Genomic DNA, 144,179 nt, shown 5'->3' with positions numbered 1-144,179 from the left:
ATACCTATTGCACTATCTGTTTATTTATGGGGTAATCTATTTCAAAAAAAGAAAATTTTATTTAATTCGGATAATAATGCCGTGGTTGAAATTTTAAATAAGAAGACGTCAAAATCTATGCGAATTATGAACCTTGTTAGACACATAGTATATTGGTCGTTATTAGGCAATTTTCACATAAAAGCACAGTTCATTCCTGGTTATACAAATATAATTGCAGATTGTATTTCTCGTAAAAAATTTCAGAAATTCAAAAGTCTGGCTCTGACAGCAGATACACATCCAGCTACAATTCCGGAGGAATTTTGGATCATTTTAGGCCAGAAATAGCAAAGCTATTGGACGCATCGAATTCTCAGAACACATGGAAAACGTATAACAATGGACTGACTTCATTTGTTTCATTTAGATAAGAAGAAGGTTTAGGAAATACATGGCCGCCCAGTATTTCGCATTTAGTAAATTATGTTGCTTATTTATCAAAATTAAGGTATGCTCCTGCAACGGTTAAGGTGTACTTATCAGGTTTAAGCTATTATTTACGAATAAATGAGCTCACAGATTTGACTTCATCGTTCATTATACAAAAAATGTTGAAAGGAATGGACAAATTATATGGTGTAGTAGATAGTCGCAAACCTATAACTTTAGAAATATTAGCTCGATTAATAAACTCGTTGCAATTTGTCTGTTCTTCAGTATATGAATGTACGTTATTTAGATCCATGTTTTCATTAGCATTTTTTGCATTTTTGAGAATTGGTGAAATTACAATTAATAGAAATACGCAACATGTCATTAACAATGACGATGTCAATGTTTCACATCATTCACAATCTGCATATATCACGATTCCCTTTTCGAAAACAGACCAAAAAGGTTTATCTACAACATTAACTGTTGAAAGGTTTAATCAAGTAGATATTTGCCCGGTGAGATTGTTATTAAACTTTATTTCAATCAGACACAAAAACAATGGACCACTTTTTTGTCATTTTAACAAAACCGGTGTAACACGATATCAATTTTCTAGTGTACTATGCAAGACCATGAAATTTATTGATTGTAATCCAAATGAGTACAACACGCATTCATTTCGAATAGGTGCAGCTACACATTTTGCTATGAATGGCCATACTGATGAAGACATTATGACTTTAGGTCGTTGGAAATCTGCATCCTTTAAACGTTATATAAGAATTGAGCTAACCAAATAACTTATAATTTCAGCTTGTCTTAGTAATGAAATATGGATTATTGGTTCTTCAATAATATGCAGTGCTCGTGATCACTCAGAGAACAGACCTTCAGGTAGTAATTTAGGTCTTTTAAAAAATAATAATTGTTTTTTGCGATGGGCAGGCAAATCTGGTATGAAATGGGACGATGTTGTTGGCACCGTTAATAGCATAATTAATTTATGCAGCAAAATTCCACATGCGTTGATATTGCATTGTGGTGGAAATGACATAGGAAATGTACCATGTGGTGCTCTGCTATATCACATTAAATTCACAATAGCAATTCTGTCTCAAATGCTCCCAAATTGCTCTCTTATATGGTCAAGCATTCTTCCCAGGCGTTCATGGCGTTACTCAAGCGATGACCATGCCATGGAAGTTACAAGAAAGAGAATAAATAGGGGAGTGAGATCTTATATACTCAAACATGGAGGATACGTTATCAAATATCCAGATTTTGACGACCGTCATCCAGCGCTATATTCTGACGATGGAGTACATCTATCATTTATTGGAAATGATATTTTCTTGAATCAAATTCAATCAGCACTTGAAACATTCATAAAGTATCCACATTGTGTTGTATTTCCTCACGATCACATTTAATTTAAAATAAACATAGTTCATATTGACAATGGATGGAAATACATTTATTTTGTGAAATTTGGTTGTTATATAAATGTTGAATTCGCAATATCTTTTATTATTTTGACTGTTTAAATGTTTTTAAGTTGATTATAGAATTTGAGATAACTGAATTGTCATGGGTAAATTTTGTGGCGGATTATCATTCTGTACTAAAGTCCGAATTATAATTTTGGCGAAATTTACTTCATTTTATGCAGACTATGGATAGCCCAGCTGCTAATTCTGAAATATTGCTGAATGGACCGCCCTTCAGTACACCAGCTTTGGATCGCCCAGCTGTGATACAATGATTAGTTCAATCGTCATCAACATTTTATTGATTGACAAATATTTTGGTTGTGTACTGTTGTTGTAACAGTTGTTGTTGTTTTATGAATGAATTTTGATTAAATGTTGCCATGACAATTCAATATCCAAACCAAATCAGTGTTTGTTATTTGTTGTAGTGAAATTCAAATCAAGGCATCAATGGCGTCTGTTCGTCAATTCTGATAATTGGTTAATTTACACCAAGTGATAATTTTGATCAAACGATATATTCAATAATAGAATTTAATTAAATGAAAATTAAATTCATTTATTGAATTAACATATACATGTATTGAGACTCGACAAATCGAGTCGTCCTTACTCTTATTATGCTAATTTGAGCATGTGACAGCCGAGTAATAAAAGTCCGTGCAATTTAACGGTCTCTTTTACCTTGAAAACCGAACAGAGTGGACGTTAAAAAATTAAGACCCATCCTCTCCCACCCTTAAGAATTGAACTTTGTTTGCTGCTGGTTTTATTTATTTTTCAGATGCTCCAGTCTTCATACAAATATCCGTCATGGTAACATGCTGAAGCAGTCACACAACCGGAGCGAAATTTACTTCATTTTATGCAGACTATGGATAGCCCAGCTGCTAATTCTGAAATATTGCTGAATGGACCGCCCTTCAGTACACCAGCTTTGGATCGCCCAGCTGTGATACAATGATTAGTTCAATCGTCATCAACATTTTATTGATTGACAAATATTTTGGTTGTGTACTGTTGTTGTAACAGTTGTTGTTGTTTTATGAATGAATTTTGATTAAATGTTGCCATGACAATTCAATATCCAAACCAAATCAGTGTTTGTTATTTGTTGTAGTGAAATTCAAATCAAGGCATCAATGGCGTCTGTTCGTCAATTCTGATAATTGGTTAATTTACACCAAGTGATAATTTTGATCAAACGATATATTCAATAAGAGAATAATATTGAACGATGTCTTTATCAATAGATAAGTTACATGACCTTTTTTTACGGCGTATACGTATGAATATTGGCGTATTTGTTTGTCTAGAAGTAGAGTTATATTAAAAACACTTTGTTCGTCTGTCCGACGAGTTTTAACGTGTGTACACTTTCTTATCTGTCTGTCTGCAATTAGTATACATTTGCCGATACTTCAATTTTTATCTCTCAATACATTGAAGTACAATAGGGACATGCTTATACAAATAAGTAGACGTGGTATGATTAACAATGAAACAAATCTTAATCAGAAACCAAATGGCTAAACGACTATAGTACATCGGACGGCCTTCAACAATGAGTAAAACCCATACTGCATAATAAGCTATGAAAGGCCCCTACATGACAAATGCAAAACAACTCAAACGGGAAACTTACGACCTGATTTAAGTACAAAACAATGAACAAAATACAAATATGATGAACATGATACCAAAAGACACCATTTAGTTACAAGCGCTTTTAACAGCATGTGAACGGGCGTTTTCTTGTTTTGGTCTATTACATCCAGTGTCATATACAAAAAGAATACAACTAATTACAAACAAATCCAGTGATAATGAACGTCATACTAATTTCCAAATTGTACACAAGAAACTAAAATTAAAATAATACAAGACTAACAAAGGCCAGCGGCTCCTGACTTTGGACAGGCGCAAAAATGCGGCGGGGTTAAACATGTTTGTGAGGTCTCAACCCTTCCCCTATACCTCTAACCAATGTAGAAAAGTAAACGCATAACAATACGCACATTAAAATTCAGTTTAAGAGAAGTCCGAGTCTGATGTCAGAAGATGTAACCAAAGAAAATAAACAAAATGACAATAACGCATACATAACAACAGACTACTAGCAGTTAAATGACATGCCAGCTTCAGACTTCAATTAAACTGACTGAAAGATTATGATTTCATCAAATGAACATCAGGCACAAGATTATGATTTCATCATATGAACATCAGGCACAATCCTTCCGTTAGTATGTATTTTAATGTATAATACTTACTTTTTATTGCATTTTTATTTCCTTGAAATTGAAGCTCTTCTGTTGATTTTCTTTTAAAAAAAATTAAAAATTTATCTTTACTTTAAAATAATTTTTTGATGAATGATTTTAGATTTTCATGTATTGAGTTGTATTTTTTTTAGCTGTATCGTTACGGGTGTGACGATAAACAGAAGGTCACAATCGTGATTGAATAAAAAAAAAGATTTCAATAGCTACGATGTAACGAGATAGCTATAATTTTCGAAGTAATTGCCGTCGTATGAATGTGTTATGCAAGACAAAACGTTTAACGGGGCACATATTATGCAATTATTCATAAAACAATTCAAAATTGCATAATATGTGATTGAAATATTATAATTATTATATGTGTCAAATGTCCAAGTTCATTTTTTTTTTGCATGTCTTGGTCCTTTTTTGAAACTGCTTTTTATTTCTGGTATCAGATAATCTCATGGACTAAATTTAGTATATACGCCAGACGCGCGTTTCGTCTACAAAAGACTCATCAGTAATAACAGCTATTGTGCTAAAAAGTCACAAATATTGTGACACAATAATTTTGTAGTTCTATGCCGTTTTAAGACAGAGAGGAAATACGATATCTATACAAATATATGCATTTATCCTGCAATTGGGTGTCCTACTATACGGATACAGCCCTACAGATATCGCTATGCTTTATCTGTATACTATACAGATATCGCTTCGGTACTGGCATGAAAATACGGATTTTTTGTGTTATTAAAATTTGCTGTTACAAAATATTAGAAATTATTATAAATTAAGGAATGTATCTCCCTCATGCAAAGCTCTATTCCTTTCACGAATTTGGCTATACTTTTTTTTACCTTTTGGATTATAGCTCTTCATCTTTTATATAAGCTTTGGATTTCAAATATTTTGGCCACGAGCATCACTGAAGAGACATATATTGTCGAAATGCGCATCTGGTGCAACAAAATTGGTACCGTTGATTTTATTATTTAAAGCTCCGCCCACTGCCGGACTGAGTATTGTTTGAACCTGTGTGACCTCAGAATGTGTATTCCAGTTGCATTCCAATGACGATGACAATTGTCGATTTCAAAACATGAATGTGTATGATTGTGTTACAAAATCAATCATGTCAATTTCAGCATGCATGTTTAGTGAATGTCAAGTCTGAAGCGTAGGACAACTCGTACACTTCTGTTTCAAATTTGACAATGTTTTGTTATTTGTTTTTACCGTTGAAATTAGTTGTTATGTTAAAATAGATAATTATTCACCTTGACCGATGTATTATTGTTGACCATTCTAGATTCTTTTTTTGCGAACCCGTCTTTAGTGTAATGTGTGATTTTGATATTACTACGCGGGCCTCAAGGGATTACAAATCGAAAATAAATCCTTTAATATGTTAGTTTTTGTGTCTTTCAATTCACAAACAATATACAGAACTAATTGCAGGATAAAGACAATAACTGTTTAGTATTTTTAAATATCAGCTGTATTTGTACTCGGCTCGAAACAGGTGTAGTAGCTCGCTAAAAGCTCGCATACACATTGTTTTCTAGCCTCGTACAAATATAGCTGATATTTAAAGACACTAAACAGTTATTGTCTATGTATTTACAAACTTCAGTACTGATACGCTTTCAAACGTTGGACAAGATATATCTACGTAAAATGTAGCGAAGGTAATCAAGTGTTTATATCATGGTATTTAAATCTTAAATTCAGTTAAGTCATTTGCATGACGCAAATACACATATACGTTATGTTCCTTCACTGATGTAACGTCATATATTTTCGAAAAAATTCACTGGAAATATAAAACAAGTATAAAAAAACATGACAGAAATTTGAATAAACTAATCAAAGATACCAGGACTGAAATTTGGTATTTTGCACCATACTCTAATTTCGTCTACAAAAGACCCATCCGTGACGCTAGAACAAAACGAAGATAAAAAGACCAAATAAAGAACGAAATTGAAGGGCATTGAAGGACCAAAAATTCTTAAATAAGTTTTGCCAAACTCAGCCAAGGTAATCTATTCCTGAGGTAGAAAAATCTAAGTATGAATGTTATTGCAAAATTAGATATGTTACATAAAGGCCTCCATAAATATTGAATTAATCAATTGTTTAGCTTCTCCCATAATTACACGACGCATCACAGGTACATAAACGTATCATATCAGGTAAGTGATTTATTAATTTGATATTCTAATTGTATGTGACATATCTTTTTCAACTGTATGCTAATTGATAAAGATAGTAGCATGATTACTAAAAGTGATGAAGATTTTCATGAGGCATTGTCTGAAAAGGGGAAGGTGATACCAAGTAGACAATCAATAATCTTGAATTGAAGAAACACCACATCATACTAAAAATAAACTAGAAACAAACAATCAATGTTAACAAAACACTACATAGTAGAATTTGCCAATACGAGTATTAAATATATTTTAATAGAAATGACAGTATGGTTGCAACAGATTGATTTGTCCGGAAAATTGAGATACGAAATACTCAATGCAAGGGAAGTAGTAGATAATTGTATCTGAATATATTGAAATATTCGGATTGACACGATTGAAATACATTCGAATCCTATATTAAGGATCATTTCAAACCAGTTTAAATCCATAAGAAAATACCTATACCAAGTCAGGAATATGAGAGTTATAATCAATTCGTTTGATGTGTTTGAACTATTAATTTTGCGATTTGATAAGGAACTTTCCGTTTTGGATTTTCCTCGGAGTTCAGTAATTTTACTTTTAAGTACATTGTTTTCGACATGCTTTGGTTATGGTATTAGTTACAAAAGGTACCAGGCTTATAATTTAAGTTAGACATGACTGTGTTAAGTGTTTTGATGACAATCAATGTTAAAATATAAACATCCAATAATTTTGTTAAATGAACTTTTGACAATTAATTCAGCTGGTAAGTATCTTTGTTTATAGCTTATATGTTATCAAAATTTGTATCATGTAGTAATAATCTGACACAGAACGATGCTTGCGTATGTCAAAATTCAAAAGTTGTAATTTGTTTCTAATGTCTAAAGAAAAGCGGTTTGCTTACTGTCTGTTTAATAACATACCTCGTTATTGTGTAAAACTGCCGCCAATCATTCCGACAAATAGCATCTCTTGTACACAATTAAGGATTATATTAAATTCGGTGACATAGTTTGTTTCAGGCGTGTCATGGTTTATTTCATGTTCGACATATTTAAGTTATGTGATTCGTCTGTATATATAGACAATAATAGTGCATTGACTTGACATATCAACTGCAATCTAAGAAAACCATTTTCAATTGTTGTTAAGTGTGTGAATGTTAATTATTTGATTTAAACATGTTAAAGGTTGGGGGAAATCCCCTTTTTAAAAGGCCTCATATCACACTGCCAGAGAAATATACAACACGATGAAATGTATATCATTACCTGTTGAAAACCGCAATCAATGGTGAACGAATTCGTTTGTTTATAGACTAAAATATCTAAATATCAACAATAAACATAAGATATAATGATTTATAGGTTGTAAACAAAAAATATTAACACGTGAAATGTGTTTTTTTCCAAAAATTGTAAAAGAAACAAGTTTGAGTCGTTAAACGCATCGTTGTTTACATTGGAAGCAAGAACAGGTTGTAGAGGTCGTATGAATAAATAAATATAATTTCGACAATTTCTATTTAAATATTCATGAGGAAAAGTGATATCAGGTCAGTGACTGTATATGACATAGAAATATACGGTCAACGCATTTTGACTGCTCAAATAGAATGAGTGCAGTATAAAAAGGAATAGTAACGATAAAGATAAACAGACATTATACAGTTATTTTATTTTTTTAACTCCTTTTATTAGGAACACGAAAGGACATACGAACGTACATACGATGTAGAATCATAGAATAAGTACATGCGGTTTGGTTGCCAATGAGATAACTATCCACCCAAGAGCAACAAAACGTAGATGTTAGTAACTATATGTCGCCTTACTGGCTTCACTGATGAGCAAACTTCATTCATGTACCTCTTAGCTATTCGTAGAAGGCTCCGTCAAAATTTAATGTACAAACATGTGAATGAGAAAACCAAAGTATACAATATTACAAAAACATAATCACTGTAGTCCGTGTAACGTGTTAACATTTTTTTCGTCGATGGATGATTACTTATGGTGTCTTCTTGGTGTTGTTTGTTTAGTTTTATAGTTGGGTTATAATATCCGTATAACTCCCACATTTCTGTTTGATATCTCGAGCATAGCCCATATTAGACACACGGAGAAAAAAGTATGTGTGAAACGTAAGCAGCGCATTCTGTTATTGTAGTCATTACATCAAAACCTAGTTTAAAATAGCAGTGACTATTAAAATTATATCACAGGAATGCAACGAGCAAACCATGTTTTTTTTTGTTTATTTTATATGTTGTATATGTCGACAGCAAAACTACTAACATAAAAAACAATGGCCATATTTTCCCCATAAGCTGCACTAGTTTTTTGATGTTTTTTTTTAATTTTCATAATTTGACTACATGTTAGCGTCTTTGTGTTTGATTTTTTTCCTACCCTTATTTAATCTGGAGTAACAATCATATAACAGAATTGCTATCAACCCTTTGATTTGTTGACGCATCAATTCCATCGAACTAGAGATAAAGGATACAACAGTTACAGTTGTCTTGACTTACATCTAGAAATTGACAATGAGGGTCGGTTGGAAATAAAACTTTACGACAAGAGAGATTATTTCAGCTTTCCAATTGCGAACTTTTCATTTCTAAGTAGCAACATTCCAGCAGTACCTGCATACGGGGTATATATTTCCCTATTGTTCCTGTGCTTGTATTTCCTATCATGACTTTCTTGATTTAGGGTTGCTGTTCATAAGAAAGCTATCAAACCAAGAGTTCCAAATGGTGAAGTTGAAATTATTCCTTCGTACATTTTACGGACGCCATTACGAGTTGGCTGACCGTTATGGAATAACCGTTTCACAAATGATATCGGATAAGTTCCTTACGTCGTAACTATAATCCTCTTCCCTTGCATGAATGTGACCTACCGATTAAAAGTATTTACCGGATGTGCTATAACACGAGCAACACGACGGCTGCCACATTATGGAGCAGGATCTGCTTACCCTTCCGGAGCACCTGAGATCACCTTTAGGTTTTGATAGGGTTCGTGTTGCTTGTTCTTTAATTTTTTATGTTGTGTTGTGTGTACTATTGTTTGTCTGTTTGCCTTTTTATTTTTAGCCATGGAGTTGTCAGTTTATTTTCGAATTATGAGTTTGTCCCTCTGGTATCTTTCGTCCCTCTTTTTGAATAAATTTGGGTTGGGGTTTTTTTCTTCAATTAGGAACAGATATAATTTATATATGTTATTAAAGTGTATTTTGTTTTTGAGACAAAGATGTTAAGGTTGACGATGACTAACGTTTAGTACTGGCACACAAATGCATACAAAAAGCACATTTTCCGTAATCATGCGATTTTTTATATTCCAAAATCGTCTGTTTAAATTGTTATTTGTAAAACCAACTACTTGTAGATATAGAATCACTGCGTAATTTCCGTTGTTTTATTTCAGAGACTAATTCATATGGACACATGGCCAACTCTTGTAGTTGTTAAACAACAAAAAAAAGAGCAATATGAAGTAAAGTACATACTTTTTAATAGCCATTGTTAGCCAAACTATGACATGATATATAATTGTCAGCGTTATAACATATAATAATTTTTTCCTTATATTGTAGGGATGGCACAGGTATTAACAGTACCAGGAGACGTTAGACATGGGTTTTCTTACAACTGCTCTTTCCACCATGACTTTGGCAGAATTACTGGGATAGCAGCTACAGTAAAGGGAAATATTTTGTTATTTGACTATGATCAAAAGAATCTAATTTTAGTTGATTCTCTTGGGAAATATTTAAACAAGCTTGAGGTTGACAGTGAGCCATATGATGTGGCTATTACTAATAAAAATATTGGCTACATTACCCAGCCTACCACCAGATCTGCATTACAAATTGACCCGGATAGAATGGTTGTAGCCATGCAAGCAGCATGTAATGAGCTAAGCACTACGTACCGTGGTGCGTGCATCAGCAATTCCAAATGTGGATACATGTTTTCTGAGCTTTAACATGTTTAACAGTTATGGAAAATCGCATATATGCACTGTTTATGCAGATGTTATGTAAGTCATCGATTAACTGATTAGAATTTTTAATCTTATTTTCTACAAATGGAAAAACACACACAGTTTGTAAAACCAACTACTTGTAGACATAGAATCACTGCGTAATTTCCGTTGTTTTATTTCAGAGACTTATTCATATGGACACATGGCCAACTCTTGTAGTTGTTAAACAGCAGAAAAAAAGAGCAATATGAAGTAAAGTACATACTTTTTAATAGCCATTGTTAGCTAACCTATGACATGATATATAATTGTCAGAGTTATAACACATAATTCTTTCCTTATATTGTAGGGATGGCACAGGTATTAACAGTACCAGGAGACGTTAGACATGGGTTTTCTTACAACTGCTCTTTCCACCATGACTTTGGCAGAATTACTGGGATAGCAGCTACAGTAAAGGGAAATATTTTATTATGTGACTATGATCAAAAGAATCTAATTTTAGTTGATTCTCTTGGGAAATATTTAAACAAGCTTGAGGTTGACAGTGAGCCATATGATGTGGCTATTACTAATAAAAATATTGGCTACATCACCCAGCCTACCACCAGATCTGCATTACAAATTGACCCGGATAGAATGGTTGTAGCCATGCAAGCAGCATGTAATGAGCTAAGCACTACGTACCGTGGTGTGTGCATCAGCAATTCCAAATGTGGATACATGTTTTCTGAGCTTTAACATGTTTAACAGTTATGGAAAATCGCATATATGCACTGTTTATGCAGATGTTATGTAAGTCATCGATTAACTGATTAGAATTTTTAATCTTATTTTCTACAAATGGAAAAAAACACACAGTTTGTAAAACCAACTACTTGTAGATATAGAATCACTGCGTAATTTCCGTTGTTTTATTTCAGAGACTTATTCATATGGACACATGGCCAACTCTTGTAGTTGTTAAACAGCAGAAAAAAGAGCAATATGAAGTAAAGTACATACTTTTTAATAGCCATTGTTAGCTAACCTATGACATGATATATAATTGTCAGAGTTATAACACATAATAATTCTTTCCTTATATTGTAGGGATGGCACAGGTATTAACAGTACCAGGAGACGTTAGACATGGGTTTTCTTACAACTGCTCTTTCCACCATGACTTTGGCAGAATTACTGGGATAGCAGCTACAGTAAAGGGAAATATTTTATTATGTGACTATGATCAAAAGAATCTAATTTTAGTTGATTCTCTTGGGAAATATTTAAACAAGCTTGAGGTTGACAGTGAGCCATATGATGTGGCTATTACTAATAAAAATATTGGCTAAATCACCCAGCCTACCACCAGATCTGCATTACAAATTGACCCGGATAGAATGGTTGTAGCCTTGCAAGCAGCATGTAATGAGCTAAGCACTACGTACCGTGGTGTGTGCATCAGCCATTCCAAATGTGGATACATGTTTTCTGAGCTTTAACATGTTCAACACTTATGGAAAATCGCATATATACACTGTTTATGCAGATGTTATGTAAGTCATCGATTAACTGATTAGAATTTTTAATCTTATTTTCTACAAATGGAAAAAAACACACAGTTTGCTATGTATGTTAATTTGTCATTGTGTTGGAATGCAAAAATAAATGACTGCATATTTTTTTCCCGTATATATGCTTATCGTTATGCTTTTATTCTACAGATTTATACTTTTATTTTAGATACCTTAATGACATATCCAGAGCTGCACGTCCTCCCATTGGCTCGTCAGCGGACAAGGATCGAACAACATACACAGACTGACGAAAGAAAGAAAGGTTATAGATATACCACTGCATTCTCAGCATGGAATCACACAACCAGTCACCATAAGCTTTAACCAAACCTATACTAAGTTGTATATTGTCAACGAATGGGGAAAATCAGTTTTGGTCTTCGACGTTATTTGACATATTTAAAGTATGTACTGTATATAAATAAACATTAGCTGTTTAATACTATACTTTGTTATCATGGTGATTTTGTACTATGTATACCATGGAACATTAAATAAAAACAGCATCGCATATGTGTACCTTCTGTATTGTTGTTTAGTCTCATTTAAACCATGAAAACAATTTCCGATTCTTATTTCATCCAATTCATTGCAATTGTAGCATCATAATTGAAATTAAGAACTCAAAAGTCTAGATTCGCCCATTATTAGGACAGGGTGATGTTTGTTGAGAACCAACATTTGTTTACCTTCACCAGAATCATAACTAAAGTTTTTGTTTTGTGTTTCAATTTATTTTTTTTAGCCAGGTTGTATACGTATATCACATATTTAAGGACTTTTGTACGACAGATAATTCTATTAGATTATTACAAGATTATAATTTAAAGGCCTTTTTCGTCTTGTTTTAACTCTTTATCTCAAAAAGATTATGTTTGACAACACATGGAAGCAAATTGACGTTTATATGTACACATCAAACACTTAATAAAGGATTAACTTTATTGATTTGTATTCTCGAAAATTAGAATTAATTTAAAACATACTTTCATGAAATGATTTGATTTGATTTGAGGTGTTTTAACGCCACTTTTAAGCACCGCATTTAGGCTATTTCGTTGCGAGCATTTTTTATTGGTAGAGGAAGACGGATTGCCCGGAGAAAATACCGACTTTCGATGGGGAAACTGACAATCCTAGTTAATAAAGATTGGAATCGAGTACACCCGCACAAGTGGGATTCGAACTCACAACCTCAGTGTGACTGGCTAGTGTTTACAGTAGTAAGTACTCAGACCGCCTGGTCAACGAGGTCCCTTAATGAAATGAAGATTTATGTTAACCCCATAGTACATTGTTGTACATTTGATATGAGATGTTGATAACGATCCATTTTGCTTTTCCAATGATTTATCGACGTTCATCAGCAAACCTGACATCCCCAATATATTTGAATTACTGTCGAGCACATAAGCATAACCTTCAACCTCAGTATTTATTCTCTAGTTGTTATTTTCGGTTAACTTCTTCAAACACTCGGGTCACTCTACGTTCAGCAACCAACAATCAATCAAACACTCGGGCGTCGATACTTACATATTACAAAAATAAATTTTAAAGCTTTACACCAATGTTCCAGGTGAAGGGTTCCAAAGCAGTTGTAGTTTTTCTGTTTATCAAATTCGTTTATGAATTATTCAAACTTTTAATAATTGGCTCTTTATAGATTTATATGCGGTTTTGCATTATTTTTGTGTTAAAGGACTTTTTAGAAAATTAGTAGGACACATTGAATATGCAAATTTTTCGCCATATTTAGCCGCTTTAGCTATGCATCAATACATTGAACCATACATAGTATAGAAACATGTTCCGTTTATTAACGAAATAGTAAAATGACAAAGTATCAAAATATAAAATTATTATTTTCATTACAATGATAATATAGGACAAGAAGTCTGAATTAACTATAAAAAAGTAAATAACAACAATACTGAACTCCGAGGAATATTGAAAACGGAAAGTCCCTAATACCATTGCAAAACCAAGTGGTAAAACACATCAAATAAAACTTATAAAATGTTTTTTTACATTTTGATAATAACCTTTGGAATTTATGTTTCAGTTATTAGGCATAATTGAGTCAACATATTTTCCTGCTCAAGTATTGACTTGAAAAATTTCAGAAATAACTTTGTTTCCTCTTTATCTAAAGGGATTACGTAAGTTTATCAAACTTTGACGATCTAGTTAGAAAATCAGTCACATAGTGCAAATACCTTTCTTTGATTGGTTTTAAAGTGTTCCAGTTGAACCCTAACCAATCATAGTATATGTATTTCTAATAAAAATAACACTTCATAAATTGATGGTGTCTGTTCTGACCTAACCTTGTCAGTTACTCTAAAAACTGAAATTTTCAAAACACAGGATATATAAGTACCTTAGTACAAAAAGAACTACAAGATCAATTCAGCAAAGGAAGAATATAATTTCTAAATTTATGAACTGACAATTCAGGATAACATTGACAATTATGTAATGCATATGCATATCTCTGTACCAAAGCACCGACTTCAAAACTGATAATACTAAGATTTAGATTATAACAAAATGTTTATTGCTGTATTTTTGACATTTTTACCTATTATGACTGTATGTTTTTGTTCACACATCGTTGTCAATATAACGGAATTTGATGCGTCTTTCATACAACTGAGAGGTTTAGCTAGCTTTAATACCAGGTTTAATTCACCATTTGCTACATTAGAAAATGCATGCATCAAGCCAGGTATATGCCAGTTGTTATCTTTTCGTTTGAGTTTTGAATTTTACCATTGATAAGGGACTTTCTGTTTTGAATTTTCCTTGGAGTTCAGAATTTTTATGATTTTACTTTTTATAATGAACACGAAAAACCTATGGGAGTTGCATGTTTTATACTAAGCATATTCTACTTTGTTAGTTTTTCATGACTTATAAACTGATTTAAATTTGTATTTTCAAAGTATGTGAAAATGTTTCTTCTATGCTATTTTATCCCTCCACATTAAAAATAGTCGTTCCATTTTGTTCTTAAAATTGGGAAAGTTTGCACTTCTTATGTCATTTGTGTAATTTACCGGCTGAATGGTGCACATATCAACTGAAAGTTCCTCGCAGTCAACAATAAAGGGAATTATTCGGTCCCTCTTCTGTGGGTCCTCTAAAGATTGTATTATATTAGCCTGTTTTCCAAAGAGCATTAAACCATCCATAGACATATGTCGAGAATGATAGATAATAACAAGTCTACAATTTAAGAGGAGACCTGCTAATCCATCAAGGGTTGGTGTGCCTGGTGTAATTATATCATCCGGTAAACTAATTTTAAGGTTTGGTACATTGACTTGTTCCTGCAAAATTTCCTGGCAAAGTCTTGCAGCCATTTCATCTTCTGAAGCATGTAGGATTACTGCATCATACCACTGTCCTCCTTTAAAATACAAATAAACATAAATTTTCAATTAAACAATTGTATCTGCGTACAGGATTTGTTAAACTCAAACGTGTGATTCTACATGCATTGTCTTTACTTTGCTCTGTTGTGTTTTATGTACAATTTTTGTCTGTTGATCTTTTTGTTTTAGCCATGATGTTGTCAATAGATATAAGAAGATGTGGTTTGAGTGCCAATAAGACAGTTCTCCATCAAAGTCACAATTTGTACTATAAAATATCAACTGAAATTGCTTAACACAATCAATCAGTTTCTGGTATCCCTCGCGTCTCTTAACAGTTTCGCCTATATATCAAGTTCACTGTACTTACTTTGATACGATTATGTTGTATTATGTATCTGTATATAGACATCATATTAAAACAAATATTTAATAAACGCAAGGAAAGCTAGTACTGACCTTTGGTATTGGTTTTTTTTAAACTACTGCTTGGTATTCAAAGTTTTAAATATCATTTTTACAAAATATATTGTTATATGGATAATTATTGTATTTATTTTTTTAAATCTCATTTCACAAAAATAAATTATCTCGGCGGAATGACGTGTTAACAATAATGGTCAAGGAAAGAGAACTTTAATAACATTAATCACTTTTTGTACATACCAACATGATCCCGGTCTTCTTCCAAATCATTACCGTCTGAAAACAGGGCGAACATCTTTAAAACTAGAATGTTTTATTTAGTGCTAAGTTTGCTTACATGTGTAATAAGATCTAAATAACATACAGTATACTACTTACATTGGGTTGTCACCATTGTACAAAAGCTTTCCATCCGTATGGTATTATAAGATCAAATCATAATAAGTTTGATTGTTGCAAAAATCGAAACATCTAAATTTTAATTCAAAAAGCAACAGCTTTTAAAAGCATATTCCTACATTTGACTATAAAACTATTGAAATGTTTAAGATGATATCTTTTCAATTTATTATGTATCAATAAGAACGAAATTTTACGTTGTTGCTTGCAATGTTTACTTGATTTCTTTGCTTTGTTTTTTTTTTTTTGGTTTTTTTTTTTGTTTTTTTTTTTTGTTTTTTTTTTCATTCAGCAAAAGCGTATCTGTGGGTTATTCCAGAAAGATGTTAAGATTGTCCTCAAAGGGCTCTATCTTTAGAATAAGTGTTGGTAATGAAGTCATTTTCACAGCACTAACTTTCCTGTGAACATGGTGCACGCATCACTTTATTAAGGGTACTCGTATAAATTTGCAAAAGACTGTATTCGGTAGTCTAGGCTACGCAATCAATTTCTCATTTCAATTGTTTCATCCTCAACCACAAATGCGCTCAATTCCATTTAAGACGGAAACGTCTAACAATTAATTCAAATGTTAAAATTATAAAGACTTCGGTAATTTAGCATAACTTTATAATGCTAGTATCCGATACATCTTCATAGTTATGTCAAAAACAGCCCATATTCATGTAAGAGAAATATTCCAATTAATATCCAAAAGTTTAACAATTTGGTAAAAAAGCTATACTTTGGGGACTAAAGGGGATTTTACTGGGCCCAGTCCTTTGTCATTTCGGGATTTGTTGTAGCTGATTATGTGTTAGGGCTTTGCTCATTGTTAAAGACCGAACAGTGACCTACTGTTGTTAAGTAATGTCACATTTTAAAATTGTCACCGTATCACGTCTTAACATTTTATCCATATATGTATTGATGTAAAAAATATTCATTGTATTTATTAACTTTAGGTAGAACATTTTTATGTCTCAACCAAAGCCAGCAATGTAGATATTATATAAAATGAGGTATAAGGCCTACACGAGCAATCAGAAATTTATAACAGGACAGATTTGTTTGGAAAATTAAACAAGTTAATGATATTAAAATTCACTATTTGCTATTCCTGATTTTAAGAGAAGTCGTTCGAAAAGAAAGATTAAGAGGGTTTGCAATTCGTCCAAAGTCATTAGAGGAACAGAGTGCACCACCTTATCTCGTGCAATACAATATTTATCCTCTCTCGACAGTTGCATTTTGCATATTAACAACGTTCGGCGAGCCTGACGTTTTTAAACTTTGAAAAACTAACAGTCTCGAGTGGATAAATAACGTATCACAATCTATGCAGTTACATTTAAATAATGCCTTGTACACATTAAATGATCCTTGTGTTTTACACGTAGAAAAATTGCAGAATATGAGTTCGTAATAACGACGTTTTAATTTACTTTATTCGTTTAAATGTTACACAATCCTTTACTTGTACACTAACAAGAGTTTGGAGGTGGAACCTTTATTTCTGTATTATCTTCCTTCTTTTGTATGATTCTTTCTTTATCTATAAAAATAATGCTTATTCTTTTAAATTCTCATGAAAACTGTTTTACCATTAGATTATTTTTTTATAACATGATGTCCTCTTTCTGAACATGGTGCCTTTCTGTGTTTAAATTGTTTTATTGTCTAATTCTTTAGTTTTTCATAGCTATTTTATTCCTTTCCAACCCATTATTCTATGTACTATTCTTTTTTCTCACTTTTCATTTATTTCTCACTTTTTTATATATTATTCCAAATTCTGTAAACCCCGTGATATCGTTTTTTATTTTACGGGGATATATTTTCCGGACGTGATATTGTTTTACTTTTCACTCATATTTCTACATATATCTTTTAACTGTGGTCAAAATGTCGTATAAATAAAACGAATTGCAACTTACTCAAACGTATGTATTCTTCTGAATTCCGGGGTATGAGTTGAGCACTGGTACGACTAGGTGAGCCTGGAGGTGACAATGAAGCAGGGGTCGTTGTCAAGTCTAAATAATATATGTTTTACTTGATAAAATACTATACATACTACAGTACAATAACTTACATGGACATGTATGACGTAAAACGCATGTCATGGTAGTCTTCAAATTGAATCAAATTTTCTTAACTATAGACAAAAAATTACAAAAATGCGAATGTTCATGCATGTGTTCAAATCAACAGTATTAATGAGTCAAAACAGGGTTGGATAGATTTTCTGTATTGATCTTTTAATGTTTAACACGACTCCCGACACTATTGTGCAGTATCGTGGCTGCCACCTTTTTATTGGTAGATAAAGCAGGATTGCCCAGAGAGAACAACAGTGACTGATCTTTGGTAGGAAACCTCACAAGGATTTAAAAGTTATAGATATACAACTGTATTGTCAGCATGGAATCAACAAACCAGTCGTTGTGGGCTTTAACAAAAATTATAACAAATTGTATTTTGTTAATGAATTGGGAAAATCAGTTTTGGTCTTTAATGTTTATTGATTATTGAACATTGTAGAATACAAATACTAATCTTCAAATCAAAATGTGCTATGAGATGATAATTTAATATCTATCACTGCACACAGCTTCAGTTTAATTCTTCACTTATTAGTCAATGCACATTTATGATTTATTGATTGACGACCTTTTAGCAAATTGGTAGGACACATCTAATATCCCAATTTTTTGCCGTATTTAACAATTTGGGCTTTTGATTAAAGCCTACATCGTAAAGAAAAAATGATCCGTTTATTACGAAATAGTTAAATGATAAAATAGCACAATATAAAAGTATATTATAGGACAAGAAGTATGAATTAACTATGAAATAAAACTTATGATTTTGATAATAACAAACTGTTCGAGTTTTCGAACTTATGTTTCAGTGATCATGGTGATTAGGCATAATGAGGTTTACATACTTTCCCGCTTAGATATGACCTTAAAATTGCTAAAATAACTGTACATTCTCTTTATCTTAATTAATTACTTAAGTTTATACTACTTTGCCGATCTAATAAGATAATAAGTTACATATTACAAACGCCTTTTTTCAGTTGGTTTTTACATGGTCCTTGTTAACCCAAACAATACGTTGCCGATATAATAAGATAATCAGTCACATATAACAAACGCCTTTCTTCGATTGGTATAATTTGTTCAGTGATAACCCAAACAAATCATATGTATTCCTTATAAAACAACACTTTATAAATTGATTGGGTCCTAACCACTTTTATAGCCTGACATTTCCAGATACTCCCAAAACTGATAGTTTCAAAGCAGGGGATATTTAAATACTTGAGTACATGAAAGAACTATAATATCAATCAATCAATTCATCAAGAATAAAATTTATGAACTTACAATTCAAGATCACATGGACAAATATTTAATACATATAAATATTTCTGTACCGACGGTTTCGCTAAAATAGGGTATCGGAAATACAGGCGAGAAGATAAATCCGGCGCTTAAATGTGTATTAGTTCTTATTGTTCGCAGACATGTCCTGTGACTTTATCCTCATATCACTATCGTTTAAATGTTACACAATCCTTTACATGTACACTTACATAAGTCTGGGGGTGGAACCTTCATTTCTGTATCATCTTCATTCGTTTGTATGATTCTTTCTTTATCTATAAAAATAATGCTTATTCTCTTAAAATCTCATGAAAACTTGTATACTATTAGATTAATTTGTTATTACATGATTTCTTCTTTCTGAATATGGTGCCTTTCTGTGAATAGTATTTTATTGTCTAATTCTTTAGTTTGTTACACCTCATTTATTCCTTTGCAACCCTCTATTCCCTATTCTATTTTTCTTTCTCATTTTTTTTTTTCATTCTTTTTTTATCTATTATTCCCAATTCTGTAAACCACGGGATATCGTATTTTAATTTTACGGGGATATATTTTCCGGACGTGATATTTTTATTTCTTTTCACTCATATTTCTACATATATCTACATATAACTGTGGTCAAAATGCCGTATAAATAAAACGAATTGTAACTAACCCAAACGTGCGTCTTCTTCTGAATTCTCGGGTATGAGTTGAGCACTGGTACGACTAGGTGGGTCTGATTGTGAGAATGAAGCAGGGGTAGTTGTCAAGCCTAAATTAGATATGTTTTACTTGAAAAAGCTATACATACTAAAATACAATAAGTCTCATGTACATGCATGACGTATAAACGCATGTCATGGTAGTCTTCAAATTGAATTAAATTTTACGTTTCTATATATTCAAAAAAATATTACAAAAATGCGGATGTTCATGTGTTCAAATCAACAGTATTAATAGGTCAAACTGGATTGGATTGATTTATAAAATTGAGAATGGAAATGGGGAATGTGTCAAAGAGACAACAACCCGACCATAGAAAAAACAACAGTAGAAGGTTACCAACAGGTCTTCAATGTAGCGAGAAATTCCCGCACCCGGAGGCGTCTTATTATATGTATTGATTTGTTAAAGTTTAACACGACTTTCGACACTATTGTGCAGTATCGTGGCTGTCACCTTTTTATTGGTAGATACAACATGATTGCTCAGAGAGACCAACAGTTACTGATCTTTGGTAAGAAACCTGACAAACCTATTCCTTACTTTAAGATTGGAGTCGAGCGAACCTGTTATGTACGTGCGGGATTCGAACACAAAACTACTGTGTTGACAGGCTAGTGATACGGCAGATTGTTACTTGGACCACTTCTTAACCGAGTCCACTAAACCAGGTAGGAGGTATAAAACGTGTTACTATTCCAACCAATCAATCATTATCGGTACCAATGTGTCTACAACAGATCTGTATTTCGACAATATCTTTTTAGAGATGCTAAAATCCGAAATATTTAAAGAACTTTGATAAAACGATACGTAGAGCCAAAGGCAAAATGAATATGTCAGTATTGTTTAGATGTGCAAAAGAGTCCCGATCTCCCTCCCTCAACCTCCCCCTTCTTCCTCACCCTAAAAAAAAGGAAATATATCGAAGGCATTCCTTATATATGTACAGCTTGTAATTATATACACATAAAAAATACCTGTTTGTCGTTTAGTCCAGTAATACCCAAACATCCAACAAACTGCAGCTGTTCCGAAAACAAGGCATACATCTTTTCCACTCATTTTTATCCTGCAATCTGTCAAAACATCTTGTTATGTTAAAACAAATAAAACAGACTTTTATAAAGATAAGCAGATGTTTTATTGTTGCAAATGCATAAGACAACTACCAATAAAAAAGACCAACAGACAAACATGTAAACATCTATAAGTAATTGTAAGGTCTTTAACAATGGGAAAATAGACCATACTGTATAGATTTTTATAGTAAGGTATAAGGACCAGGAATATCAAATGAAAACCTAAGCAGCATGAGTAAAACATCAAACAAACAAAACGAAAAATCATTAGTTATTTACAGGAACCAACTGCATTTACCATATGGTCATGCATATAAAAAATACTGGGGTTAAAAAAAACATAAGAATATTTGTCATAATTGCCAATAAGACAACTATCTTTTAAAGTTAAAATGACGTGGTTGTAGGCAATCATAGGTTATTGCACTTCCTTCAACGATACGAAACTAGTGCGGATTCTGATTTTTTTGTAAGGAGAGGGAGGGCGATGACTGACCTAAGGGGGTACCGCTCCAATCATACGTCAGTCATTCCCTATATAATCAACCATATTTTTCCTACAAAAGGGGGCCCAGACCACCCTGGATCCGCCTATGGAAAAATATATACCGAATATATTAAGTCGCTGGTATTAAAGCACAACAAATAGGAAGAACTGTATTAAATTTTGCCAATAAAACAATAAAGCGATGTGAATCACACAAAAAAGCATAACAATTCAACAGACACAAATCACTGATCGTATAAGACCATTTACTGAAAGCGTAGTTCAATACCAATTGCTGTCTATCAGATCGTGTCTATACATTTTTGCAAATAAAATGTTTTAAAACTATGAAAGGTCATATGTAACTGCGTTTAAAGTGCATCCAAATAACATTTTATATTTTTAGAGAATTTTTACTGAATTGAATAAAATTTTAGTTCGATTTTGAAACTAAATCATATCGACAAGTAGATCTATATTTAAATGTTTATAAATAACTTGACCTTTTATCATTTTATTAATAAATATCAAAATTCAATATTTATTTTTAGAATGAAACTTAAAGTTATCTCATTTTTGTCTTTATCAGCTTATTTGATATCAAATATGAATCAAAAGAACTCAAAAGAAAGTTTGTTCTTTAAGAAAATAAACACTTAAAGTTTCAACTGTTGGGAAGCGGGAAATACTGTTTCGTTTTCAAAATGTTTGTTTGGAAACATCATATATATATATTCAAAAACCATCTATCTAACAAAAGGTTATAGAATCCATAAATTAAACACAAGTCAACAAATTACAAATATAGGTTAACATACATAATCAAGTATAATAATAAAACATACCTCTATTATTTCATTCTCAATAATGGTCTAGCTACTGTTCAAACTGTATCCATTGAATTACGTCACAGATATAGTTAGTCATAACTTAAAGATATATCTATTAACCACAAAGTACTAGTATACACCTATTGTGTATTATAAACGGATAAATAATGATTTTATATCATATGATTTGTCTTTTTACGACAATTTCAAATATAGTTTTTTTTTACATTGATCTACATATAGAAACCTAGAGACAAAAGAGAAGAAGAAGATGTTATGTCAATTATTTCTTTTCTTTTATTTTCTCATCATTAGTACAGGGTTTTATCCGAGGCAGCGAGAGAGTCGAAAGGTATCAAAAGAAAAATACTACACCATGGCAATAACACGAAAGTTTACAAAAAGACAAAACAACGGTATACAAAACCAAACATAAAAAGCTGAAGACTGTACAATTCTGTAGGCCTACAACATGGCCCTTACGCAAAAATGAGGTGATGTTAGGTGTTCTTGAAGGGTTAAAGATATACTATTTACAAAGTTAACAATAAAATTGTATATAGTTTTTGCAACGTTTTTAAACTAAAAAGCTAAATTTGGTACACCACAGCACAATTAAGTTTTCTCAAAACATCTATACGAAACGCGCGTCTGGCGTAGTAAATTATAATCCTTGTAAATTTGATAACTATTGACACCACTGGGTCGATGCCACTGCTGGTGGACGTTTCGTCCCCGAGGGTATCACCAGCCCAGTAGTCAACATTTCGGTGTTGACATGAATATCAATAATGTGGTCGCTTTTTATAAATTTCCTGTTTACAAAACTTTGAATTTTTAAAAAACTAAGGATTTTCTTATCCACGGCATAGATTACCTTAGTAGTATTCGGCACAACTTTTTGGAATTTTGGATCCTCAATGCTCTTCAACTTTGTACTTGTTTGGTTTTATAAATATTTTGATATGAGCATCACTGATGAGTCTTATGTAGACGAAACGCGCGTCTGGCGCATTAAATTATAATCATGGTACCTTTGATAACTATACTACTAAAATAACCAGAACCAATTTGTTAGCCGGAATGATGTAAAAAGGAAGAATCAAAGAATCTAACTTTTTATATAACTATAATAGGACAATGTTGGTGATTGAAAACTACACCAATCAAAGCTTTTTTATTTTTCACGTAATCAATAACCAATTAACCAATGATAATAAACACGTTACAGGTCGAATCCAATACAGATATCATTAGTAAAAACTGTTAGTTGTTACCTAATATGTGCAATTCAGCCTAGTAGGGGTTAAACATGTTAGCACGAGCATCACTGAAGAGACATGTATTGTCGAAATGCAAATCTGGTGCACGAAAATGGGTACCGTTAATGTTATTACTACCGCTGGGTCGATGCCTCTGCTGGTGAACTGTTAGTCCCCGAGGGTATCACATACCCAGTAGCCAGTACTTTGATATTGGCATGAAAATACGGATTGTTTTGTGTTATCAAAATTTGCTGTTACAAAATGTTAAAAATTATTATGAAGTAAGGAATGTATCTCCCTCATGCAATGATCTGATTCCTTTCACGGATTTGGCTATCCTTCTTGGACCGTTTGGATTATAGCTCTTCATCTTTTATATCAGCTTTGGATTTCAAATATTTTGGCCACGAGCATCACTGAAGAGACATGTTTGTAGAAAGGCGAATCTGGTGCAGGAAAATTGGTACCGTTAATGTTATTAGCGGGATCCCAACACTCCCCCTACATTGTAACTTGGAATAACGGTGTAACAGTACAATGGGTAGGATTATGTATATGTATAGATTCTTGATACATCAAAAGGGGACAAAACTAATAAAGGACAGATTTGTATGAGGAAATTGGAATTTAAGTGTATTAACCCTCTCACATTCTGTATGTATATGCCTGTACCAAGTCAGGAGCCTGTAATTCAGTAGTTGTCGTTTGTTGATGTGTAACATATTTATTTTTCGTTTATTTTTTGTACATAAACTAGGCCGTTAGTTTTCTCGTTTGATTTGTTTTACATTTGTCATTATATTTTATAGCTGACTATGCGGTATGGGCTTTGTTTATTGTTGAAGGTCGTACGGTGACCTATAGTTGTTAATTTATGTGTCATTTGGTCTTTTGTAGATAGTTGTCAAGACAGTAGTAAAATACAACACCAAGGCAAGGAATTTATAAAGATATGTAGTTTTATTTATATTCGGAAATAATTTCAAAGGCTCTTCTAAATTGTTCTCTCTAATAAGTTCAAACGATATCTCCCAATTCTTTTACTTTTAAACGAACTACTCGTTTGTTTTATAGTTACATTTCAAATCGCGACAAAATTAAGTAAACATTACTAAAAGAACAACATAATTCCTACAATGACCCGGTAGACATGAAAGGTAAACACATAAATATCTCAATAGCATACGTTTGTGCATATATGAGTTATTTGAAGGGACCGTCTCATTAGAGTACCATAACAAAAGGATGTTAAAACGTCTTTATAGTTATCCAGCATGGTTTAAAAAAATGTCTATATCAATTATTTCTAGTATCAACGCACCTGCAGGTAGAAAGTTATTCAATAAGTAATTTTGCGAAAGTTAATACTAATTTAAAATACATGTACTAGCGATGAGAGTTCTGGTTTCCTGTTTGAAACATTAAATAGACCAATTTCACAATCACAATACCAATCAGAATTCCTATATGACAGACATGCTGATTATCAATTATAAAATATTATTTTGCCGATTTTTTTGTCATATCAGCATTATATTTTCTTTTTATCGATTGATCAACATGGGATAGAAGAAATGTTGCCCATAAACGCACGAATGATGTTAACCAAAACCAAAGTTTCTGACCAAAAGGCAACGAACTCGAAAGTTGTCTATTGTATCCACTGTTTAATGTTAGCGATTTGATACAAACTATCAATCTAAGTTCAAAATATATTGATCGATACAAGCAACTACATGGCAACGTACGGTTTTTAATAAAGAGCAACAATCTTACCGCATAGCAAGCTATAATAATTCTTGACATGATACAAATGAAATACAATCGGATAAAACACTGATGTTTAAGCATATTGATGTAGAAAAGAATAAACGAAACATAGGTATGATATACACAACAAAAGACAAAAGACACATACCAGTTTTGTATATGTGTGCCGGTGCAGCCTTTCATGTGACATAACGTATAACAGCACATTATAAGGAAAAAAATATATAAAATTTATCTAAAAGGGGTAAACACATTATGACGACAGAAATTATAAGAACAACTTATTTATAGTTATCAAAGGTACCAGGATTATAATTTAATACGCCAAACGCGCTTTTCGTTTACATAAGAGACATCAGTGACGCGCAGATAAAAAAAAGTTTTAAAGCTAAACAAGTACAAAGTTGAAGAGCATTGAGGACCCAAAATTCAAAAAAGTTGTGCAAAAACACTTCTAACACGTAAATCGTACTGAACTGAAATTTAACTCTTGAGCTAATGTTGATGAAATGTTATTTTGAACGTTTGTTTGTCGTTTTGGTATATTTTTAGAGGTGTTTCCTGTTATTTTGATGCTTTCGTTGTAATTTTCAAATTATCTCAAAGAAATAAGATACAAAATTATGGAGTTTGTATATGTATTTTTTTAATTCCATGTCTATTCGTTGATTTTTTGTTAATTTATTCATTTTTTGTTCTCCATTTCTCTTGGTAAGGCATTTCTCCAAGAACTTACTAGTTTTTCAAACTTCCGTTTGAAAATGGGAAACTGACGATCAGTTGTGTCGTTAACATATTTCAATGGTATAATTGGAGATATTAAGTGTTCTGATATTTCTTCATCATTCACTTGTAATGGGATTAGTCTGGCTTTTTTCTGTCGATCTTTAATCGACTGTAAGATATTCATTTCCGTCCCATAACCTGCCAGTGGATCTGATTCGAGATTTTTTGTCAGATAGATGAAAACTAATCTACACGAGTCGAAGAGAGAACTTAGTCCTGGCAAGTGATTAGTTCCGGATGTTAACAAATCTTCCGGTAGTGCAACTTGTAGATTTGATATATGTTGGAAATTATTCATTAAGAATGTTTTACACTCATTTGCTTCGTCCTGGTCTTTTTCCCCATGTAATATCAAAATGTCATGGCGAAAGATATCTGCAACGATAAAATAAATTTCTTTTATCATGGATAGATTATAAGTACGACAGGCCTTCAAAAACCTCAGTAGTCTTCTTTATAAAATCAAAAGTAGTATACCACTGCAGTGGCGGATCCAGGGGAGGGTTCCGGGGTTGAGACCCCCTTTTTACGATCAATGCATTTGAATGGGGGCATATAGTGGTACCCCCATATTTTCTCTTTGGTTGGGAACCCCCCTTTTTTAAATGGCTGGATCCGCCACTGCGCTGTTCAATACCGGACATCAGATCGTAAGCATCTCTATTTTAAAATTAAGTCGATAGCACACGTGCTTGTGCCATAGCTTTTAGATTTACATAAAATAATAAATATAAAACAATATAATAATAATGATATATAATCAACTTTATTTTCTGTCACGTGGGAATGTGTAACAAACTACATATTTACAAAAATAAGCTATATTATGATTGTCAATGAGATATTCATTCATCAAATAATATTTAGATATTTATAGGTCTGAAACATCAGCAAAGCTCGTACAATAATCAGTCAAATGCTCCTGGGTACATTGTAGGAATTGTTCAACAATTCAAATAAGCAAAAAATCAAATTACCATTCTGAAGAATGGTATACTTAGTCTGACAAAAAGCTGCTAGTAGTTCAAAACGCAATTAAAAATAATAAACCAAACTATTACTGACTACAATATGAATCAGTTCACTCTGAACGAATTTAGTGCACATAAGTCAAAGGTATACTTAGTCTACGACCTTGTGTACTGAAAAATATAAAACTACCAAACAGGAAAATCCTAGACTAAATAATTAACCAGTAATCTTTGAAAATTGTTTAGTCATTTACAAATCCTGATTGAAACTACGGATATGGGTAAAGGGGGGCGAGTTGTTTTATTATTAATGTATAAAAAAGAAGATGTGGTATGATTGCCAATGAGACAACTATCCACAAAAGACCAAAATGACACAGACATTAACAAATATAGGTCACCGTACGGCCTTCAACAAGAGCAAAGCCCATACCGCATAGTCAGCTATAAAAGGCCCCGATAAGACAATGTAAAACAATTCAAACGAGAAAACTAACGGCCTTATTTATGTCAAAAATGAAAGAAAAAACAAATATGTAACACATAAACAAACGACAACCACTGAATTACAGGCTCCTAACTTGGGACAGGCACATACATAAATAATGTGGCGGGGTTAAACATGTTAGCGGGATCCCAACCCTATCTAATGTGAGTTATTTTTATACCTATTGAGCTGTCTTCCTTCACCTCATCTTGACCTGTAAAATAGAAAACAATCACATATTAGTAATAATAATTGTTTAAATAATATAAAATAATTATGTCGAACTATTGCTTTTAGGATGTAATTCAAAATAAACAACTTAAGATGAAACTTTCTGTCCCAGCCGGACATGACAAAACATGCATGACAGAAGATATTTACTTGGTCAGCTCTGCATTTTACCTCATTCTAATCAGACTGTGTTTCTTTAATTATCGTCTGTTTGTACATGCTTTATGATGACCTATTCAAAGTTCTATAGCATTGATGTACAGAAATTAACAATAATATATCACTAACTCATAACAGAAGTATTTCAGGATAAATTTGATTCAAAATATCATATAAAGAAAATCTCTTTGACTAACCTTCATCAACACGGTCATATGCATGTATGGTAATGCATTCAGTGACATTAAAACTAGATATGTTATGTCACTGACAACAAAGTAAATTCATTTTATACTGAAATAATTCAGGCTGTTGATTAAGACACAGATATATAGAACGAGTTTGGGAAATATATACACGTCGTAGGAATGAATAAAAAACTAAATTTAGTAATTGCGGTTAGGAGAAGATCATCAGCTGAATTGGTGTAACACATAAAGCACACATAAACAGTTTACAGAATGAACTTACATGATGTCATTTAAAATATTTTACGCCCAATATCATTAGAAAATGGAGACGCAAGATACAAAAGGGATGTTAAAACTATTATACGTTACAGACACAGTGACATCGATAAGGGAGATAAAAACTCAAAATTACGAAAGTCTACAAAAACACAATACAGACAAACGTTAAATACATGTTCGTTCGGGGTTATTTGTACATCACTGCTTTGACTTGATCCAGTGTGGACCATTTGCTTTCATTAACCGTTGAATGTTCCTGACTATCTGTTATCATTTTCATTATGATTATTATTATAAGCAAGAATATATCGCTTCAAATAAAAAAATAGAAATGTCCTTGGAATTACATATCGAAAGTAGCAAATTCAATGTGACCCATTTATACCTATAGGTCTGTCTTCATCTAGATCATGTTTACCTGTAAAACAGAAAAACAATAAGTGTTACGTTTTCAAATAATTTAAAATAGTGTGAGAGTAACAGTTTTGGGTCAGTATTTCAAAATTATGTTCCAAATAAGGTATTATATTGTCAGTCGATTTTACACTAGTTATTTTTGGAGCTATTTTGTATGATCTAAGGCTCCGTGTTGAAGACCGTAATTTTCCTATAATGGTTTACTTTTACAATTTTAGAGCTGGATGGAGATGTATCTTATTGACACCCATTCTACGTCTTCTTATATCTATTTGCAAAATACGTAATAAATGCAAATTCGATACAATTAAACTGAATATGCAGTCTATATACACTTTGTAGAAATTGCACATGAAATACGAATTGAAATCACCCTTGCTCCAAATATAAATAAAGCATATATGAAGATAAAACAAAATGAACCCTTTATCGAAAACTAAATAGGAAGATATACTTACTGCTCTGAGCTTTAGGGGTGTTCGATTCCACAGAAAAAAATGTTTGTATTGTAATTGATTTTTGAATATATGTCTGTACATATTATGTATATTAGTAAATTAACACATATATCATGCTTCGTCATGCATTAGTACTCACCACATGTGATTTATCCTTTTATAATCCATAGTATTACAGATTAATTTCACGTTTTGTTAAATCACATCAATAATTTCCAATTCAAATTATAACTATCATGTTTCTCAAACAAATATCTAGTTTTGAAGTTCAAATCATCACTTGTTAGTCAGTGACCGGATATGCCATAGTGATAGTGTATTATCCAGTGATTGAAACAAAATTTTACATTAGACTATACTAAAAAATATTGTCAGAAAATTTAAAACAATTCAAACGAGAAAACTAACGGCCTTCTTTATGTCAAAAATGAAAGTAAAAACAAATATGTAACACATAAACAAACGACAACCACTGAATTACAGGCTCCTAACTTGGGACAGGCACATACATAAATAATGTGGCGGGGTTAAACATGTTAGCGGGATCCCAACCCTATCTAATGTGAGTTATTTTTATACCTATTGAGCTGTCTTCCTCCACCTCATCTTGACCTGTAAAATAGAAAACAATCACATATTAGGAATAATAATTGTTTAAATAATATAAAATAATTATGTCGAACTATTGCTTTTAGGATGTAATTCAAAAATAAACAACTTAAGATGAAACTTTCTGTCCCAGTCGGACATGACAAAACATGCAAGAAGATATTTACTTGGTCAGCTCTGCATTTTACCTCATTCTAATCAGACTGTGTTTCTTTAATTATCGTCTGTTTGTACATGCTTTATGATAAACTATTCAAAATTCTATAGCATTGATGTACAGAAATTAACAATAATATATCACTAACTCATAACGGAAGTATTTCAGGATAAATTTGATTCAAAATATCATATAAAGAAATCTCTTTGACTAACCTTCATCAACACGGTCATATGCATGTATGGTAATGCATTCAGTGACATTAAAACTAGATATGTTATGTCACTGACAACAAATTAAATTCATTTTATACTGAAATAATTCAGGCTGTTAATTAAGACACAGATATATAGAACGAGTTTGGGAAATATATACACGTCGTAGGAATAAATAAAAAACTAAATTTAGTAATTGCGGTTAGGAGAAGATCATCAGCTGAATTGGTGTAACACATAAAGCACACATAAACATTTTACAGAATGAACTTACATGATGTCATTTAAAATATGTTACGCCCAATATCATTAGAAAATGGAGACGCAAGATACCAAAGGGATGTTAAAACTATTATACGTTACAGACAAAGTTACATCGATAAGGGAGATAAAAACTCAAAATTACGAAAGTCTACAAAAACACAATACAGGCAAACGTTAAATACATGTTCGTTCGGGGTGATTTGTACATCACTGCTTTGACTTGATCCAGTGTGGACCATTTGCTTTCATTAACCGTTGAATGTTCCTGACTATCTATTATCATTTTCATTATGATTATTATTATTATAAGCAAGAATATATCGCTTCAAATAAAAAAATAGAAATGTCCTTGGAATTACATAACGAAAGTAGCAAATTCAATGTGAACCATTTATACCTATAGGTCTGTCTTCTTCTAGATCATGTATACCTGTTAAACAGAAAAACAATAAGTGTTACGTTTTCAAATAATTTAAAATAGTGTGAGAGTAACAGTTTTGGGTCAGTATTTCAAAATTATGTTCCAAATAAGGTATTATATTGTCAGTCGATTTTACACTAGTTATTTTTGGAGCTATTTGGTATGATCTAAGACTCCGTGTTGAAGACCGTACTTTTTCCTATAATGGTTTACTTTTACAATTTTAGAGCTGGATGGAGATGTATCTTATTGACACCCATTCTACGTCTTCTTATATCTATTTGCAAAATATGTAATAAATGCATATTCGATACAATTAAACTGAATATGCAGTCTATATACACTTTGTAGAAATTGCACATGAAATACGAATTGAAATCACCCTTGCTACGAATATAAATAAAGCATATATGCAGATAAAACAAAATGAACCCTTTATCGAAAACTAAATAGGAAGATATACTTACTGCTCTGAGCTTTAGGGGTGTTCGATTCCACAGAAAAAAATGTTTGTTTTGTAATTGATATTTGAATATATGTCTGTACATATTATGTATATTAGTAAATTAACACATATATCATGCTTCGTCATGCATTAGTACTCACCACATGTGATTTATACTTTTATAATCCATAGTATTACTGAATAATTTCACGTTTTGTTCAATCACATCAATAATTTCCAATTCAAATTATAACTATCATGTTTCTCAAACAAATATCTAGTTTTGAAGTTCAAATCATCACTTGTTAGTCAGTGACCGGATATGCCATAGTGATAGTGTATTATCCAGTGATTGAAACAAAATTTTACATTAGACTATACAAAAAATATTGTGAAAAATTATCAACAATAAAAAAACGAAACAGATGAACTTGTACATACTCGATGATATACTACATTGGGTACTGGTTTGATAGTTGTCTCGTAGACCTTTTGACATCAATTCTTCTTATACCGAAATAAATTAAATGGCTTTCATTTTCACATTTAATTAATGTACACTTTGTTTCTGTGTTTTTCTACATTGATTGGATATACTTAATATTAAATGTCCTCCTTTAATGCCACTTTATATGACAGAAATATTCTGAAATATTATCCTTTTTCAAAAAAGGAATAAAACAGTATTTGTTCCTTACGGTATAAAGGGTTTCGAAAATTTGTTCAATCAGAAACAGGTAGTATAGTTTCGTTTATTCAAGAGGAACTTCAGTTAGAGGGAACAATTATACACTGCATCTGACTAAACCGTAGTAAATCAAATATAGAATCACACACCCTTAAATTTTAAGAATTATATCTCATATAATGTTAGCAAGGCTCTTTAAATTCCGTTTTTTTAAATTTGTATTCACTCAATATTTGTGTTCAAGAATTGAAAGATACATGATGATACATGTTTTTTTTCACAATCCTTATTCGAACAGTGCTCACATAATATACCGATAAATTGTCATCGGTCAGCGCCTACCGACAATATTCAAAGTTATGCGGCTTAGAAACACGAACCACCGTATACAATAAGCTTCAACGACCAAAGTGTGTTCTCAGCAATATTGATACATATGTAGAGACGGGGGAAAAAATGTATAACAACAGTCACTGTGCTTAAACGGCTGTGGGTAACTTAAGTTACCCACAGCCCAAGATGGCGGACTCTAAACTTGTTGATATTTAATTCATACAAAATGTACCTTTTGCGACGTTTTTCATGCAGAATGTAAATATTTATAGAATTATTGATTAAAGAAATAACTAACAATTACCATAAATTTGTTAATATAGAGTTCACTAAAGCGCAAGGTCAACTTCAAAAAATGCATAAGATGTCCGTAACTTTTTGATCGAAACTAAGCAGACTGTCCGTAACTTTATTTTTAGATGTGGGTAACTTTTGATTTAAAATTTTAAGAATTATAATTTCAACAATTAGAAGACAATTAACATCATATTTGTAACCTTCGCGGCCGTTTATACTACTCATTCACCACCAAATGTGATGTTATTAACGCATCATACGTTACGCCACAGAAGTTTTATGTGGGGTTTGTGGTACTCCATCCTGGTTATGGTTTGAACTTTTATTTACTGATGTGCGTCTTATCGACGTTTTTCGCTTGTCAGACCAAGGCTTTTCCATACTCTTTAATGTTTTGAGTTTAGTTATATGTTTGCGGTTCACCTTCACCTCTGTTTCTTTCTATGTGTATTTTGAGGAATACTCTTTGACGCGGCTCGGTATTTATACATTCCACCAGTTAGTTATAGTGTTATGATTTTTTAAATATGTTTCCTAGTAGGGGTTGTTAGACTATTAAATTACCCTGTTGTCCTACGTAGTTATTTATATTTTTATATACTATGTCGAATTGTTACACTATGTTGACTGCTCTTTTCCTTTTATTGTCACTGACTTTTACCTATTGTGTCTTTTAGTTTTATTCAGTTTAATGAGATTTAATGCAACTTGCATACAAATGAAATATGCAGCTAGCTGTAAAACTAGGTTTATTCATTTATACAAAGTGTCCTTTTTTTAAGTTTTCCCATTTACTGTAAATCTTGGCCAGGGTGTCGCAATATCACCGTGCGCAACGTCCCAGTGTGTCCAGATTGACACCCCTTTTATTTTACTGTCAATGCTGATGGGATTTGTTTTTGTGGGGATGAGAGAAAAGTGTTTTTGGCTTTTTCAAAAAGACGGGAAAAGTTTGTGCACTTAAGTCTCGGATAGTCTATCTACTGCATGCCTGGGCAATTTGGGTTCCCCTCCAAAATCCCGGATTCACGCTACCCTTGTCGTTGCTGGCAGAAAATCAGTAAGTGTATACATGCTACATGTATGTGTAAAAAATACTTGTGTAGTCTACTTGTTCAAAAATTAAAACGAACAATGATGTTTCAACAGTTTAGCTGCTATGATAGGAAACAACCCTCCGAACTAGGCGATTCGGGTACCCCGACGTTATACAAAATGAGACCCGAGTTTTGCGGATTTATCGTGATTTTTTTCATATTTTTCCCAATTTTGTCTTACATCGATACAATGAATTATATCATACTAGACATCTACTTCGTTTTGTGAATATGTATTTGATGCAATCTCTATCATCAGTTTAAACATTGCATCCGCGTATGTCGATTCTTTGAAAGTTACGGACATCTCTATTGGTATGATGAAAAAAGTTACGGACAAGTTGTTTTGAAGTTACGGACAGCCTAAGTGTTTTTTAAAATCGTGCTGTGATCGTTTATTTTGTAGAATTTAATCACCTTTCCAGTTTAGGGGTTTCCCTAAACGATTAATACAACTTTTAAATTCAGTTGTTTAATTGATGCATTCGTGGTATTGTTATTCTATAGAAGAAAAGTATCTAACCGACGCAAGGCGGCTCCATCTTGGGCTGTGGGTAACTTAAGTTACCCACAGCCGTTTAAGCACAGTGAACAGTGATGATCTATTATTTATAGATGTATGTCTGTTTTTGAAATATATTTCTGCATTAAAGACAAATGTTACAAGCGACTACGCTTTCCAATGTTTTAGATAAGTTATACATACTACATCACTAATTTATACATTGATGCAATTCATGTTTACTGTAGGCCTGTCAATCTAATATTTTTTTAGGTGTTTAACTGATGCGTTATCACGCTTAGAAGTATATCTGTACCTTCAACTGGAATTTCATGAGTACTCGGTTCTATCTTTTTGCTTATCTGTGAAATGTCTTCTGTAAGTCTGTCAATCTAAAACAAATTAAAAACAATTACAGGAAACTAAATTACGAAATTAATCTGTCTTACGTTATCACAAAAATTGAAAACAGCTTGTATAAATGTAATGCGCCCGAAGGATTATTTTCATTTGGCACGCTCACAGCCGTATATTTGAAAGCCAAGGATGTATAAAATAGAAACAGTTGAGAAGAGCTTTATAATGAAAAATAACATAAGATAATAGCCAACTCATTCTAGGATAATTTTGTCAGGGGGAGTACAAACCTTAGTTTTACAAACATTTATTTAAAAGTTTAATTAATATCAATAAGCGGTTCTGTTATGCAATGTCTAGTTAATTATAAACACAGTCGTTTTTCAAAGTGCTTTAATCTTTGTAGAATTTTTTCCTGCTAAGACAATTCATTTGCAGTCAATTAGTATCTGTTCAGTCTTTGATAGACGATTTGATAGTTATTATCAGCCTGTACACATCAACAATTTTGTAAATGGCTTGTAAAGCATGTAATTGACTAAAGCGGATTATCCATATAGTGTCGATAAGTCGAAAAATTGACCAAAAGACTAGACTTGTGCCTCCATACAACTATTAGAATAACAATAATATAAAAGATAGCACAGATAAGTAAAACCATGGAGTAAAGCAACGTTTACAACAAAAAAAAACAAACATTTGTCCAGTATCTAAGTTCAAAATTGTAGTTTGATAATTATCACTTGTGAAAAAAGTTTGATCTGAACAGATGTCGTATGACTTAACCAAACATTACTTAGTAATTCTAAGTCTCTGTCAATTTTCAGTGTTATATTCGGTGACTTATAGTGTTTAATTTCTGTGTCATTTATAGGAGAGTTGTCTCATCTACAATCATACCACATATATTTTTGTATAGGTAAATTGTTGTTCAGACTTCTTTTAAAATACGATATTATACGTTGAAAAATGTTACTAAGAAAACTCAATAATAAAACAATATTTATCAGTTCTTAAAACTATGTGCTGTACCTTCAATGATATTGTATAAACTTTGTCTTTCATTTGTTCTCAGCTGTCGCATTTCTCTTTTAGTAGTTTTAGCTGGGATTCAAGACTGGCGTTGCATTGAATGTTCAATTTTCTTGATCTTTCAACTATATTTGCTTCTTCTTTCTTCAAGGATGTCTTAATTTCTTCGAATTTTCTTTCTAATGCTTTTTTGTCAATCTGTCTCAGCTTTGCCTAGTTCATTTTGATGTGTTTGTATTACTTCTAATTTATCTTGTAACTCTTTTGTAACTGTCTTCTCGTATTTGATATGTTCTTCTAGTTTAGCCCCCATGACGCTAGTTTGTTTTGCGTCTTGATATTGCTTTTCTTCCATCCGTTTTACATGCGCCTCCAGTGCTTGTAATTGTTTCAATTGGGCTATAATATAAAACAAGAAAAGATCATAAGTACGCTAACGTGAAAAGTTTAGCTAGCTATAACATAAGGTTTAATTTACCATTTTCTGCATTTGAAAACGCCTGTTCCAAGTCAGAAAAATGATATTGATTGTCCCTTCGTTTGATGTGTTTGCGCTTTTAATTTTGATTAGGGTCTTTCCGTTTTCCTCGGAGTTCAGTTTTTTGTGATTTTACTTGTGTCTATAAAGAGAACTATTTCGATGTACCCATTTATTAAAAATAAACTTATTTTGTTTAATTGCTTGATTAAACTTGTCCTTCATGTATATAGAAAATTAAGGTGATATGGTAAGTTTATTAATAAGATAACAATAAAAAAAAGTCTTGGGCAATCTGATATTAATCATAAGATCCGGTATCAGCTCTTGAATTTTACGATTTAAGATTCTAACAAAACCCTTATTCTTTTGTTCATTTCTGTCACCACCAACCAATAAACTTCAAACTTCTATATTTGGAAAGTTATGTACTGCTAAGACAATACCAAAGGATCCTGAAAAATCTTTATAACGGTGAAAGTACGGAGCGTTGTAAGATCAATATTAGTAATACGTGGACACCTGATCTGTATTTCAATCAGATGAGTCGATATGGAGCATTATTGACCAATCAACCGTAACTGAATGGTCTTCGACAATGCGATTAACGTATTCCATACAATTAAAAGTGGATGATTATACAAGTTGTCTTACACACTGCTTACATTCAGTGTAGCATAAGTTATCCTCGTGTTTAATTCTAAAAAATATGCCAAATTGTATCTAAAGTAACATTGTGTACCCTTTTACATGCATTTATCAAGTATAGAGAGAAATGCATTGTTGATTTCTTTCTTTATGACGAGAATTCGACATTTTCATGTGATACTAGAACACACCCGTGATATCACGGGTCCGTGATTAAATTAAAGTATATAACTATGCGCAAGCCTTATTTTAGTATTAGTATTGTCATCTGTTAAAATCATGCCGATTATAAGATACACAGTTTTTCTCTGCTTTCAAGTCTTTCTGTTTGAACCCGTCGAACTGGAACTTATCAATTATTGGTAATATTAATTATTTGGAAAACAAAAGGTCCTGGAATGGAGTATTTTTTAATCAACAGCATTGTCCTATATAAGTTATAAGTAAAGTTGAATTCTTTGCCTCGCTGTTTTACGTCATACCCACTAACAAACTGAAAACTGTACCTAAACGCCTTATTTTTAGTCCAGATTTTTAGTATCATCGTATTGTTATCTTAGAAAGTCTAACTGATTAAAATACTACAATAGGTAACAATTTGACAATTTAGTAGTGTCAACCCTGTGGTTATGACCCGTGTATATAGCATATTAATCCTGAATACAACGTTTGGTGGTGCGCCTGCCAGATGCGGAACGTACAGATAAGGTAATAGGTAACAGGTGAATATACTATTGGTATCGGTAGCGGACTCGACCCGGAACTTCTTCATTATTGGCAATATTAATTACGTGGAAAACAAAAGGACATGGAGTGGTGTAATTTTTAATCTACACCTTTGTACTATATTAGTTATATATAAAGTTGAATTCTGTGATTCGTCGTTTTTACGTGATGACGGCTGACAAATTGGACCTCGTAATTTTAGTATTATAGATTGTTGCGTAAAAAGTAAAATCACAAAAATACTGAACTCATCATCGTCTTACAATTTTAATAGAAACAATTTAACAGAAGAACACAAAAGCATCTACCAAATTAAAAACATTTTTATTGCTTCGCGTGTCTGACGTTAGAAAATTTATCGTCACATAGGAATAAATTTTGTTGTTCAATATTTACAAAACAATTTTAAAATTTAACATGAGCAATGTTGGCATACAGGGTTAAAAAATCAAAAGTATGTTAGAATTGATTTCAGAAATAGACCGAGATTTAAACAACCAAGATAGTAATACTTTTTCGAATTTTTAGACATCCACATATGTTTTATTCCACTTTGCAATTAATGATTTCAAAGTTTTCCTGTTATACAAACAATGTAATTTCTCGTATTTGTTGCTTAATGAAATATCCAGTGAAATTTGCAAAAATCCCTATCTTACCAAGATACATTGGCTTACATGAACGATAATTTATTTCAAATACAGATATCCATACCTATATGCTGTAGGGACAAACAGCATCGTGTTTGAAGCTTTAAAATAAGTAAGAGATAAATGCAGTGTGCATACCACAAAAGTCTAATTGTTGAAGGATACTTTTCAAGCGTAATTGAGAAAAATTCATTAAGTGTTACTTACGGTTATAATGCAACGGCTTTTGTGATATGTTTATTTCTTGGAACAAATTTTATAATATCCTTACCCGACTGTACTCTGAACATTTTATACGAAATTCCACATCCAAGTAAAACTCCGCCTAACACACAAACAGAATCCCTTATATTCATGGTTGGGTAATGTTGCAGAAATTAAGGGTATCGTTGAATATATCCACCATTCATTTAAAATGTTTCATTTCACATCTTCATTATTAGAACACTTTATTTCTGCAAAATAAAATGATTAATGTATAAAATTCAGATATCGATTTAAATCCGATCAAAAATAATAGTATGTTTGTTTTTTTTGTCATTTAATTTTCGTAACATAAAACATATCGTATGGCTTTTTTAATATCACATACCGTATCAGCACGACACACCAATAGAATCCGAAGCTCTGCTTCAAGAATCATATTGGTTTAAGGTTGATATGGTGTGTGATTTTGAAAAAAGCCACATACACTCTGTTATATAAGTATACCTCACGTTAATTTTTGACTTGACGTCATACAGATAAAGAGGTTTTAAATAACTTCATACAGATAATAGGTGTTCCATGACGTCATACAAATTAGGGGGTTTGATAAAGCCTTTTCCACAGTGAGTACAATTATTGACGTGACTTCATACATAAAGCCTTTTCAACCGTGTTCATATCGTTATCTTCACAGATGGCTGATACAGATCGCTTGCCAGTTATTGTATCACACATACAATTGACCTGTACTTACAACTAGGTATATAAATTTATATAATGCATGTGTTCGACATTAACAACGTAAAGCGTATAGAGCGGAAAATTAAAATAATAATTCTATTGCCTTAAGTAACCCTGTTTCATTGATTTAGCAATTGTAAAATTGAGAATGACAATTCGAATCATGTCAAAGATAGAACAACCCGTTCAAAGAGCAGATAACAGCCAAAGGCAACCGATGGGTCTTCAATTGTAATAATTAATTTGATATCGACAACCGACTTCAAATGTTATCAAAAAGTTATGATCATGTTTATTTATATCTATAATATAATACCTATATGTAAACAAAATATTTTAAAATTTTTGAATGTGGGAACTTTCCTACATTATTATGCTCTTCAACTTTGTACTTGTTTGGCGTTTATATCTATTTTGATCTTAGCGTCACTTATGTGTCTTATCTAGAAGAAACGCGCGTCTGGCGTATTAAATTATAACCCTGGTACCTTTGATAACTAATTATTCGTCATCGGTTAGCCGTTGGTTTATCCTTCGAATTCTCTTATACAAGAGTAGCAACTCTAATTATATAGTGTTCGTCTAAACAAGAAGCCTCTAAATGTAAGATCAATATCAGAAGTTGTGTCTCCCGCATATTTTAAACACAACCCACACTATGCATAGTGCCCAAGACGCGGCCAACTAATTTGTAAAAAAAAAAACAATTTTCATAAGTTGAGCAATTCCTTTTCTTGTCAATATTAAGACAGTACATGATATATGCGTGAACGTACATGTGCATGCCTTGCAGATCAGTTGTTGTTTTTTCGAAATGACATGAAGGTAGATGGGGTGTCTAAATTATAATCCATAGAATTTTTTAATAATTTGCCAAAATGAAGTTTATATTATGCTTTTTAAAAAAAAGTAATAAAAAGAATGGGTCACCGGGCTTTTTTTCATGCTACACAGTGTTCAAAATTGTCAAATTTTGTATAGATTATGCATGAAAACCCCAATTTTCTGCAATAAAGCGTAAACTACACCATAGAATTTTGAGATAACATATGAGAAGAAAGCTCTAATAGTATGCTTTCAGTTAAGAAAAAGAAAAAATGGGGTCACCGGACCTGTTTTGTTGTTACATAATAAAATAGAGAAATTCCTAACACATTCTATTGTAAAAATACCTTAATCTGAATTATCTGCCCTTGCATTTGAGTTGCCTTATTGTTGCATTATGTGGCAAAGTTGAAAAAAAATTGTTCAAACAAAAAATTTGTTTTTTGTAAAATGCAATCATAAATATGATAAAACATGTCATTTTCTATGTAGAAGTGGAATTTCTTACACATGAATTATCTACTTCTCTAAAAATTTGCACATTCTATTAAAGATCTAGACCTTGTTTTCTGGTATTTCCAAATTCAAGATGGAGGAAGACACCCTATCTACCTTAATCATTTGGGTTTTTTTTATATTTTCAAACAACAACAAATTAAACTATCGGCTTCATAACATTATAAATTCCTAGTTATGACATAAAATATAATAACAATAAGTTAATGCTTCTTTTTGTAATTCTTTCAGGAGGTAAACCATAGCTTAAATAATATTAACTAGCAAGTCAATCAATTAACCTCAATTGGAACGGTGAGTTTGTTAACTTCAATCTGACCTAAAGTGGAGATGAATTTCGTATGTGTTCAATATATGGTGCATTCATAAAACAAAAATAATGTAAGCAATAAAAAGTAAAATTAGAGAGGCACCACAAATACCAATTTAATTGACAGATCCGGCCCACAAAGTATAACTCTTATACATATAAAACAATAATATCAATAGGGGTTGTCTCCTGCAATACTTTTGAATTCTAGTAGTACTGAATGGTTTACCTTTAACTTAAACATCGGCTGTCATTAACATTGATACCTTCTGCTGGGGATTTAAACAGATTTTGCTATATCTAAACTATTCAGTTTCTTTGTTTATTTGTAAAGCAAAGTTCGGCCCCACAAAAAATCGTTAAAATATATAAATTATTGATTGATTTACCATAGACAGTGCGTGTAAAGTGAAATTTTAAAAAAAGTGGTAACAATCTTAAAACTAATCCGAACGGTTCCAAATATGCAGTGTGTTGTTTTCATATCTAAGGCATTGATTTGAGACGAAACTTCTTTTTTTTGGGCCTCCCCCCTCCCCCCCCCCCGGGCATTTTTTGAGATTTCGATAAAAACATTAGTTACAACATGACCATAACTTGATAAGCATATTGGATATTTTTAAACAAATTTGAAAATTCATTTAGTACTTTGAAAATTGTGTGTCGATTTTTTATCCAACTTTCTGCACAAATAATTTGCCCCTATTATCATTTACACGGAATTCAGTTACTTTTTGACAGGTTTTGATTTTCATTATCACATGTGCATACATTGCAAATGAAAGCTGTTTAAAAAAGCGTATCTCATTTTGTTTTATCTTAAATGCTTTTTGATTTTATTCCAAAGTCGTGTACCGTTTTTTTTTTACTAGTATAATTTATGTAAAGGTCTAATTATATCCATAAGTGTAAATGTATATTATAAATAGTTTTAATTTCTTAATAAGGTACATGCAGCTATCAAATTGTATCTTATTAGAAAAAAAATACTTGTTAGACAATCACTCTAAAGCATGATTTACGATTAAACTTGTGTCGTACGATTTTTGTCGAAAAGACCAAATAAATTTAGGGCCAACATGGTGGAAAAGAAAAAAGACCATTTCATTGCAATTGAGAATTTTCTAAGAGTAAAGAAAATGTTTTACATAATGAAGCTCAACTGCCTAGATATAATAGTCTTAAATGGCATTTGTTTAAGTTACAGACGATGTAAGCGTATTGCATTTGTACAACTTAAGAACAGAAATCTCCCAAATGTGACCGTTTCTGCCAACTCTGATTCTATTTAGCTACGTTGAAAAACGTGCATGATAGCATCAAAATTAGAAAAAAAAGATTTTTGAATTTCAGTGTCCTTGAAAACTTAATAGGTTGTAAGTCTCTAATTCACAAATGAGTGCCGATTTTATACAATGTGGTACTTTGGGCAATATTTGTTAACTGCAACATTAGCTTTGAGTCACAAAAAAATCATCACATTTATATTTCATTCAAATTACTACTTCTTAATTCCTGAAAGCAGTTGCAAGGCATTCCAATATAGATATGTTTATTTCTATCAAATTTAGCTTTTGATTCCGCACGTTTTTTAATGACATCTTCAAAATCCGAAATCAAACGATTGTTTAACAATTAATCGAACGCACATTTTAAGTATTAAACGCTAATCATAGATTTAAAAACTAATCATCGATGTCACAATTTAAATAATGTACGTCAGACTCATCAATGACTTAAAGATAAAAGGTAAATAAAAAGGTCACATAAAATACAAAATTGAAGATCGTTGGGATCCCAAAATTCTGTAATGTTTTGGTTGTCAGATAATACTATTCCTTCGATAGAACATTCTTAGTATTTTAGTAAATTCGAATTTTGTGAACAGTTTATTTATCACTGATATCAGTGATAATTCATGACAATACAGAAATTGTTATTTCTAAGTTACAAAAAACTAACTAAAATATAATTTTAGATCTAATGTAAACATTTTAGTGACAAAAATAAGTTTTGTCAATAACAAAAATGAAAACTAAATGGAGGGTATTTTAACAAAGTTGTAGGGGAACCTCTGCTATGACCAAGTTATTTGCTCGTTTGCAAGAACTTTGGGATACTATACCGGACCAATAGTCGACGTTTAACTGATGTTTGTTCAAAACTTCTATATTAAAATTATAGCATATAAATAATCAAATGCCTATCCAAAAAACATATGCTATGTAAAGCATAATACAAAATGTATGTGTTTAATGTCCTTAAATAGAAAATACATTTCCTTTATTCAAATGTGTATTTCACTGTACATCTTTTTAATTTCGTTGCTAAAATTTCACAAAATATAATTGTAAACATTGTGTTTATATTATTGGTGGACATATTACAATGTATCTGGACTGTTTAAATAAACTCATCATAGATACCAGGACTAAATTTAGTATATACGCCAGACGCGCGTTTCGTCTACAAAAGACTCATCAGTGACGCTCGATTCCAAAAAAGTTGAAAAGGCAAAATAAAGTACGAAGTTGAAGAGCATTGTTAAACGGGTTGAAAATTATCATTTTACAAATGAATATCTCGAGTGCTATGATGTTACATAGAAATAGACTGAACGAAACTTTAAACTGTTCCCCAGTCATACTTGAACAAGTTTAAATTAGAACAGGTAATAAACTGTATTGACTATTCTATTTTTAAAACACCACTTCTGCTTTAGTTTCATGGTAAACATAAAGGGTTGTGTGGCATATTTTCAACATGTATGACTCTAAATTTTAACAGTGTTTACTTATACTAAAACTATGTACTACGCCTTCCCTTACTCAGGGGGGTCTTCCTAAAAATTGAATTGGCCACTGTCTACATTTATTCATACTGTTTTCTAGAAATACCATTCTATAAACATAACCACATAAAATGTATTAACGTTACTTATGTGTAGTATAATTGTGTTACGGTGCCGTAATTTTCTTTTACAAACAAGTATCGACTGGGTGTTTTAACCATGTTAACGTGTTATGCATGTTATGATGCCATTTTATGTACATTTGACCTACCTTTACTGGGAATTGAATTGCATGTCATATGGTTTTGTGTTGAGAAGTACACACTTTCTACATGTGATCGTTCTATGATACCTTACCTTTTATTAGACATGTTACGAAAAGGTATATTCTCGACGCTGAGGTTGACAAATTATACTTTAAATTTTGGGACGGTGTCAAAACATTGCCTTACATATTTCAATAGGTAAAATTTAAATCCTGTGCCTCTTAGTTAATTCAAATCACATTCATCTAGAACATCATTATGTAAAATCATATATATGACAATTGCTTTTGTTATATCATTGCTGGCTATCATAAGACGTGAAAGGCGTACGCGTGCAAGAGTAGGTGGGCTAGAAAAAAAGGGGGGCTGGGCTGAGATTTATACCAGTTGATTCAATTATTATAGATTGATAATATATACGCAGTAAGCCAATTATAAATTAGTTTTATTGTTGTATTACAGTTCCTGAAAAAGTTCAATCTGTTGCTCTTATAGCGTGTTCGAGATATACCCCACATTCTGATATATTCAAATTATACATATTTTTACATTTTATTCTTTCTACTCGTGGTTTAGCTCTTAGTTGATGACGTCTGAAGGGGGTAACGAGGGGCGATCGACATAGAATAAATCTTATATGATTTCTTTTGTCTACAATCACCACAATCACCTGTGTATGAATGCAATGTCTGTGTCCGGAGTAAAATTCTTCTTGGGACTCCGTCTATGGTCTGTAAATGGTATGATCGGTTCCATGTCACCCATCGCGTAGTTGGTGCCAATTATTACCGTATACTAGTAGTTGGCTATAAAAGATCCCGAAAAAGTGAAATAATCTAAAACAAAACCATTTACGAAGAACAAATATACCAGACAGTAGCTAACGACAAACAATGAACTACATGTCCCTGAATTAGGACAGGCTAAAGAAAGTATTGCGGGGTTAAACATGTGTGTAATATATATTTCCGGCCTTTTTCTATCGCCCTGTTCTGTCCGAACTTTTGTATTAGTTTGTCCTGCCTTGTTTTTTACATAAATTGTCATCCTGCCTTATTTTGTTTTGTCAAGTTGCATATTCTGCCTTTTTATCTAAAACTCAAAACTCCTGTCCTGCCTTTTTCAAATGTAATCCTAGCCTCCCTCCCACTCCATGAAAAAACAACTGGTACCTCCGTAGAGTAGTAATAGGTACACACCCAACAGATTTAATATAAAAACGCCATAGTATTTTTAGAGAAACATTAAGCATTGTTATCTTAAATAGAGGAAAGACCCATCGTTCATCGGTGTTAATTTTACTATTGTCATTTTCTTATGAAACGGTTGGCGAATTTCCACAAAACGTTTCAGGAATTTATAAAATACAAAATATCTGCATGAAGTGGTGTTTATGTGTAAAATCAAAGTCATTATGCAATGCTTTTGAAACGCTGCAAGGATGTTTAACCGGTGAGAAAAGACTCATATTTTACACAAACCTCTTATCGTTCTGAACATGCATGACATATTTGCCACTGGATGTTAAGCTACCAACAATAAATCAATCACAAACCCCTTACAAGGAAAATACAAATTGAGCTGAAACTGTTTAAAATAATAAGACAAATTAAGTTGGAAGGAAATAAAGGAGGAAAATAAATGCATTCAAAGCTATATGACCGGGAGAAAATTTATCTAAAACTATAATGCAACATGTTTCAAGTTGAAATGGTTTAAAAATCGTGTTTTAGGTGTTTCAAAACAGGCCCCGTTCGATAACTATTTACGTGCAAATAACTGGATCAAAATACATAAACACCTTTGTTTGCTTTTCATAACTATATAAAAATGACCGTTACATATATATACATGAGTAGGTATCAACCCCGGGTATCAACTAGATTATAATAAGGGCTCACCGAAAAATTCAAACATATGTACCCCGTGTCTCCGTTGCCCCGCACATCTACTGCATTTACATGACGGTCAACCCCCTTTTTTAATTGCAGTAGAGTTTCTTCAAAATATTACGGAATTGCTTCCAAAAGGCTCAGTGCAGATTTTAAATAATATTTAATGTATGCACAGGTAATCTCTTTTGTGTTTTGACACATTCCCCACATTTAAAGTGTAATTTGTCAACCTCAGCGTCGTGAATATACCTTTTCGTAACATGTCTATTTGTTACATTTAAATCTAAAATAAATATAAACAAACCAACGTGTCCCTGAAAATCAATCGGGCACTACTCGTTATACAGTGTAACACATATGTTATTGTTCTCATTCTATTTATAAAATCGTGTATCTGACTGTGATATCTATGTGTTTTTATTTCAGACAAGAAAGCATGTATTAGAAATTTTACTTACTGTAAACGTATTTTATCAAAACTTAATAAATTGACATTCTTCAACGTGTCACTATCAATGAAATCTCAGAGAATGGAATAATATCACAGATCCTCTACTGGCCTTCAATTGTAAAATTAGAACACGGATAAACCAAGAGAAATAAATAGATTTGAAGGACAGGTTAACATGGTTTATTTTAAATTTGTCACTTTTTTGTTATTATTTATTTATGCAATCCATTTAAAAAATTATTTACATGTTACATCTTTAATTTGTCGATACGCTCTCATTTTTTGTAGTCATAAGCAATTTATAATAGAAATGTATTGGATGTAAAATCTTATCAATTTGAATCAGTTAACAATGGTTAATTTTCTAATATAAGGGCTCTAAAAGGCACATGATATACAAACAAGAGAAAACGAAAAAAGTGAACCTGTAAGATATTCTTTATAAACATTTGAGTCCTATAGTGCCTAACAAGATTTTGTGAGGTAGACGAAATTGACTTTAAAACGATCGTATTGACTTTTGATGTGCAGAAATAGGCAGATCGGACATATGTTGACTTTAGTTACTTACTTCTTAAGTTTGGGATTAATTGTAATCAACATATTCCAATGAGACTGAAAAATGCTTTTTTTTATTATGATAAATAATCATTTTATCTGCCGTAGTCGTGCGTAAAATATATTTCGGTATTTCTCTTACGAAAATGACTTGTTTAATGGAACAAAACGTATTATTTGTAAACTTTCTCTTTACTCTTCACAATAGGCTTTTAAAAAATAACCTTTCAACTGTATATTCCGAAAATTTTGTGAAAATCGAATAAGTGGCAATTCTTACCTTTCATACCTTAACTTTCATTGATAAAACATAATATTGACTCGTCCAGTGTCCAGTTTGAAGGTCATTTTAGTTACTGTACACATTCATGCACGTTCTAATTAATCAATATTCATGTATGAAAAGCATAAACAAATTTGAAGGTAAACTAATAACAACTTAATCCAATCAAATTGCCTACGATTCAATAACAATGACCAGTCCACATCATAAAATGTATAGGGGTAAACTGGGTAGGGAGAAAATGTCAGATATATTAAGTTCATTATTTTGCAATAACGAGTAAAAATTTGTTAATCAATAGATTTGTTATAATTTCATAAACATGTCGTTATGTATTGGTATAGTTTTTGGATCTTTCATTAGCGTATTTAAGGCTGTAGAAAGTTTGGCCTTCAAAAGTCAACGTAATCATTGACTTTATAAAGAAAATTCGCCTTTTTAAAACATTGAATGTTTCACAAATAATACGCGACAACAAAGCAAAATCATTTCTTAAAACACTGCAAAAAAAATAATTCTGATTGATGCAGTGGTATTGTCATAAATTGCACTGGAGTGAACAGTGGTACATCAAACGTCTAATTCCCTCACACAATGTTATCACACACTATAAAAGTATATTTCGCCACAATACTATGTGTTAGATGAACACTGTTGTGTAAAGTATGTCTAAGGCAAACATTTTTAAACTAAAGATATCATCTGAGGATATCAAAGTGACCACAAACAATGCCTTTATGCACTGATTGATTCAGTCATCATCAACCTGTTCATTTATCAAAAAAGTAGAAATGTTTTTTTTCAATGTTTCATCAACAAAATATATAAATGAAAAATAAATGCAGGTTATTCTTACAAAGTGAGTAGTGAAAACGTTGATATATTGTGTGTTATTTCCCCTTTTGCAAGTAATAACTGACAGTAATATGACTTAATTTTTTACGATAATTCAATGTTCAAATAATTGACATAGAAAAACATACCTTAAATCATATGCTACATTGCGCATAACTTCTTAAGGTAGAACTCTACTATTAGAAGTGGGACATTTAAAGACGTATCGTATCCGTATCTGATACGTTGACGTATCTAAACATATATATGGGTTATCATTCATTTGATTTTTCACGTGCTAAAATAGTAATCGAAAAAAAGGAAAAGAGATGTGGAAAATAAAAGGGCGGTGCAAATCTTTTGATCTCTTTCATATTTAATATATAAATTGTTCGTTTAATAATGTTTGACAATTGTTTAATTTATGTACATAGTTGCTTCTTGTATGTCAAAATCTGGACTGAACTAAATTTATTGCCCTAAACGTGATGTTTCTACTTTATTTACAGTACTTATAATACAATTATGAAAATATTGCATGGACGACAACAGAAGCTAACATTTACACACATATAACAATCACGTGATTTTCGTGTCAATCTATATACTCGTATATGTTTTGAAACTTGATATTTAAATCATTACAATTACCCAGGCGTGAATTTGAATTATAAAAAAATAACGTTAACGTTAACAATAATCATACACGTACTTTTATATTTTTTTTAATTTTATAATAAAAGGGAATTGAATCATCCAAATCATTTGATTCGAATTGATTAATGATACCAATAATAATACATTTATAAATAAGCAGGCAATCCTCTTTTTTTTAAATATGTAGCGAAGTACACCTTCTAGGGTGCACTCGACTTTAGTGACTTGATACGAGTTTTGTCTTTGAATATAGTTGTAAAGGAATTATTTGTTAACAATAAACGCTAGCACATTAAAAGTGAGTAAATTATGTTTAACTTTGTATAACAATCTCTTTGTTTAAGTCTGTATATTTTAACTATATTTGCCACAAAGTCCCGATTTTCTGAACGACATTTCCTTTGTATATATGCACAATATGGCAAATCTCTATTGTACCATTGCTGTGTTGATTTTATAGCGCAATTTCGTAATACACATGGCTGCAGAATGACTCATTACTTTAAATTCACGACGGAGAAGTGGTGATGGTTTACATATCAACCGTTTAGATATAAACGAGTATTCATCAATTGAAAACTATCCGGCATGTTCTAAAAGAGTGTATCAATGGGAATCAATGGCAGAAAGATATCTAAGATAGAAAAACACATGTTCAAACATGAAAAAAATCAAATAATCAAAAACACATAGATATTTTCTCAGATACGTCAACGTATCAGAAACGGATACGATACGTCTTTAAATGTCCCACTTCTATTTCCATGTTTAATGTGTATCTACCTACACATATCTAGATTTAATATTTTTTAAACAATGAATTGAGTGTGTATAAATATGTGGATGAGATATTACCTGTACTGTGTAAACATGTTAAAACGGGTGGATATTAATTGATTGAAACATGAATACCTTTGTGTGATACAAATAAGAACGGTTTTGAATTACACAAACACATTCTAAAAGAAGCGTTTCAAGTTTTGTTTTCTTTTATTTTTAAAACAAACGTTTTAAATGAAGATCCGAAATTATATGTAAATTAAGTTTTTGTCTGTATTATATAAAAGAAATGAAAGAAATGTAATTGTGATTGTCCATATTGAGTGTGGTTTTTTTTTTTTCGTCTTTTCGATGATTATTGTTTTTATGGTAAAAGGGTATTTATATCTTTTTTATTGGTAATATGGTTAAAGGATCATCATTGAAAAAAGATGAGTGAAATATGTTTATGAGATAGCAACACATCGACACAAACTACCAAAAAGGGTAGCAGATAATCTTCAACAATAGCAAAAATCTTTACAATATGGCTCTTAATTTTTCAAAGCTGTGAGAAGAAATTCAGAAACAATTAAAATTCCTCCATTAACACAAAATTCTCCAAAAAGCGAAACAAAGAGAATATGACATATATTATCTAAGGAGATGTGGGGTAAACCTCAATTAGACAGCACCACAACGACACCATAACCAAATGATATATAAAGGATAACAAATAGTCTTCAACAACATATGATGTCTTAACTATATAGATATCTCTCAATATTAAAAAGGGGTTAAAAGTAAAATCACAAAAATACTGAACTTAGAGGAAAATCAATTCGGAACCATAATGCGTTCCCAAAAACTATCAAAGATATTCCATAATCAGCCAATTCTACAAATTTTTACAATCATCACGATAGGACATAAAACGTTTAATGACGAGGATAACAATATGTCGAATATAAGACAAGAACATTCAAATTTGGCAGCATTATTTTTCAAAAAATCAGTCTTTTAATTTCAATCAGAAGATTTACAAAATGTTTGTAAAACGAATTCTATAAATCGTTACAATCATCACGATACGACATAAAACGTTTAATGACGAGGATAAGAATATGTCGAATATTAGACAAGAACATTCAAATCTGGCAGCATTTTTTTTTAAAAATCAGTCTTTTAATTTCAATCAGAAGATTTACAAAATGTTTGTAAAATGACAAATTATAAGACATGAATGCAGGACAACATTACATGTTTAAGCAACAAACATTACAACAGTACATTGTTAGACAGAACACATAACCTCGAAAACTACGATAAAGTCAGTTTATTATCTGGTTATTCTTGTTCGGTCGTACTGAAAATGGTTTCCGGCTTAGTAGATGTAGTAGTAGTGTTAGTTTTGATCGTCATCAGTTGACATACTTAAAAAAGTTGACCTCTTACCAATTTTCTGTTACGTTGATGTATGGAATTGAAACGAGAAACTAGAAGAAGTTCATTTATGAGCTAAAATTTTAACAACAGCTTTAAAATCAAACGCAAAGAAGTTCAACCCTTTATTGCTGCTGATCATATTCGTAAACACATTCAACTCGTCTACACGAAGATCATGCACTATCAGTATCCCTGTCTTTGTACGTGTTAATGTGTGAATCGATGGCAATCATACTAAATCTAAGCATTTACAGAGATCCGAGATAAAACCTAGATGTGTCAAAGCGACACGAATGGCTCCGTCTCAAAAATTTTGAAAATCTGCAATTTTAATAACACTTGTGGACACTACCATGATGGTATTTTCAAAGTTGTAAACCCTTAATTTTGGCATAAATTAACGGAGCGGAACGAAACTTAAACTTGATCTGTAACTCATCATGATAAGCTAACAAACCAAAAATCAGCCCAATATCTGAAAGCATTTAAAAAGAGGTCCGTATAACTGTGATTGTCAAATATTTATAAATGTCCATCGCCCCAAATCCCACAAAAATTAGCCGAGCGAAACGAAACTTAAACTTGATCTGTAATGTATTATGGATAACTCACATACCAAATATCAGCCCAATAACTGAAAGCGTTTAGAAAAAAAGTCAGTATAACTGTGATTTCCAGTAATTTATCAAAGTCCATAGCCCGTAGTTTCGGCAAAATTTACCCGAGCGGAACAAATCTTAAACTTGATCTGTAACTTATCTTGGGTAACTCATATGCCAAAAATCATCCCAATATCTGAAATAACATTAACGGTACCAAATTTCTGCACCAGATGCGCATTATGACAATACATGTCTCTTCAATAATCCTTGTGGCCAAAATGTTTGAAACCCAAAGCTTATATAAAAGATGAAGAGCTATAGTCCAAAAAGGTCCAAAAATTAAAGCCAAATCCGTGAAAGGAATCAGAGCTTTGCATGAGGGAGATACATTCCTTAATTTATAATAATTTTTAACATTTTGTTACAGCAAATTTTAATAACACCAAAAAATCCGTATTTTCATGCCAGTACCGAAGTACTGGCTACTGGGCTGGTGATACCCTCCCTCGGGGACTAACAGTCCACCAGCAGAGGCATCGACCCAGTTGTAGTAATAACATTAACGGTACCAATTTTCCTACACCAGATGCGCATTTCGACAATAAATGAAAGCGTTTAGAAAATAAGCCTGTATAACTGTGATTTTCAATAATTTATCTAAGTCCAAAGCCCGTAATTTCAGTAAAAATTAGCGGAGCGTGACAAAACTTAAACTTGATCTGTAACTTATCATGGTTAGCTAACATTACAAAATTAGCCCGATATCTGAAAGTATTTAGAAAAAAGGTCCGTATAACTGTGATTTTCAAATATTTATAAATGTCCAAAGCCCCAAATTACAGCAAAAGGTAGCCGAGCGAAACAAAATTTAAACTTGATCTGTAACTTATTATGGATAACTCACATACCAAATATCAGCCCAATATCTGAAAGCGTTTAGAAAAATGTCAGTATAACTGTGATTTTCAGTAATTTATCAAAGTCCGTTATTTTGGTAAAAATTAGTGGATCAAAACGAAACCTAAACTTGATCTGTAACTCATCATGGTTAACTCACATACCAAAAATCAGCCCAATATCTTAAGGCGTTTAGAAAATAAAACTCCGTATGATGGTTTGTTGCGGAATGACGGAATTACGGAATGACGGAATGACAGAATTACGGACAAGGGTAAAACTATATGGCACCGACAACTTCGTTGCGGGGTCATAATAACAAACTTAAACCCGAATAAAACTGATAAATAAATCAAACAACAACACCAAAATGAGGAGATGCGTTATTTTTGCCAATCAGACTACTATCTACCGAGTTTACATGAATATGTACAGGACACAAAGAATATGTTGGGTTAGACATATTTTGAGCGTTCAAACCCACTTCACGTGGTACAGTGGTTTAGCAGCTAAACATACATCTAAGAAAAATATTTGCACAACAATGCTCAACAGAAGTAACATTTGATTACAACAAAATTACAATTCACTGTCTTTAACTACTCAAAGAAAGTTTATTAACATTGAGATTAATGATGGTTTAACTTTGAGAGCTGATTTCGTCGAAATAAATGCTCAAAACGATGTAAAACAAGCAACCGTCATGTTTTAAGGATACTGAAAGGATAAAAGAAGAAAACTTATAAATATGATAAAAATTGTGGTAGAAAATAGAATGGTGCCTTAACAATTTTTTGCGAGATAAATGTTATTTTGCTGTCATATGTAATCAATTGTACCAACAGATTAACCATTTCGTTGTGCGGTGTATGCATTATTTAGCTAGACCATGTGCAAAATAGTTAAACAAATCTAACTTGACCCTTCCCATCAACTTCACATGCCAGTCTCGATCCCCATGTTAGGTTTTACAGTTCAGATTGAATGACTTGTCAAATCAAAGTGACATAGCAACAGAGCATTGTAAAAGAACACAGATGGATATTTCAAACGTTTGCATATATGTTTGCGTTAACGAGTATCTTTAAATAATGAAAAAAATGTTTCATCTGAATTCTTATAGAAAAATAGACAGAAACGAAAGTTATTCACAGTTATTCTTTTGGAAATGAATATAATATAGCATTGCTAAGCATAATAAAGTAATTCAAAGGTCGGATCCTGTACCTTTTGTTATTTAAATAATAAACGGTTTAAGCAAAATTAATGAAATGAATTCAGTGGTAATATACTCAGGAAAACTTAGCATTGAATAAAAACACAGAAAGTTTGTTTGTTCTATCACGGTCTTCAAAATAATCCTTATCGGACACAGGCCTGGTACTCGTTAAAGTATGTCAAAATTATATTGAAATGAAGTACAATTCTTACTGACCGGCTAAAAAAAGTGGGGGATCTGTGACTAGGAGTGAAAATTAATAAAATAGAATAAGTAATAAAAACAAGTATCTTTTTTAATATATTCATATACAGGAGGCATACATGTGAAAAATATGTAAAGTCACAATTGAAAAACGTATGGTTACAACTCTTACAGTTATGCTGACTTACCCTTCAAATTTTCTCATGTTACTGTTGATCAGTTAAGTGCTGTCGATTGAAAGTACTATATATTGTGCAAAGGTGTTATGCACAAATATTAGTATTCAATTTATATATTTTAAAATATATAAAACGAAAAACATAAGTACAAAGTTGATTTGTAAGCGACGGTAAACGATTATGCATTTGGAATAAGGGACTGGTGTACTTTATAAATATTTGAAGTGTTGCACATAATTACACACGAAATAAACATTCATACAACATGGGTTTAAAATGGATATTCCCGATTCAAAATATTAGGCCAGAGTGAAGTATGGACCACATAGACTAGATTGCCATCTTCATATTAAATATCGGGACGGTAACTTTTGTAATAAGTGGTCATTTTATAATCAACGTCAAAAAACTATAACTGTTTAAACAAAAGTTCCTTCGAGTAACAAAGGAATATATAAATTACTTTTGTCAATTGATCCAAAAGAGAGGGAGAAAAATTAAGGCCAATTCAGTTTACAGGTGCCTGCTTTATTATTCAACACGTTTACAGGGTCTTTTTAAGAATATACAGAAACTTGTTATTGTTAAAGTACACAGTTATTGACATATTATCTTCTCTTTCTTTTGTCAAACTTTTGTTTCACCTGCTCCATGGTTCTCTTTTGGCTGTTAATCAAATTCAAAATTGGTAAACGTCGGTTTAACCCCGACTTGTAATGCGTGACTAAAGTTGTTATCAGCAATCAATCAATGAATTTTTTTTTATTATTAACTTTACTGTCGTGTATTAAATACTCAAAACATAAATACAAAACGTATATATTCATAAACTGGCAGCATAGGTTCCTTAACATTATACATAACTCAATGTGTTGTGTAGACAAAATAAAGCATAACGTATTTGTTTCTCAATGATATGATATAACCTCTGAAATTTTACTTTGGTTTAAAAATATTAATTTTATTACTCAATTCATAATAGAAATAAGATAATACAGTATAAACAATTGGATCAGAAACAAGCATGCTTGTATCCAAATAAATGATGACAAAATGCATAATAAATACTTGGAGCATGCTCGAGTTAATTTGAATAAAGTAGGGTTACTAAATATAACCTCATTGGTTGATATCTTTGGCGGAATAAATGTGATACATCCTCATTCTTTCAATATCCAAGCTGTGGGAAGGTCGTGCTCCACGTGTTGTCGGCAAAGTAACTATATTCTTTAACTTTTACTTACATTTGCCTTGGTGGTCATTTATATATGCCTTGGTGGCAATAGACATAGGTGGTCATTTATATATGCCTTGGTGGCAATAGACCTAGGCAGTCATTTATATATGCCTTGGTGGCAATAGACCTAGGTGATCATTTTTATGATTTTTTACATTTGCCTTGGTTGCAACATTGAACTAAAAATACTAGCCTTGGGGGCGTCAAGACCTTGGTGGTCATTTATATTCGCCTTGGCGGCTTTTTGATAGAACTAGATGGTAATGTTTGACCTTGATGGCAAAATGTTTTGGGATTTAGACCTTGGGTAGTTATTATCAACCCAAGTGGTCAGATATTTGATATGCCATGCGCAGGTTAAACGCAGGGCAAAGTGCTATCGCTATATAAAATATATGTGTAAGTGGGGGCTCTGGCCATTTTGGACACCTGTAGTTGAAAGGAGAATAATAAATTGTTTATACAGGGTAAATAGTTTCTTTTGTTACTTTTGAGTGTTGTGGACTTTTCATTGATTATTATATCGTACATACTGGTAGAAAATGCTCTTTAAAGACTTTGTTAGAAAAGAATAGAATTATTGAGAAAGTGGAATAATTTAGTGTGAGATGTCACTTCATATTAATGTTGTTTACCGGAGTGATGTGTATTGAATTATAAGGTGTCTTCGTCGAGGTCCGCGTTCAGCGGTCTGTTTGATTGTACATAGAATTGAATAGAGTGTTTCTATTTTCAGATGGTGTTACAATGTACCTACAGCTTTGAAAGGCTGATGAATGAAGGAGAAGCAATATGACATTGCACGATGATTCATGTCAATGAGTTCGAACAACCTCAAAGGAAAGGATTTTTTGTGACCAGAATATGGTGAGAACAAATTGCAATTTAAGTAATGTTTTGATTTCTGAAAATAGGAAAATAATGTATCTGTGATGGAAGCCGATTTATGTTCAAATGAACCTATTTAAAAGTAATTCTAATAATTTGTCCGTAATTTCATGATGTTTCCTATTGGATGTGTATATACTTTCATTGATGTGTTGAAGTATGTCACAAAAATATTTTTGCCTTGGAAGATTAAATAATGGTTGCAATATTTTTGTTTAGTTTTGTTTTGTTTTATTTAATAACTATAATGTTGAATGATTTTGTATACTAGTACAAATGTATACTTAATACTTAAATTTTATGTATGGTTAAAATTTTTAATTTAAATTTCTTTTGTCTACAGTTCGAGGGACACTGATTCCCTAGTGGTTTTCCGCGTGGATTGTAGGCAAAGGGATTTTTCCTTTTCAAAGTGTGATTAATTCTGTCTTAAGTACAAATAAACAATTTGTTATTGGTTGATATATTTTCAGCAGACATGTGAAGAATCAAGTGGAACGTCAATGTTCCTGATTAGGAAGTAAAGAGTGTGTTTGATTCAACAACAGTAAAGAAAGAAACAAGCCAGCATAGTTTACACTTGGAAGGTGAAGTCCCTTTGCTTGCAAGCTTTTCACATGCTGAAGATGTTATTAAAATAATGACAATGTTCATTTTGATATGAGTTCATTGCCTTAACTCAACTTCTAAAAGTCTGTGTGTGGTCAAATTCATGAAAATTTATTGAATTATGAACTATTGATAAAGAACTGTGTACACGTACCTTGAAATGTTTAGTAGTGTTTTAAAGTAATTAAGGAATAATATTTAATAAAAGTCTTGAAGATATTTTTGTTTTGAGTATTGGAAATACTATTCCTTAAGGGAAAGCCTTGCTAGTGGTGTAATTTGAGATTGGCCTGCAAATATGCTGTATGGACTATAGAGTTTTCTATGCCCATAACTTAACATGAACTGGGTGCAAGATTATATCAATCACTGAGGATATGTGTATAACCTCATTGGTTGATATCTTTGGCGGAAGAAAATGTGATACATCCTCATTCTTTCAATATCTTTCATATATAAGTGGTGGTTGGTTTAAGGGCTATGTTTGGTCAGGCAATATATATTGCCTGTTTGGGTTGATGAGGTTCTTGAAAAGTTCCCACCTCTCCCACCTATTCGTACCAAAATGTGGATATGTTTTTATATTTATATTTTAATATTGGTATTTCATGTATGCATTTTGGGTTGATGAGCACGAGACAACATTAGAAAAACATAAGCATTACCATGGAATCATGTTGACAAAACAAACCTTCGCTTTATAGATTTTCAAGGGAATTTCAAAGATCAATTAGGGCAAGTGTGTTGGTAAGTTTGTGTTTGCTTTTTCATTACAATGGTAAAAATAAGATTATATATCTTGGATGATAATAATGTTGATTATAATGCTTCATTTTATGAGCTCCAGAGTAGTTTTATAACTGAGAAACAACTGCGCACTATATCCAGTGAGCTCTTCTGCATTGCATTGTGCATATAAGTCCACATTTTGGTTTCTGAAACGTTTAAATATTATCTTGTATTCGGTTCTTTCCTCTAGAGTTTTCTATGCCCATAACTTAACATGAACTGGATGCAAGATTATATCAATCACTGAGGATATGTGTACAACACAAGAGAAAAGAGAAGAAAAAAAACAAGTGAATGAAATGTAATGCAAGGAAAACATATAAATGAGCTTTCGTATAATGGTGTGAACCTTTTCAATTTCATTTCTGTACTAATACCGAAAGAGAAATATTTTCTTCATCATTAGAAAAATGAAATTGACTCATAGCCAACAAGCAAAATAAATACATCAATTCGCTTCGGAAAATCCTCAATGAACATTTTAACGTTTGTTGTTAGTTTACTAAGACACACACGTTGATAAAAAAGAGAGCTTGTTTATATAAAATAATTACGACACTTAGGCGAATCAACTAAATAACGTTAATATAAATTGGAGTTAAAAGCACTAAAGTTCACTGTCAACCTTTCAAAAGAACTAATTTTCTCTCTCAATGTTATATATAGCATGAAATCACTGCTGTAGATAAAAGTGATATACACGATAACAGTTATGATTGATTAAGTATCTCATTTTCAAATTTACAAAAAGAAGAACGTGCATAAAACAGTTAAGGTTTTTTTAACAATTTTTGATAGTTATTTCACATAAAAATTGTTTTTCAGTTCTTGAGAACACGTAGGGCAGTACAATGTAGCTTGTTTCCTCCATTTATCTACTAATCTTTTAACCTTTCCTTGGAAATTCGTAAATTGGCTATCGTGTATGTCTTTAATGTATTTCAAATGTTCGATTGCATTTGTGAAAACTGATTCTGTTCCATCAACATCTAATGGGATTACTCGCTCAGATTTAGTTATGTCTGTCAACGACCGTACAAGTTGCATTTGTCCCCCATAATATGCTATTGTATCCAACTTTAGATTTTTAGTTTGATAGATGAAAATTAATCTGCATGTGTCTAAAAATGAGCCTAGTTCCGGTAGGATTTTTTTTCCTGGGTCTATACGTTCAGCTAGTACTGCAACTTGTAGATTATTTATATTCATATGTTTCATTAACAACTCTTTACAGTTGTAAGCCTCAGTATAGTCCATATCTGCATGTAAAATTAAAATGTCTCTCTGAAAATTATCTGCAACGAAGAAAAATAGATTTGGTTGGATTATGTGGCATACAAATAAGAAGATGTAGTAGGATCAACAAAGAGACACATATCTATCGGAGATCATATGGCGTTGATGTAAGCAAATATAGGTCTTAATTAATGGCCTACAGCAAATTTCAAAATCTATAATGCATATCAACCTTTAAAGGACCGGATATAAATTAATAGTATCAATTATTCATCAAAAGAATTTGAAATAACTTATAAAGTGTCTTTGAATGACTTTCTTAAACAATGTTTTGAAAAAAATCTATCATGATCATTACAGAAGACAAACAATTGAAAAATTATTTTACAAAAGCTTTCTGAAAAAAAAATGAACGCAATTGAGAAAAATAGAAATTGATTACTATTCTGATGCCGATGAAAAAAAAAACACTTCTGTCTAGAATTATCGAATTCAAATAGAATAACAACATTTTTGATAACATGTTTGCCTCGGGTGCTGGAGATCTTGGTTTTGAAGCACTACTGGGTCAAACCAGAAACTGAAAACTAGTATGTTGCTGTTTCTCCGCTACAATGGTTCCATTTAGTGGTATGAGAAAAAAAACGTTCGGCTCTGATCTAGATTAATATGTCTGAAAAGGATGACACATTGCCTTATAAAACTTTATATAAAAAATCTAATGAATGTGAATTGCTGTAATGTAAATAGGAACAATAACTAAGTTATAAAGAAAGTGAACCTTTTAAGGATGGACGTAATATTTAATACATGAAAATTGTATCTTTAAGCGGATTAAATAAGTTAATTATTTATGCCTTTATATGGTTTGTTACATCATTTGGCGACGAAATATGTCAACGAATAACGTGAATTAAATGATTATGTTGATTGAAAATTGACATGACAAATCGTCTATTATTTTCAGAAAATGAATTCATGGATCAGATTTTGTGTAGGCTTTGATTTTATAATATATTTAATAAAACTGCTAACGTACTATTGTCATCCATGCTTAAAGACAAGAGAATTATTTAAGTCTTATTGAAGTCCCCCTAAAACAAATTGAGGGGTAAGATGCAAATTTTTGTTTATTGTATACCCAAAATTAAAATGACAAATAGTTTAAAAAGCGACAAAAAATGTGACAAGAAAGAAACAGTTTTAACCTCATAAGGGAAAACAATCGATTGTTTATGGTTGTTGATTACGAAAGGTCAAGAGATAATTATTTTGAGCACACTTAATCCTTATTGTTACAAGGAAGGGGTAATGACTGATTTCAGCAATGTTCAAGTAACATACTGTTAAAATTTCTATTTTGACAAGATTTTGTAGCACTCATCGAGCATTATTTGCATCAGGTTTATGAAAACATTGCATTAATGTTCAGTTAACAAGTTTGACTTGCGTACGAGCAAGGCTCCACTTCCCGAAGTCATGTTTCGATAACTTGTTGTGTATATTCATTATAAAACATGATTTACGGTAAAATGATCAATTTTGTTCATTTTTTCTATGACTGAAATTTTATTATTTCTTGTAAAATTATCCACAATTTATATTTTCATTAACCGCTGCGTAAATATAGAATTTTCAACTGCATCAAATGTGATATAATATTTATTCACTCGAGACAGTGAAATATTCAAATTATAACTGCAGTCTCGCCGAGCGTTTTAGCTATTTAAAAGTTAACTCTCGAGAATGGATAGATATCGTATTGTATAAGAATTTGTGTTGGAATTTGTTTCTCTATAGATTTTTAAAACGATATGTACACAAATTCGATCCATCCCTTCGAATAATCTGCAAAAAGAAGTGGTCCTTTATGTGAAATTATCGGGTATGGACGCCTTTTTTCAGGAGGTCACAATAGAAAGTTTAGAGGTTAGCAAGAAAATTTGACGTCAAAATCGAATTTTGAAAAATAAGGAACTGAGATCAAACTGTTGATTACAAAAATCGAAATGTCAGGAAAATGATAAATCGTGTAAGATCGTGTAAGAATTATAGAAACCTATTTTTACTATTATTAAGACTATAATAAGAATTATCCATTCGTTATGATTGCTTGAGGTAGCAAGAATGTTTTTTAAAAGTGTTTATCAAATTAGGTACAGTACATTGCCGAAGTATTACATTTATTTATTTGTTCTTCTTACCTGTAGGTGTGTCTTCTTCCAGATCTTGTAAATCTTTCAAATAGAAAACAATAATTGGGAATATTAACATGTTTAAATACTGTGTGTTTATGTTTGTGTGTAGTAAACGGTTAAATTACAGCATTTTTGAAAATCGTTAATGGTACATTGTAGCAAATATGCACATTGGCGTTCTTGTGAAAATTCTGGAAATTAGCCAGTCACTAGAGCATGCGAAACTGCAACTGAAAATGGGGAAACATATAAATCTACCAGAAACTTTTATAAATCAAATCAAATATTCTGTAGCAAAAAAGTACCAAACGGAAAGGATCCTCGTAAATATCCCAAACAAAACACTATTCAACCAATCTTAATCTAAACAGCTCTTTAATAAAAAAAATTGTTGTGAACTTACTTATTTATAGAACAAACGGGTCCGAGCGGGTAAAATCATACATGGGCTTCACAACAAGTATTTGTCTCATTAACAATTACCACAACTTTATACGGCAGTTACGTTTTTATGCAAACAATATGTAGAAATACAATACTTTATTATAATACACAATAAATATACAACACAGTTTATTCACACAGGAATACGCGAATAAATAATAACAAATGAACAACCAACGTTAATGTGTTTGAATTGCCGATCGCGCTATATTAAAAAGGGGAAACTACGATCTATAAATAGGGCAAAGTATATATTTAGAACCTGATGCGGAGATCAGTAAAATACTACAGTGTGTAAATGTATGCTGTTTACCTTTTATAAAATATATATCAAGTCAAATATCAATCTTCTTATTCTTCGTGGTAAATATCACTTCACTATTCAAAACCATATAAACAATTGCTCGGCGGAAGTTGACGTCAACAATGGGAAAGTGAAAGTACGGGAATAAATATGACGTTACGTCGTGTAAATTGTACTTTCACAACACTGCCCCCCCTTTTCAAAAAATCATTTCGCCCTCGAAATTAAAACATTACCTATATGTACCTTATTTACAGTTAAAAAAAAAACAACATCAACAATAACGACATGAAAAATAAACAATATGCATAATTTCTAAATTTCAAAAATCACCTCTTCTGTAAATGCATATTCATAACAATTAAAACATAGCAATATCAACACATTTAAATCATAAAGCAATAAATCATCAACATATAAATATATATTGTTCAAACATTGTCAAATTTATTTATACAGTTTATCAACAGGTGACTTGTACGGAAAGAACACCACACTTTTTATCTTCCTATTTTCTTTTCCCAGTTTTCTCTTCTTCTGTGACAATGGTTAGGTTATTTCCTCTTTTGGTTGTCGTCTCATGGCAAGTACCTGTACAAAGTATTTAGGTGGAATAACTCCATCTTCATTTCCAGCACAAAGTATTACATTATTGGCTGAACGGAAAAACTTGAACCCATCTGCTAAAGCTGTCTCTAGATTTATAAATATCATTACTTCACAGGATTGTCTCATGCCACTGATGACTCCATTTTCTCCTAGTTCTCCTGCCGCGAAGTGGATATGGTTTTTTTCCCATTCTACTTAAACCTGTGTGTTTGATCTTTTCCCAAGAATTATAGTAGGTTCCATGGACAACCATAGAAACTTCATTGGCATTTAATAATGGTTTTAATTCAAGATCCTCTACGTCAATACTATGTCCTTGGTTTGCTCTGATTTTCATTTTTCCAGTTTCCCTATCTGGCTCCATATAAAATCTTTTCTTGCCGTTTGTTTCCACAACTAGTTTTACATCTTCATGGTTATAATCCCGTAGATTGCTTTGCCTTTTTAGAATTTCATCAACATAAATAAAACCTCCTGGCATCATTTTATATCCCTGTCTTTCTGCATCATGTCTTAAAATAAATGATAGTGCCTTTGATAGATGGATGTCTGACTTTTCTCCCCATGATCTTTGCTGTCTCCTGTCTCTTCTATTGTATCCTTGATCTTGCTGGTAACTATCATTGTTGTCAGAAAAACATTGATACCGTTGACCTCTGCCATAAATATCTCTTCTATCATCATTACTCTGATGTTGTTGACCTCTGTCTTGATTGTGATAGTCATACGGTCTTTTGTTGTACCTATGATTCTTCGGAGCTCTCACTTGACTTAGAGAGTTGTCCCATTTTTTATTTAACCCTTGTCGTTGTTGAACTTTTCCTCTGTTGTAGTGTTGAGGTCTGTAATCTTGTTCACGTTGGTTTGTATTGAACAAAACTTGACCTTGGTCTTGTTGCGCATCCCGTTCCATATTTTGATTATCAAGACCTTGTTGGTTTATATCCTTGGGACCTTCGACGGTTTTTCTTTGTACTTCATTTGACTGATCTTTTGATGCAGCATCAGTAGAAGAACCAAAAGTATACTGTATGCAGTGTTTAGGTAGGCTTTTATCTATACTTGGATCCCTGGTATGATCCTCATCATTTTTGTCTCTTGGTCTCAATTTCTCTTGCCTGTCTGGACTAGAATCTCTCATACGATCATCATGGTTTTTGTCTTTAGGTCTTTCACCCCGGTGTTTTACATTTGGTTTCTGGTTGTTTAGAGTTTTATCTAAATCACTTCTTTGTGGTCTCTCTTCTTGATTATGTTGTATGTTTTCTTGTCTATAATTGTCTCGGTTATTCTCTTGATTAAATTGTCTGTCATTAACTCTGTTGTACTGTCCACTATAATTGCCTTGGTTACTCCATTGATTGCATTGTCTATCACTGCCTCTGTTGTAATGTCCATTACCACCTCTGGCTCTGCCTTTATCACTTCTTTGATAACTGTTCCCCTCTTCTTTCAAAGATCCACCTTTCTGGTTCGCATCCGCCCTTTGTCCACTGTTGTACTTCAACAGTCTGATGCTTTCTCTTCTCTTCACTTCACATGGATACCAAATGTCTTTTATTTGAAATCCACGTTTTGTATTTAACGTGATGTCCATTTCATCAATAATATCACAACCAAGAAGCAAATCGTCATTCAAGGGTGCTACGTATACTGGCCAAGTAAAACGCAGTGACCCTAAACTCATTTCTATCTCTGTAATACCAGTTGCTGACATCTTTTTCCCCTCTTCAGCTAATAACAATCCACGCGTTGCTGTCTTCAACTCAAGATGATGTTCTTTTACAAGGTTCCTATAAACCTTTTCACTGAGCACAGTGACCTCAGCACCTGTGTCAATTACCGCTTTTAACTCATAATCATTTATTCTAACAGACGTTTGAATAACTGCTGATTCAACTCTGTTAATACATAAACTAATTCCTCCATCAACACTATCATCAGAAGATTCGTTGTCTTCAAAGTGTTTCTCTGGTAAAATTCCGGAAGTTAAAGCACTAGTTTTCTTAATAATATCATCTCTATATATATACTGATTCACAGCATCAACTCTGGACAAAACTGGTTTTTCAATATGTTCATTCTTGCTACATTGGTCTGATTTCTTACTGATAATTTTAACATCACTGCTTGAAGGGCCTAAACCTTCAGTAGTTAGATGTTTCTCAGAAGAGTTTTTCTCTGAGGTTACAAATTTTCCTTTTAAACATTCAATTTCCTTCTTTGGAATAGATTGTTGTCATTTCTCCATAATTTCTTCATTACTCTTTGGGGCTATGGCTTGGCCTACAGGCACAGCCCTTTCTAGTTTAAAGGATCGAAAGGTGTTTTGACTGGTGCATATGCATCTCTTTGTTGGTTGTTTCCATAATGGCCATTTCTCTTTGAATCCCATTTATCTTGTTTTGATGGACAATTACGGCTATAATGACCAATACCATTGCAATTATAACACCTATTGTTATTACTCTCCGTTTTCTTTGCGTAATTGGACTGCTGGTAATTATTACTGTTAGTACTTGGCAAACTAGGCATTTTTTTATTTAAATTAGCCATTCCCTCAATAATAGAATCTTTGAGTTCTCTGCCAAACTGGTTAAGTCTTTCTTCAGTTACGTATTGTTTTTGGTGTAACCTTCTGATATCGTTTTCTTCACACTGGCTATCAAACTGTACTTCTCGTATTGAAGATTTGCGGTTCTTACCACTCCTAGATCTACAGCTCTCATGCCACATGACCATATTCAAAGCTTCATCAATAGATTTTGGCTGCTTGCTTATAACATCATACGTCATATTTTCATCATTAAGACCATAAAGGAAATGTTCAACAGTCAATTTTTCGAATAGCTGAGTCCCTTTAATTTCTGGGTAAGCTTTACTTATCAGGTTTACAACTCTATAAGCAAATTCCTGTAGGCTTTCTTTGTTCTGCTTATTAAGATCTTGAAGTGCTGCTCTGTGTGTTGATGGTAAAATATTGTCACCGAACCTCTTCTTCAACTCAACAAACAAACTAAAAATATCTGTCTGTACTGCATGTGGGAGCCTTGAAGCAAAGTTTAAAGCTTCATTTTGCAAACATAATAGCAGCTGTGTTGCTTGCTTCTGATTGTCCCAAGCGTAACTTCTTGAAATGATCTGGAATTGACACCAAAATGATTCCCATTCAGTTTTGCCATTATAAAAAGGAAGTCTATGTTGTGGTTCATTTGATGACATACGACTCATATTTGATACCTTGGAATATGCATTTTCTGGACAACGAGGTCTCTCATATCTCGAGTACATATTATCAGCAGTTGCTCTTGGATATTCTGTTCCTCTAACTGGTTGTATAGTTTCTGACGGAACATATGTCTGAGGTTCAGCATAATTACTGTTGGTATGTGTATAATCAGGCATATTTCTAAGTAATTCTGAATGTCTTGTGGAAGTCTCTGGATACCCCATAAATCTTTCATGATGCGTTCTATCAGAATTTTGAGATGACGACTGTCTATGATCAGGATAAGTATCAACATACTGATATCTGCCCACTTCAGAATAGTCCATTTTCTGCTGTTCATGTCTATTCATTTCACACCTCTCCCTTTCAACAGTGCTGTGAGTGCTTTGATGTTCTCTATTGCTTTGATCAGATGTTCTGTTTAATTCCCGTCGTTCAGAGTGATCAGTACTCCAAGTACTTGGATTTTCCCTCATGTCTGAGTAATCAGTATTCCATGCACTTTGATATGCATCTCTGTTATCTGAGTGACCAGTACTCCAAGTTCTTTGATATGTTTCTCTATTTTCAGATAGAACAGTATTCTCTGTACTTTTATTATTTGGTCGCCTATTGTCAGTATGTAAGGTACTTTGATTAGCCTCTCTGTTCATTTCCCATCTAGGAATTGTATCCCCTTGTCTCATTGCGGTTATTTCTTCTTCATTATAACTATCATTACATCTTGGCATGGTACTTTCATCAGTGAAAATTGGTGTATTACCTCCAGAAACACGGGTCATTGTTTCAACTTCATTTGTTGCTGAATTTTGTGGTACGTTTTCTCGATTTTTATTCAATATGTGTGAATCCGATACTGAACCTAAACAACTTCTTGGTTTATATAAATTTTTAGTTCTTTGAAACGTAGGTAACTGACGACTTCTGAGCATCATTCTTATTCAAATGTAAATATTGCACGAAAGTCGAAATTATATATATAAACACGATACTTAAACCACGGTTTACTCAATATTATTCGCGTCTGAATAATTTCAAACCTAAAAGCTAATAAAACCTTGAATGGATTTGAAATATTTATTGAAATACCGAAAACGATCATATACAAAAAAAAACACACCTAGCTTCAAAACCAATAGCTAAATCAGCTATAAAAAGTCTAGAAGTAATGCTAGCCCTACAGTTAAATTCCAAAACCAAAAGCTAAATACGCTTTGAAAAGTTTTGAAACCCTTATAAATCAGCAGAACACGATATTTCAAAACCAAAAGCAAAATACGCTTTGAAAAGTTTTGAAACCCTTACAAATCAACGGAACACGAAATTTCAAAACCAAAAGCAAAATACGCTTTGAAAAGTTTTGAAATCAAAATAACGCGAAGTAAAGGGGAAAGGGTCAAAACCAAAAGCCAATGAATGCTTTGAAAAGTTTTGATACGCGGGAAACGCGGGACAAAAGGACAAATTACATAGACTAAAGCAAAATATGCCCTACAAAGTCTAGAAATTTAGGATCACGGCGGAACTTAAAACCAAAAGCTAACACAGCTTTAAAAAGTTTTAAATTCGGTAAAATATCACGACAAGTTTCCGAACGAAGAAAACAAAACCAAAAGCTAAAAACTGCTTTGAAAAGTTTTGCAATCTTTAAATAACACGAATTTTAAATTAATCCCACCGCTGCCACCAGTTGTTGTGAACTTACTTATTTATAGAACAAACGGGTCCGAGCGGGTAAAATCATACATGGGCTTCACAACAAGTATTTGTCTCATTAACAATTACCACAACTTTATACGGCAGTTACGTTTTTATGCAAACAACATGTAGAAATACAATACTTTATTATAATACACAATAAATATACAACACAGTTTATTCACACAGGAATACGCGAATAAATAATAACAAATGAACAACCAACGTTAATGTGTTTGAATTGCCGATCGCGCTATATTAAAAAGGGGAAACTACGATCTATAAATAGGGCAAAGTATATATTTAGAACCTGATGCGGAGATCAGTAAAATACTACAGTGTGTAAATGTATGCTGTTTACCTTTTATAAAATATATATCAAGTCAAATATCAATCTTCTTATTCTTCGTGGTAAATATCACTTCACTATTCAAAACCATATAAACAATTGCTCGGCGGAAGTTGACGTCAACAATGGGAAAGTGAAAGTACGGGAATAAATATGACGTTACGTCGTGTAAATTGTACTTTCACAACAAAAATTTAGGCCTTTGGCCAATCCTTATTTATTCCATTGCGTTAAATTCAGAACTGTTCCTTTGATTCTCTTGTAGTTTTATGTATCATATTGTGATATGCTTATGCATTTAATCGTGTTATTAGTGCATTTGAAATTTTATTAACATCCATAGGATAGCTGATTTAAATATCCGGTCCCTAAAACAATGCAAAGAAAACGGTTGAACATTTTGAAAGAAAATACACGTAAAAGCTCTATTCAGAACACAAGAAGGATGTGATATGATTTTCTTTGTCCCGAGAGACCAAATCATGTAAAAGTTACCAACTGTATAGGTCACCGTAAGGCCTTCAACAATGTTCAATACAAAAGTTCCTTATTATTACAAGGAAGGGGTAATGACTGATTTCAGCAATGTTCAAGTGACATAGTTACCAACTGCATAGGTCACCGAAAGGCCTTCAACAATGTTCAATACAAAAAATCCTTATTGTTACAAGGAAGGGGTAATGACTGATTTCAGCAATGTTCAAGTAACATATTGTTAAAATTTCTATTTTGACAAGATTTTGTAGCACTCATCGAGCATTATTTGCATCAGGTTTATGAAAACATTGCATTAATGTTCAGTTAACAAGTTTGACTTGCGTACGAGCAAGGCTCCACTTCCCAAAGTCATGTTTCGATAACTTGTTGTGTATATTCATTATAAAACATGATTTACGGTAAAATGGTCAATTTTGTTCATTTTTTCTATGACTGAAATTTTTATTATTTCCTGTAAAATTATCAACAATTTATATTTTCATTAACCGCTGCGTAAATATAGATTTTTCAATTGCATCAAATGTGATATAATATTTATTCACTCGAAACAGTGAAATATTTAAAATAAAACTGCAGTCTCGCCGAGCGTTTTAGCTATTTAAAATTTAACTCTCGAGAATGGATAAATATCGTATTGTATAAGATTTTGTGTTGGAATTTGTTTCTCTATAGATTTTTAACGATATGTATACAAATTCGATCCATCCCTTCGAATAATCTGCAAAAAGATGTGGTCTTTTATGTGAAGTTATCGGGTATGGACGCCTTTTTTTCAGGAGGTCACAATAGAAAGTTTAGAGGTTAGCAAGAAAATTTGACGTCAAAATCGAATTTTGAAAAATAAGGAACTGAGATCAAACTGTTGATTACAAAAATCGAAATGTCTGTTAAATGATAAATCGTGTAAGATCGTGCAAGAATTATAGAAACCTATTTTTACTATTATTAAGACTATAATAAGAATTATTGATTCGTTAGGATTGCATGAGGTAGCAAGAATGTTTTTTAAAAGTGTTTATCAAATTAGGTACAGTACATTGCCGAAGTATTACATTATTTATTTGAAGTCTTCTTACCTTTAGGTTTGTCTTCTTCCAGATCTTGTAAATCTTTCAAATAGAAAACAATAATTGTGAATATTAACATGTTTAAATACTGTATGTTAATGTTTGTGTGTAGTAAACGGTTAAATTACATCATTTTTGAAAATCGTTAACGGTACATTGTAGCAAATATGCACATTGGCGTTCTTGTGAAAATTCTGGAAATTAGCCAGTCACTATCTAGAGCATGCGAAACTGCAACTGAAAATAGGAAAAAATATAAATCTACCAGAAACTTTTATAAATCAAATCAAATATGCTGTAGCAAAAAAAGTACAAACGGAAAGAATCCTCGTAAATATCCCAAACAAAACACTATTCAACCAATCTTAATATGAACAGCTCTTTAATAAAACAAATTTAAGTCTTTGGCCAATCCTTATTGATTCCATTGCGTTAAATTCAGAACTGTTCCTTTGATTCTCTTGTAGTTATATGTATCATATTGCGATATGCTTATGCAGTTATTAACATCCATAGGATGGCTGATTTAAATATCCGGTCCCTAAAACAATGCAAAGAAAACGGTTGAACATTTTGAAAGAAAATACACGTAAAAGCTCAATTCAGAACACAAGAAGAATGTGATATGATTGTCTTTGTCCCGAGAGACCAAATGATGTAAAAGGTACCAACTGCATAGGTCACCGTAAGGCCTTCAACAATGTGCCATACAAAACACATACCGCGCTGCAATCTATAAAAGCCAAAAAAACTTTTCAAATGAGAAAACTAACGGCCTGATACATGTGTATGTATGGTGGCCGGTTAAGGCCATTTTGTGTTTCACCTTTCATTTTCTATAGGGCGGAAACGCGAAAACGCGAAGTCAAAAATGCGTAAACACGTTAACGCAAAATCAAAACGTCGAAAACGCGAAAACGACTTTGCCTTTGCGGCTTTTCGCGTTTTCGCGCTTTCGACTTCGCGTTTTCGCCCTATAGAATATGAAAGGCGAAAACGCGAAATGGCCTTGACAATGTTCAAAATAAGTAAAAAATTAGAAACCAATTGTTGAGAGAAAATGTGGATGAAAATAGTATGTTTAGACTTCAAATATAGTTTATCACAAACTAATTTGGAAAAAAATCCAATATTTAATGTGGTGTTTTTTTATAAACTAAGGAAGAAAGTAAGCCTATAATGATATACAGGTTTCAAATGATTATTTACTTAAAGCTGATTCCAAAATATATGGTTGCGATACAGTTATTCCATTTATTAGGCCAGATAATAACATTAACGGTACCAATTTTCCTGCACCTGATGCGTATTTCGACAATACTTGTCTCTTCAGTGATTCTCCTGGCCAAGATATTTGAAATCCAAAGCTTATATAAAAGACGAAGAGTTATAATCAAAAAGGTCAAAAAAGTAAAGCCAAATCCGTGAAAGGAATCAGAACTTTGCATGAGGAAGATACATTCCTTAATTTATAATAATTTCTAACAATTTTTAATAACACACAAAAATCCGTATTTTTTGCCAGTACCAAAGTACTGGCTACTGGGCAGGTGATACCCTCGGGGACTAACAGTCCACCAGCAGAGGCATCGACCCAGTGGTAGTAATAACATTAACGGTAACAATTTTCCTGCACCAGATGCGCATTTCGACAATACATGTCTCTTCAGTGATGCTCGTGGCCAAACTATTTGAAATCCAAAGCTTATATAAAAGATGAAGAGCTATAATCAAAAAGGTCCAAAAAGTAAAACCAAGTCAGTGAAAGGAATCAGAGCTTTGCATGAGGAAGATACATTCCTTAATTTATAATAATTTCTAACAATTTGTAACAGAATTTTATAATAACACACAAAAATCCGTATATTGTTCTATGTACGTTCAAATGAAATTAATGCAGGGTAGGGCTACTTCTGGTTTACAAAATATCGATTCTGACTGACCTATGCAGTGTAATATGTATACAAAATTTATGCAGAAGACTGTATGACTTATTCATTTGTGAATATGAGCAAAAGTCAAAATCAAGCAGATTAAATATGTATTTTACCTTGAACTAAACAACAATGCCATCAAGCAAGGAATTATAATCAAAACTGAGGTCCTAGGTGTCTTCTATATTTGTATAATGAGTTATGCCACCATATCAGATACCAGATCGGTAAAACTCTTTATTTCAAAATGTCAACGTACACTTTCAACCAAAATGTATGGATAACGACATGTCTCAACTTGTAATTAGATGCAACTATTGTGTTGATTCGTTGTCATACAACAATCAATTTTCCATTCTGGCGTCATATATTTTCTAAATTCTTTCAGTATGAAATCAAAATTTTACGGGAGGTTTTTTAGTTTCCACTTGATTTTGACATTTTTTTCTACTACAGCAGATTCGTAACTTCCTAAATTTCTTTTCATTTTGTTTTCATTTTTAATTTTTTGTATGATTTTACATGCATTGTCATTTGATCTGTGAGAAACCTCTCCTGGTCGTCTAGCTGCTTCGGATGACAACTTGTTTACAAATAGTTTTTGATTGACAGGTTACCGGAAGTTACACTCGGAGGCTTGGCATGAATTCCGAGGGCTAATATCGATATTGCCTCCGCGCGCGGCGAGCAAAGGTTGACAATGCTTTTTCGAGGGGTACCAATCTGCTCTATCACCCTCTCAGCTATGTGTTATTGAATTTATTATACTGAATGTCCTATTTTTATTATCTTTTACTGATAAATTTTATTTTTAAAGTATTTTCTATGACGTCACGTACATAACATCGTTACTGGTATTAGAAAAAAAAAAGTTAAGCAAGATATTTAATTTTTTTAATTTTGACAGTCAAATAGTAAAATCTGACATAAAACGTAGAATTGAAGCATTGTCTTTAATAACTTGAAGTAAATTCACTTCATTGTCCTTTAAATTATTAATTTTTGACATATGCAACTATTCCAGTCATAATTACGTTCGATAACTCTGCATATTACTGGTTTAATTAGGATGTAAAATTTACTGGTTACCCCATGAATGATTTAAAGAAAAATGAAAAATATAGTTATTTCACCTCGGTTAATTATAATATCCATTCGAAGTCTTCTTTTATAAATATAAAATAATATCGCAATGAATTTCATTGAGAATCGGACAACACTAATTAATCTACATAGGTATTGTCAAAACTTACATCGTGATCAGGTGCCATATTTGTTTTCTTTGATCACGTCGATGTTATGAGTAAAAATATCTCCATAATCTACCTATGTTTTGGCCGTAATTATAGTTACAATAACGTGTCATATTTAATAGCAATATAAACAGTGAAAGTAAATTGAGTTATTTGCATTGACAAAATAAGTGTCGAACAGCGTCTACGTTTGAAAATTATTTGGTCGCCATTTATTTCAAAATAAAATAAACAAAAACAGCATGTATCAGCTATACCTAAAGGAACAAATGTTTAATTCTAGAGGCTGTTTTAAGGTAAGACAATGACTTAAAACGCGAGTATCCAAAGTTATTTGATTTTCATTGTAACAATCTTACAAAATATATTTTACCAAGTCGGTCCACGCTGTCAATGTGGTCGCCATTTTGAAAAATAATACAAGATTTTCTGAAAATAGCTAATTTTCAAATCAATTTGGAAAGGACATAATAAAAAATTAAACTATTGCACCTACGATATTTCAAATATTTATGAATGTAGTAATAAGAACATATTCTCACAATTATTCCATCTGTTTTGTTTAAATCGCAATTTTATGTTTAACAAGACAGAAAATCCAATATTTATCGGAGTTGTATGATATAACATATGGGAACTTCTCGAGGCAACAAGACAAATTTTCAAAAGCATTTGGAAGGGAGAAGACCAAAAATTAAACTGTTCCAAAAGGCATTTATATATATCTTTCTAAATATATGAGGAATTAATATATATTCCCACACTTTTTGTATCATGAACTCAAAGTAATTTATTTTATCGATTCCTGAAAGCCCCTGTGCATTTCTATATATTTTATTTGGGCTTGATATTGGTAATGTGTGACGTCACGAAAGTCAGGTGATGACTGCTATAGTTGGATATGTTGGTTTGCACGAGAGGGTAACAACGAGAGGGTAACGTGAAGAATAATAATATGTTTTATTTCATATCAACATAAAACTATCCATATATACTATACAAATCAAACTCAGAGTTTAAAATATATTCGTACCATCAGTTCTACTCATATTTGACTTCATTTTCTCCTTAATGTTTTCTTCTGTATGTATGTTGATCTACAAAAACAAAATATACCTGTTGACATGAGTACATAGCATATGCGCGCATTTGGACAGTACTTTTATTACTTTGCGTGGATTTGTAATTTACTTGCAATTGGGACTATTAATTGTTCATGAAATACAGATAATACAACAATAATCATAATGATCATGTTGATGATTTTTTAATTTGATCATAAATTATCGTTCTGCGTTATTTATGTTTCATATTGAATTTTCATAAAAAATATAATTATCACGAAAAATCCCGTAATCGCTGTAAACATACATGTGATTTAATTGCCAATATTGCAGATTGAATTTCATTATGTTTCCAAACTAAATAGAATTAATACACCAGCAGTGTTATATGTAGAAGTAGAAAAGACAAAACTAGGATGACAAAGTTTTTTTTTTAATGGACTGTAAATAATTTGCTAATCATTATACTGCATTATCGGTATTTTACTCTTCAGATTTGCTTTGTTTTTACATCTTTTAGTTAGTATCGCAGTACTAAGCGCTTGTTCATTATAACACTTATCCTGCTCAGTTTCGCCTCTTCATTGGTGAGCAGTGCACTAACGAAAATGTTACTGGTCAATAGTTAATAAAATTGAGAATTGAAATAGGGAATGTGTCAAAGAGACAACAACTCGATCATAGAGAAGACAACAGCAAAAGTTCATCAACAGGTCTTCAATGCCAGCGAGAAAATCCCGCACCCGGAGGGGTCCAGCTCGCCCCTAAACAAATATATATTCTAGTTCAGTGATAATGAACGCCATACTAAACTCCAAATTGTACATAAGAAACTAAAATTAAAAATAATACAAGACTAACAAAGGCCAGAGGCTCCTGACTTAGGACAGGCGCAAACATGTGGCGGTGTTAAACATGTTTATGAGATCTCAACCCTCCCCCTGTACCTCTAGCCAATGCAGAAAAGTAATTATAAACGCATAACAATACGCACATTAAAATTAAGTGCAAGAGAAGTCCGAGTCTGATGTCAGAAGATGTAACCAAAGAAAATAAACAAAATGCCAATAATACATAAATAACATCAGACTACTAGCAGTCAACTGACATGCCAGCTCTCAAGACTTCAATTAAACTGATTGAAAGCTTATGTCTTCATCATATGAATATCAGGTACAATCCTTCCCTTGAGGTGTTTAGTATCATACCATCATAACATATATGAGAAGAACATAACCCGTGTCATACACACAACTGTTTTTTAAATAAATGTGTTTAGTTCCGATGATATAAGTGAATCAATATTAAATATGCAAACTTTAATGACCTGACAACATTATTGTAACTGTATCACTTCTTAATAAGTCTATTTAAAGGTTTTGTTAGCTTCAGTTGAATACTGACATTTTTGTGCTTTATAAAGAATATTTCCATAAAATATCGGATGTGAAATACCTGAACGTATAAGAAGTCTGCATGTTGAGCTATATTTACGAGTGGTGTCCTTATACCGATGATAAAATTTAGTAAATGTTTGTGATATCGAAAATCCTGGTTTAATAATTTTCAGTAATACATAAATTTCTCTCGTTAAAATCTAAAACATTGTTACATACACGAGCGAATCGTACAAGTTGAGATATATAAACACCATAAGATGGTGACAAAGGAACGTCACCATCTAAACATTGATAGTTAACGATAGGAAATGAGAAATCATCTCTTTTATCATTAATTTTAGTATTAAGCTTTCCGTTAATGATATAGATATTAAGATCGAGGAAAGGGCATTGGTCATTGTTATTATTAGCTTTATTTAAAGTAAGTTCAACAGGATAAATTTTTTTAGTATACATACTGTAGTCGTCATTATTGAGAGCCAAAATATCATCCAAATATCTAAAAGTATTATTAAATGTGTGTATCAGATGTTGTTTCGATGGGTCTTTGCTGATTTTTGTCATCAATTGTAACTCATAGCAATACAGAAACAGGTCTGCAATAAGTGGTGCACAGCTAGTCCCCATTGGAATTCCTATAACTTGGCTATATACGGAATCTCCAAAGCTAACGAAAATGTTATCTAGTAAAAATTCAAGGGCAGATATAGTAGCAAAGCATGTCCAATTAATACAGTTTTTTGTTTATTGCTACTAAAAATTACCTAAAAGAGTTTGAACATATATATTCACATTCTGACTTTTTAAATGCCCATTTAATTAGGTGTGTGAATTTTTCTTAATGAGAATGTGAGGCAATATGGTATATAGGGTAGAATAATCAAACCTTTGAACAGATTTTCAACGAGTTTTTGACACTCCATAAGTAATTAATTCCACTATTTTCGAAGGCCTTATTTGAACAATTTAGTCAACAAGTGTAGTTATACTTGCAACTTACCCCTATGTTCTACTATTATTTAAAGCTTGGTCTTCATGTTGGTTGACCCGTAGGATCATCAATAATTCCTATTTCCAAAGCATGATTGCTGTCATGTTCAGTTTAAGTTTGTCCAGTAGTTTCCGACGACTACGGACAATAGACCATGAACCTCAAGTGGCGGTAATAACTTTCACTGATTCTTTTGGCCATGTGGTATTTAGCGAAGTTCAAATGTTCGGTCTGGTTTAAAAATAAAGTTTACACATAGACACAAACAGATAACAGATAACTTATACAGTTGGGAATGGAAACGGGGAATGGGACAAATGGACAACCCAACCTAAGAGCAGAATACCAAAAAGACAAGAGTGTTTGCTCCGATACGGGCAGCAATATATCCAACTGTGTGAGTTAAGGCATCTGCTGTCTTCGTAGTTTTTTTTAACCCTGTTATAACTGTTAAGTGTCATAGAATTGAAGTTCAAGAATCTTTTAAATAACAAAATTTAAAAATCGCTCGTATCGACCCATTGCATTCATTAGCAGACATGTACACACATTGTTAGGGCCCAACAATAAAGTTAAATTACTGTAAACAATAGGCCCCATAGAGGTCTTATCGCACCCCTTGTTCTTCGTCGTAATCTCAAAAAAAATCAGAACTCGATTAAGTGTTTTACAACCAAATCATGTTTTAACAAAATTACCGAACTCTGAAGTAAATTTAGTACCAGTTATGTTCACAAAACACTGACCAAACAACCGACTATATCAACCAACAAATGATATTAAATAAGATAATTACATCTTCATAACACTTTATGAAGCTTCGATCGAACTCTTTTTTTTTTTTTTACAAATTGTTTAAATGTTTTATTCAAAAACATTTTCATTGAGTTAAACAAATATGATATATGTGTTCAATTCTTCAAAGCATATCATTTACCTTCTCTGATGTCGTATGCACTTTGCAGTTAATTTGTTCTAAACTGACGCTTATCTCTTCTAATAACTTCAGCTGGTGTTCCAAAGGCTGTAGACTAGTTTTATATTCAACTAAATTATCTTCTATTCTTTTAAATATTTTTTCTTGTGTAGCTTCTATAATTTTCTTTTGCTCTTCGTTTTGATCTTGATTTTCTTTCAAATATTTAGAGTTAGCTATAATTTAAAGCAAATAAAATATGATGTTCACATTATTTGAATATAAAGCCTTTTATTTGCTTTATAATTGTTTCGACAGCTGAATTTTTTGTTTGATAAAAACGTCAGATCATAGCCTTTGATAATTTCTGATAAAAGTTTTGGTTTAGGGTTTTTTAAAACAAATAATTTCTCTGTATGCCTGACATTTCTGTGTCTACAACAAAAACAATGTGAATGCTAAATCAATCAATATTTCGCTGTAAAAATCTCTATTAAAAAAATCATTGTAGGCTAAAAAAGTAACTACAATTCAAATTATATGAAGTTTGAAAACAGGTTTGTAAACGCGAAAACAAAATCGAACAAAAACCAAAGGCAAGCAAGGAAATCTAAATAAGGTTATGTTTCAGAAACACTACACCGGTCGTATGAGAGAGTTATGTCTATAAGATGTTGTGCAGAATACTGTCAACCGATCAGAATACACGTAACATCCAAAATTAAATCATTGTCTGTTAAACAGGTAACAAAAATACGGAATGACTTCTGGTGCTGCAAATTTTGTAAGCATTTTATAATGATGTCTTTCTTAAAATAAATAAAGAAACGCTATCTTAAAGTAACATTTGTCATATTGAAAAATCTTTAAATAAGAATATAATAATGTATAATTTTATACTACATAGTAAGATACACAGTTGGTTTATCATTAATCTTGGTATACAAAAGTCAGCCGGGGTGATCTGATAGGTACTTTACTCAAATACTAAAGTAAATATTTTGTTTGTGTTATGAAATGGTATGTTGAATATGCAATATACTCTTTTCAAAATGACAAACATTATATTTTCATTTTTTACATTCGATACAACAATTTGCAGGAAGTATTATTATCTTTCCTTATATGTTACGAAAAGAACATAGACAAACGATACTGTAAAAGCGCTAATGCGGACGACTGGAAAAAGTTAACGATTCTGGTCATTATACATGGATTTTTTATCTCATTGGTATTTCTACTGTTACTGACGACTTTGTTCTCCTCATAATGCATGCTGCATGGGCATTACTAGAAACCACAACTTGCACAGAATCTGTTCGATCGCAACCAACCAATAAAAATGACGCATCCTTATTAAACAGGAGTACATGTATCCAGTAGCATGTAAAATCAAATGTAGATTTTAGTTCAAACACTATGCAAGATGTTCTTGCATGACTACTTGCAAGTGCGTACGTTTATAATTGAAATATATGCATGTAAGGTTTAAGGTCCAGACTCTTGTAAGTATGAATCTTTTATAAACATGTAAAGCAACATGCATTATGTTATATAACATAAAAATATGTATATGTCGTGTAAAAGTTGCAATTATGTGCGGGTTATAATGTATACAAAAATTTTGTACATGTTATAATTTGTACAATTCAAAAATACGAGTTATAACATGTACGAAAGTACCTCACACATGTTATAACATGTACAATGTATTTCTTAAAAATGGTTTTAACTTACCAATGTATAAAATTTGAAAAAAAAACAATTATTTCTAGTATTACAACACATGTCATTAACCTCAATGATATCGCCATCATTGTTTTTGTTATTGTCCATTCATGTTAGCTTGATACCTGTTTGACACAGTTAATGACCAGATAAATAGTTTTTATAATTTCTTAATACATGTGTATCTTAATTAAAGAAATACACATGTAGTCAATAAACATTATTAGATAATCTTACCTGGTATTCAAACAGAAGAAGACGTAGAAGTAATATATGAAGCAAGTTATGTATTCAATATTACTGACAGTGAATACCCTTTTACCGAAACAGAACATAATACCGACACTGAAATTGAAACTGACATAACAATGTCAGAGACGGACATTATTATACTGACACAAACACTTAAACTGATGGTAAATTGAATGGTCATGATTCAGCAGACAACAATGAAAAACAATTGAGTTAGAAACAGAAACAATGGTATTTGAATGAAGTATTAACATGTATGACATCTACGGTATACTTCTTCGAAAGAGGGCGCTTTCTGGTGGTGATATTCCTGCTGACAATACCAATAAGGTTTTGTCTGAAAGTTTAAATATTGACATCAAGCATGCATGAAAGAGAGCCCTTTCTGGCCAACAGGTACAAGCTGATGCCTTGACAAAAAACTCAAAAAGTAGATTAACTGTTCTCTTCCAAGGTAATAACGTTGACATGGCGACTATAAAGTTGGAACTAAAGACTAAGTTGGACAAAAAAAGGGATACTTGAGTAGAGACCAGGTTCAATTTGTTGTAAATGCAACTTTAAATTTGCCTGAAGTCCCAATGATTGATACGAGAGTGAGAGAGATGGTGCGTAAGATATCATTAAGTGGAGGGCAAAGTTTTGTGCATTGTCAGTGTAAGAAAGGCATTTGTAAATCTTGTAGTTGTAAATGTAGAAGAATGAAAGTTTTGTTCAACTCAAAGGTATCACATGTCTCTGTCTTGTAGCAACAAGGAAAAAAAACTTGTTTCTAAAATGTATGAAAATGTATATATTTTCTGCATGCTGTAAATAATGCCCCTTTTTTTCATTTGATTTTTGTTTTTTATTATTTGATAAATTTCATTCTTGAATGTATATTCTGCTTTATTAATATTCTTATATTTTGTACAGGTTAAAACCATTTTTAAGCAATATTTTGTACATATTTTAACATGTACGAGGTACTTTTGTACATGTGATAACTTGTATTTTGGCATTGTATAAATTATAACGTGTACAATATTTGTGTATTGTTATAACCTGTTCAAAATTGCAACTTGTACACGACATATATAACTTAAAAACCAAACTAAGATTTTGAAATATAATTATATATGTCGTGCACAAGTTACAATTTTGTACAGGTTATAACATATACAAAAATATTGTACATGTTATAATTTTTACAATGCCAAAATACAAGTTATAAAATGTACAAAAGTACCTTGTACATGTTACAACATGTACAAAATATTGCTTGAAAAGGGTTTTAAACTGTACAAAACTTGAAAAATAAACTAGAGCAGAATATACATTCACGATTTGAATTTATCAAATAATAAAGAACAATAATCAAATGCAAAAGTTGCATTATTTACACTATGCATAAAACATCCTATTTGCATACATTTTAGAAAGAACATTCTTTTACTTGTTGCTACAAGACAGAGACAAGTGACACCTTTGAGTTGCACAAAACTTTCATTCTTCTACATATACACCTACCAGGCTAACAACTGCCTTTCTAACACTGACAATGCACAAACATTTGCCCTTCACTTCATAATATCTTACGCCACATCTCTCTCACTCTCATATCACTCATTGGGCTTCAGACACATTTAAAGTTGCATTTTCTACTCAAGTATCCCTTTATTTGTCCAACTAAGTCTTTAGTTCCAATTTTTTAGCCGCCATAGTCATTCACATTCATCACCACGTCTGTTATGTTTTTCTCATCGGCAGGGCCCATATCAACAGACCAGATAGGAATGATATCGTTATCACCATGGGAGAGAACAATTAATCCAGTTTTTGAGTTTTTTGTCAAGGCCTCAGCTTGTACCTTCTGACAAGAAAGGGCCCTCTTTTGTGCATTCTTGATGTCAATATTTGAAATTTCAGTCAAACTTTCACTGGTATTGACAGCAGGAATATCACCGCCAGAAAGTGCCCTCTTTTGATGAAGTATACCAGTAGATGTCATGCTGATACTCACCAACCATGTTAGCATCACTTCAGTTGTCAGTTTATTTTCTATTTATGAGTTTGACTGTCCCTCTGGAATCTTTCGTCCCTCTTTCATTCAATTGCCATTGTTTCTGTTTCTAACTCAATTGTTTGTTTATTGTTGTCTGCTGAATCATGACCATTCAATCCACCCTAAGTTTCATTGTTTGTTTCAGTATTAATGTCCTATCAGTATAATTGGTTACAGATCTTGCTTCAAATATTGCTTCTAAGTCTTATTCTGTTTGAATACTAGGTACAAATACCAATTAATGTTTATTGGCTACATGTGTATTTTAAAAGTCTTTAAGGTATTAAGTAATTATAAAACTATTAAACTGACCATTCATTAACTGTATAAAAAAGGTATCACACTAACATGAATGGACAATATAAAAAAAACATGTATGAGGTACTTTTGTACAGGTTATAACATGTATGAGGTACTTTTGTACAGGTTATAACTTATATTGTTGCATTGTACAAATTATAACATGTACAAAATTGTTGTACAAGTTATAACCTGTACAAAATCGCAACTTGTACACAACATATATATATTTGTACCTTCTGTTCTTTTCCTAACTGATTTTAAATTCTCTTTAACTTTTTCAATTTCATCTGTTTTTCTGTCGATCTACAAAATAAACACCATTCGAGTTAATGGTCACAATGCCTTTGTGCGCATTTAGGGATTAACTTTTTTTTACCTTTGCATGCAGCTTTGTATTACATAGAGGCACACTAATTTTCCATTTAATACAGGTAAGTAATTATTATATTGATTAATTTTGAAGATATTTTTCATATTAACCTTGATGTTTTCTTAAAAAGAAAACTGATCATCAAAATTCCCGTAATTGCCTCAAACATTCATGTAACTTAGTTGCCAACATTGCAGCGTGACTAACTGTATGTGTCTAATTTAAAAGGATTGATACACCAGCGGTTGTTTGGCGACGTAGGAAAAGTAAACATATATCGAAAATACAAGAAGGGAAAAGTTGACATTATCAAACTTCTTAATGCAGTGGGCTGCACATATTCAGCTTTTACCGACATGTTTTTTATTCTTCAGATTTGCCCTGTTTTATATCTTGATTTTCAGGACTTATTGATAATGCTTAATACGGTTCATCCTGTTCAGTTCAACCTCTACATTGTAGAGCAGGGAATTTATACTAACGAATGGGTTTACTTGTCAATAATCAAGGGAATAATCCCAATACCTGTAATTTTCCTGTGTTTAACTGTTAAGTGAACGCGCGAGTAAATTTAAACAAAAGCTGCCCGCCGTCATAGGGATTTTGATTTATTTAGTGCACCAGTGCCGGTATGCATAAAGCTACTTAAGTTAAGATTTTCCTTAGTAAACACTTAAGTTAAGGAAACTCCGCCCTTTTTATCTAAGTGATATGCATAAAAAATCTTAAATAAGTATTTCCTAAGTAAAATATCAGTTGTTTTAAGTCACACCCACAAAACTTAAGTGGTATGCATAAAACTCCTTATACTAAGCAAACGCCTAAGATAACACTTAAGTCTAAGGTACCTATAGAGCTCCCTTAAATTTTCAAAAATAGTTAAAAATCAATCGAAAGTATGTGTTTTTTGCAGAACATTAATAGGTTACCTACAATTAAATTGATTAATAACTATATCAATAATAAAATACTAATCATTCGTTTATTTATTACTAAATATTAACGATCATCGTAATTTTCTTCAAATCACGCAGTGGGAAGTTATATACTATTTCACATATCTCGTGTGTATACCGAAAAGTACTCAGTTTTTATACTCATGTAGTTCATGCATGGTTCTATTTTTCTTTAGTTTACTCTTTACGTGCACGTTTTTAATTTTTTTATAAATGCACCGCGCGGGTATCATTTGTAACCGTAAGTTAAAGCATAATTCAGGAATGAAGAGAGGGCATGCAAAGCCACATTTTTTATATCATGTGTGTGTGGGGTTTTTTTTAGGGGGGGGGGGGGGGCATTTGAATTTTCAATTTAGTTTTATTTTAAAGATGTAGGGCATACACTACATTTTTTTTTCACTTCACAGGGACAAAATCAAAAAGTTTTAAGACCTACCCAGAGGTGGATTTCTTTCATAAAAGGGGTGTGTGGACATGGACCTCCATTTTGTTAAAACAATTAGTTGATTGTTAATGGAATCACTGTTACGGCAGTCAGAAGTCCCCACTGCTACACCCCCATGGAATTCGAAATTTATATAAAATTATATAAGGTATTTACTCGTATCAAATTATCTCTTTTTATATTTCCTTATATATTCAATGAGATATATTGCGGTTTCGAAAATATTGCTAAGTATGTTAATATGTTGATAATATACTTACTGTAATAATTTGTTTTAGTAAAGATTGTAGGACTTTTGAAAAATGCCCTATAGTTTGTATATGGATTCCTGGAAAAAAGATTCTACCCTCCCCCTATTTTTGTTGTTGTAAAAGTGAAGTGATAAAAATGTTAATTTCACATCAAAATAGATTTTTTCAAACCATAAGCAACTGTAAGCAAGGGGTCTGGAAAGGGAAATGTCAGCGCATGATAAGCTGAACTATTAATAAAAAATTTATTGAAAAAAAGTGTTTTGTAAAATGAATTGTTTTGTAAAATGATTTTCTGACAATGCAACTCTTAGTTTTGTGCTACGCCACTGAAACCTTGATCATGTTTTGTTAAAGTTTAAAACATATTGTTGTATCCAGAAAATATTACACCCATTAAAAGATGATTAAAGATTAAGTAGAGGAAAGTCTTGGATTACCGAAATATTTTCCTCCAATGATCATCCGTCAAAACATCAACGTCTTACATGCGCCAATTGTTCATCATTATACTATGATTATGTTACGTTCTATTGAATTGTTTTACATGTATACCAATATCAATCTAACCCCAGCTCTTTAAAATAAAAACATGCATTGATCAACAAATTAAAATAATCATAACAGACTTTTACACGGATGAGTACATAAGTATTCCTTAGTTAAGCGAAAACTTGAGTAAGTTTATGCATACCACTTAAGAATTTTACTTAACTAAGGAAATTCTTAGTGAAATCTAAGTTTAAGGAATACTTAAGTTAAGATGTTTTATGCATACGGCCCCAGGTTTTTTTAAATAACTGAAAAATAGACATGAAAATACCAACTTGATTACTATTTTCCAATACTGACCTCGGGGATGAAACTTTTTTAATAAAATAATGATACTGCTTATGTATTTTTAGTCTGCATCGCGCTTTAGAGTTGTGTTTGCTTTTTCTATAAAAATCAAATAATATGACCCAATCGTTGCAAATGTGACAATAAAAGTAGAAAAAATAAGAAGTTCATCAATTGCTTTGTTATCTACAGGAAGAAATTGAATAGACAGTGATCATATGTGCTTCAAGTTTTACGTTTGAATATATGTTGTACGTTGCAAACACATAACATCTAAGAATACTGTCTTCAATGAACACAAACATTTATTAAGAAACCATAAAAAGATGTGTTCAATCCTGCATAGCATATCATTTACCTTCTGTAATGTCGTATATACTTCAGATTGAAATTGTTCTAAACCGACGCATTTGACTTCTAACTTCAACTGGTGTTCCATAGACTTGTCTTGTAACTGTTTAAAATGAGCTGTCATACGACACAAAAACATTAGAAACATCCTGATAGTAGTTTTTTTCACACAATAATTCCTCTATAGTAAAGACTAAACATAGTCCCGAATTATAGATCAATACCTAAAAGGTTTTATGTTTGATTCATTAGAAATATATTCGAACATATGGCAACACAATACATGTAGACAATGTTATTTCTATCATATGATGAATAGATTGATGTGATGAAAAATAAAATTTTGTATTCGTAAAACAAAACCACAGTAGCCGTTTTTAATTTAAAATATGTTAATTGCCACTGATTGTAATCTATTTAGCAAAAACAAAACAAATATCTGGATCTCTTTTTGAAACAACGGCATTTAAATTGGTGAAAGAGGAAGATGTGTTGGCCTAATTTTTTCAATAATAAAATATCATACTGTTTTTGTAAATACAAAAAATGACCGCATCAAAAGTGAATCGTATGCTCTAACGGTATAATATGCTTACCTGACTGATCTCTTAACATTTTATAAGAAATTCCAAATCCAAGGAAAACGCCGGTCAAAGCGCCACCTAACACACAAACGGAATCTTTGATATTCATAGTAGATCAATTTACCAGTTCGGTTAAAATTATTAAGCATTCATGTTTTATCGTCATCAATGGAAAACTGCATTACTGCAATAAAAATCATTCTATGTATTAAACAAGTATTGGATTTCAGTACGAAAAATTCTATTGTTTATGTGTACGTGACCCGATTTGCGATGTCTGCAAATGATTCGAAAAAATATTCGAATTCAAAATTTAAAGATATCGAGTTTAGAAAATCAAAATGCGTGCGTTTAAAATAGCCTGTATGGCTTCACTGGAACAGTACAATGCTTTCCGCCTCCGATTTATTAGTGGTTATAACACAGTTCATGACGTAGGGATAAACATATGTGACATCATAGTTATCAATACATGTTATGGTCATGAAATTATAAATATCGACTAACTTTATTGGTTAAAGCTATCATCATAGCAAAGTCTGTAGTTAAAAATGTGTTATTTGTTTCATTATCATGGGCAAATATGAATGGTTACTGAAGCTCACTAGACTTTGAATGATGAAGAGATTACGTTATATTTCCTTAAGATGTTAACAATCAAACATATATAAACATTTTTATACCTGTTGCAGTTTTTTTATCTGTCCACAGCCTTTGCTAGTCTGTATTTTGGTTCATTTATATTTTTCGAAAATTAGTGTGACGTTCATTTTCTCTTAACTAGTACACAATTTGTTTAGGGGCCAGCTGAAGGTCGCATCTGGGAGCAGGATTTCCTCGCTATGTTGAATACCCATTGGTATCCTTTGTGTTTTTTTTCTGCTCTTTGATTGGGTTGTTGTCTCTTTCACACGTTCCTCGTTTCCATTCTCAATTTATATATCAGATTTATAACAATGTTGGTAAAGGATTTTGACAGCCACCTTTTTCAGTGTTAGATAAATATCACTTTTCTTAAACAGTTATTTCTATACAACAAATTTTAGAAAAACCTTCGTTATGTTTTCCTCTTAGCCTCATCCCATGTCTCGTGAACCAACGGTTCACCTATATTGTATGTATTGTATATATTTAAATATAGTTTTCTATTTATATGTAAATTTTCATAACTATTAGAAATACATTTATAATGTCAATCATATACAATCCAGTGCAGTAAGAACAAAGATCGACAACGTAAGTACTCGTGCAAAGGAGCTCTCATCATATACCGAACGACCAAAACAGTGTCTAACTTTGAAGAATAATATTAAAACAGAATGAAAAAAAAATCAAATCATCTGCATGCCTCAGTATTTTTTAGTAAAAACAAGACCTTTCGAAAAAGAAGGTCAAAAAACAGTGAGAAATATTATAGGGCGTTTCCATAAGATGCATGTTGGTTCACTCATTGGATTGATACATAGTAAACCCCAATTCATGACGCGTATTCATCCGAAAAGTATGATCCTGTCTAGGTATCCTGTTTCGTGAAAAAAAAACTTTATTAAATAGTTGAATTGAAGGTGTACCCAATACTTTGGAAAAAAAACATTTGGCTCGTTATATATATTATTTCTAAATAGTTGACGAAATACTAACTTTGACCTGTTGAGAAAAAAAAAATCAAAAAATTTGAGCTACTCAATTGAAAGGAAAAATTTCATTGTATATATAGCAGATTGACAAACACTAATTTGATCATCATGATCATGGAGAGGCATGGTTTCTCTTTACTTAAAGTATGTGTATGAAACGTTCATCTGATTTTTAAAGAGTTTACACAGTTGAGTGTTGCGTACCACCTTAATGAAGAGAAATATTTCATTTAAAACATTACTATAAAGAAAAAGATTATGCAATGGATTTGTAGATTTTAAGAGACAATATATCTTTACAACAACAAATGGAAGTTTTTAACGACCTTGACTGGCTATACAGTTATATCTTTACATTTGCAGATTCTGTTATTATATTCTTCAGCACAACAAATGTTTAATCAATGTGGTTTATCAATTTTAAATCTGAATATCACTGTTTGATTTATAATGACACTTAGGGTTTAAATTATGGTCCTCCCACTTTAAATATTAAATATTTTATAGATAATTTAAAACCAGTTTACACAAGTAAGTAAACCTTTAAATAACTTTTTGAAAATCAAGTCAAGCATTTGAATTTGTGTGTCTAGACTACGTCAATACTCAATATAGCGAAGAAGATTTCTTATCATAATATAAAACGTTAAATCATATAATTCAAGGAATATTTAAGGCATAACTGTAACATCTTTTTTCTGTCTATTAAAAAAAAAAATTTAAATGTGGTGCACACTGAATAACCTGCGAAGCATGTTATTTAAACATGCGCACCATATTTTAGAGGTTATTTCAAATAAACAAGAAAAAAAAGCATAGTCATTTCTTTTGATTTAGTTCTAAATTCCATCTTTAATAAGGATTAAATCATTCTAAATAGTTATCAAAGGTACCGGGATTATAATTTAGTACGCCAGACGCGCGCCATAAAGCGATGATTATTTCACAAAATTATGAGCCGATAGTCAAAAAACTTTCAGGCAATCGGATTATGTGTTATATTCAAAATTCGATTAGTACAATATATCGGAATCATACATCTGTAATATTTTTTTATCAGCCTTAATTCTGATCGGAATTATGCATTACTTATTTCTAATTCATCATTTTGTCTTTTGGGGCAGTTGAAACCATTTATCTGATTTAAAGTAGACACGAGAAAACGCAACAGCGAGGCTAACCCTCGAACGGTATTGCTACATAACATCTTTTAGATATTTCAAGACATTATCTGGCAGCTATCAATATTTACAGTTTTGTATTTTGTCAAGAATATTTATATGATGGCTTAAGACTCTAAAAATGAATTGCAAAAACTGAAAAACTGCCTAATTATCCTCATTTAGAATGTTGTCACTAATTTTTGGGCTTTTATTTCTCTTTTAGGAAAATAGAAAGAGAACTTCGTCAGATGAGGGGCCCGCCCGGTGTTCTACCGACCACATTGGAGATCGACACCGAACCACTTTTGTCAATCCTGGATCCTCAACTGTACTGTAACTTATTAATAAATAATCATTATTAGACCATTTTAAACACTATGGAAAAATAAGTACAAAATGTACATATGAATAACAAATTAAAGGTAATCTGATGTTTCAGTGGGTAGCGGAAACGATTCATTAACTTAGTAAGTTTTCTTGTTACAAGAGATCTGGACAAGTATGACGATCGGGATACATAATAGAGAATAATGGCCAAAAATAGAAAAGATTATAAATAGAGAAAATTATAAAGAACAGAGAGTAACGAGGTGCATAAAAATAACTGGAAATTTAAAGAATAAGGTAGTAAATACTGATTACAGACGTGAAGTATGTACAGCATAAAAATATCATCTTATTACAGGAATTTTAATTGTAAAACAATCTTCTTGAGAATTTTACAAAATATGAGTTAGTTTTAAAGATGCCCTTAATATTAATAGAATAAAGGAACGAATGACGTTCCATCTAAACCCTCTAATATTTTACGTTAAAACTAATGTATGCCCAGAACCTTAAAAACTAGAAACTTATTTTTAAAGATATAAAGAAAAATTCCCTACATATATAAAAAGATGACCCCTAACCTAGACCCTTTAATATGTAATGTTAAAACAAATTTATGTTTTAATATGTGTAATCTAAAGCAATTTTATAATCAAACACTTACCATAAAGCATATGATATTATCACACTGATATTGAGCATACCATATTCAATATCATAAAGTAGAAGAATAATATCCTCATGTTTCAACATGTATTACCTGTAGATGTTCTAAATGAGTTAGATATGGTTTAAATATTAATAGACATGTTACGAATAGGTCTATTCACGACGCTGAGGTTGACAAACAAAACACAAAAGAGATTACCTGTGTATACAATACAATACAATACAATATTTTTATTTTCCAAATTAAAGGGCCCATTAAGAGCATAACATTAATTACAACATGACATAAACATTACAGAGTGATTAAAGAAACATAAAATAATAATTGAAATTCAAATGCATGAAGAAAGGATCAGTGGTGAAGGGGAGATAATTTTGATATATTTTAGAGTATTTAACTAATTTGTCAACATAGAGGGAAACAAAATAGTGCATTTTTTTCTGAATTTTTTTCTGAACTCAATTTTTTCTGTTTGATTATAGGTTTATGCTGAATTGAAACATATATATAGACTTTAAAAAAATCTTGCATCTTTTGGAGGATATCAATCCAGGAAAGTGGAAGGATATCATGTTTACTGGAAGTGGTGCGGCCTAGTAAAAATAGCAAACAGAAAGTAGAAAAAAAATGTTTTGACTTCAGGATTACGTAACTTTTTATTCTTCGTGGCAAGACCCTCTTTTTTTTTTTTTGGATTAAATCACAATTTCACATTAGTACATACATGATATGAACATGAAAAAAAATTTCTATGTAGCATTTTTTATTTTTTTATTTTCAAAGATCAGCTGTTTTGCATGTAAGCCTATGGAGCAGTCAATTACACATGTTACAAGACTGCAACCTGTATACATTGTATATTATTTTAAAAAAACTGCATTGATAGTTTGGGAGGCAATTCCGCCGTATGGAATGAATATTCAGAAACATTTTTACCATAAGAAATTTTTATTATATAAGAAATAGATATTAATAAATTCCATAATATTTTTAAGAAACTCTAATGCAAAAAGGGGGGGCGGTCATGTAAATGCAACGGAGACACGGTGTACATACGTGTGTAAATATTTCGGCGAGCCCTTGCAAAATTGATAGACCTTGCACATAATCTTAAGTATTATAATCTGCTTTATACCCGCTCGTGAATATATATGTAACGGTCATTTTCATACAGTTATGAAAGCACACAAAGAAGTGTATGTATTTTGATCCAGTTGTTTGCCACCTAAATTTTTATCTAACGGAGTCTGTTTTAAAACACATAAACATGATTTTTATACAATTTTAACTTGAAACATGTTGCATTCTAGTTTAGAATGTTTTTACTCCCGGTCACATAGCTTCGAATGCATGTATTTTCTTCCTTTTTTTCTTTCCAACTTTGTCTTAATTTAAACAGTTTTAGCTCAATTTTTATTTTCTTTATACAAAATGTAAGGTGTTTGTGACTAATTGACTACTGGTTGCAAAAAGTCCAGTGGCAAATATGTAATGCCTGTTCAGAACGATAAGAGGTTTGTGTAAAATATGACTCACTACTCATCAGTTGAACATTCCCGCAGAGTTTCAAAAGCATTACATATTGACTTTGCATTTACACCTTAACACCACCTTATGCAGATATTTTGTATTTTATAAATTCCTGGAAAGTTTTGTTGAAATTCGCCAACCGTTTCATAAGAAAATGACAATAGGAAAATTAACACCGATGACCGATGGGTCTTTTCTCAATTTAAGCTAACAATGCTAGGGGTTTCCTAAAAAAATATAAAGCGTTTTTATAAATGTGTACCTATTACTACTCTACGGAGATACCAGTTGGTTTTTTTTCAGGGAGAAGGAGGGGTGCCAGGATAAGATTTGAAAAAGGCATCAACTAAGAGCTAAACCACGAGCAGAAAGAAGAAAATGTAAAAAAAAATAATTTGCGTATATCAGAGTGGCGGGTATATATCGAACACGATATAAGGCGCTTCAATACTTTCAGGGTCATTGGAAGCTGATGAAGACACCCGAGAGAATAAATCATTCAGACTGTAGAGCTAGTATAGCGATAGATTGAACTGTTTCAGGAACTGTAATACAACAATAAAACTATTATCTAACTGGCTTACTATATGTATATATTATCAATCTAGAATCGAATGAACTTGCATAACTCCCAGCCCCCCCCCCTTTTCTAGCCCACCCACTCTTGCACGCGTACACCTTTCATGTCGTATGATAGCTAACAATATCACAAAAGCAATTGTCATAATATTAGGATGTTACATAATGATGTTCTACATAAATGTGATTTGAATTAATCAAGACGCACAGGATTTAAAATTTAACTATAATCAATGTTTTGACACCGTCCCCAAATTTAAAGTGTAATTTGTCAACCTCAGCGTCGAGAATATACCATTTCCTAACATGTTTATTATAAACAAACTATACAATTACCTGTTACAGACCATTGTTGTCCTTTTAAATGTTTAATTGTTGGATGAAATTTCACACTGGCTATGAGTACAAGGTTTAAAGGCCTTTCAATAATATATAAATTTCTTTACTAGATTGGAAAGTAAGGCAACAGTAATTTACAACTCGAATACTCAATTAGATAAATAAAATTGAGAATGGAAATGGGGAATATGTCTAAAAGACAACAACCCGACCAAAAATCAATATATATCAAACAATGTCAACTCGTCCCACTTGTCAATCGGCCCACACTATATCGCCACTTTATAAAATCGCCCCACTCTTGTTTACCGACTCGCTCCACTTTTGAAAAAGTGTAAAATCAAATTAAAAAATCAGTCTGACAACTCACTAATTAACGAAAAAGGTTTAAACCCCACTACATAAAGGTCTGCTTACTCGCCCCACTTATAAAAATATCTTGCTTCCTTTAAGTATGATAAATTACTGTTAGTTCGTATTCAGTCGTCCTGGTGTAGTGGTATGTGTCGTGGCTAATATGTTAAAGGTCTTGAGTTCGAATCCCAGAAAATACACTGGATTTTCTCTACGAGAATTTTGATAGATAGCCTGTTCCGTATAATTAATTATAAGTTTTATAATGGATTTGACATTCCCGCCAAAACGTTCCAGAACAATGGAAAGCATGCATAACAAAGAAAATCAAACTGGGGTGATCTAGTAGGGGTGATCCGGCTCAGATCAACCCATTTAGAACAGAGGAGCTGGGATGTAATTTCCTTTAAATAACTTTCAAATACAATTCACGTGTTACCAATCTCAAGCTACGGGGTTAAATTGAAATTCACATGAATACGGATTTGATGAGGTCAAATTATTCATTTGCAATTGAATAATTCACAATCAATATTTTTCAGTTTATCTTAACAAAATTAAACCATACTGGCTGCTAAAAGCGAGTTATTGTTTCACTATTTCCATTTCATTAATGATCGAGCAAAAAAAAATGTGTTTTTTTTTTATACATATCTCGTAGCTAGTGTCCCTTTAAAATTTCAGTCATCTTACGAAATGACTAAATTTAGAAAATGCCTGTAACATATACATGATATATAAACTTGTAACGTCGTACGCAGATAATTCATAATAAATGAATAAAAATACACTCAAGATAAACAATTAGGTTTGCAATAAATAGTCTTTTATGTTTTATCATCATGTAATCACAAAAAAGAGATATGGCTGATTGTAATTTCTAACTGGTTTCAATTGTATCATCATGTATTCCATGACAATACATGTACATTTGAAACCAGTCGGAATATGACCCTTCTGAATCTAACGGTCTATGGATGGTATCATTGTCCAAACACAAAAATGCTAAAACAATACTGCATTGATTGAATTTCCATTAACTATAGAAATAAGAAGAACTTGTATTAGCGCCAATGAGACAACTGTCGATCCAATTCATAGTGTGTAAAAAGTAAACCATTATATGATAGTATGAATCTTGAATCTTGTTATTTGTGTTTTTGCGTATAAAACTCGGATTCCCGGTACTTATTCATAAGTTCATTGAAATCTTCGGCTACTGAGGTCAAGTTCCTTTCAAACACAAAAGAACCAGAAATAAAGGATGCAACTTTTACAAACAGGTCTTGTGCATCCCTATTTATCTTATCTGAATTTGAAAAATTGATCTTCAAATTTAAACGTGTATTTACCAGTACATTTTGATATGGTACTCGTGTGAAGCTAGCCGCTATTAATATTCAGGAGGTAATCCTTCAATAATACTCATGGGGTTAGACGCGTTAGATGCAGTGGTATATGTATTTAAAAGATAATGACAATAAAATAACCATTTGACGTAACTATCCATGTAATATGGTTCTCCTGTAATTTCATATTTATAAATTAACTATTAACAAAACTTTTGAATTTTTTGAAATACTAAAGTTTTTTTACCTCAGGAATAAGATTACCTTAGCTGTATAATAAAATGTTTTGCAAAATTTTTAGAAATTTTGTTCCTCAATGCTCTTCAACTTCGTACTGTATTCGGCCTTTTTGACACCTTTATGATTCGAGCGTCACTGATGAGCTTTGTAGATGAAACGCGCGTCTGGCGTAAATACAAAATTTAACACTGGTATTAGTAATATCTATGATGAGTTTATTTATAGCAATATAAAATCAATAAGTGTTTTTGAAGGGTCTCTGTCTTTTTTAAAACAACATTTAAAATGAAAGTGAAAAGAAAAAGTTAATTGCATTGATCCATACATATAGACCAAAGAAACGATTCATCAACTTTATTTATGACTTTTGTGATAAGAGAAATAATGTAAATAAAAATAGATGATTTAAAACTAGATATTTAACGATTATTGTAAAATAAAGAAATTGATAAAAAGTGATGAGATAATTGATGTTTCAAGGAACAATACAAATTGATAATGTATTTTAGAAACTGGTATATTTTTCTAGACAATGTATGGTTATTCCTTTTATATTGCAAAATTTATAACTGTTCCAAATGAAATATTTAAGTTAAATAATCATTTTTAAATATGAAGCAGTCGTCGTGAAAATCCGCGTCAATTGTCTTTTTTGGTCAATTTCGTATGTACACTATAAATATTCATATGTAATATTATCAATAAAAAATACATACTGATTTATATCATTTAATGGTTAATGTGTAACCTTGATGGAAAAGTAATGCAACGATAATCAACCGATGATTAAAGCAGTTAGCTAGTAAATATATTAAAAAATATCAACATAGGCAGTTAACAGTTTGTATATTTAATCTAAAATGGCTACCGTATGCTTGATGCTGGAAATTCTTCTTTTACGTATTATGAAAGAGTAAAACATTTTTATTCAGTAATTTTTAGGTAAGCTTTAAATATGACAAAAAATAAAGGGGGGTTTCGTAATGAGCACTCCGTGATACCCATCCCCACCCCTTATGTTTTATCATTATATAAAGTTGATTTACTTCGAACGATAGTAATCATCACATAGGATTGTAAGCGTGTCATAGATCATATTAGAGTCAATCATGTTACCGTTACTTAATGGTTATTGATTGGTGTTTAACGCCACTTTCAACATTATTGTGATATTTCGCGACGGCCAGTTTGTATTGGTACTTTCAGTAAGAAAATTGATAATTTTTGTAAATTAAAATTGGAGTCTGTTCAATTTATACTGTCTTCGTCTCAAATCAATCCCATCAAGGTTAAATTGGCAGGATTGGACAATAAACTGCGTATTCTCTGCATGCCTAATCGAAATCAGGCAAGTGTTAATGTCTAAGTCATCGTTGCGCTCTTCACAAAAGTTGAAATCGTTTACCAAAATTGAAGCGAACACAAGTGAAAGCAACGAGTTCTGTTGTTGGTACATACATGTAACGTCTTTCAATTCTTCAAAAGACATTAAGTTTGCTAACGTCTTTCAATTCTCCAAAAGTCATTAATTTTGCTAACGTCTTTCAATTCTCCAAAAGTCATTAATTTTGCTATTAAACGTCTTTCAATTCTTCAAAAAACATTTTTATTGCAGCTAACAACAGTTATTGTTTAGAATTGTGTCATTCATATTTATATATTTGTTTGAAGTCTTTACAGATTTCCAAATTGAGAGCAAAACGGTAAAACTGCCGACATTGACTCATTTTACGATTTTGTAACAAATCATTGGCTCTTATCGACTGCTGATTGCCATTGACGATAGCCAAATAAATTGACCACAAGATGTAACAAAATGGATCTTTATATGAATTTAATACCTAACAGCCAACAATAAACTTGCGGGAAAGATAGTATACTGCAAACATTGGGTTCAAAAATGTGTACACCTTAACCATATTTCGACAATTAATGTTTCTTCAGAGATGTTTGGGATAGAAACAGTATTTTGAATACCATACAATTTTTTTTCAATTTAGGAAAGACTCTTTAATTTTGAAGAGTCGAAATATGAAGAATGGATCATATAAACCCGAGGGAAAATATAAACAAGTCTAACTTGAAAACAACGTTCAAAATTTTGATTACGTTGGATAAAAACCACAATTTTTGTACGTGTGCATGTTTAGCAAATTTTGTGGTAGAGGGATCTATCTATACAATTGTAGAGCGTACGGCTTTATGGTTGCCATGGTTCATATGCTTATTTATTCAACATACATGTATATTTTCGCATGTTTAAAGTAAATTTCATTCAAATATGTATTGATATATGAAATACATATTAAAGAGGGTGGTAAAGGGTTATTTTCGTGCAACGTGTTTTGCCATTTTTATTTCACGTGCAGCCGTGAAAAGGGTTTGTTATTCACCGTGTTACGTTAAATCGGTAAAAAGATCAACGTGCAAGGCATTTTTAATTGTTCGTTCATCGTGAAATGGAAATTTTATTTCGCGTTCTTCCGTGCAGATCCCTTTACGCCCCTCATTAAACGCCGGTTCAGTTAGCCTGTATTGCTAAATACATTCATTTTGTTTATTGTTATAATTGAAGTGCAGTTGAGACATTGTTATAAGATGTTAATCTTCTTATAGATAAGGCAACGTATGTGCTATGAGAAACCAAAAAAATATTTGATAAACATATGTTCTTAACATAATGTGGTACATGTATAGTTTCAATGAAATCAAGACAGTTTGCAGGAGGAATTGCGGGTACGATATTCAGGTGATGGAAAAGCGAAGATAACGGATCAGAAAACGATCACTGTATCCTTTTTTGTCGCTCAGTCGTAGTAATAAGATAAAAACGATACTTTAATCGCTTTTTTTTTGTCGCTTAAAGCATTTGAATTGTACGGTGGCAGAATGCGGCCATGAAAGAAAAAAAAATTATGTTGTTCCCTCAAGATACTATGTCGTTCCCTCAAGATGCTATGTCGTTCCCACAAGATAGTTATCTCGTTCCCTCAAGATACTATGTCGTTCCCTCAAGATAGTTATCTCGTTCCCTCAAGATAGTTATCTCGTTCCCTCAAGATACTATGTCGTTCCCTCAAGATAGTTATCTCGTTCCCTCAAGATAATATCTCGTTCCCTCAAGATACTATGTCGTTCCCTCAAGATGTTATGTTGTTCCCGCAAGATACTATGTCGTTCCCTCAAGATGCTATGTCGTTCCCACAAGATAGTTATCTTGTTCCCTCAAGATACTATGTCGTTCCCTCAAGATACTATGTCGTTCCCTCAAGATAGTTATCTCCTTCCCTCAAGATACTATAGTATCTTGAGGGAACGACATAGTATCTTGAGGGAACGAGATTACTATCTTGTGGGAACGACATAGCATCTTGAGGGAACGACATAGTATCTTGAGGGAACAACATAATTTCTTTTTCTTTCATGGCCGCATTCTGCCACCGTAAGAAACATTTGTTACACATCTTGTAATGCAAAAATTAAAAATCTCGCCGTTTTTTGTTTGTTCTGAAATCATTGAGGATTTGAGGTCTTGAAAACCAAGTGAAAAGGCCATTTATCTATAGAGGTATCACATTGAAGTGGGGTTTTTTAATAACATATGATTTTTGAATCGACCAAATTCAAATATTGTTAAAAAAAAATCACCGAATGCCATCCGTATGCCCTTAATTAATCTGTAGATCGTTCTTCATTTGTCAATATTCAATTATGATTAAATTTTCTTGCTTCCTTTTGAATTTCCAATTGTGACGTCAGGAAAAAGGCGACCATGCTTTATGACTTTATAAAGAAAGAACACATTTTTGTGTAGATAATCGAACAGAAGGAATACGGTTGTCTGAATATTGTGTAAAATCACAAAAGAAACAGATTCTACAACTAAAGCAGCACTGGGATTAAGCATGTTCTATACGATATCTCTCCACACTTTGAATACGTGAAGCGATAGGCTAATATTCTTGTGTTCTTAATTTGCAAAATTTCAAAATTTAACTATCTCGAGTGGAGAAATATCATATATTTTAAAAGTAATCATTACATGCAGTCACTTACAAAACAAAATATATATAGTCAACGGATGAAGATCACCAAAAATATAGTTTTATAGCGCCACATATAAATGTGCCTGTTCAAAAGCTTACTCAGATGTTGCCGTATAACATATTTTGATATGTGTTTCATTATCTAGAGAATTAGGCGTTGATAGATATGTTTGTTTCTGTTTACGAAATCGACGATTTGATCACGAGCTTGGTATTTTGTATTGTCCCATTCTATAGTTCACGACTTCCGGTTTCTCTCTCGTTTTTTTTTTTGGGTGTTATTTGAGTTATTGGGTTGCTGTCTCATTGCTCTTATTGATTTGTTTCTAACTTGGAACAAAATTCTATCCTTTTTTCACAACCGAAAGTTTCGTTCATGTTCATTTTGTCTATTTTTGCATAATTTAAATAATTTTGTGAGTAAATTTTGAGTTTCAAAACTTGCACCCTTTTCTTGGAATATGTGAAGATATATGGTTTACTTATTTGTATAGTATTAATATCCTCATAATATTGTTGTTTTTGCATGTAATTGTTATTCTTCTAACCTCCTTATGGGTGCAATTTAATGCTTAATAAAGTTATCAAAGCGATTAACATTATTAGGTCCTTCATAAAACAAAACAATAAAAATAACAGTAAAGAGGTTTTAATAATTCAAATTCGAAGTTAACATTAAAGTGTTGTCAAATGTTTGATATGAATAAATAAATAAATAAATAAATAAAAGCAAGCAGAACGAAAACCAGTTATTTCCATCATTCACACAATTAATCATTGAGGCAATTATGTGTAAAACTATTCACCAATGTTTGTGGATACCAACACACATTTCTTTTAATATATTTTACACTAATGAAATCAATAAGGTTAAAATTTCGGTTTTCAGCCATTTAAAACATTTTTACATTGAACAAATAGCGCAAGGTAATTCATTATTATCTACGTAACTTGGGCATGGGAGTGCCCCACATTTTCCTTCAACCAAATAAAGTTTAGCAGTATCATCTCCTGAATAGCTATTATCTATAGTAACCGGGGAAGCATCCAAGCAAAGATAACCCTTTGAAGTCCTTCCAGATGTCGCTTTTTCGGAAACTAAGTAACCAGCGTACTCAAGGTCGAAGCCGGCAGGACAAACAGGATATCCTGGGTACATAAACGTTGTCTCTGCAGATTTAGTCTGACAAAGAGCGCATGTCAATTCTAGAGAGTCCAGAGAACTACTATACGGTCCAGCGCTGTCTGTTATAAGCTGTGTACCAAAAATTGCACCCTTGTCCGTACCTAAAGTAAAGTTGCTACCAGCAGTACTAGGGTTTGTAGGTAAGCAGAGGAAATTTGATCCCGAGCCAGTACCACCAAAGTTTGCACCACCCATAACGCCTGTAATGTAAATCAAAATAAAATGAATATTTAACATGTTTAACGATATATGTATGTTGTTAGATGAAAATATTAACATCATTCATAAATTATATAATTCATCTTTTGTTGGGGCATAGCTATTTTCTTTAAAATTTATTATTGTCGTAAAACAACTTTGAATAATGTTTTATCAGGACCGCATTTTTTGTCACTTTCTCATTTTATTTTCTCTTTTATTAAAATCACTTATATTTTTCTATTGTTTTAGATTATTTGTTTTCTGTCGTAATAAACCCTTATCAAGGTGGTACAGTACAGTCAGGATCCTACTTCGTCAAAATTATCTCCCCATTACGCCAGTTCATTTTCACAATCGTAGAAATGGAAGCCATTGTAGGGATGACGCGCTACCAATTTTGCTCTTGGAAACCGATAAATTTATCCACATTGCACCAATACGATCCTTATATGTCAGTTATATTTTAAAAGACAAATGTATCAGCTAGCTAATGAGCATTAGTTAATGATCCTGTCTGCATTGATTCAACTTAAAACTTTTGTCTAATCGGTTGTCAGGTGGAATTTTTGAAAAATCATAAACATTTAAAAAAAAATCTAATTAAATATTTCGTGGAAGGGCAGACTAGATTTTTTTAGTGGTTGAAGACTATAAACCATAGTTATCACACATAAAAAATTAGAATTTTTCGAAGATATGCATTTTCATCATCCAACTTGTAAGACTGTCGTCAAGTACTTTCAGTAAAAAAAATACCTATTCGAACACACCTTCTCTGTTTTTGTGACTCATTAGATAGGTATTTCACTTGACCCATATATTTCATCTTTTAGTACTGTTATTTTTTTTGTTATAAAGTCAACCTGTAGCTTTAATATACAAAAATGATAGAATCTGAAGCGAGACGATGTATGAAATATTCTTACTTTGTACGATACCAAGACAAAATACTCAACTCAAACACGCCCTAACATAAAAAGGTGCACTCGATTTTCTCTTTTCGATACAATTGTTACCTATTTTTTTGAATTTTTCTTCAGTCACATAATGGAAGGGCAGACACGAAAATTGCTGAACTAATAGATTGATATGTTTTCCGTCCGTGGTAATTTTTTCAAAAAAAATCGGAGATTATGCATTTTCGTCATCCAACTTGAAAGAATGTGATACCCATGTCGTCGACTTGATATCTAATTGTTCTGCTTAATTATGTACTAGAAGAATTGAAAACTTATGCAAATGGTGTTTTTAAAATAAAACACCTCGTTATTGAGAAGAAAATCGCAGTTTTGTTTGTTCCTATTAACTTTTAAAAATTTGGTCACTATAGTAAACAATACAGTAAACATTTATCGCCTTCTCTAACAAAGAGCTTCGATTCTTTTGTTCTATTTCAACCTGGTTTCCTACTGAGTACATAAAATTACAGAGAGATAACTTAGAAAAAAGCAGTTGAACGTTTTAATCACAGTCTATTGTTAAGGAAATCTTAAGCTTTTCAATGATTAAAATTAGTGTTTGTCAAACTTCTATATATCCAATGATTTTTTTTTCTTTTTGAATTGACGTTCACGTCTCAATACTAAGGACACTTGCGTTTTCTTAAAAAAGGCACATTTATTCTTTGTTATACATGATATATGCACTTTAATCCACACTATTCTAACTTTGATGCAGTAAGTGGATTGTAATTGGAGGATTTTCTTCAACAGGACAACAACTTCAGTATGGGGATGAGTTGAGTAAAATTGTTTATAAGAGTGGGCACGATTGATTCTGGAACATTCGGTGTTCGTTTAATGTTGGTTTTACCCTACCCATTGTATTGGCAAAAAAAGAAGCCAACGGTCATTCTATATAGTTTGAACATTGAGATTTCTTAAATTTTCAGCCATCCAACTTTCAAGGTGATTCGTTGGCCGAGTGGTATAAGTAGTTGATCTAATGTAACACTAGCCTGTCAATACTGGGCTTGTGTGTTCGAAATCCGTACGTGGCAGGTGTGCTCGACTCCCAATTTTAATTGACTAGGATTGTCAGTCTTACTGGAGGTCGTGGATTCTATCCGGGCTTTCCAGCTTTTCCCACCAAATAAAACTTGACATGAATTGGACAATAGTGCTTAAAGTGCCGTTGAACACCAATGAACCAATCAAGAAAAAAATCTTAAAAATCGTTATCTTGAAGAAATGATTACACGAAAAAAGAAAAAAGCATGCGATAATGTTCTTACTTTACAGGTTCTCTCTTTGTTTTTCCTAAAAAGCCTCAATGACTGAATCTTTCACCACCAAAAGTGTGTATGATATAAACGACTATATATAAGCGAACAGGTGGTAAATAAAACAATGACTCCAAAGTAAACAACAAAATTATTTGGTATAAGGTTCAAATGTCCGTCTCATCAATATGAATGATGCTTAGACAATTGAAATAAGGATGTTTAAATACTTCGGATTATCAGGGCAACAGCATTAACACAACGCGAATATAATTTCCATTTTCAAATCAACAAATCGTATAGATATTTCTATTTTCTTAAATATTCTTCGACAAACCCCAACTATAGTACCGGTATTTGTTAAAATGATATTTCCATTTACGGTACACTTTTACGGAAAAAAGCGCAAATTTGCGGTCAATTGTACATAGGTGTATCAACGTTTAAAGCACAATGTCCATAGCGCTTGAGTCGAATATGTTTTGCACCGATAAAAAATATATGGTTGAATAACTACGCTGTAATAAATTCCGGTGTATTCTTTTGTTGTCTTCATTTAGATAATGGCAACCATGAGCATTTGGTAGCAAAGTCATGGAATCGGTAAATGGGTGCAGAACAAAGTATCATTTACTTTTGACCATCTTTAGCATTTTTTAATAGTCAGGTCAGATGATATGGCGACCTTGAATATATTTCTGTCGCCGGTCAAGTTATTCGAAATTAAAAAACAAACATATCCCGTAGACCAAACATTCCTTTTAAGTGTTAAAAAAAGTAAGTTGTTTAAACAATGCTTCCATTTTTTTATTTTTTTATCAAATTAAAAGATTGCTTGTACTTACCAGCATAGATTAATGAAGCCGAAGTTGGACAGGTAACGGCCCCCCAACGTTGATACACTGGACCACTCGCTGTAAAAATATATTGAAACTTAATGTTTGGTAAAATTTCCAATTTGCTAATATTATTACAAATTCAATGTCATCAACATTTTTTAAACAAGTGTTATGCAATAATTATATTATATATAATGTGTTATATATGACCAGATTTGTGCTTTTCCAAGCGAAAAAGATTACGAAGGTTAGTTTGCTTTTTTTCTATTTTGCTCAGCAGAATTTCTCGGGGACCTAAATTTTTGTAACAATAATAACTAATATAAGATTTAGAGTAGACTTTTTAAAGGCATAACAAAGCTATTTTTTCATATTTTGATCCTGAAGATTGACTAAACCTTATACTATCGTTTATACAATTTATATCAAGCTCCTGATGGGGTGTATTTCATTTCTTTCTTCTTTCATTTTTAAGACAATGTCTTTCTGTTATTTATCTATTTTAACCATGATTATTCTCTATTCTTAAGAATTTAGCACACCATTATTCTCAAAATTTTAGGTTTTTTTTTCTCTCTATTTTTTTTTCTTATCTTCTGCTCTTTTGCCACTTATTCTTTTCTTTAAAATCCCAACAAAAACACTTGTATATAAACTTACGTTTTTGACAGACGTAGATGATTTTCAATTTTTCACTCTGACTGGCGTCACATGTTGAATCTGTAAAAGTAGCATCATCGGCCGTGACGCTGCAGGTTGTTAGATCGTCGCAAAGTCCTTGGACAATAGTAAGTGCAGTAGGAGAGAAACACGAACCCGCACTGTAACTTGCTGATGTTATAAAGATGAAAGATCCTCCAGTACATGTAATAGTTTGTGTTTCACCATTTTTTACAGTTGGTACTTTTGCTTCAGCTGAAAGTTTAAAAAAAAAAGCTATTTCCAAGAGTCTCCAAAAATATTTCATTTTTTTTTTCCTAAATAGCAAGGGGTTAAAAGGTAACTTTCCTTTTTCGGTTATTTATACACATTATTACCCAATGTACATAAGATTTCATTAAGATTCTTATGTATATTGCAAATGGTTTTGCAAAAAGAGACATACAATACCAAATAAGATATAACAAAAGATGACATTCGTGGTAATATTTTCAAAAGCGTACACCAAAACGCTGTGATTGGCTAAACAATTGAAATTCAACCAATGACGTGACGTTGTTTTCGTTTTGGGTCCAACAATAAGATTACCCATGGTTCTTTAGACTCTGTCCCGGCGAATAATCATGTGATAGAATAATGTTTTTGAGTACCATCACCCTCCCCTTTCCCCTTTATTTTATGTTGATAGTATTTATCAAACAAGACATATGTCCCAATTGTCGTAGTCACGTGACAATCTTGTCCTCTTTTCCTTGAGAATGTGACTGATGATAATCACTGGATTTTAACTTGCAATGAACAACACAATGGGTACAACTATTCAGGAGGGATCAGCTTACCCTTCCTGAGCACCTAAGACCCGGGTTTCTTGGTGGGTGTTCGTGTTGCTCAGTCTTTGGGTTTCTGTGTAGTGTTTTATAGACTTTTGTTTTTCCTTTTGTCGTTTTGATTTTCTTTTTGACCATGGTGTTGTCTGTTTTTCTCCAACTTGTGATATTTTTATTGTTCTTTTTGTTTGTTAAATAATATGTGATATCCGTACATTTATGTTGTTTCAAATACTGATTAAACTGTCGCGTGCAATTTCCTGCGAAATCTATTCGGAACATCATTACTTGATTCTTATTTTGGATATCATATGTAACTCATCATAGATACATGGATATCAGAATAATTTCATATTTCTTTAACATTTTTCAACAAATGTGTTTTGTAAAGAGAAGCAAATAACCGATGAAAAAAAATACATGCGTAGCAACAGATGAAAATGGATAGTCAATCCGTCCAAAAAACCCACCTCGACAGAATATCAAAATTAATGGTCGTCCCTTGCGAGTTGTTAATCTACTGAATATAGGTATATATTTTCTATTGTACATACCATTTACACAATTAAATTTGACCTTTAATTTCTGTTTGTCCCTAGCTGTGCATGTTGAACTTGTAAACAGTGCGTTTGAGACGGGAACTGAACAACTTGTTCTTCCATCACACAGCCCTTTAACAATTGTATCAGCGTTAGGATCGTTACATTTGTTTGCATTTCCCGGTTTTTTTCCGTAATCTGCAGACGTCACTTGTATAATTTGTCCAGCCTTTTTACATAATATTTCCGCCACGTTACCTTCCTTTATTGTAGTTGTCTTTGTGTGTGAATCTACAACAGAAAAGGATAGATTGTAAATTTATTCAAAAGAAGAAGAAGAAGAAGAAGATTTTATCGCTGTCCGACTGTTGTCTCTTTGACACATCCCAATTTCCATTCTCAATTATTTCCATTCTCAATTTTCCATTCTCAATTTTATTGAAATTTTTGTTTCTGTCTTATTAATCTCTTATATTGTATTATGCTCCTTGCAGAGGCGGATTTGGGGGGATCAGGGTGAAAAAATGGTTGATTATACAGGGAATCCCTGATGCATTGACTTGATGCAGTCAGTTCCACCATCCCCTCCTTTTATGAAATTACTGGTTCCGCCATCAATTTTTGAGCCCATTTAATATCAGAAAACTTTTTGTAGGATGCATGGAAACTGTATTTTAGCTAGATGGAGCTAAGGGTTACGATCTAGTTTCAGTGAATCTCTCTATTTCATTAGCACCAAAAGTTGGACCATCTTCACTTGTATAAACTGCATATTGTAAGTCATTTACAGAACTAATGGGGGCTAGGATGAAAATTTGAATTTTTCACTCTATTTATTCCGGCCTTCTTATTATTAGTTTATCCTGACATTTTTTAAAAATAAATTGTCACCCTGCCTTTTTTTTAAGTTGCTCATCCTTCTTTTTAAATTACTCAAAACTCCTGTTCTGCCTTTTTTCAAAGTTCATCCTAGCCACTCCCCTCTCCCCCCCCTTTTCCCCCTAAAAATCCAATGAGAATTCCCTGACAACATATAATAATAAATATTGATGTTTTAAATCATCTTGCGTTAAAAACCACGATAAGAGGAATTGCATAGATCAATCGAAATGTGAATGGGTTACATGCAGTGTAACAGTCAGGAATCTTCTTTATCATAAATATCTCCCCAAATCGTAAAATGGAAGCCATTGTAAATTTATCCACATGGCATCATTACGATCCTTACATACCAGTTGTATTTTAAAAGACATTTTATGCATCATTTAATGTACGTTTAGGACTTAAGTAAATTTAAAACTACGATTCACGCACTGATCGGTTGTAAGGGAAAATTTTGAAAACTTTTAGAGAAATATTGCGTGGTAAGGCAAACTTAAAATGAAAAGAAGGTGTAGACTAACAACCCTATATAACACAAACAATGCATTTTTTTTCTTTGAGTTCTTTGAGTTAAACTATGTCATTCAAACACACCTTTACTGTTGTAACAACTCATTAAAAGTTATTTCGCCTGATCCATATATTTCGTTTTTAGTACGAAGTTGTGAGTTTTTAATGCTACTATATCACCTGTAGCCTCAATATACAAAAGTATAATCTTAAACGAGATAATTTTTCAAATATTTTGCTTAATACGTCGTCAAGACAAAAAAATCACTTCAAACACGCCCAAACATTAAAAGGTGTATCTGACTTTCTATTTACGATCAAATTATTCCCCATTTTAAGGATATTTTTCTCAAAAAGTCATATTTAGAGACAACAAAGATGCACTGTATCTGTACTTCTTGTTTTTGTATTGTGTAAACATGATAATGAATACCGTTGTTCCTTTCAAGGAGTTATTTCCCTTTAAATGCAAAAAATATAAAATAGGAAATAGTTGGTAACTTTCAGATGGCCTTTTCCTAGGATTTTGTTTTATTAATACTCACATGCGGCCAATAACAAAACTGACAGGCAAAGTCTGCATAGCTTTGTAGCTCCTGAAAAAGAAAAAAATGAAAAGATAATGATTTTCATTTACAAAAATATATAATTTAATTTTGGATGTAACGCGTCATCTGATTGGGTGACGTTATTTTGTTATAAGCCCATAGACATAATTTAGTCATGTGACCGTGACGTCAACAACGTTTTTTCGTGGTTTTCTACGGTTTAAAATGGAATTTAGAATTAGATTATAAGAAATTACTGTAATATTTTTTTTCTGTCTATTCGAAATCATATTAAAAAAATGTGGTGCACACTGTTAAATAACCCGCTACGCGTGTTATTCAGTGTGCACTAAATTTTTAATGTTATTTCATCATAGACAGAAAAAAATATTACAGTCATTCCTTAAATAATTTAACTTTGGATGTAACTCGTCTTCTGATCGGCTGACCTTATTTTCTTATCAGCCCATAGACATAATTAAGTCATGTGACCGTGACGTCATCAACGTTTTTTCGTTGTTTTCTATCACAATCATTCCTTAAATAGCTGAAATCGTTTTTTTTTTTTTTTTTTTTTCTTTCCAAACTGTATAGGATGATGACTTATAACATTTATGTGTCTTTAATTCATTTTTTTTTCTTTGTTCATATAGTGAATAAGATTATAAAACAACGTAACTGCTCTTTGACATTTTTTTTTATTTTTTATTTTTTTTTTTTTTTTTTTTATTTTTACCTGTTATGTCTTATTTTTGCTCACACATTTCTGTCAATATATTGGAATGTATTCGAATGTCATACATGTGAAAGGTTTAGCTAGCTATAAAACCAGGTTTAATCCACTATTTTTTATATAAGTAACTGTCTGTACCAAGTCAGGGATATGAGAGTTTTATTCCATTCATTTAAGGTGGTACCCAACACTTTCACTAAAATTAATTTGGCTCGTTTAATTTTCATAAAATTTTGTCAAAGTATTTACTTTGACACTTAAACAAAAATATAAAAATTTTAAAATTTTGAACCAACCGTTTTGTCAGAAAAATTACACTGGTTATATAGCAATTTGACAACCACCAATTTTGATCATTGAGAAGCTTAATATTCCTTTTATAACACAACGTAATTAAAACGTTTAGCTGACTTTACAGAGTTATCTCCCTGTAGTGTTAGGTACCACCTTAAGCTTATGATTTGACTATTTGTCGTTTTCAATTTTCTTTGGAGTTAGGTATTTTTGTAATTTTACTTTTTATCATTTGATTCATTAATCTAAAATTTAGAATGGAAATGGGGAATGTGTCAAATCGACAACAACCCGATCATAGAGCAGAACAGATTTAATATATATTAACTGTTAAAAAAAGTTTTTTTTTTAATGATAAATCAAATCACAAGCTACTAGCAAAGCTTAATCAACTGTAGGAATATATCAGAAGGGTTTCATAAACTAAAGAGAAGAAAATATCGATCATGGCCCAAAAAGGCAAGGTTTGATCCCACTTAATGGTAGGGGTGAAAGCAGGGGCTTCTGAGGTCAACGGCTCTTGTTTCTCAAGTGACCACAGATGTTACATCTATTTACATCCGTTTTTCGAGGCATCTTACAACTGTTTATTTGGGAAATACATATTGTCTGATTCTAAGACAACATCAACTCTAAATCATCAGAACATTTGCATAATCTAATCTTATCACATATATATATAACTCGTCTAAACATCAACCCAACAATGTTAGATCTGCTTTCGCAAATTTTTTGTTCTTCCCTCGCCAGGATTCGAACCCATGCTACTTCAGCCGTCCCGCTAGACCACACGACCACCTGGGCTTCACAATAAAAAGCTTTCGGTGACCGTGTGTTACCTTTCCTCGTCAGTTTTAATCTAGCGGCGTACTACAGTACACGATATTTAAAGCATGGAAATGTTATTGTTACAGATCAGCCCAATTATCTATAGTAAAGGATCCTACAAATTAATGCAAGATACAGTCACAGAAAATAATTATACGAATAAGTACGTCTGAGTCAGTGACAACTCTACAACAGATTTATCCATCGGATCAAGAGCAATGATGGTGATACATGGCTGTGTACATTATGTATATGCAACTCGTCTAAACATCAACCCAACAATGTTAGATCTGTAAATTTGCTTTCGCAATATTTTTGTACTTCCCTCGCCGGGATTCGAACCCATGCTACTGAGATATCGTGACACCAAATCGCCTGCACTTCATATATAATATATATATATATATATATATATATATATATATTAAATGACTGAATAAATAGTCAACGATAAATCTTACGGGACGATGGATCATATAATTATGATTCAGTACAGTACAAAATATAATATATAACAAGTCTAAAAGGGTACAACATCACCAAAAACACAATAAAACGAACAATATGTTAGGTATTTCGGATAACAGATATCCTTCCTCGGTAATAGCACGATGACAAATGAATCATGTCAATTCAAATTAAGACTCTATCAAAATCTTGAAATTAATACAATTTAAGCGAACGCTGGAACAATTTTAAAATTTCCAAACACGGCACAAAGACTACAGAGATATGCCAAAATAAAAATTGTTATTTACGATGTGAACTGGCACAACTCTAAATGATATATATGTTACAGTAAATAGGTGAAATTAGGAATTACATTTAATTACTAAAATTTAGGAATTACATGTAATCCCCGGTGTACTTAGTAAATACAAGTAATTCCTGAAACGGCCCAGTTATTATCAGTAATTACTAATTTTAAAATGATTTTTTACACCAATTTACTAACTGTTAAAACAATGTTGTAATATGGTAAGCTGATAAAAAATTATGGTAATTCTAGCTATAGAAGATCAGTGAGTACTCTAAAAAAAGTGATCAGCTTAAAATGTACCTTTTTTGTTATAAGAGCATTAGCTACGAGATATAAAATAAATTAAATATGATTTTTTGGTTTGTTAAATCATTAATGAAAATTATATAGTGAAATTATAATTCACTTTAAGCGGTCAATCTGGTTCTATTTTACTAAAACAAGCAGAGAAACATGGTTGATGATTTTTACACTTGCAAGTGAATAATTAGACCTCATTGAATACGTATTCATGTGACCTTCAATTTAACACCTAGCTGGAGATAGGTTACCGATGTATTCAGATTTAAAATTGTAAGGGTTTCGCAGAACCCAGTATCTCGCCTACTTTAGCTGTTAGTCACAGGCTCAACAAAAATGGGGGAAATATCAAATCTTTTGACTAGTGCTGTAAGAAGCTTCTGTCTAAATTTGGTTAAAATCCAGGATGGTTTATGAAATCTAATAAATATTCAAAAAAAACTTTAACCGCAGAGTGTATGTAATGTTAACTTGGGAAAAAAACAAGTCCATTTATAAGGAATATATGAAAAGGGATTTTTTTTTACAAACTTTACTTCTGGATATTATCTTATGATCATAAACAAGCTTCTGTTCAAATTTGTTAGAAATCCAGGATATTCTGAGAAAGTTATCAAAATTTATCGATGATGCTGACGACAGAATTGTTTGCTGTGTCTCGGTTTTGCGACAAAGGTCGCAGGCTCGACAAAAAGAAACATATTAATCATAATGACAACATTGAAAGAAAATCAAAAGGAATGGCTTATTCAATCCACAGAAGATCATTCTTATACAGATAAAACGATAATAAAATTTTGTTGCAGGTATATAAGCTGGAGTAACACAAAAATATGAAATGTGACTCTTAACAACATCAAATTGTATAAATTTGTTTGTGAAGAATGTCAGCTTTATCACAACAGTCTGGCAAAAGAAGTCGTAAATAAAACTATTTTGTAAAAGGAATTTGACTTATGTCATTGGGCAAGTTTATATGCAACAAAACAACAAACAACAAATATTTTATTTGCCAATCACGGCGCCCAAAATGAGCAGAACTGTTACAATATAATTTTCAAACATAATGTAAAGTAAATTAAAAATAGGTTAAAAAGGACATAATATGATTGATTTTGATTTAATTGATTAATATAAAATATTAAAGCAAATGAAGTAAGCAGAGTATGCCTGATGGAGATTGCAATATAAAGAAATTATGAGATTTTAAGAATTATTCACCCAAATTTGGCATTATCAAATGTTTATCATCAAAAAGAGCTTGCAAAGTTGCCTATAAACTTTTCACAAATGTATATCTCAATTTTGAATTAATATCATTCTCTTGCATGCTGCAAATGATATTAAGGTAGTTTCAATACTTTTAAAACAACCATTTTCAGTTTCAATTCACAACTACTAAAGGTGTGCCTTATATTCATTAATCCTTAATTAAGTCAGCCCTAAAATACCTACCCTTTTACTTTTTTATTTTGTATCTTGGATTATATCTTTAATTTTAAAACAAAAATATCAAGTTAGTAAATAGCTGTAAAAATGACAAAGAAAATCAGTGAATACCAGTAATCACTGAAACAACTAGTAAATACATGTAATTACTAAATTGGCTAGTAATTACAGGTATTTACTGAAATGTTTAGTAATTACGTGTAATTCCTAATTTCACCTATTTACTGTAACTAGATATCATAACGTGCAAGTTTTAAAAAAAATCCCGGGGGAACCGGTTTGGCGTACGTCAATTCTATCCTTTTTTTTATTTTTGTATCAGTATTTTTTCCTCTTTTAAAAGTTATTAGTGATCGTTCTTTTATGCGTTAAACTTTTATCCTGAGCTTTCATGTTTTATCGTTAATATTTATATAGACATGTGAATCAATATGCTTTTAGGGTATTTTCACATTATATTATGAGTTGTAATACATACTTTATAATAATAATAATACGTTACGATGGAGTGTGCTTAACGTTTATAAAAAAATGATTTTGATTAAACAAGAATGTAATTAAATATACTTCTTAAGAAGGCTTATAAAAATGAGTGATTTATGTTTAACGCCCAGTGGCAAATATTTCCTGAATTTTCAGGGAAAATGTACAATTCGTATGAAAGAAATGTTTACATTCGCTCTTACCTTTCATGATTTTTTACCCAACCGGTCTATACTGTTCCAATAAAAAATAAGTTGTGGTCCAGATCAGTTTTTGATATTCATATTTATTCATCCGTATCCTGTTTGTAATCGCATTAATTATTTAACTAAAACCACTTACATCCTGCATGGGACGGATCTATATATTACAACATCGTATAATTTAATTACTTATATGGAAAATGAATTTATTGTACACGTTAACTTTATGGATTGGCAACTTAATTCAAGACGGTTCGTAAGTGACCTACGGTCAAGGAGATAAAAAAAAACGTTCTCGTCATAGAAGTCGACTTGGTCTTGTAAATGTTGAGGTTTCAAGGTATATTATTAGAATTGTGCATTAAGAAAAAACCATGCAATTTATTTTTAAATTTTATTTGTGATGTGTGATTTTTTTTCTTCTAGAAATAAAATCTCCGTAACGAAGAATACAAAGCTACGCGTACAAAGCTTAATGGGATTTATAATGACATGAAAAAAATAACTGACAATTTATTGACAATCTCTAATCGAAAAATTTACTATAATCCAAAATGGAAATGGTAATTTGTTTTTACATTTTCGTAGGACTACTGCTAATAGCTAAATTGTGTTGATACTTCATAGTTGTAAAGGGTCTTTTTTCAATTATGAGGGTGTGGATGGGGGTTTACAAAATAGTGAATAACGGGCAAAAATATGAAAACAGACCCAAAAAAATAACGAAAAGAGAATAACCAGATGCTAAGATAAATAATAATAGAGCATAATAGTCAAAAAGTTTGAAGAATAGAGAATAATAGTCAAAAAGTCTGAAATAAGAGAATAATAGGCAAAAAGTCTGAAATAAGAGAATAATAGGCAAAAAGTCTGAAATTAGAGAATAATAGGCAAAAAGTCTGAAATTAGAGAATGATAGTCAAAAAGTCTGAAATAAGAGAATAATAGGCAAAAAGTCTGAAATTAGAGAATAATAGGCAAAAAGTCTGAAATTAGAGAATGACAAAACCCCTAAAGAATAGATAATAAAAATAAAAATGTCTGGATAATAGAGCATTATAGGCAAAAAGTCTGAAGAATAGAGCATAAATGCAAAAAGTCTGAAGAATAGAGAATAATAGGCAGAATTTCTGAAGAATATAGAGAAAAATGCTCAAAGAAATTAATTAAGTGTTCCTAAAGCGCGTATCGTATTTTGAAGACTCATCAACGGCGCTCGTATCAAAGCAGTTGAAAATACAAGCTACATACGAAATAGAATAGCATTGAAAACCCCAAAAAAGCCTAACAAAAGATGTGCCAACTCTGTCTAGGGCCAACTATGATCGGGGGTCAGAAAACCTTATATAGTGAGTGAGTGTTTCGAAAAATTAACATATTAAATAATCGCATTATAGATACCAGGATTGAAATGTTATATTTGCGCCAGACGCGCGTTTCTCATCAGTGACGCTCGAATAAGAAAATGTTAAAAAGGCCAAATAAAGTACAAGGTTGAGCATTAAGAACCAAAAAATTTTGTTTTGTGGGAGGGATGTAATTTGTCTCATTTTGGACCTACGTATTTGATAAATGCATAGAATTTTTATACTAGTATCACTCTTTTCATTGGATTTATTGCAAAAATCCAAGATCCCCAACTGGTGTGTATCTTTCTCCTGAAGCTAGCATGCGAAGAGACGTATGCTTTTCATAATTACATGTATCATTCATTTGGGAATAGTTTTGAAAAGAAAATTATGTCCGAATATTATGTATATATACATGTAATGGCCATAATTTAGTTTCTTCTGTATGTGATGAAAATAAAGTCTGACTTCTTTCAACAAATTCCACCAAAAACCGGAAAAAAATAGATGTTCCTGGAAAGGGGGGTCTTCATCTGATATATTCCCAAACAAAATACTAATGCAGATTATGCTAATTTCAGAGATTTAAAATATTTTGTGTCGGAAGATTGAGACATAATATAAAATATGTCCTTCTAGAATCTGTTAATGTGTCAACCATGTGTCAACTGTGTTTACAATTTAATATAAATTAATTCCCTAAATGTTTCACATTGAACGGTGGGAGGGGCGTACAAAAAAATAGCTTTGCCAGGGCCGTAACTAGCCTCTTTTAATAGTGAGGCAAAATATATTCGCCGAGCGGAGCGAGGCGAAAAATTTTGGGCGAGGGGTCTGGGGGCCGCTTAAGGCCCCCAGAAGCTCTGAGAAAAATAACGCAAAATCGTGCATTCTGAGCGTTTCCCAGACTCTTTCTTGCATTGAAACGGCTTAATTAATTTTTAGATATTTTTTTCGACAATCAGGTCCCAAAGCAAAAACAAAGATTCATTATAATTTAAGACTTTTAGGTATTAGAGACAACATTAAAAGACCGATATGTAGGATAAAGCAAAAATCGTAATTCTCATAATTATTAATACCGTATCTGTCTGTTTGTTCTTGTCTTGTATTGTAATTAGACTTTGGAGATTTTTTTATAACTAGATTTAAATATAGTGACATTGCAGTATTAGTACTGCTTAAGTCCACACTAGGGACCATCTTCACCTTGCTTTACGATCTTTTACGGTATTAATGATTCTTTAAAAGTATTGTTGAAGACCATCCGGCAACTATCAAGATGAAGAGCAGAACACAAACTTTGACCATTGATCATTTGTATTTTTTCTATGCATTGACTTTGTGTGCGATTATGTCCCCACACTCCTTTATTATCTGTTCAAGGTTCTCAACACGACTTAAGTTTAACCTTTCAATGTAAAAGGTCATATATGGCAATACCTTGTTTTTTTCTTCAAATTATTTGATACCGGGAAATATGTGACCTTACTTTAATTCAAACCATGTCAGCTATCTAGTTTTATTTACAATAAAACAAAATGTTTTGTATTCTTTGATATCAACTCTGAAAACTAAAATGAAACTAGAAACATGAATAACGAAAAACATCCAGGGGATACACCAGAGAGTGAAGAGAACGGCTTGCTTCTTGCAAGACACTTTCCGTGAATTTGATATGAAAACAACCTTTTGTTTCATTTTTGAAATTTTTTATGTGAGACATTTGCCTCATTTGCCTCAATGTAGTTACGGCCCTGTAAATTGCGGGATTTGCAATTGTCATTGAGTGATTTGCAAATTTAACATAATTATGCAGTGATGAATAGTCATCTGTTGATCTGTGTATTAAGACACACAAATGTATTTATCATGAATAATTTTTATTTGTACAAATCGATACAATACACAATCACAAATATCATGTTACACCTTTATTTTTGATATTCGTATTTCACAAGATCTATACACTATTTGCAAATTTTTTATCTCAATAATGACATGTGCCTCAAAGATAAATCAATTTCTAATTGATGGTTGACTGATATTTTATATTTACAACGATGAAATATTAAGTTGTAAATTCGTTTAAACTGTCTACGGATCTCACGTTTCCTTTCCTCCCTAACTTTTTTTCGCATTTGGATTGAAATCAAAATAAGTTGGGTTTTTTTGTCGGCATTGCACTGGCGGATCTAGAAATTTTCATAAGTGGGGGCCCACTGACTGCGCTAAGAAGGGGCCCGCTCCAGTCACGCTTCAGTGATTCCCTATATAAGCAACCAATTTTTTTCCCAAAAAGGGGGGGGGGGCAAATCCGCCTCTACAATTGAGTGAGAAGGTTGGTTATATTCTGAAGAGATATAGGTTAATTAAACATGTTAAAGGGTTAAATTTTACAGGTTGTATTCTATAGTTGTTTACAATATTTATGCAAATAAATTAAAAGATACTAGATCATATCTCACATGATACATACATGTAAGATATAATAATGAATATATAATAAAACAACACGTAAGGTTCATAATCATTATATATTATATACATGTCCCTTGTATAGAGAAATTATAAGGTAGGAATAGTTTAACTTTTATATCTAAACTTAACAAAAAGGAATATTAAGATCAAAATGATACTTATATATTGGCTGCAGCTAGTTGTATTTTAAATAAGGAAAGATTAGATGCAAATTCATGGATGAAGATGTAGATTGGGGATAATTCAGTTTTTGTTTTTTTTTTAACTGTTTTAACTTTTCTTAATTTATTTTGACTCTTATTCTCTACTCTTTATATGTCAGCACCCTCTTATTCTTATTTCTTTAAATTTGTTTTGCCCATTGTCTTTATTCCTTGTATTGTTTCTTTTTGTTCTGAACTTTTGGTCCATTTTTTCTCTATTCTGTAAACCCAATTCAAACCTTCATGTATAGTGAGACATAATAAAAGATTCTGTTGTGGAAGGAGGTTGGACAACATTCCCGAGATATCTCAACATCTATGATATATTTTTTGGTAAAGCGTCTATACCCTAACTGTGCTTATATCGGTTTTTATAAGCAAAATACAGTTCATAATACAAAATAGGACAAATGCGCTTCGTGTCGACGTTATTTAATACTGTTTCATAAAAGTTCAAATTCTCCATAAAAGTATTATGCTTTTATAAAGAATGGACATCACATTTACTGTTTCATTTTTCTGTTGTAGAAAAGAAGACAAAACGATTTAGCTATGTATATCGTAGTAAATATTATTGTGTTGGGATTACTGTTTATAGGAACAGCTTTGTCTTACGAATTTCCATGTAAGCACTGTGTTTATATTGCATTTTATATCTGTTTGACCCAACTAAAAGTTTTTATATTAGCGATTAGAATATTTTCTGATATAAATTTCAATCTGCGAAAATTTTCATAAATGCAAGAAAAAATTGTATAAATGATTTTTATTGTAAGAAAATTGTTTGTTAAAGAGTACATTCCACAAGTGTGTGATGCTTACGGTATCAGACCGTGTCTTCTCTAAATTTCAGTAAACTTTGATAATTGCTACACATATAATATCCACAACACCAATGAAGATGAGTCATATTTGGTTTCGTGGGATGGTGATAGTATCTCCTCTTATAGCTGTAAAATTGGTTTCCATGGTTACGACAATGCCAGCCCTCTCAATGAATACAAAGTCTGTATTCGAGCAACAACATGGAACATTCAAAACACAGAGGTCCGGCTGAAATATTATACTGGACTATCAGATGTTCTTGTAAAGGTTTGTTGAAAAGTCGTTTTTATGAGCATTTTACTTCCTTTTATCAAACACGCATAGTTTACTGATGCAATCGTAATAGTTCAATGTCATGAGTTGTTTAATGTATATTCGTCGCTTGGGAAGTTAAATGGATCCAGGAGAGCGCGGATGTGTTTAATTCGATCCCAGACTATCAAACAAAACCTTTTTTTTAAATCTGGTGTTTTTTGCTTCTCTACCAAGCACGCGCAGCATTTAAGAGCAAACTAAGCAAATACTATTTATCTGAAATAACGTGTCTTGGTAGACCGGCGACCCTCACCTTTTTTTCCTGTTTCAATAGAACTTTACAACTTGCATCTTGACTTCTCTTAAAACTAAAATATTGTTGTAAAACGCTGCCGTCTAATACAAAACACCGTCTTTAGAAGTTTAAAAAAAGTATTAGGACGAGAGGCATTTTAGGGTTACAACATTTATATAGGTCATTCCGTAACACTCATACAAGAACTTTTTGTGATTGCATTTTTTTCGTTCAGTGTAATTTATGAACTATACACACAACAAACAAAAACTGGTGCTCCCAGATATACAAAAACTTAAACACTTTTAAAAAAGATTATAATTATTTTTTAACCTTAGACATATTCATACTACGCATATGATGATCCCACCACAGAGTGGTGCTCCGACTCAGGAGAATACGTAGACATTGAACTGACTGCGCCTGACGTAAATGATGGAGATAATAAGATAATACTAGAAGTCAGAGGTGTCAGGACATACGATTGTAAGTAAACACTTATACTGATTCTCTATGAACTATTTTGGAAATCTAAGTTTAACTTCATATAAACGGGTCTAGTTTCTGGTTGGTCAGCTGTCACGTGCCAATGAATTCAAAAATTATATCGATATTTTACAGTAATTCTTCCCATTTTTGTAAAAAAGACAATTCAGTGAGCACTACCAATTCAGGTTACACGAGATCAAAGTTGGTTTTCAATGGCGGGTGGGTGTTTTGGCTAAGTCAAACAATACAAGTTAACTATTGACACGTTAATGTGTACATCCTGTCTTATTTCCTCTGGTTAAGTGTAACATTTCAATTTGATATCCAATATCTTACCTCTGTTTGTATTTTACAGTTGCCAATACTTTGGGTTTTATTATCGGTGGTGCTATAGGAGGCGTACTTCTCATTACATTGGTGTGTATAGTGCTTGTCGTCTTGGTATTTAGAAGAAGAAGAAGTCCTCCAATGGCAGGTACGGTATCTGAGTCATTTCGTCAAAAAAATCAAATATTCTTTTCCTAGTTGCTCTGTTATATTATATTCTTGTATCATTTTTTTATTCTTTGATCGATTATTTTTCGATGTTACACGTCTAAAGACAAAATTTTGTCATGTGGCCGTGACGTCATCAACGTTTTTTTTTTCATGATTTAATCCTTAAAAACGGAATGCAGAATTATATAAAAGTAATTACTGTAATATTTTCTATTCCTATCCCCTAAAAAGTGTGATGCATACTTTTAAATACCGTTAATTGTTTAAAACTTTAAACATTTACATTTATTTCAACATGCCTACGTAGTTGATCCCTAATTTAATTAGTGAAGTATGTGTATATGTTAGGTATTGCTTTGTCCGTTCGTTTGTTCGTTGGTCCGTTCATTTGTTGTATCGTTCATTCGTTCATCCTTACTTTGATTTGTTTCAATATTTTTTTCTGAAAACACTGACTAGATTAAAGTGTAGTACATTTATACTATATTTTTATAACCAGGGATAATGGACACTGACAAAAAAATCGAAAAATGAGTATCTAACCATCTAAAAGCATAACACTTCGGTGGACATATCCTAGTATGATAAGGGACGACATCAAAAGTTCAATGAAGGATAAAAAACTTAATTCACATAGTTTTTTCACTGACCCCCACACCTCCCTCTTAACTTAATTTGGAAAAAATTGATTGACCAATAGGGATATATGTAAAATCGATTTTAGATTAACAAAACTTGCAGCAATGTTGACCCCCACCCCAAACTATTTGATTTAATTTTTTTTATCCAACATCAATCTTTTGATGTCGTCCCTAAATAACGAACTCTCCAGCCGCAAAGAACTTCGTTGGACAAATCCTATTGTCACAAATAGAAACTGGGAGTATCTGTGACTGGGAAATGTGTTGGCCTGGAACCACACACATACAATATACAGTACGGCAAGTCTGCACGGACTCTAACTCTGGGACTAGCTCTTGTAACAAAAGACGACTCTGGTTAGCGCGATGTATAATTTAATAAGTTCAGCATGGAATACAATTGTACAGAGTTGGAACTGATCAGTGTAATACTAAATCCAATCTGCCACATCAAAATAATAACATAGTTTATATAGCAAACCAAACACTAATTCAATAGACTTGACAAATATTTCTCTAAATGAGTGAGAAATTTCAATTAAGGGATTACAGAAAAATTAGCACATAGCTAATAATAACCAAGTATAGAACATACAGACTTATTTATGGAATTAAAGTCTTGTCTTGTCATATACGAATAATATATCAATTGAAGTAAAATGTCGCTAATTGAAAAACAAATTAAAACATGAAATTAGATTAGCTTAATCTTCTAAACTTGACTTAAATCTTGTATAATAATCCCTTAGTGAAATATTGAATATATAACAAAACAGAGATTTTACAAAATCTTTTACAAAATGTCTGAAAAGTCTCAAAATCATTTTTGTTGTCCAATTTTCCACTGTGACACTGCTAAAATAATGATTCTTTAAAATCATTGGAACGTTGATACGTCATCCAGTAAGTTGTGAACATATTTTTTTTATATTCGGTATCATGCGGATGCTTGAAAAGGCATTAAAGAAACTGTCCGTTTCAAACGCTAAAAATACTGACTTGATTAATCGTAAACTTTGAAAACTGGATTACTCAAACACCATCATTGTAAATACACAATTTTTTCACAGATTTATGTTTGTTTATAATATTTTTTAAATTCATTGATATTTTTCACTTCTATCAAATGTTTTGGAAATAATTCAAGAACGAGATTTCAACGAGACTGAACGAGACTTAAAAGTCAGAAGAATACATCCTTAACTAAAAAAGTTTAATCCCCTACGTATATTAAAAATTAATTAGTGTAAATGATGTCTAATTTTAGCTTTTTGTTTCACTTTAAGGATATGTTAATCAAGGTTATCCAAATATACCAGCACCACCACCATATTATGGCACAACGAAGAATGTGCAGACTGGCTACGAAGCGCAAAACTACCAAGATCAGCCGTCCTATCAACAGTACCCAATCCAAAGTTCATCACAACAGACGACAACGACATCAAATTCACAATCACAACAATCGGGTTCACAGGAACAGTCAAACCAGTAGACTTGAATTTTCTGAATATATATTTAAATATGTTTTAACTGTGCCATTTGCATCTGTGTCTTTCAATTAATATCTAATATAATGTATAAATAAAGGCAACAGTAGTATACCGCTGTTCAAACTCATAAATTCATGGACAAAAAACAAAATCGGGGTAACAAACTAAAACTGAGGAAAACGTATTAAATATAAGAGGAGAACAACGACACAACACTACAATGTAACACACAGAGAAACGGACCAAGCATCAGAAAAAATCCTCCGAGGATAACAAATATAACATCAAAACCAAATACGTGAATTTGGGATAGACAAGTACCGTGACACGTCTTATCGCAATGTGAATTTACACTCAAAAATAAGAGAAAACAAACGACGCAACGTTAAAATGTAACACACACAGAAACGAACTATAATATAACAATGGCCATATTCCTTACTTGGTACAGGACATTTTTAACAGGAAAAAATGGTGGGTTGAACCTGGTTTTGTGGCATGCCAAACCTCCCTCTTCTATAGCCATGTGAAATATAACATTAAAATGACAACTCAACACCACAGGACTACAATATAAATAAATTGGAGAACACAATCGACAAAGAAACACACAAACAACAGCCAACAAAAGGCAACAAGTTCAAAATTTTAATATGCCAGAAGTGCATTTTGTCCACACAAGATCTACTAGTGACGCCCAGATACAAAAGTTTGAAAGCCGACACAAGCACAAAGTCGAACAGCATCGAGGACCAAAAGATCAAAAAAGTTGTGTCAAAAACGGCCAGGGTTTTCTGTTAGTTACCAGAACATTTTTTACTTACTGTTGATCCGAATTGGACCTTGAATAGATATATTGAACATTAAATTTGCAACTAATGTTTCAAGAATTTTTATCACATACTAATTCCAAGTTATTTTTCTATACAAACTTGTACACATAAGTATACCTGCATGTAAATATACTAAGAACTGACCTTGTCCTTGAAGAAACAATGTAGATATTTTTTAAGACTATAAGATGTTAACTAAGTATGACTAAGTATAGCCGTTCTCGTCAAAACTATATGTGTAAACCTTCTCTTTTTTTAAATTTGCAATATATATTTGAGATATAAAAAAAACATACTCAGGTTAACAAAAATTTTAAGACAATCACTGAGAATATTAAGAATAACACACTGAGATTTCATAAAGATGCATTGATATTACAAAAAATAAAAAAGCACACACTGATAATTGAAAATGTAACAGATAATTTTAAATTACACACTGAGAATTTAAAATAACACACTAAGATGTATGCGCTCTTACTATGCGCACTTATCTAGTTAACATGCATAATCTGAATCTTTTTCAAACTTAAAACAACAAGGGGACATAACTCGTAAGTCTTTCAATGTTGTGTCAAATGTTTACAGAGAAATACAACGTATAGAAAAACTAACAAGAAAAATACCCACTTACTCTCATTACCAAATATAACAAAATGATGAAAAACTTGAAAAAAATCAGTGTAAGAAAACACTGGAACAATCTGCAAAAAGACCAGCTATTGATGAAATGTTTTCACAAGTGCCTATCATGGCAAATAAACGTAAACAACTATAAAAATTTACCTTGCAAAATATGGCTAATAGTTCAAAGGCTTTTGTAAAGAGACCCATACGTCCAAGCAAAATATCCCGATTAAGTTAGTTTGTCAAAATTATCTACCCATTACGCCATTCAATTTTGACAATTGTCAAAATGGAAGCCATTGTAGCGATGATGCGCAGCCAATATAGCACTTGAAAACCGATAAATTTATCCACGTACCCCCATTACGATAATTGTATGCCATTTGTATTTCAAAAGACAAAAATAATTCAAGTAAAACACTTTTATAAGATGCATAAAATCCTACATTATGCTCATCAATTTCGTACTTTTTTTGGCCTTTTCATCATTTTTTATTCGAGGGTCACTGGTAAGTTTTTTGTAGACGAAACACATTTCTGGTATATATGATGATTTTATCATTTAACTTAAAAAGTGAATGTTTTTCGTATTTTAAAATCTCAATGTGTTATTTGAGATTTTTTGAAACCTTACCGCTTTTTTATAGATTCTCAATGTGTAATTTTTACGAAAAATTAGTTTAAACATAGTCTTGATAAAAACGGTTTGCCATACTTGACCTGTCAACTATCTGAGGCAAAGTTGACCTGATATGGATTCGGCTATTATATGACATATTGTGTATTTATGTACATGTTCTAATACATCATTGCTTTCTAATAGTCGGTTTTAGTGTTCTTCATAAAGGTAAGTCCATTAAAGCGCTGTATAGAATATTTTTAGAATAGAATATTTTAATATTAAAGTGCAAACTGAATTATAACAAAAATTGCATTCATATATACAAGTAATTTTCAGCCAGCCAAATAGGCTTATGATGCACTGTACATTGTGTATCATTATTGAAAATAAAATAAATAAATAAATATAGTTCAAATTTACACGCAAATTATAGCAAGTCACGTTATCAGTTGATCACAGATTGTCTGATGGTAAAACAGTTCAAAATAAAGTTAGAAACAAGCTTGCTGTAATTACAAAATAGATGTTTTAATTTGATGTTCGCGTAGTTAAGTCTATGTTGTACTGATCTCGGATATCATTAAATAATGTTGTTCGTAATTGTTCATAGCGTTCACAAAACAGCAAGAGATGGGATTCGTCCTCTATTGATTGAAACTTGCACATTTTACAAAGGCGTTGGTCAAGTGACACATTACGAAATCTGCCCTTTTCGATCTCTAAATGTAAAGTTCCGCTTCGCATCCGGGCTATCACTGATCGTTGTTGTCTTGATAAACACTTTTTCAAGTATGGCTCTACATTGTAGTCAGTTTTAACGTTTTTATATGTTCGTAATTTAGGCATATCTTCCAATGCATTTAGCCATTCCTGTTGATGCAGTTCAACGAGTTGGTTCTTAACACAAGAAACGATATGAGCCGTTGGTCGTCGTTCTGAGTTTTGATTGAGATACACATCTTGTAGACCACATTTAGTCATTATTTTTTTATATCATTACTCCATGTTCTTTTATATCTGTTGGAAATGTTCAAATCCCACATTAAAACTTTGCGACACAACTTATATTCAGGAATTTCACACAATTTACACCATAGTTTTATCATGTTACATTGAGTTTTCGTGTATATAGGAATCCAGCCTGTATCTCCTGTGATAGCCGGGAGAGGAGCGTGCATGCCAACTCCCAAAAATGTCCGTATGGCTCTGTACTGTTATCTTTCTAGCGGATTGTACTTCTTAAATCCCCATACAGCAGATGCGTATTCAAGTATCGGCGACACTGTACTGTCATAAATTTTGGTGTAAGTGTCATAGTCCATGTTTCCCATATTATAGTATTTTGAAGTTAACGATCCTAGAGCTCTGCTGCCTGCGGTAAGTATTTCATGCGTTGTAGTTGTAAAATCGGTGTGTTCACTAATGACTAGGCCAAGATAGCGATATTTTGAGTTAAGTTCCAATGCTTTATCACCAAACATAAAAGTACTGGTTAACAGTAGTTTTTCGAATGTGCATACCTTCAGATTTGTCGTAATTAACTGTCATTAAATGGTCATTTGTCTATTTGTGCAAAGCATCAAGTTGCGATTGTAGTCCATCAGCACTGTCAGACATAATAACTAAATCGTCGGGATACAAGAGACAGCTTACCATGTCGTCTCCTATGTTAATTCCTTTGTGTAAGTTATTGATTTCTGGGATAAGACTGTTTATGAAAAGCGCGAAAAGTGTGGGCGCTAAATTGTCCCCTTGACGGACACCGGCGTCAACAAAAAAAAACAGTCAGTTAGTGTGTTTCTTGATATTCGCTTTGCAACTTCGAGTACATATTTCTTATAGTTCTGTAGAAATTTCCATGTATACCATTTGACAATAGTTTGTTCATAGCAGTGTGCGGTTTACAGAGCCAAACGCTTCACTAAAATCAATAAAGCACAGATAAGTGTCCATATTCATAGATTTCCGGTTACGCAAAACTGTACAAAGGGTGAAAATATGGTCCAAACAGCAACGTAATTTTCTAAAACCATTCTGTTCCTCACTAAGAAGGTCATTTTCTTCGATGTACTTTACAAGTCTTTTATTCAAGATATGACTAAACACTTTTGCAACAGTGGACATAAGGCTAATGCAACGGTATGACAACGGGTCTCGGTAGTCCTTCCCTTTTTTAAGAAGCGGTTGTATTATATTTTGACACCATACTACATCAGGAACTATCCCGTTACAAAAGTATGTATTGTACAGTTCGTGTAATACATTAGTTAAATTATCATTACGTAAAATTTCGTTTGGAAGGTTATCAATTCCTACCGCTTTACCAAGTTTACCTCTTCGAAGAGCTTGTTTAGTTTCTTCTAAGGATATCTGGTCATTAATTTCATTTGCAGTGTGCTCAATTCCAATACCAGTTTCAATGTCAATATTACTCAGTTCTTGTTCCCATCTTGAGTTCAATTTTTCTATTTCGTCTATTAACTCATTATTCGCTTCATTTGAAATCCCCGAAAAAAGTTAAGCATACTCTTCTTTCCATCTTCCAAGGATAATATTTGGATCATAAGAATAACCCCCTCATTTAAGATAACACAATCAATTTTAGTGTGTATGAATACTATTTAAAAAGTGTTGTTTTCACTTTTTACAGAATAAAGGGTCTCATCAGTTCAGTCGTCAGTACCTACATCATTTATAACCAACCTCATTACAATTTTCCGTTTATAAATTTCAACATTATTTAAAAACTAAGGTTTCAACTCCTTTAAGCAAAATTTATATTGAATTCAGTTGGGTATTATTTGTATGTCCTGTTCGGTCATATTGCTCTTGAACTGCAAAGGTTCTTAAACACCATTGACCTTCGAATAGTCGGCTTTGGGCGTTCCTCGTAAAGTCAAGTCCATAAAAGAGTAATATGAATACAATTTAAAATGTTTTTTTTTTTTTCATTTTTTACAGAATTGGGTCGATACCTTTGCTGGTGGACTATAAGTCCCGGAGCGTCTCATCAGTTCAATCGCCAGTACTGACTTGATTTATAACGAACCTCATTATAATTGTCCGTTTATAAATTTCGACATGACTTAAATTTTCAACTCCCTTAAGTTGACATTAGATGGATTATTTTTATGTCCTTCCGGTCATATTGCTCTTTTACTGTTTAGGTTCTAATACACCATTGACCTCCAAAAATTTTAAAACGTTGCTAATGGTGATTGCATCAACTCCTTCATTGGTATAAAACTGAACAGAAAGGAACTTCCACCAAACCTCATGTAAAGGTTCCGGTCTTTCTGGTTAAAAAAAAACGAAAAGAGATTTTACCTTTTGATAACTATGTACCATGCTTTATGTAACATGTATAGATAAAGCAAACTCTTAATTGAAAATTTACGTGGATGAGAATTTATACATTCAATAAACAATAGAAAAGAGTACACTTTTATTATTTTTTCAGTTAGCGACCAAATTGATAATTTACCAGTGATGTATTGTTTGAATTTGTTGATGACAAGACGGATGTCAATTTCAATATTAACAGTATTAACAGATCTTATTTAAACATTAATAAGATAACCGTCACTAATAAAATTGATTTAAGGTTCGATGAGTTAATATGGGTAAAATTATTTCCGCTCTTTTAGTACAATACCGTCAAATTGATGATGTGAAATAGCGGTTTTAAAACTATTATTCACAGTTACAGCTAAATTTGTGAATCAAATTTCTGTATATATGAAATAATGTAGTAAAAGTTTATGTAATACATGGTAACGAAATACCTGAGTTAATAATTTACCAGTGATGTATTTATTATATTCGTTTAAATCGATGACATCACTACATGTACAGACATTAAAAAACGAGTTGGGGTATATAAACACCGTATGATGAAGCCTAAGGGAAAGGTTATGTTTAGATTACGTCTGTATCATTGATATAGATATCTTTAGTTGCTAACTGAAAAAATTATGACGATTTATGACAGTAGTTACACCATACAATGCCACTGTCATGTTCTTGAAAACACGCTTAATACATTGGAGACAACGAAATGTCAACCGCTGTTACGCATGTGATTATAAGGAATAATATAATGAAACAAAACAATAAGATTTAATACATTATTGTCTTCTCTATAAAAGAAAAATGCGCTCGTATGTCATAATAATACAATATATGTAATGTCAGATCATTAAAAATAACATATTTGGGTATTAATTTTGATTCACTCATAGGTTTTGATCGGAAATAAACACATTTATTCAAAAACCAGTTGAAGGCATGATACAAGCTATGTTCTTCCCATATATTTTATGATGGTATGATACTAAACCCCTAATGGAAAATATTGTGCTTGATTTTCGTATGATGAAGACAAAGTATTTCAATCAATTTTATTGAGGTATGGAGCTGGCATGTCAGTAACTGTTAGTAGTTCCTTGTTTATATAATTGCCATTTTGATTAGTTTCTTTTGTTACCTATTCTGACATCGTACTCGGACGTCTTTTAAACTGAGTTTAACTATGTGTATCGAAGTGTGATTGTTTATTCTACATTGACTAGCGGTATTGTGAGAGGTCAGAGATATCACATACCATGTTAAACCTCGTTGCATTTTTTGCGACTGTCCCAAGTCAGGAGCTTCTGGCCTTTGTAAGTCTTGTATGCTGTTAAATTATAGTATCATTTATATGTTTTGGAGTTTGGTGTGACGTCTGTTTTCATTGAATTAGGTAGCACTCCACAGTTAGAAAATAAAATTAAAAATGAGCGACAAAATGTTTTATCATCTCCTATTCCTGGATTTCTAATACATTAACCTAACTGTTTGTGTTGTACATGTGCATATGTATGTAATCAGTATATTCCATAGATTTGATTTTCAAAAGTTAAAAGAGTGAAAATTAATTCCTTTTATGTGTATCCATGGCAACATTCTGCATTTATTTACCATAAAATATTGCAAAAAGGGGGGTGGACATGTCACATATCCCCCCAAATTTTGGATCAAACTAGAATTTCAATGCCTTTAAGTGATACCTTTTTAGAAACTGTTTTCATAAATCTTCCTAATGATCAAATAAAAAATGGGTGTCTTTCGCCTCATTATTTCGTAAAATCCAATCACAAAGTTCGTGCGATAAAAAGTTTGAAAAAAACATTACAATAATTGCCAGACCAATGTATGGTAGGGACATGCAAATACGGACTGTCATATAGAAAACAGCCTATATTACATACATTACATAATCTTGATGTTCATATAAACCCAATACAAAGGCTATTTTAATACTCAGCTATCTAAAAATGAATTTTATTGCACACTAGCTCTCATATTTGAAAAATACACAGGGGCCAAAATGCGAAACTACACACCTAACTGTGGAGTAAAATATGTTTAAGGTCAAACTGTAGCCTGCTCCCGGGTGTGTGATTTTCTCAGCCGTTCTCTGTTCTGTGGTCGGGTTGTTGTTTCTTTGACACATTTCCCATTTCAATCCTCGATTTTATCTTATCCTTTTTATTAATTCTATTTATAAAAAAAATATTTAAAATCAATTCCATAGAATGACCTGTCGTTGGAATAAAATAGAGTTTAACTTCCATAAAGAGGCGATTCTTAAAAGGGCTGATCTAGAGTGAACCATCGAAAAAGTAAATGGATTCTCATTAAACAAAAACATAATTAAATTGTTCGAGGATATGAGAGAGACAATGCTGCAGACAATGGGTTTTTTTTTTTTTGGCAATCTCATGTACAATTGCAATGCATAATGTTAGTCAGAATGTTTTTTTTTAATTTATTTATTAAGTTGTAGAGTCATATTGTTTATTTTAGAAATCCAAATCCTCCGCACAGGATATTTTAAAATGTTCGTCCCCTTAATGCCGTAAAGTAATGTATATCAAACTGTTTCAAAGTATTGTATTTTAGTCACTAAATACATGTTTTAACATATTAGAAACAGTTAATCATCCAAATTATTAGATGACATTGCTTTTTCAGTTTTACTCCACCATTTTCTACATTTGAAAATGCCTGTTCCAAGTCAGGAATATGATAGTTGTTGTCCATTTGTTTTTGATGTGTTTTGTCATTTGATTTTGCCATGTGATTAGGAACTTTCCGATTGAATTTTCCTCGGAGTTCAGTATTTTAGTGATTTTACTTTCGACTTACGCGTTGGAATACTCTTCCGCGTCTCTTTTATTACGATAATTTTACACAATATCAAAGTCACTTAAACATGTTTCCACGATAACATTTAAAGAACTTTGATGTATTGCCTTGAATAAACTTAATTCATGTAATAATAGACAGAATTGTTTCCTATTGAAAAACAAGGATTTAAACTTACACCTCTTCACAACATTTGTTCATATTTTTCAGCTGATGATCACCCGTAGCTCAAGAAAACAGAAAGTCGCGTTTTAACAATTCTTTAATCTGAAGTAGTAGAAAGTTCAAATTTCAAATTTAAGGCAATAGAAAATCGGAATTTTAAATTTAGCTATTAGAGTCATGGTTTTATATTTCAACCAAAAGAACCTTGTATTTCAAAATTCGTGCAAGGTTTGGGTCATACTTGGCAACCTTTAATCGGATTACAATCTTGATACTTTCGTTGTGTAGAATATACTCATCCCTTCTCGCCCAATGGAAAATCAGATTTTCACTTCTGAATATTATAGGACTTAGCTTGTCGTGCACTATACAATGCTATTTTCTTAACAATGCTTTAAGAAATAAGTTGTGGCATGATTGCGAATTAGAAAACTCTCCACAAGAGACCAAATGACACAAAATATAACAACTATAGGTCACTGTAAGCCAATACCTCATAGTCATTTTTATAAGGTATACAATGACAGGTGTATATCAATTCAAACAAGAAAACTAGCGCCCTGACTTATGAACAAATTGATGACCGAAAAAATATGTAACACCACAAATAAACGACAACACTGAAATACAGAATTCTGACTTTGCACAGGCACATACGGAATGTAGCGAGGTTAAACTAGTTTTTTGGTGCCAAACCCTTCCCCAAGCATGTAAATGTGTTACAGTACAAAATAAAACCAATTATACAAATCAGTGGAAAAACTGATCATAGATACAAACAGAAATATATGAAACAAAACACAGAGTGGACCAGGACGGGTTATTATATATCCACACAACAGAGATACATTAGGTATTGCATTAAGATTACTCGCAGTTACTGAGTAATTTACTTTGCATTGTAGATTAATTATGAATGCTAATTCTTAATAACATTAGAACCCAGAAAGGTTCAAACGATATGTAAAATATTTTGAATGGTAAAAAGTCAAATCCTAAACAAAAATGTGAACAAAAATGGTTATTAATTCTCAATGCAAATTTCAATTGGAAAAATATCCATGTATTGCCCTTTTATTTAACAAAAAATCAAAAATTGCAGTGGTTTCAATACAGAATGATACATCGACTCTTAGGCACGAATGAACTTCTCCTTAAAATAAAAATTAAGAATACAAATATTTGTAGTTTTGGGTGCGGCGGGGTTGAAACAATAGAACATATATTCTGGACGTGTCCATGTATATTTAAACTATGGGAAGACCTTAACTCCTGTATATTTGAGAAGACGGAAATAGAACTAACTTTAAATATTGATTTAGTTTTATTTGGTATTCTAACAAAAACAGATAAAAATGATATAAGAAACTCGATACTTCTGTTAACAAAATTCTACATTTATAGAATAAACTATCTATGGAACAAACCAATATAATAGCACTAAAAAATATTTAAAAGAAAACTTATTAATAGAAAAAAATATATTCTATAAAAATAAATTACTCAGTAGGACAGAAAACTGCTGGAACCCCTGGACTCCTTTACTTTCATAAAAACAAAACACAAAAAACATGTATATAACTATTATGCATACAAGTGTGTATAACTCATTATGTTCATGTGCAAATAAGAAAAAAATGAAATTCAATATAAAAAACTATATATATATTTTTTTTCAAAATCTGTTCATTTGTTATACTTAATTATTATTGTAGGTATAATACTAACAAAAACTAACAACTGTATAAATATGTTTATTTACTAATTTTAAGGAGGTTGGGATAAGGTACTGGTACTTGATGTTTTAAACTAACAAATGTACAGATTTCAATAAAATATGATAAATTTTAAAAAAAACATATAATTATCAAACGTTAATTCTTATAAAGGTTTGAATATTGAAATGGAAAAGGATTATTTTGGTATGTCATTCGAAGGTGTGAATATGTTCTAAACATCAAAATTGGTCAGAAAAAACATGGTCATGTTGTTATGAATATTATTAAAAGCCTCGACTACGCCTTGCGAGTTAAATATTAGTAAGAAAAGTATTGTCTAACCTATACAATAAACAATGTTGCTTTTGAAATTGTGACAATAATAACAAATTTTGAGAAAAAAGTGATTTTAGTTCTATTTAACATAATCAATTAGAAGATTTCATTTGTTTCAAACTACACGGTTGTGATTTTATTTCGGAACATAATTGATTTCCGAATGGATTTGTTTCCAAGCAATATCAACAGGGTGTCTGCAAATGGCATTACTGACTTGATGTATATAACTGAAATTCGTCTTAAAATGGAAGGTACGTCGATATTAAAAAATACCAGAAATAGTAAACAAATTGAAATATTTAGAATAGTCATTGTAAATAAATTCAATGCATTTTTCAACAATTGGGTGTACATAAGATGATCGGCTAATTGTGAATGTTTTGAACTTTTCATTTTGGAAATTGTGAAAGAAAATATTCCAACTTGAAATACTGCATTAATCACAGCAATTACAACATACACTGCTGCTGCCGTATTCATATTATAACGATCTAGAAAACACGCTAAATACGTTGGAGAAAACGAAATGTCAACCGCTGTCACACATGTGATTATTAGGAATACTATAATGAAACTATAACATAAGATTAAATACAATATTGTCTTCTGTATAGAAAAAATGCGCTCGTACTTGAAAGGAAATACAATATATGTGAACTTTTCAATCGCTGCTAAGGTTAGCAGGATATGCGTAAGGAACATAGAACCTAGTACAAAAAATGAGTGTAATTTACATGTCGTTCGATTCAGCCATATCTTCCCGCTTAACATCATACCGGTAGATGTCATTGTAAACTCTGCATAAAACAATGTTTCTATAATTATCAATATACAAAGCAGAATGTTGGCTTGATTTTGTAGTTGAGGTTTACACCATACTGATCGAACAATTGAAAAACTCATTGAACTTACGAATGAAAGGATATAAGCAAAAAAAGCTGCTTGAATAAGAACAAGCCATTTGTATTTATCGAATGATTCAAGATTGTAGAAATCAGCCTTTGTTACTGGTACACTAATGTTTTCCATGTCTATTTCCCTTGTTCCGTGCAATTCTGTTCTAATATCTAAAAAAAAATAAGAAAAACGAGAAACGTCAATAGCTGGTGTATAATCAATCTGATGATAAATGTCTTGTTTCAAAGAAATTATGGTGTGCCTGAATTTAGCTATTACTGCTTAGGGCTTGTCTTAATTTATAATATTTTAGTCTTCTGAAAGTTTCCAGTATCTATGGAAAAAAGAACATTTAAAATAAACCTCGTTTTTAATGGAAACGGGAATAGTTTCTCAAAACGAATAGTAACTTTAATTACAAAATATAAAATGTTGTTTTGAACCCAAATGTGTCTAATGAGTACGGAGACCACTTATCCACGGAGGCCCCTATTGTGAAGGAACATGAAGTTTCAATTTCTAATTTATAATGTAAAATGTGCTGTGGTAAGCTTTTATGTACTCATGCGATCATTAGACTTCAAAAATCAGAGTGTACAGGTCAACTGATCAATAAGACGATAAATTGACAATGCAAACTTAAAAGACAGACCTTTTTTTAGGGGGGCTACTTTCCGTACATATACTTGAACTAATTGCTCGTCATAACGCTAAACGTGTAAAGAAGTATTCTTTTTCAAAATATCTAGAAAGAGGCTAGTACAATTTACTTAGTCCTTTCAGTAAATTGTATCCATTAAAATTGCATATGGTTTTAATTTTCTTGTTTCTCATTGGTTTATTTGGTCACGTATTTTCCAATATATATTTTGTACTTTTTTTACTATTTTCCCATATTGTCTCTACTTTACTGTATTTCGAAATTATATTGGCCCCATGTTACTTAAAATAGTGACATAGCGTCAATATCATTTTTCATTAATCATACCATAGCGTCAATATCATTTTCATAGCTGGTGTATTCTTTTTCAAACATTAATTGTAACATAGGGTCAATATCTTTTCCAAAAATAGTAACAGGTAGACAATATCGTTTTCTAACTTACGGTATGATCTACATATGTGATATAAAAATTAAGTATTTTCACTCAGTTAATACGATATATATAGACCTTTTAGATTATATTGAACTTCGGAATTCTTCTTGTTGAAGAAGTTGTTTCTTTTATTAGTGAAAAAGATTTTATTACAACGTTAACTGCTGTATCTCAATTTTCGACGTTTTTGCCGATCATGTCTGTTTGTTTTACGCACACATTGTTGAAGTAATGGAATTCAATGCGACTGTCATACTAGTGTGAGGTTTTGTTCGCTATAAAACTAAGTTTAATCAACCTTTTTCTACATAAGAAAATTGCCTGTACCAAGTCAGAAATATGACAGTTGTTTTCCTTTTGTTCGATATGTTTAAGCTTTTATTTTTTATGAACGACTTTCCGTTTTGAATATTCGAATTCCTTGCAGTTGATATTTTTGTTTTTTTTTTTTTTTTTTACTTTTTGTTTGATTTTCTTCTGAAAGTATCAGACAAAGATCATCAATAAAAAGGTGTTCATTGTCAATTTCTGGAAATAAAATAAGAAAATAAGTGGACCTTTTAGAATTCTGCATAATTTTATTTACAGAACACACTTTAAAAAAATGGCTTACATCTTCGATGTCCTGGTGTCTGAGAAAATGAACACGCAACAAATTAGCATTCATATTGCTGATGTTGTGTCTGAGCTTGGAGGTGATGATCACATCAAAAACCCTGTCTCCAACATACTTATATTCTAAATGCTTGTGTTTTTGCTAGGAAAATAACGTTTAATAGTTTTAAGCTAGTTCCCAGAACGAATTAAGAAAGAACAAAAGAGAGTTCTATAACAGTTGTAACCTAATTACTGGAATTACAACATACAGTTGAGTGCAGAGTAAGCATTACAAAAAGTAAATTCACATAAACAGCGCGTACACATATTTCCTTACTTAACTTTAATTACGTGTTAAAGCGGTCAAAATGGACAATTCTACTGTTTTTCGAGTAAGCGTGCGTTCACTATATGTCTGTTTAGTCAGTAATAAACGGGCGTTTACTTCAAATTTCACAAGCTTATTTGACGTGCACCTATGTAGTAAACGGGAGTTTACTACATATTTACAAGTGTATTAATAAGTGCACATTTTACTTTCGGGTTAACTAATTTTGTAAATTATAAAAAATAAATTCGTGTACATTTATTATTTACATTATCTTTATTTTGTTAAAATGACTTTTTATTTTACGTATATGTGTATGAAACCGTAACAATTCAAAAATACTTTGAATTCGAAATATTTACTTTAATTTATTGCAAAAAAATCGGTTCCAAAAACTTCAAATTCTCTTTATATCATTTTCAAACTTTGCATGCAAAACTGTTTAATAACAATTATGAAAAAATTAGATACTGCAAAACTATATGTATATATGTTGTATAACGCATCATGAGTAATTTGTCAACAATGAATTTCTTCACGGCAGATTCAACTGTGTTATGCTTCAAGAAATAAAATCACTGACATATTGAACAAAGATCTGGTGTAACAAATTAATCAAATTTGCAACCTCAGCATCGTCTGTCCACATCCTATATTTAGAATAAAAACTAGGATTTTTTTTATCGTGACCATAATCTGTTTTCTCACAACAAGTTTTCAAATAGGTGCATTATTCTTGTTAAAGGCACTTATTTATGCATAGAAAACCTCCCACTTGTATGACCGTTATTCAACATGTAATTTGAAACACATTTACAAAAGAGCATATAATATATACACATTGCACAAGTTAAATTTATGGAAAAAAAACTGTGAATTGTGAGTTTTAAACTGTCTGAAGAAAAACGAACGTTGGAGTTTATTCATTTGGATAGCATGTAAAATTAGAAGTTTAAGTAAATACACTGCTTTTCTTTTGTCGCAAAGGCCGAACCAATTTATCCTAGTGACGAATATAACACACAAATGCAGATCATGTTGCACCTTTATTTGCACTGAAGCCTTACTACTGCAAACATATTAACGAAAACTTACATGCAATAACCATAATAAAGTGATGTTATGTTTTATGGTCATAGAAAAAAAGATGTGGTATGCTGGCCAATGATACAACTCTCCCTAACAGACCAAACTGCCACAAAAGTTAACAACTATAGGTCACCGTACGGCCTTCAACAATGGGCAAAGCACATACAGCATAGTAAGCTATTAAAGGCTAGAAATGACAATATAAAAAAAAAATCAAAAGAGAAAACTAACGGCCTGATTTGTGTACAAAAAATGAATACGTGAACAAAAAATGAAAAAATATGTAACAGACACACAAACGCATGTTTTTTTTTTTTTAGACAAGAGAGACATGTATGAGGGTGTGGATGGGAGTTTACAGAATAAATAAACAAGAATAATGGGCAACAATATTAAAAATAGAAAAAAATATTCCCTAAAAAAAGAGAAAGAAAAGAGAAATGAGGATCCTCATTTATTTATATATTATGAACGTAAACGATAGCAAGTCTTTTATGTGTCTTTAAGTGACCTCCTCGAGCTCTTTCGTGCATATGTAGAAACTAGTCAAGACTGAAAATTTTTATCTGTGAATATTAAACTCCGTTGCTGTAAATAAAAATCATTAAACATTTTAGTTTAGCCTGCATGTACAGCTGAAGGTGCTGTTCAAAGTGTTTTCTCTTTTATTCGATGAAGTAAAATTACACGAGCTACATTAAATAAATGATAATGTGTTATAACAACAATGTTTTACTCTCATAGATTTCGTGATTAAAATCATGACAATATAATTATATTCTTGATGATTTTACTTTGCAATTATGTGAATACGTGGATCTATTTTTCTCACATTTGTCGGGTATTTGTGTATTGGGTTATTCAGCTTTAAATGCCACGGAAACTAGTAAATTGCTACAATAGTACAATGAAGATGTTTATGTGAATGTTCAGGTGTGCGTGTTAACAGATTATACAGACTGTGGTTGTCATCTATATATATATATATATATATATATATATATATATATATATATATATATATATATTGACAGGTGTGAAATAATGGCATCTGTTTCCTATGTTTATTACCCTTTTACAATTGGTAACTGAAAGTCTTGTAGGTTTTACAGTTCCAGGATAAATATCCATTTTGTACTTACATATGCGATGATTAATTTTCAATAAGAGATGCAATATCATTAACTATAATCGTCAATATTTCAATCGAAAATGGACAGTTGGTCATTTTAATGTACCTTATCATGTGATATGTTAGGTAGTGTATCCAGGATAAGATAACAATCTGCGCTAACGCGCGTTGACTTCAAACATTAAACGTGCGTTTTCCTTTTTACAAAAAACGAAGACGCGCCTTTAAATCACGTTCTGGCGGAAGTAAACGCGAAAGTAAACATCCGTTTTCTTTTTATAAAATTAGAAAACGCTCTATTTTCGTGTTAACACGGAAGTAAATGCGACATTTTAGGTCTACTGTTATTTCGGAGTAACGCAGAGTTAACGCGTCGTTTCCGTGAAGTACACGCAAGTATACGACGTGTTAACTTTTTCTGCCCGTCTACATGTAATGCTTGGTCTGCACACAAAATCGGTTTCGTAGCTAGATTATATTGATAATGCAGTGTTAAACAAATCTCTTGGCAGGCAAAAACAAATATTGGATTAAAATCATATGGTTATGAATTTTGTAAAAAATCAGTTATTGACTTGAGAGACTATGCCTGACAAATAATTACATTTTGAATTATCTTAAAAACTATGACACAAAAAATCAACCTGCAAATAATCAAACACAGACAGATATGCCTTAGCCACAAACATATCAATATCAATATAAACCATTAATTTTGTCATGGATTGCTTTGTTTTTAATAATCGTCATGACTTAAAGAGTACTAAACTGCGAACTGCAAAAAGGACCCAAAATACTATGTGCTGTAAACAGTGATTACTAGTATATATTTTGGAACAATAATACTTATTCAATTTGTACTGGTACTCTCAAAACTGTTCCAAAAGTAAAATCACAAAAATACTGAACTCCGAGGAAAATTCAACACGGAAAGTTTGTAATTAAATGGTAAAATCAAAAGCTCAAACACAGCAAACGAATAGATAACAACTGTCATATTCCTGACATGGTACAGACCTTTTCTTATCTAAAAACAGTGAATTAAACATGGTTTAATAGCTAGATTAACCTCTCACTTGTACGACAATCGCATCAAATTCCATTATATTGACAACGATGTTTGAAAAAAACAAACAGACATAATAGGTAAAAATGTCAAACATAGGGGTACAGCAGCCAACAGTGTGTTACAATCTTAATCACTATAAAAGCAAATAAATATATAACAAAGAGACAACACACAGATGTTGACAAATTAACGGATTTATCCGTTGTCAAAACCAGCTCAATTTTGAAGAAATACCAATAAGTTAATAAATCAGCTTTATTTCCATTTACATGTATATACATTGTTTTTAAAAATTATTTTCTTTCTCATTCACAATGATATGAAGGGTCGAAAAAAGCTTCAAAAACGAAATAAATATTTAAATGAAATATTGTTCTTACCTTTAATTATTAGTAAGGAATTTCAATGACGGTAATACAATGGAGCTTAGTTACCACTTAATATAATATATAATACAGAAAGCTGTTAGCAACTGTCAGAGTATCTCTCGAATGACAATTAGTAAGAAATGATAAACCTTCGTTTATATATATGTTTGCATAATAATCAATATTAAATTATTTAATATTTTGCGATTTGATAAAAAAAAAAGTATTACCACGCCTTTTGGTGTCAGTCATACACAAAATATTGTTCTGTAAATGGTCCCTATAATCTCAACCTGCAGTATATAACTGGGTCTTCTCACCTTTGGCTTTGGAATATAGCATGATTGATTTGAAATAATAGTCACTTCTGTTGATAATTATTTTAATTTCTATGATAAAACATTTTGGAGTAATATAGCTTCATAAATTATATATTTATTAACAGATTTCCAAGTTTTACAAAACAAATTGCATGGTAGTACCAGCATTATCTGTCTTTGGTATCAACAACAAAAATTATAGTCTTTTTATTGATATGTATAGACAAATTTTGCGAAACTGATCTTATATCCACGACATAACATAACATCGTTAAGATAAAAAAAAAATGTGGTATGATCGCCAATTAGACAACTCTCCACAAGAGACCAAATGACACAGAAAATAACAACTATATGTCACTATATGGCGCTCGACAATGAGCAAAGCACATACCGCATTGTCAGCTATTAAAGGCCTGAAATGACAAATGTAAAACATTTCAAACAAGAATACTAACGTCATAATTTATGTATTAAAAATGAATGAAAAACAAACGACAAACACTAAATAACAGGCTCCTAACTTGGAACAGGCACATACAGACAGAATGTGGCGATCTAAAACATGTTTGCGGGATCCAAACAATCTCATATTAATTCCATCTTTTTAATCGGTAACAATCGGTTTCCGGTTGGACAAACATCTCATTGGCCGTTACTTATATTTTACTATAGTTGAGAATCTCTTGTATAATAAGTCTCTGGTAACATATTTGTATTCTCGTTAGAATTGTTTCCTATTTTCATGTCTGTTCAAAGACATAGTTTTTTTAATCTCTGTGGTGAACTCCTACATGTAAGTTTATTATTACTATACTATATAGAGAAATATTAATTTTCGCGAACCATTTAAGTCACGGAAATTCCAAAATATGGCATCTGTAAGGAGAGTTATACAAATAGTGTGAATACACAGAACCCCCATCCAATTCATCTTTAGCTAAAAGTATTCATCATTTTCTATTTTATATGTACTAAAATTATTTCATTTTTCTATAGTTTCGATTAAAATGTGCCAAAATCAGAGTTAAAATAGGTCGAAGGCCCCAAATATACATTCCCTGATTAGTTGAAGTACTGTGGCGTCGATGTAAAGCACAAGCTTCACAGGAATAAGGAGAGTTTTACAAATAATGTGAATACACAGACCCTCAATCCAATTTATGTATTGCTGAAAATAATCAAGTGTTCAACATTTTCTGTTTTGATTCTGCTAACAACATTCCATTTTTTCTATAATTCCGATTTAAATATATGAAATAGATGGCCTCAATGATGTAAACGCAACGCAAAAAAATTCCGTTAATATGTTTACATCTTGAACTTCGACCCTGGGTTCAAAGGGGTTAATAAACCGATTCACAAATAGAGATCTCCTTGTGCTCAAATGTAATGCTTAGTGAAGTATACAGGCAACTTCGTTTACAGAAATATATACACACTTTATCAGAAATATATTGTCATGCATCTGCATATTCACGTTTTTTTTTTTTTATGTTGAACTTTAGTCAAATTCAATTCTATACAAATTTTATTACGTAAACCAATATTTTTAGCGCCAACTTAACCAGCATTGATCATTGCCATCATCAAAATTATTCATCGTAATCATTGTGATATTTTATTTACATAGAGTTTATTAATATAGAGTAATTTTGGTAAGTATGGCTTATTAATGTTAAGGTTCTCGAGATGTGCTTCTCTAGACATTTTTGACGGTCACTTTAATCCAATTTGTCTCAATATTATTCCCGATGACAGAAATGTCAACCTGACCTATTCGAATAAAAAGTGAAAGTCTAATCTATTTGATGAACTAATTTCTTCTAAAACTGTATATGCATTATTTCTGTATTATTTGATAACCAATCACATTCACGTTGCATGTTTGAATGATAATTGATTCTGTATGAGTGAACTGTGTAGTGTTTTGCAAGATCGATGCAAATTGTGACGTCAGTGCGCGAGGACGTGACATTATTATTTGCAAACAAACCGGCTCATGTAACACGTGTCTGAAGTATAAATTCAAAATGCAATCAATCTTTCAATCACTATTTTATAATATTTTTGTGTCTGTTTTTAGGTTTGCATATCAGTAGTCATAGTAAGTAAATTAGACATAGTGTCATATTGTTCCTGTTCTGAGATTGTTTAAGAAGTCTAAATAAGTCATTATTTAAGAGGGGGGTCGGATGGGGTCCTGATCCCGAAATTCCCGGTTTAAAAACATGAAATCTTGAGGTCCCTAATTTAAAAGATATCAAATCCTGACATCCCGAAATTCGAAAAAAAGTTATTCCTGACCCCGAAAGTGTCAATCCCGAAATCTCAATCTTACAAAAACCTGATCCCGACGTCCCGAAAAAGGTCCTGCCCCTCTCTTTTAACTTGCGTCTAAAAAGATGACTCAACTTTAAAATTTCCCTCTAATTTGTTCCACTTCAACTCTATTTGGCCCCTTCCCCGTCATTTTCCTCTACATTTGTTTAAAAGTCATATATACTCTTTAGTCCATTTACAGTAACAGCTGTTTTGTGATTTTGATTCGGTTTCCATGTACTTGTGTCTTACATGAAGGAGGTTTTATGTCATGGTTTCCTAACATCTTATTGATATTTGTCTGCCATGACTGGACATAACCCAGGTTCCTGTAAAATTTTGACTCACAATACAAAATAACTGATACCACAAAGGAAATGGAGTTATTGTATGATATCAATAGTTGAAGTGGGACAGATTATCTGGCCAGCCGACAATAGTAAGTGATATTAGGTGACTTGAATATAAGGGTCATTTGCTTAAATCAGTTCATATAATGCATTGTACATACACAAAATGTAAGGTTTTTCTGTTGGTCAAGTATCAATTTTTATACGACAGCAAAAACATTTTTTGCGTCGTATAATGGTATGATGTTGTCGTCGTCTCTTCGTCCAAAGACACATTTAGTTCCAGACACTAACTTTAGTTTTAGTGAATGGATTTTTATGAATTTTAAACAGAAGGTTTAATACCGCTAAAGGAAGTTGGGATTGCTTTTTGGGGCTGGGTCCCAATAGGTTAGGAATAAGCATTTTTCTTGGTTTTCGAACAATTACTTCAGTATAAGTGAATAGAAATCAATGAAATTTTAACAAAAGGTTAATGACCACAATAGAAAGGTTATGATTGTTTTTTTGGAGTTTTGGTCCGAACAGTTAAGGAATTAAGGGCCCTGAAACTCAATGGGCCCACATAAGCATTTTCTTGGTTTTCGCACAATAACTTTACTATAAGTGAATAGAAATCAGAGACATTTAAACACAAGGTTGATAACCTCAAAAGGAAGGTTTGGATTAATTTTTGAAGTTTGGGTCATAATAGTTTAGGAAATAGAGGCCAAAAGGGTTCAAAATTAAACTTTGTTTGATTTCATAACAAAAATGAATTATTGGAGTTCCTTGAAATGCTGAATCAAACCGTGTATTTAGAATCTTGATATTTTTTTTAATTGGTCTACGTCATTATGGTCCAAGGGGTTCAAAACTGAACTTTATTAAATTTCTTCAAAAATTTCTTGGGGTTCCCCAACTGTTCCGGGTTCGACCTCTGTGGTCGTTTAAAGTTGCACCCTGCGGAGCATCTGGTTGTAATATGTACAACAATCAAACATCAACCCACACCAAACTGAATGTAATTGAAAGACATCTAGAGGTCAATATACAGTCTCGAACAGAAGACAAAAACAGTCAAATATAGCGAATTTTCGAGAATTTATATTATTACATGTACATGCATTTTAAATATTTAAGATAAATTATTTCATTTTTTTTAGTTTTAGGTTCCACCTAGCTACCATTTTAGAAAACTGGGATTTAAATGCTAGTCTATTAGAGGGATATTTGATTTTCATTGGTTGTACATGTAGATATGAAATTTTATTTTATCATGAAGTCAGATTTGAAAATGACTTTGGGAATGAAGTTGTCAGTAAAGACCGAATGTCAGTTTTAGTCTTATGTACTTTAAAATTTTAGTCTTACATGTATATTATTATGTGTACATATATCACTGATTCAGTGGGAATTGTAAATAGACACTGACAAGTCTTAGATAACATTTTATAGTTTTGAATGTTTGTTCATCAGTTGACTAAAATTGGGTGGAGGTGTGTTCTAATTTCCAACAGAGGGGCACTCAACCTATATCAATTTATGCATGAACCAAATTGATAGTTGCTAGATAATGAATGAATATACCACAAGAAAGTTTTAACTTGTTACACAAATAATATATATTGTCTATCTTCATTTTCTAATTATTAAACGTTCGGAGTTTTTCTCAGTTTAAATATCTGTTTTGTTTAATTTATCTCCGTTTTTTACAATTAGTTTACAAGAAATGATATTTTGCAATCTAATTGATAAAACCAGTAAATTTAGCAATTTCATTTAACTAAAACGTACATTTGTAATCGATAAGTAAGTGTTATGTTTATGTAGGTAAGTATTAACGAACCGTTGCCCTCGGGGAAATTACATATTATTCCAGACTTTTAAAAATAAGGAGATGCGGTAATGATGCCAATGAGACAATTATCCACCAAAGATCGAATATAGAGGATGTAAGTAATAACATGGTTACAGATTTTGTAAACTATAAGTTATTGCCTTAAGAGACGATTTTTGAAAATGCTCATTAAACATTAAAATTAAATATAAAATGTATTCATGAGAAAATCTAGTATATGTACATACTGTATTAGCCTGTAATTTTAAAGATCATTAGATATGCAAATATGACATAGACTTTTCATTAAGGCCTTAAAGTATATACGGTTTTGTCTTTGAACTAACATGTATATCAATAAATGTTGTCTTTCAATTGATTCCTTTTCTTTTTCTTTATTCCTCCTAGAATTCGTCTTTTGATGATTATTTTGTGGCTAAGAACTTAATTCTTTTTGTGTTATTGGATTTTGTCTTTGTTGTTTGATGTTTCTCGGGATCCATTCGCTATATCAAATACAATAGACGGTATAGTACCGTTGTTGTGGGATATATTTTCTCCACCAGATTGGCCGTCGCATAACGAGTAGTTGCTCTTGCAACGATGATGTCCAGTACTGGCTAACGCAGTGGCTGCAGTAGAAGGTACATTTAATACCATTTACTTCCCGCATAATGAGCCACAGAACAGCTTTATTCCGTACACACACATATGGACTATTTCACAACCGGTATAATAATATGGACCCTAGTATCTCAATTTAGCGCTAAATAATTGGGTCTTCTCACCTTTCTATGATGTTAACTTCCAGTGTTGTTCTGATAATAATATTCGCCCTTCTTTTCTTCTTTTTTTTGCAATATGTTAACATATTTGAAAAATGACATGCACCATATTTTTGCATTTGAAACAGTCTCCCCTTGACCAACAGTTTCGTTTCTTTTTTTAAATTTCTAACAGCTGACTAAAATTATCGTCAGTTAATTTTCCCTGAAATTCGTATACAATGGATTACTCCCGCAAGCTTGTAGTTTGTGCTCGTATGGATATATATAGAATAATACATGGCAAAATCCGTATCGCATGCTGTATAACCACAAGAAACCAATATCAGTCCCAAGGGCCAAATGTCCAGAGGGCTGATATTGGTCGAGTGATGATAGAGCATGCGATACGGATTTTGCTATGTATTATTCTGTTTATCATATATTTATATAGAATCAGATTCATGGGATATCCATTTTTTTTTATATCGCCCAAAATAGCACAAAAAGTAGAGAACATGAATGTTCTTTATTTTTTTCAGCTGACTTGTTTTCATAGACTTTCTTATTGTTTTAATATCCACATCGTAATTTCTCCTATAACCTTTATTTCTTTCTCAATATACGTTAAAGACTGTATATTAAAATGCATCCACCAACGATACTGTCCTATTATTTCAACTAAAATTAATATTTATCAAATAAATATCGTAAGATGTTGAAATGATCAAGCTTTTATTGTTTATTTGGCGATGATATTATTCATGATCATTTTAATTTTCTGACTAGGTGAGCAGCAAGAAAAATATTTCTTCAAAAGTTACTATCTATTCATACCAAATTAAAATCGTAAACATTTCCATTTGTTTTTAATCCATCAGGTAACGGAAACAAACTTCACGACAATTATGACCAAATAAACAATAAAACGTCAGATATTTCTACATCCTATTGTGTCTTTTTTATACAAAAATCGCTCGTAAGATACTTGGTAATAACCTTTTGGAAACCATATCGATTTAAGTTGAAATGAAAGACACTTTTTTGTGGGAACTCATTATCTCATGAGCAAGGAAATGCAGCAACTGGACGTCATAAGTCAAACGATGACGTCATTTAAATTATGACGTCACTTCAGGTATGCGATACGAGTTTTGCTATGCGCTACAGGGTAGGTGATAGAGACTGGAAAAATGAACCTTTATTTTTTATACAAAATTGCTGTATTTTGTATAAATATATGATAAATAAACATAATACAATTTCTAAATGTAAAGTTTCATTGTGAAACGAACCTGTTACAATGGAGATTGCAGACATATTTATTGTTTCAAATTTTCTGATAAAAAAATCTAGCTTCTATAACTAATGAGCTTATTACTATGAAAAATTAGATGCCGGAATAGTTATTTTTAATTTTCCATTTAGAAACTCCATATTGTCTTGTCATGGTTTCCTAAGAAAAAACTGTACGAGACGGAGTTTTTACGTGCGCGTAAACTTTTACTAAAGCGTTCATTTTGGAAAAGCAATTATTTTTTCCTTGAAATCACACAAACAAAGAATGTTTCGAAGGCATGAACATATTATGATTGATCAATTTAAAATACGTTTTATATTTATATAAATAACAAGAATATTTTTTCCAAACCACACTTATGTTTTTAATATACATTTAAGGATTGTATATAACTTTTAACAATACATGATCAGCCGTCTTATAATTAGAATATATACTTTTAGCAAAAGGATAAGACAGAAGATACCTGATAATTGAAATTCATAAGTTTGAGAAAAGAGGAACAAAATATACCAGAGGGACAGTCAAACTCATAAATCGAAAAAGAAAACTGACATCGCCATTGCTAAAAGAAAAAGACAAACAGACAAACAATAGTACACATGACACAACATAGAAAACTAAAGAATAAGCAACACGAACCCCATCAAAATCTAGAGGTGATCTCAGGTGCTCCGGAAGGGTAAGCAGATCTTGAGAAGACCCGACAAAACAAGGCAAAAACAAACAAATATTGAAAATCAATATAAAGACAAAAAGTGTATATCAACCGCCCGCTCAACAGGTGGAAATCGTCGTTGAAAAAAAAACTTTGTACATTTGTTTATATACCTACAGAATATTGAAAATAAAATGAATTAGATTTAATGCCGTCTTCATACTCTTACACATAGACTGCCTATTTTAAGCTAGTCTTCAATATTTTTACATCAAATTATATTTTATGCCGTCTTCAAACTTTGCCAAGCAAACTGCTTATATTGAGC

General features: G+C 31.9%; 5 protein-coding genes and 1 long non-coding RNA gene across 16 annotated transcripts; 1 reads left to right on the top strand and 5 right to left on the bottom strand.

Moving 5' to 3' along the window:
• Nucleotides 1–14,539: 14,539 nt before the first annotated feature.
• LOC143047709 (uncharacterized) lies at nt 14,540–22,760 on the bottom strand. 4 transcript variants are annotated; one of them, XM_076220921.1, is made up of 7 exons: nt 22,625–22,760; nt 21,191–21,289; nt 20,161–20,259; nt 19,712–19,777; nt 18,045–18,143; nt 15,967–16,002; nt 14,540–15,335 (listed from the first exon to the last, which is right to left on the bottom strand). In XM_076220921.1, the coding sequence occupies exons 2-7, from the start codon at nt 21,273–21,275 to the stop codon at nt 14,887–14,889; spliced, it is 834 nt and encodes a 277-aa protein (XP_076077036.1). In that variant the 5' UTR covers nt 21,276–21,289; nt 22,625–22,760; the 3' UTR covers nt 14,540–14,886. The 4 variants fall into 4 exon arrangements, with proteins under 4 accessions (XP_076077036.1, XP_076077037.1, XP_076077038.1 ...); XM_076220922.1 differs by lacking the exon at nt 19,712–19,777; XM_076220923.1 differs by lacking the exon at nt 20,161–20,259.
• Nucleotides 22,761–26,265: 3,505 nt separating this feature from the next.
• On the bottom strand, nt 26,266–32,245 carry LOC143047708 (uncharacterized). Of its 4 annotated transcripts, none has more exons than XM_076220919.1 (5): nt 32,176–32,245; nt 30,203–30,235; nt 29,134–29,166; nt 28,070–28,102; nt 26,266–26,805 (listed from the first exon to the last, which is right to left on the bottom strand). In XM_076220919.1, exons 1-5 carry the CDS (start codon nt 32,231–32,233, stop codon nt 26,330–26,332), a joined length of 633 nt encoding a protein of 210 aa, XP_076077034.1. In that variant the 5' UTR covers nt 32,234–32,245; the 3' UTR covers nt 26,266–26,329. The 4 variants fall into 4 exon arrangements, 2 of the variants coding, with proteins under 2 accessions (XP_076077034.1, XP_076077035.1); XR_012969639.1 differs by lacking the exon at nt 32,176–32,245 and adding an exon at nt 31,266–32,089 and having other exon boundaries at nt 26,766–26,805; XM_076220920.1 differs by lacking the exons at nt 28,070–28,102; nt 29,134–29,166.
• Nucleotides 32,246–36,066: 3,821 nt separating this feature from the next.
• On the bottom strand, nt 36,067–48,421 carry LOC143049200 (uncharacterized). 2 transcript variants are annotated; one of them, XR_012970118.1, is made up of 3 exons: nt 48,369–48,421; nt 38,814–38,997; nt 36,067–36,439 (listed from the first exon to the last, which is right to left on the bottom strand). It is a non-coding gene; the product is annotated as an uncharacterized LOC143049200 (long non-coding RNA). The 2 variants fall into 2 exon arrangements; XR_012970120.1 differs by lacking the exon at nt 48,369–48,421 and adding an exon at nt 46,552–46,630.
• Nucleotides 48,422–58,184: 9,763 nt separating this feature from the next.
• On the bottom strand, nt 58,185–88,938 carry LOC143047706 (uncharacterized). Of its 3 annotated transcripts, XM_076220916.1 has the most exons (9): nt 88,814–88,938; nt 85,035–85,206; nt 84,446–84,555; nt 81,456–81,525; nt 76,917–77,131; nt 73,558–73,621; nt 69,347–69,379; nt 61,146–61,178; nt 58,185–59,000 (listed from the first exon to the last, which is right to left on the bottom strand). In XM_076220916.1, exons 2-9 carry the CDS (start codon nt 85,129–85,131, stop codon nt 58,504–58,506), a joined length of 1,119 nt encoding a protein of 372 aa, XP_076077031.1. In that variant the 5' UTR covers nt 85,132–85,206; nt 88,814–88,938; the 3' UTR covers nt 58,185–58,503. The 3 variants fall into 3 exon arrangements, with proteins under 3 accessions (XP_076077031.1, XP_076077033.1, XP_076077032.1); XM_076220918.1 differs by lacking the exon at nt 69,347–69,379; XM_076220917.1 differs by lacking the exon at nt 88,814–88,938 and having other exon boundaries at nt 85,035–85,405.
• A 2,331-nt stretch (nt 88,939–91,269) lies between these two features.
• On the top strand, nt 91,270–119,357 carry LOC143047705 (uncharacterized). 2 transcript variants are annotated; one of them, XM_076220914.1, is made up of 6 exons: nt 91,270–91,337; nt 115,281–115,377; nt 115,606–115,844; nt 116,466–116,613; nt 116,972–117,091; nt 119,042–119,357. In XM_076220914.1, exons 1-6 carry the CDS (start codon nt 91,293–91,295, stop codon nt 119,248–119,250), a joined length of 858 nt encoding a protein of 285 aa, XP_076077029.1. In that variant the 5' UTR covers nt 91,270–91,292; the 3' UTR covers nt 119,251–119,357. The 2 variants fall into 2 exon arrangements, with proteins under 2 accessions (XP_076077029.1, XP_076077030.1); XM_076220915.1 differs by lacking the exon at nt 91,270–91,337 and adding an exon at nt 114,528–114,643.
• Nucleotides 97,890–110,810, bottom strand: LOC143047704 (uncharacterized). Its single transcript, XM_076220913.1, has 6 exons — nt 110,720–110,810; nt 105,667–105,717; nt 103,745–104,020; nt 102,364–102,618; nt 101,710–101,778; nt 97,890–98,642 (listed from the first exon to the last, which is right to left on the bottom strand). Exons 1-6 carry the CDS (start codon nt 110,724–110,726, stop codon nt 98,161–98,163), a joined length of 1,140 nt encoding a protein of 379 aa, XP_076077028.1. The 5' UTR covers nt 110,727–110,810; the 3' UTR covers nt 97,890–98,160.
• Nucleotides 119,358–144,179: the final 24,822 nt, after the last annotated feature.

This window comes from Mytilus galloprovincialis, chromosome 10 (genome assembly GCF_965363235.1).
Source record: "Mytilus galloprovincialis chromosome 10, xbMytGall1.hap1.1, whole genome shotgun sequence".
NCBI lineage: Eukaryota > Metazoa > Mollusca > Bivalvia > Mytilida > Mytilidae > Mytilus > Mytilus galloprovincialis.
Note: the sequence above shows the minus strand (reverse complement) of the source record. Positions and strands in the feature narration are given on the sequence as shown.

Excerpts from the sequence above, each read along its gene's own strand:
- LOC143047709 (XM_076220921.1), bottom strand. The coding sequence starts at position 21,275 with ATGAGTGGAAAAGATGTATGCCTTGTTTTCGGAACAGCTGCAGTTTGT. Across the intron at positions 20,260-21,190 it reads CTGGACTAAACGACAAACAG|GCTTGACAACTACCCCTGCT; the intron begins GTATTTTTTATG and ends TATCTAATTTAG. Across the intron at positions 16,003-18,044 it reads AGAAGAATACATACGTTTGA|ACGGTAATGATTTGGAAGAA; the intron begins GTAAGTTGCAAT and ends CCCTGTTTTCAG.
- LOC143047708 (XM_076220919.1), bottom strand. The coding sequence starts at position 32,233 with ATGTCAAAAGGTCTACGAGACAACTATCAAACCAGTACCCAATGTAGT. Across the intron at positions 30,236-32,175 it reads CCAATGTAGTATATCATCGA|GTCAAGATGAGGTGGAGGAA; the intron begins GTATGTACAAGT and ends TCTATTTTACAG. Across the intron at positions 26,806-28,069 it reads GAAGGAAGACAGCTCAATAG|ATATCTTTCGCCATGACATT; the intron begins GTATAAAAATAA and ends TTATCGTTGCAG.
- LOC143047706 (XM_076220916.1), bottom strand. The coding sequence starts at position 85,131 with ATGAATATCAAAGATTCCGTTTGTGTGTTAGGTGGCGCTTTGACCGGC. Across the intron at positions 69,380-73,557 it reads AAATATGAGTAGAACTGATG|ATTTACAAGATCTGGAAGAA; the intron begins GTACGAATATAT and ends TCTATTTGAAAG. Across the intron at positions 59,001-61,145 it reads GGAAGAAGACACACCTACAG|ATAATTTTCAGAGAGACATT; the intron begins GTAAGAAGAACA and ends TCTTCGTTGCAG.
- LOC143047705 (XM_076220914.1), top strand. The coding sequence starts at position 91,293 with ATGTTTAATTGTTGGATGAAATTTCACACTGGCTATGAGTACAAG. Across the intron at positions 116,614-116,971 it reads AGGTGTCAGGACATACGATT|TTGCCAATACTTTGGGTTTT; the intron begins GTAAGTAAACAC and ends TGTATTTTACAG. Across the intron at positions 117,092-119,041 it reads AAGAAGTCCTCCAATGGCAG|GATATGTTAATCAAGGTTAT; the intron begins GTACGGTATCTG and ends TTTCACTTTAAG.
- LOC143047704 (XM_076220913.1), bottom strand. Across the intron at positions 104,021-105,666 it reads AGTTTTGTTATTGGCCGCAT|ATTCACACACAAAGACAACT; the intron begins GTGAGTATTAAT and ends TTTCTGTTGTAG. Across the intron at positions 101,779-102,363 it reads CATCTACGTCTGTCAAAAAC|CGAGTGGTCCAGTGTATCAA; the intron begins GTAAGTTTATAT and ends ATATTTTTACAG.